The sequence below is a fragment of the Cryptomeria japonica genome, chromosome 5 (assembly GCF_030272615.1).
Source record: "Cryptomeria japonica chromosome 5, Sugi_1.0, whole genome shotgun sequence".
In the NCBI taxonomy this organism is placed as follows: Eukaryota; Viridiplantae; Streptophyta; class Pinopsida; order Cupressales; family Cupressaceae; genus Cryptomeria; species Cryptomeria japonica.
This window is the reverse complement of record NC_081409.1, coordinates 685,944,216-686,088,394: the sequence shown is the minus strand read 5'-3', so window position 1 is coordinate 686,088,394 and position 144,179 is coordinate 685,944,216. Positions and strand designations below refer to the sequence as shown.

At 37.6% G+C, this 144,179-nt stretch overlaps 1 protein-coding gene across 3 annotated transcripts; it reads right to left on the bottom strand.

Moving 5' to 3' along the window:
* Positions 1-37,817: 37,817 nt before the first annotated feature.
* LOC131040731 (protein SRG1) lies at positions 37,818-137,367 on the bottom strand. Of its 3 annotated transcripts, none has more exons than XM_057973684.2 (5): positions 137,319-137,367; positions 136,834-137,031; positions 136,396-136,637; positions 38,897-39,221; positions 37,818-38,296 (listed from the first exon to the last, which is right to left on the bottom strand). In XM_057973684.2, exons 2-5 carry the CDS (start codon positions 136,990-136,992, stop codon positions 38,033-38,035), a joined length of 990 nt encoding a protein of 329 aa, XP_057829667.1. In that variant the 5' UTR covers positions 136,993-137,031; positions 137,319-137,367; the 3' UTR covers positions 37,818-38,032. The 3 variants fall into 3 exon arrangements, with proteins under 3 accessions (XP_057829667.1, XP_057829665.2, XP_057829666.1); XM_057973682.2 differs by lacking the exon at positions 137,319-137,367 and adding an exon at positions 137,193-137,318; XM_057973683.2 differs by lacking the exon at positions 137,319-137,367 and having other exon boundaries at positions 136,834-137,286.
* Positions 137,368-144,179: the final 6,812 nt, after the last annotated feature.

The following is a 144,179-nucleotide window of genomic DNA, read 5'->3' as shown; positions in this document are numbered from 1 at the left end:
TGTGTACCTATGTGATGAGATTTTTCATGATGTATGTTTTATGTGATGCTTATAATATGGATGCAAATATGTATATGAGGCAATGCAATATTTTTTTGTTCTTTTATGTTTTATATGTGTATGCATGATGCAAATGTGAATGTATGTAATGCAGATGAATACGATAATGCAAAGAACTATTTACATGATGAAAATGTAAGATGTGCTAACATGTGCTATGTGCAGGATATGGTGCAATTGTGATATCTATATGTATGTATGAAATGCTTAATATGTGGTAATGCAAGTGCAACTACATGAAATGCAAATGTTTTTGTTGTGTCATTATACTCAGTCATGTGATAGCAGGCTACGTGGACTCGAGAAGGACAATGGAAGTCAATCAAGAAAGGGGGATGAAAGATAGAAGATATGAAAGTGAAAGAGCTTCTTGTGCGTTATCATCATTGAGCTTTATTATGGCAAGTAGGTTATGACAATCGAGGCATATGTTCGACCCAGAAAGTCATTGTACCTATTTGCATGGAGATAAGATAGTCACAAACAAAGAATGCCCCAATTCACACTAGACTCACAGTGTCCTCATATCCTTCGACAAGTCATAGCATTACTAAGAGACAATCCATAGACAGCAAACAAAAATAGGTGACGATACCCCATCCTCGCCTTTCTAGTCAAAGACATCCTGGAGATAGAATCTCTAGTCAGAGACATCCTGGAAAAGCTAAAAGACATGTCACCTAAAGATAAAATCAAAAGAAAACAAAGACTCGACACCAACATCCACTGTAGCCCTCAAGTTTAGTGTCTCTTGTCACTTGTGTAAGTCTTATTTGATTGTGGTCACAATGTTTACTTTCACAAAATGGATAGATAGCACTGAACCATAATGTTGTCTGAGTCTGTTGAAAGATTTGATTTTGTTGAAGCCCATTGTTGCTGTTGTGTCTCATCTAAAACTGACTGAATCCATGAAACTGATACTTTATTGCGGAGAAGATGAAACTTTATTGCGGATTGTGCGCGGATAGACTGAAGGAAGCTGGAAGAAACTATACTCCTTGAAACATGTGATGTTCTTAGTTCCACACCCATCACTAGATGTAGGATTTGCCTTAGCCACAGATAGGATCTGATTTATTATGGATGGAAAGGGAGGTGAAAAGGGAGGTTTATTATGAATGGCTAACCAATCTTGGGTAGATCAATAACAAGCCATGATGGGAATGGGTAAGTTTATTATGAACGAATAGGTTGTGAGTGTGTGCAAAGTGAAAGGATGAAAGTGAATCCTGAAGGAGGGAGGAGCAATGTCTCTACACATGGCGCTGGTGACCCAGTTTTCACCATGGTACTTGCCCAGGGTGCCACCAAAGTGGTTTTCACCATTGGACGAAATTATTTCTCTTTACTTTTTTTGATTTTTCAATGTTTTCTGTGTCACAAGGTGCCTGTTTGCCAGGTTTTCACCAAGTAACGATTTTTTTTTGTTCTATAATTTTTTTGTATTTTTGAATTTTTTTTATTTTTTTGTATTTTTGAAATTAGGATACTCTAAAGAGCTATGTGTAGAACCTGCGAAGGTGCATGCTATTGATAGGATCCTCCAAAGGTTCACCTTCTGTATTTGAGAGCTGATATGCCCCAGATCCATATGCTGCTGTGATGATGTAGGGACCAAGCCAGTTTGGTTTGAACTTGCCTTTCTTCTCTTTGTCTTGCTGATTTTTAGGATTTTCTCTGAGAACTAAGTCACCCACCTCAAATGTGTGAGGCTTGACTTTGTGATTGTAGCTGCATTGTTCCTTGACTGAATGATCTGTAGCTCAAGTGACTATCTTCCTTGATGAAGGAACTGAGATAGAATTACTAGTGTGTGGACTACACAAGCCCATATGCGTGTCACCTAAAGAAGTTTGGGCATCCTTGATAACAAAGTCCCTCGAGGAAGCTCCATTAAAGGTCCATGATGTATCGCCAGAAGGGAAAGGATGTGCGGAACAAGTGGATGAGTGATGAAGACTTATGATTGCGAAAAGAAGTGAAAGTAGGATAGCATGATGGAGACTTAGGATCAACAAGTATGCTTTTTGACTTGAAATTGTAGAACTTTTGCCCCCAGTTATTTTGATATTAGGGGAGATCAACTCTTGCTCTTTTTCTTTCATAGGATTTTTATCTTTGACTTTGATTTTTGCAGAGTCCAATAGCTTTTGGTTTTGATTTGTACTAAAGGACTTATCTTTAGTTTTGACTTTTAGTTTTTTCTTTCCAAAGCTTGATTTTTGATCCCCAATGAGTAAGGGCTTTTGTAATTCTTGTTGATCCAAGTTTGGAAGTGGAGTGGAAATGGAATGATTGGATGATATGGTAAGGCTATGTAAGCTCTCAAGAGGGTTGGCAATACACTCAATAGATTCTTTGTTGGAACCACTCTTAGGATTATTGATATCAAGAGTTGCTTACACCACTAGAGGAGATTTGCAATTAGACTTAGTAGCCACAACACTAGGTGGTTCATACCCAATTCCTTGGCATTGCAAATTCTTTGTAGTTTGTTCTTGTCGACTGAATGTCTTAGCAGATAGTGGGAGTTGATCAACATGAAAGATATACTCACCACATCCCAAATCTTTAATCTTGAATTTTTCTTTGAGCTCTGTTTGCTTTGATGTAGAAGGTTTCAAGGATTCTGGATCCACATATGCTGATGAAGGAATAGCTTCTCGATTGACTGGGATTATTATTTCTAATCGAGGTTGCAGATTGTTGCAATATATGAATGGATTTGGATCTGCTTTGACAGTCACTTCAACTCCATTGTGAGGAAACTTGATACATCGATGATATGTAGATGGGACTGCCCTCATTTCATGAATCCAAGGATGTCCTAGCAATATGTTATAAGTGAGATCGAGATCCAGGACTTGACAAACCACATCCTTTGTAACTGGCCTAACTCTGAGAGGTAAGGTGACTGTGCCCTTGGACGAACGCTCTTCATCATCATATGCCTTGATGGTGATTTGATTTGTAGAATTCACAGCTTTATCAGAATATCCCAATTGTTTAATTGTGCTCAATGTACAAATGTTTAGACCAGCTCCTCCATCTATCAGGACTCGTTTGATTCGATGTTTGTGTATGAAGGCTTTAATGTGTAATGGTGCATTATGTGGCTGACTTACGGAGGCATCATCAGCTTCTGTGAATGTAAGGGAGTGTGGAATGGAAAGGTATCCCACCATGGCTTGAAACTGGTCCACGTTCAGATCAGTAGGAACGACGGTGTCTCTCAAGATTTTGTCAAGAATGGCTTTATGTGCGGGGGATATGCGTAAGAGCTCAAGGATGGAGATGAGCGTGGGTGTCTTCCCTAATTGTTCTACAAGGTCATACTCAGGCTTGGTTGACGAGAAAGCAGTGTTTTTGGTTGAAGCACCTGGCAAAGTAATTTTACCTTGACGAGTTGTAACATGACATTCAGAAGTAAGTTCGGAAGAAGATCCAACACCTTTTAGGACAATCTTGGGTCTCCGATTAGAATTTTCAGGGTTTTTGTCCTTGATGATAATGGTAGAGATGTAATTGTCCATCGAGATGTGATTGATAGTTGAATCATAGTTATAGGATGCTCTGGTATAGTTGGTTTGGTCATCTATGGCTTTAGCTTTTTCTTTGTCATGTTTTGGGAATGGTTCCTTAAACATCTCATGTTCTTGATTGGAGGAGTGTCTCTCAATCTCAATGTCACCTCTATCAATGAGATCTTGTATGATGTTCTTCAGTCGATGACAATTTCCTGTCTTATGACCCTTGCTCTTATGAAATTCACAATACTCATCATCGTTCCACCAATTTGGTTTAACCTTTGGTTCATATGGAGGAAAATCTAGAACTGTGATTACCTTGTTTGCCACTAGCTTCTTGAAGACTGACTCAAGTGGTTCTCCTAATGGGGTGTACTTCCTTCGTGATCTAGAAGTTGTTTGAGTATTCACTTGATTGTTTGTAGAACTTGATCCTGAAAAGATGAATTTGGGTCGCACTGTGTTGGCATCAACAACACCATCATTGACTGTGTTCTTGTGTTTATTCCAAAATCTTGGCTTGTCTTTTCCTTTAAAGTCATCTTTGTTTTCCTTGAATATCTTAATGACTCCTTGTTCAATTAGAACCTTTTTCTATCGCTAAGCCCTTTTCAATGACATCCTTGAAGGTGGACAAACAAGCTTTTCTTAGATCATAACCAATGTCCTTGTTAACATTTTGGGTGAACATTTCTACCATTTGTTTTTGTGGGATTTCACAAGAGCATCTGCTGGCTAGATTCCTCCATCTTTGTAAAAATGATGCAAACGACTCTCCCTCTTTTTGCTTGGTGTTGCACAAAGTAGTGACGGATATGTCTGTCTCTATATTGTAGGAGAAATGTTGAATAAATGCCTCTGCTAAGTCACCCCATGACTTAATACCAGGTGGTAGTTGGGAGAACCATTCCATAGCTTGATCGCCTAAGCTTTGTGGGAATAATCTCATCAAATATGTCTCTTCTGCTACTACTTCAATGCAAGCTGTGAAAAATTGTCTTATGTGTGCCTTAGGATCCCCTTTTCCTCTATACTTATCAAACTTAGGCGTCACAAAGTGTGTAGGAAAAGGAGGCATTGGAATGATCTTGTCAAATGGATAAGGGCATATGTCTCTCATTGTGTATGTTGGCTTTGGTGTATTTATGTCCTCCATTTTCTTTTGTAAGTCCCTGATTTGTTGCTCCAAATTGCTCTTAGGTGGAGATCGACTTCTCGGACCATACCCCATGCTTGAGGCACCAATTGGAGGAGGAGTTTGTTGCATATATGGATGATATTGATCATACACATGTTCATATGGAGGAGGTCTATAGTGCTGCTGTGTATATGGACCACTTGGTATAGATTCATGTTGAGGAACACCATATCTATTTTGTCCATGTATACCATACTGTATAGGCATGTTATGTTCTAATGTGTTGCCCCCAAATTTGACACGGGGTTTCCTTGTGTCCAAATTTTGAGCATGCCTTTGAATATCCAATTGCTTTGGTGGTTGATCCTTAGCATTGTTATGTGATTGAGCATATTTTTCTGCATAAGACTTCCATGATGGTCTGCGAAGGTGAGTATCATATGCTTGACCATGTGTATGTGGGACCTCTGGTTTTTGAAACAAAGATGATGGTGATTCAGGCACCATATGTGGTCCTCTATTGCCTCCACTATTAGGTCTTCTTTGATCCATGTTGGAGTGAGTTTGTTGCAAAGGTCGATTTTCCATTATTTGAGACATGTCGAAATCATGAGGTATCTTGGCTCCACTTTGTGCCATCATTTGTAGGAAGTATTGTCTATCCCTCCTCATTATTTCCTCAACCAATCGATTGAAATGGGGATTCATAATGGATTCTTCCACATCTATTGAATGTACGGAAAAGTTGTCCGTATTTTCATTGTGTGTATCATTGTTGTTTGTAGTGTCCATGTTCTCAACATTTGGAATGTTTCTATAGGCATCCATGTCAGGTAATGTAGTATGATCAGAATTGAAAAAGATATCATTATCATACTCATAAGAACTCATGTTTGCAGACTCTTGAGCCTCTTTAGCTTCTCTCCTAGATTTTTGAAGACGGGTTTCAACCATGAACTAGGTATTAACCGAGATGTGTGAGACTAGATGAAAATGGAAAAAGTATGGAAGACCAAGAGTTGGATGGAATGTAAATGAATCTGAGGTGTACTTGCAATGTCCAAAGTGTAAGACCAAGTATGTATGTAGTAGAGTAGGTGTGACTTCCAAAGAGAGGATAGTTTCTCTTGATGAGGTAAGTTGACCTTGACTCTAAGTAAGACCAAATGAGACCCAAAGGTAAGAGACCTTGATGAGGGACCACTTAGCAAAATGTTGTTGTATGTAGTGTGTTGACAAAGTATGATGAGGACAAGCAAGTGACCTTTTGACTCAAGTTTAGACAAATGTAAATGTAATGTAAGGTGTAAAGCAATGATGGATTTTGTGAGACCCAAAGACAAGTTGAATGCTAAATGAAACTTGGAGAAATGACCTAGGAAGCTCAGGAATTCCGAAACTGATTTCTCTTGTTTGCTGGACTGTAAAATTTTTCCAATTTGTGAAGTTGTTTGTTGTGACCAAATCTGAATGTTTGATTGTTTTTCGTGACAAGAGGACACAATGTTGATGAGGAATCAATGTGTGCAAGTGTGTAGACTCCAAAATGACTCCAATAAAAAGTGTGTTTTGTGATGTAAAAATGTTTTGCATACACTTGAAGACACAAAAGACACAATGTTTTGTTGTTTGGTCTTGAATGTTTGAATGTTTAAAATAAGTCAAGCACAATTCTTATGGATGGCCAAGACAATAGTTGTTGATCCCACATGGGGTTTTACCCTCGAGGCTACGCTATTCAGAGCAGATACTTAGATGCTTGACCTCACTGGCTCCACCCTCGGCACTCACTTCTCGGGTCAGCCAAGCATCAGTCCCCACGAAAACTCCCCATGGTGAACTTTGTATCTCTACTAAGAACCGTATGTGTGTGGGCCGCTACCAGAGGTCCGACCTCCTGCCCCAACAACTAGAAGGATTTGGGCTTCTAAAACAAAAATGTGCTAGTAAGGGCATCCGCTCGTGTGGCCATACATGCAACACTTTCAGCTCTGTAAATACAGAAGGCTCCCAGCCAGTAGGGGTTACGCCCTACAACTGATCAAATAAATTTGATCAAACGGGTTTATGGGGAGACATAGTGTCGGTATGAACTAATCAGCACACGTTATCCATAGTTTTCACCATGAATACATTTGTTTATAGTGGTTCGGAAGAGATGGGTTTTCCTCACTACCACTTGGGTCGTTCTCTTCTCACTAGTAGTCCTAATGACCACATGGGAAGACAAGCCCTCTAAAGATTAAACAAAAAGAGCCTATTGCTCAAGACAAAAAAGACAATGATTCAATTTTAGTGCACCAATTGAAATGTTTGCTAGTCTATGAAAATAAGGCACACAATAAAAATCCAAAAACCCTTGCCAAGGACCTGCAACAAAGATTTATTAGTAGTTTGGATTGTTTCAAATGATCACCCCTTCCTGCAAGCACACAAGTTAGGTAAATTTTAAAAACCCAAAAGACTTTGTGAAAATAGGGGCCTTCAACCAAACGATTTTGGTTTCAAGACAAGCTGCACCAATTTCGTTAGCTAGATCTAAAGATGTTAGCTCAAAATAAATCAGATTTGAAACATTAAATGCAAGACAAAAAGGCGAAAAATGAAAATCTATTTTTTTTTTGATAACACAGATGCGATTTTACCTTACGTAGAAGCGATTCCACCCTACACAGATGCGATTCCACAACACCGACGCGTTTTAACACCTCACAGACGCATTTCTGCAAAAAAATGCAAAACAAAAAATCCTGCAGAGCACAGACATGATTAAAATGATCACAAACGCGACTATATCTCACAGACGCGATTAAATTTCCCACAAACATAATTTCACAACATAGACGTGTTTCTGCAAAAAATGCAAAAACAGAAAATCCTGCAAGACACAGACGCGATTAAAATGATCACAAACGTGATTAGATCTCACAGATGCGATTAAAGTTCCTACAGACGCGCCTATAATGAAAACCTGCAATCTGGAAAATGAAAATACTGCCAGAAACATAGACGCAGTTCAGAGGTTCACAGACGCGACAGAAATCCAAAAACGCGATCCGAAAATGCGCAAACGCGAAAATTTCAAAATGCCGTCGAAAATGTCCGATCTGCAACTTCAAAAGACAAAATCTACAACAAGAATGTTAAATGCAAAAGGGACAAGAGTCTCACCGGGCGTGCCAAAATGTATATGGTGAAAATGGATAACAATAATAACAATATTGAAAGGCTAAATGAATTCAACCACAAAACCCTAGCCTAACAATAACAAAGATCCACCATAACATATGAAGATTACCTAGGACAATGTAAATAAAACAAAATCACCAAGATTATACCATCACATGTCCAATAGGGTTTTGATCTCCATTCTTCCTATCTCCATTGATCTTGCTTGATATAATTGCTCTCAGATTTTATGTGCACAAGAGCTCAACAAAGAATGGAATGTGGTTGCAAGTAGGATCGTAGTGTAGTCAATTGATCAAGTAGTTAGAATGATTGATTAGGGTTTGATAATGAAGGAAACATCTCCTTAAATAGAAGACACTATAAGAAATGGAGGGATAAGATTGAGAGGTGTAAAAAGGAAGTCGGCTATGATTAGAGGGTAGGTAGAGAAAATAATAAAATAATGAAATGGGTAGGTAGTGTATGAATTAAGAGATGAATGACATGTGTCATGGGTGGAAAAGGTTAATGAATTAATTAAATAAATAAAGATTTATCTAATTAATAGAAGAAGTGGGATAATTAAATAAATAAGATATTTATTTAATTTAGGAAAAGGATAATTTAAATAAATAAATGTATTTATTTAAATGAGAAATAAGGCTAGAAGAGGATAAATGAATTAATTAAATAAATAAAGATTTATTTAATTAATAGAAGAATTAGGCTAAAGTAATTAAATAAATAAAATATTTATTTAATTAGATTGGACAATTTTAGGTGTCTACAGAGGGTACTGCAAAAACTTTTACAGATTATTGCAACAGTTATAGAAACTTAACAGAAACAGACATAATAGCATTCATACCACAACACAGTGATTTGCGTGGTGAAAACCCTTTTGGGAGAAAAACCCCAAACTCCAAAAGCCTCTCAATATATTATTCAGCAATCAAAAACATATTACAATATACTTGCAGAGAAATCTCTTCGCAGGAGTACCACTAATCTAATATTCAAAGGTAACTCAATATCCATAAGACTCTCACACACAACCTCTATGTCACGCACCTCATATATAAGAGATTCAATGCAAGAAACCATCAAACGATATTACAAGACCATGGGCTAAAATAACCCAATAAAGTATAACCAACCTTATCTCCAATCTAGATGTCTTATGACGTGTCAAAACACACATCAACGTGTGTCCCTCCCTTTTACAGCTCATTTATATGTCTGATGCATTTTATATTTCCTATTGTAGGAGTCCAAACTTTTGGAGGCCATAACTTGTGAACTGTGTCCGATTGATGAACTGTTTGAAGCTCTAGAAAGCTCGTGAAGTTCTCTATGACCTCGTAAACTGCTACACTATTTATGCCCAATTTTTAGGGCATTTTGGAGTGTCTAAAGTCCTCAAATTTTTGCTTAAACCTTTTATTGCACCCCTCCAAAATGAAAACTTTAATATCTTCAAAACTAGCTGTGATCTTGAGATGAAACTTTACCAGTATGCTTATCTAGCCAACCAAAAGCTTTGGGGAGAATTTTGCACCATTTCGTTCTCAAATGAAAACTTACTGTAAATAGTAACCTCATGTAAATGCAAGGTTGAGACACCATTTTACCAACATTCTCCCACTTGTCAAACACCTTGCAAGAGCAAAGGGAGTATCAACACAATAAATTAATTGCTAGGGGCCATGAGGTCCATAGACTCAGAACAACATCTGAACTTCTTTGTTCTCATAGCCTTGGTTAAAGAATCTGCAACATTCATCAATGTTTCTACCTTAACCAACTTCACCCTGCCATCTTTGACCATATCTCTGACAAAATGATATTGAACATCAATGTGTTTGGTCCGGGCATGAATTGTAGGCTTCTTAGCTAGGCAAATCACAGTCTGACTATCACAATACATTGTCACTTCTCCTTGTTTTATTCCAATATCTGAACACAGTCTCTTAAGACAAATGGCTTTTATACAAGCATGAGTAACTTCCATATATTCTTCTTTAGTAGTGGACAAAGCAATAACAGCCTATCGCTTACTCATCCAACTAATTGCACCACCAAATAAAGTAAACACATAAGAACTGGTGGATCTTCTTCTATCAATATCACCTGCCCAGTCTAAATCCACATAACCATGAATATCAAGAGAAATCATTTCTCCAACCAAATTACCATGGTAACACAAATAATACTCTGAGGTACCGTTCAAATATCTGAAGACTCTTTTGACTGCATCCCAATGAACTCTACCAGGATTAGACATATATTTGGAAAGAACTCCCACTGCTTGGGAAATGGCTGGTCTAGTATAGACCATAGCATACATCAAACTTCCAACTGCACTCTAGTAAGACACTCTTCTCGTGTCTTCCATCTCCGATGGGGATGCAGGACAACCCACAACAAATAATTTTGTTCCAACTATAAAAGAAACACACAATGGTCTACAATCCTGCATGTTGAACCTCTATAACACTGAATTCACATACTTACTCTAGCCTAGCCATAGATTTTTGTTCACTCTATATCTTCTAATTTCCATCCCAAGAATATGCTTTGTTGCACCAAGATCTTTCATTTCAAATTTAGTAGTGAGATGAGACTTTAGTTCTGAAATCATACCTTTCCCTTTACCAATGAATAACATATCATCAACACAAAATGCATTGTTTAAGAAATGATCGCCATCAAATTTATAATAAACATAGTGATATAATTTAGAACGCTCAAATTCCAAACTCAACACATGTATCAAATTTATGGTACCATATCCTAGGACTCTATTTGAGGCCATACAAAGATTTCTTTAATTTACAGACCAAATTACTTTTACCTTTCACCACATAGTGCTCTGGCCATGTCATATAAATATATCCTCCTCCAAATTACCACGAAGGAAAGCAATTTTCACATCCATTTGCTCAACCTCTAAATCATAAGGAGGAGCAATAGAAAGCAAAAATCTAATGGACGCCATTTTTGCAACAAGAGAAAATATCTTACCATAATCAACACCCTCAACCTGAGAGTAGCCTTTTGCAACCAAGCTTGCTTTATACTTCTCAATGCTTCCAGGGGAACCAATATTTTTCTTGAACACCCATTTACAACCAATAGGTTTCCATCCTTCGGGCAATGGTACAAGATCCCATGTATCATTATTTTTCAAAGCTGCCATTTCTTTTTCCACAACAATCTTCCAAGATTCTGTGTCATTCATACCTAATGCCTTTTCTACAGATATAGGTTTATCCACATTAGTACTCAAAGAAAAAATACATCTCTAATCATCAGGTGAATACCTTTGAGGTGGTTGTCTATGTCTTGTAGACCTTCAAACAAGCTGAGTTGGAGGTTCTTCCTCCTCTTCTGAAGATTCAGAGTTGGATGAGCTCTCCTCAACTTCTTGCCTATCTAGGGGTCTTGATTCAACTCTTTCAGGCGTAAAGGGGAATTGAATCACATCTTCTTGTTTATTATGTTCTGGCTGCAATGTAACATAAGGAGATTTAATTTCTCTAAAAATAACACTCCTACTATGTATTACCTTTTGTGTAACAGGGTCCCAAAACTTGTATCCTTTCACACCATAACTGTACCCAATGAAGATACATTTCACATCCTTGTTCTCCAACTTTTTTTTCTTCTCCTTTGGCACATGTGCATATGCCTTGCAACCAAAAACTCTAAGATGTCTCAATGAAGGCTTATGACCTGACCATGCTTCCATAGGCATTTTATCAACAAGAGCTGATGTAGGAGACATGATAATCAAGTAGCAAGCAATGGCAATAAATTCAGCCCAAAACTTTTGTTCTAGACAAGCACCACTTAGCATACTCCTAGCCTTCTCTATCAGTGTCATGTTCATTACTTTTGCAACTCCATTATGTTGTGGAGAATACGGACTTGTCTTCTATCTATTAATGTCATAGTCTTTATAGAATCTATCAAAATCATTAGAGAAAAATTCAACGCCATTATGAGTCCTCAAACATTTAATTTTCTTTCCAGTCTGCAACTTAACCATTACTTTAAATTCTTTAAATTGACTGAAAACTTCAGATTTACTCTTTAAAAAATATACCCATGCCCTTCTACTACAGTCATCAATAAATGAAATATAATATGTAGATTTTTCAATAGAAAGAACATCTACTAGACCAAACACATCATAATGAGGGTTAGTGTAGGATCAAGGGGGGCCAAAAAGTGGTGATGTGAAAAAAAAAGCCTTCCTCACTCGCCTAAAAACGCGAAAATCAGTGTTGACTTTTTGCTAGGCCTAGGTGTCAGTACACCTTGGCCTAGTAATTACCTATGCAAATCGGATATCCGATAGTTATTTGTAATTTTAATTTAAAAAATATATTATATGTTACATATTATATAATATATAATATAATATATAATGTAATAATATATTATATAATATATTATTACATTATATATATTATATAATACGTATTATATAATATATTATTATATTATATTATATAATACAATATTATATTATATATAATATGATATAATACAACATTATATTATATATTATATTATATGATATAATATTATATTATATATTATATTATATAATATAATATAATATAATATAATATAATATTATACTATATTATATATAATATATAACATATAATATAGTATATAATACGTATTATATAATATATTATTATATTATATTATATTATATTATAATAATATATTATATAATACAATATTATATTATATTAAATTATATTATATTATATTATATTATATTATATTATATTATATTATATATTATAATATATATAATATAATACAATACGTATTATATAATATAATAATATATTATATAATATATTATTATATTATATATGTTATTTAAAAATAATTTAATTATAGAAATCGGATATCCGATTTTCTAGACTTTTATATTTCGACAGTGATAGTCCTGTGAGTTATTTTTAACTCACGGGCCGCGCGAATTCATCAAAATCTGATATCCACTCCATCCGATATTTGGTGTTTTGACAAAAAATTGCTAAAAAATAGATTTAGAGGTAAGAATTTTATTGTTTTGAATCATTTTCATTCATTTTTTGTATTTTTTGTTAATGTTTATTTGATTTTTCATTGAAAATATGGTTTTTTTCATGAGAACTAGGTTTTTTTAAATCAAATACCTAATTGTTTAAATTTGTTAACTAAATTTAATTGTTTACATTCAATTAGGTTAAAAAAGGGGGATAACAATGAAAACACTGACCAACCACAACTGCAACAACCAAACCCTCATTTGCCAAACCCCCCCTCAATTCAAGATTTAATTGCAGAAAATTTGAATGAATTGAGGGGGATTGCAAAAGTATATCGTAGGATCCCTCATCTAAACCCATTGTTTGATCCTCACATCGATCATAAAAAGTATGGAAACCATGACTAAGGAGCACGATGCTGCCCTTTTGTGGCGAGATTCTGTGAAAGAAAAATATGTAGATGGCTTGTCGTATAAGGATATCAAGGATCTTGAGATATCCAAAGCCAAAATCGCCTCATTGTTTGTCAATCCCCGTACTGGTCAGCCCGTAGATCCAAAAAAAACAAAACTTTCTATCAAATGGTGCACAAATGATGGGATTGTGAAAAACTTTTGGGATCGTTGGTGGATGGTTTTCGACAAACCACCCAACAACAATCTTGATATCCCCTTCTATTTCATAAAAAAAATGTATGCTGAGTCTGTTTTACACAAACATGTGAACTACTTTGACATCCAACCTTTCCAGGGTGTAGGTTTAGGTATGCCCCAAAATAGACCTCGGGCAGTCAGAGTAGTCCAGGGCCCATATGTCCCCCCTCCTCCTGTTGATCCCCCACCTGCAGTTCAGCATCCTGATATCAATTGTGAGGCAGCTTCACGGACCATATTGGTTATTCACTCTTTGAGTAGCCTTTTGGTTTCTTCGGCTACGTCAGTAGCTCAACCTACTCTTGATGATAGTGGTGCATCCGATGCCAGTGACACATCATCCTCGGCTCCACGCATATGTGTGCCCCATAGTTGTGTCATGTGTGGGCACGTATGCTTGGGTCCACTTAGACAACCCATTGATCCTCATGTGGACAATGCAGATTATGAGGTGAATGAGATGCATGATGCACCAGATGTTATTACACATACTGGAGTATACCCTGGGGAGTCCTCACATGCTAGAGGCGAGGAGGCACCGTCATCATACATTGATGATGTATTGGTAAAATTTGTGTTTTCACAGTTCATGTTATATTTTAATTAAATATTTATAAATTAGATAATATTAAGTACTAATTTTTATTTACATGGTCTATTTAACAATTGATGACCGAGGATGAGTTGAGATAGATTCAGGAGGGCACCTTGTCGGCCATTTCATTTGGCCTTGATAGCTTGACGGTACATATATTATTGCACCTAGTTGTTTGTATTTTATTGTACATACATGCTCATCATTTATATTGGTATTAATTAGATTATGTAGTAACTTGCATGTATATCTTATTTTACTCTTGTAGGGCACAAGCAACACAAGAGCGGGGCAATGTGATTTAGGATCTGGTAGTGCAGTTGGTGACAAGGGAAAGGTAATTGAATGCAAATATGATTGAATGAATAGTTTAAATAACTTATAGTGATTATACATGTCTAGACATAGATTGATAGTTTCATATACTTGTTGTGTATATATACAGAGAATTCTTGGCTTCACATCCTTGATGACTACACCCAATATACCTGAAGAAGAAGAAGAGATGCCTCGAGTAGATGTGTGTTTATTTTATTTTTTGATTAGTAGATATAATTTGTTATTATTAGTGACAATTATATGCTAACTTGTATCAATGTCATGTTTCTGAACATATGTAGGTTGTGTATGAAAATATTCAAAACATACCTCCTCTACCGAAGACATACATCAAGAGTCCTGCAAAGCTGAAGAGAAAACATGGAGATGAGGTAAACATGAATAGTTCAATTATAGTTCATTTTTATGTTAACTTTTCGAATGTGAATTATATAATATAACTAATATTAATCGTGGTTTGTTTTTCTTGTGTAGGATCCTTCAGAGTCGAGTAGTGCGGCGAAGAGGATCGATTTTGATGATCTAGTCAGCAGCTTAGGATGTTATAGATAGTTTTGGGATGCTTACATGTCTAGTTGGCATGTATATTTTGTATATGGACATACATTCACGTATTTAGACATACATTTTGTTTCAGTTGGTGTTTATGCCATATTTGTGTATGGACATACATTTGTAATCATTTGACATTTTTATATATACAGAAGTTGATATTCGATCATATAAATTGTTGCTCATCTGTGCGTGGTGTATCATGGAAATCTTTAATCTTCATTCCAATAATTAACAATGGTTAATAATGGCTATTTAATGAACAAGACAATTCATTTCATTTCATCGTAAGTGTTGTTTTTATAATGAACAATATAATTCATTTAATGAGCAATACAATACAATTCATTTAATGAACAATACAATTCATTTAATCAACAATACAATACAATTCATTTAATCAACAATACAATACAATTCATTCAATGAACAATACCCTATGCATGCTCCTATTTTGCCCCCCCACTCGATCGAATGCTCGGGGTCATACCCTACCGGCGTCATCCCTTGAGCGCCCTAAGTGCTCAAAATTGTCAAACTTTGATGGGCCCTAACTCGGAATCCATGGCACCTGCAAATGATCCGTTTGAACCTACGGGGCCACGAGAGGGATCCCTACAAAATCCTATCTCGGTTTTTCAAGTTGCCCTATGGTTTTATTAGGGCAGCAATTTTTCGGTTGGCAAAAACATCGTCAATCTCACTCAATGGAATCTTGTCGCGTGGCCGATTTCTCGTTCTGCTCGTCGCGATGATGAACTGTCGGCTCTGACATCTCTAGTTAGGCATTATTACCCTACGCATGCTCCTATTTTTCCCCCCCACTTGATCGAACGCTTGGGGTCATACCCTACCGGCGTCGTCCCTTGAGCACCCTAAGTGCTCAAAATTGTCAAACTTTGACGGGCCCTAACTTGGAATTTGTGGCACCTGTGAATGATCCATTTGAACCTACGAGGCCACGAGAGGGGTCCCTACAAAATCCTATCTCGGTTTTTCAAGTTGCCTCACGGTTTTATTATGGTAGCAATTTTTCGGTTGGCAAAAATATCGTCAGTCTCACTCAATGGAATGTTGTCGCGTGGCTGATTTCTCGTTCTGCTCATCACGATGATGAATCGTCAGTTCCGACATGTCCAGTTAGGCATTATTACCCTACGCATGCTCCTATTTTCCCCCCCCACTCGATTGAACGCTCGGGGTCATACCCTACCGACGTCGTCCCTTGAGCGCTAAAATTATATATAAACAAGCATTACACTATAGACACATAATGATCATGAATATTTCCATGTATTGTATACACATAATTACCATTACACTTGCATGTGACATCCATGAAGGGATATGCAAACATGATTTTTTTTTCATGGACATTGTATATCATCAATATTTCCAAGCATTACACTGTAGACACATAATGATCATGAATATTTCCATGTATTGTATACACATAATTTGCTCATGGACATTGTATATCATCATAACAATGTTACATCAATTCACATCCATATACAAATACAACATCCCACTTCATTTGCATCAGACATCATCATGTCCTAAGAGAAAAGCTTGCGTACAACAATGCCTGTATATAAATGAAGACCAATACAAATTAGTTTGGCAAATTATAAATAGATCATTTCAAACATTTTTAAGACGCACAACATTGTATAATTATGAAACTTACCAGTTTCTCTGCAAAGTATACAAGCATAACTTTGAAGAAAGATGCATGTTGATTAAAGCCCTTCTCACTGCATTTCTCTGCATGGTTGAAGATGATGGTAGATATGGTCATTTCTAAATAGCAATACATTCACTTGACTTAATGTTTATGCACAAAATTTTATCTCATTAATGCACAAAAGAATATGTACCATCACCAAGAGAGGGTCTTGTCAACAACGAATGATCTAGCATGAACCTGTATATCATCAAAATTCATAATGTGATGTACTATTGTATATCATCAATAAAGACCTGCATGAGCATAAAGGTTTTGCGATAATTATATCATCAAAAATTGTCAGATAGTGCTCTCTAATAACAAAAATTGTAAAGCTCATCAAATGCATGATAATAAGTCGTGTTGCAAAAATATGTCCCTTCCGATTATATCGTGTACCCGCTATGTGCATGCAAAAACCATGTTGCCAAAAAAAAACGTTCATCAATAGACCTGTATTTTCAACAAATCCTTAATATACACGTAACAAACTTGATCATTATGGTTTAATGATCATTGTTTGAAATGAAATGCATGATAAACAAAATAAGGCACCATTAAAGACCTACTACTCAAGTGTGCTTGAAGGGTCATCTCTTTGTTTAAGAGTATCCAGTATTGCTTCATTATCAGCAGTAGTCACTGTCCATAGCTCTTTGGTCTTCGGTTTTGCTTGATGCTTCAACAACTTGACATTTGTAGCTATAATAAGGTGTGAATACATTATAATGGTTTTGTGTCTCTCATAGTCTTCAAATGCAGGTATGCCATTCTTTCTAATCATGTATGTTCGCAACCAAGTTCCCACAACAACAATTGAACCTATAGGATATGTGAGCCCGTCATCATCTGTCACTCATTGTGTTAGCTTTTGTTTTCCCTATACACATCGTGCCAACCAATATTCTGATCTCTCTTCAGTCCCTTGCAGTGCAACAACTGCAAAAACATGTCCTGGTTGTACAAGATCCGATAGACGATCACACTCAAGTGAACTTTCCATGTCATCGTTTAACAAAGATATTATTTGAGATAAAGGATTTAGATAGTGGGGAACCCACATATCAACCCACTCACTTGACTCGCACTGATCCCAATCACACTGAACACAACTCTGACAAAAACAAGCCAACGCTCATGTCCAAATGGTCCATGTACTTGCATCTGAGCTGAGAAATGAATGCATTTTTGAAGAATCTTTAATTGTTTGACAATCCAATCTATCCCCCACTATTCCCTCCTCAACCAACCAAAAGAATCTGCTCACTGCTGAATCAAGAGTACCTCCATGTGACAATGTTGAACTACACCAATCAACAATAGAACATGCATAAGAGAAATTTGCACCTAAAATCCTCAATTGCTCCTTAACTAGAGCTCTCTTAAAACATGCACCTGCTCCATCATGCTCTCCCTTCCCATGCCCTGCCTCAAAAAAACACCAAATATGAGGTTTACGCCTCTCCACATGCATTCTACTCAACCAAAGTTTTACGGTTTATGTTAAAATCAACACAAGTTTGTCTCATTTGACGAGCCTTCCTTAATTGATGGCTTACTAAGGAGGTTGTAATCACTCTTCGAGCGGCTCTCTTATCTCTTTCTTTGGTATTCTTTCCAATAGAATTGAGAGCGTCAAATAGATTTTTTGCAATAATAGAATTTCTCTCCATCTTCTTGTTCATACGAATCTTCAATTTGTTTAGCAATGGTCTCATCTTTATCATCTTTAGCAATTGAACAAAGAGTTGGCATTGCTCGGTCAATGTCTTATTGCTAAAATTTTGGTTGAAAAGTTGTGTAGCCCACAACCGAACGGTTCTTGTTGACGTCTTGCCTTCAAGATTCGAAATTAATGTTCTCATCGATTTCAAATAACCATTTTGGGGGTCTTGAAGGTCTTGGATTTGGAATTTGTCTTTCATCCATGAGAGGGTCTTCATTTCTAAAGTAATTAGGTGTTACATATGGTTCACTTGGTTGAGAAATTCCACCTTCAACGTTAAATTTTTCCACATTTTCACCTCCTATGTCAAAATTTTCCACATGTTGAGCATTTTCATTATCACTTTCAACATTTTCAAAATTTTCAATATTTTCACTTTCAAAATCTACATTTTCATTTTCAATAACTTGTGGCACATTTTCAAATTCAATTTCCTCTTCAGTTGAGGTAACATTAGCAATATTTAACATACCTTGTCTTCTCCTCCTATGACATTCTCTATCTCTTTCTCTATACACTTCAATTTGGTCATTTGAAAGTTTTCTTTTGTGTTTAGACTTCCAACGACTACTACTCCCCATTTCCCTCCACACATGCTCCTTCGTGATTGACAATGTAAGTATTCACTTTAAGAATCTCCCAAAAGCACAAATTTGTCTCTAGTTGTCTGAAAACTCATGATCCTCGACAGAAAACAGAATATATGCAGACTGTGGGCCGTTGGAATCTACAGAATGGCCCACAAACCCTTTTTTCTCGATTTTTTGTACAAAAATCGGATATCGGATAAAATTGAATATCGGATTTTATCCGATATCCGATTTTAGTACAAAAATTTGTGGTCCCCAAACAAATTCCCCTTGCCGCCATTTATTTAGTAAACTGCCACATTGCAGAAATCCGATATCTGATTAAATCGGATATCGGATTTTATTAGTCATATTTTAGAGAGAGAGAGAGAGAGAGGGAGAGAGAGAGAGAGAGAGGGGGAGAGAGAGAGAGAGAGAAAGAGAGATGACCCTGTAAGACACAATATGACCCCTTAGGACACAATATGGTGTCGTTAGGGGTCACAGGGTGTCCATAGGGGTCATATGGTGTCTTGGGACACCATAGGACCCCTTAGGACACAATATGACCCAAAGCGACCTAATATGGTGTAATTAGGGGTCATATGGTGTCCTAAGAGGTCATAAGGGTTCATGGGACACCATATGACCCCTATGGACACCCTATGACCCCTAACAACACCATAGGACCCCTTAAGACATATGACCCCTAACGACATGATTTGGTGTCTTAAGGGGTCTTCTGGTGTCGTTAGGGGTCATACAGTGTCCATAGGGGTCATATGGTGTCTTGGGACACCATATGACCGCTTAGGACACAATATGACCCCTTAGGACACAATATGACCCAAAGCAACCCAATATGGTGTCATTAGGGGTCATATGGTGTCCTAAGAGGTCGTAAGGGTTCATGGGACACCATATGACACCTATGGACACCATATGACCCCTAACGACACCATAAGACCCCTTAAGACACCGAATCATGTCGTTAGGGATCATATTGTGTCCTACGACCCTGTAAGACACAATATGACCCCTAATGACATGATTTAGTGTCTTAAGGGGTCTTATGGTGTCGTTAGGGGTCATACGGTGTCCATAGGGGTCATACGGTGTCTTGGGACACCATAGGATCCCTTAGGACACAGTATGACCCAAAACGACCCAATATGGTGTCATTAGGGGTCATATGGTGTCCTAAGAGGTCATAAGGGTTCATGGGACACCATATGACCCCTATGGACACCCTATGACCCCTAACGACACCATAGGATCCCTTAAGACACCAAATCATGTCGTTAGGGGTCATATTGTGTCCTACGACCCTGTAAGACACAATATGACCCCTAATGACATGATTTGGTGTCTTAGGGGGTCCTATGGTGTCGTTATGGGTCATACGGTGTCCATAGGGGTCAAATGGTGTCTTGGGACACCATAGGACCCCTTAGGACACAATATGACCCAAAGCGACCCAATATGGTGTCATTAGGGGTCATATGGTGTCCTAAGAGGTCATAAGGGTTCATGGGACACCACATGACCCCTATGGACACCACATGACCCCTATGGACACCATATGACCCCTAACGGCACTGTAGGACCCCTTAAGACACTAAATCATGTCATTAGGGGTCATATTGTGTCCTACAACCCCTGTAGGACACAATATGACCCCTAATGACATGATTTAGTGTCTTAAGGGGTCCTACAGTGTCGTTAGGGGTCATATGGTGTCCATAGGGATCATTTGGTGTCTTGGGACACCACAGGACCCCTCAGGACACAATATGACCCCTTTTCCCTACAATATGACCCAAAGCGACCCAATATGGTGTCATTAGGGGTCATATGGTGTCCTAAGAAGTCATAAGGGTTCATGGGACACCATATACCCCTAACGACACCATAGGACCCCTTAAGACACCAAATCATGTCGTTAGGGGTCATATTGTGTCCTATGTTGTTAGGGATCATACGGTCTCTCTCTCTCTCTCTCTCTCTCTCTCTCTCTCTCTCTCTCTCCCTCTTCCTCCCTCTCTCCCTCTTCTTCTCTCTCTCTCTCTCTAAAATATGACTAATAAAATCCGATATCCGATTTAATCGGATATCGGATTTCTACCATGTGGTAGTTTACCAAATAAATGGCGACAACGGGAAATTTTTTGGGGACCACAAATTTTTGTACTAAAATCGGATATCAGATTTTTGTAGTCAAATTTTCAAATTTCAAATTTCGGCTCGGGAATGCTTTGGTATTTGTCTTGGAAGTGACAAGCTTGGAAAGTCAATTGAAAAAATGTGTTTTTCAGTATTCCTTGATTTTCTAGACTTTACACTGGTGGCTGATGACTTTTTTTGTAACCAAAATTGATAAAACGAAAAGGGTTTTTTAAGGATGTTCCCAGCTTTCCAACAATATAAGGCTTGTCTTATTTCGACTTTAATAAATAATTATTATTTATTTTCTAATTGAATTCTGACAATAGTCCTGATTGATATATTGATTGAAAAACACTCATAACTTTCAAACGGTATAATATTTTTTGAAACCGAAACATGCGTCACATCCTATGCTTCGTCTACTATAGGGAAAAATTAAAAAAAATTAAATTTCATAAGGTTTTGACCAAGTTAAGGTGGTCAGACGTAGGAGTTTTTGAATTTCTGAAAAGTTGTAGTAAAAAATTCATAAATAATTATTTAATTTATAAAAAATTAAAAAAAAATATGTGTCACATCTGGACATGAGTCTAATACTTATATTATAAATATTATAAAAAAATATTAATATTTGATTGTGATTAGGGTGGTCAGACATACGTCTACTTCTTATTTTTTTCCTGAAATTTTAGTACCACTGCATTAAAATTAAAAATTTTCATCAAATAGGATTTTTCTTTTCCAAAAAACAACTAATAGCTTAGAAACTACATTCAATTTTCTATATATTCTCTTCTTACATATTTTAAAAATAATGTTCACAACTTATTCAAATTTTCATGTCAAGTTGCATAACTCTGATTTTCTGAAATTTCATTGCCACTTAAGGGCCTGTTTTGGCACACCATGATCTTGCACATACCCATGAATAAGATCCAAAACACCACAAGATTTATGAGAACTCGAGTAAAACTGAACACAGTTTTATTTTAGATAAATGCAATACTCACAGAAATCAAAGTCAAGATTACAATCATTCAAACTTTCGACAAGGTTATTATTTTTCAAGGTCCTTAGACCCTTTTCTCCAATGTGGCCTAGTCTCTAGTGCCATAACATAGTCTTCTCTACATGTAACTTTTCTTCATAAGAAAGAGCACCCTTAGGTACCCAAAATCCATGTCATCCGCTGAAAGTGAACCCTCAAATCTTCCAATGAAGTATCCACAGATTTACTTTTTATAGAAGTATTATTACACTTAACAGTGTATGCCTCTAACTTATACAAAGTGCAGAACCTAACACCTCTAGCAATCACCATAGAACCCTTAATCATCTTGCATCTTGCATCAGAAAAGACGACCTGCAGACCCGCATCTATCAGTTTTCTCATAGATAATAAATTTCATTTTAATCCAGGGATATGCAACACATTGCCAATGTTTTTTATTCTACCATCAGGAAAACCAATCCTAACTTTACCACGACCAACAATATCTAAATGTGAATCATCACCCAAGTACACCTTACCTCTATTAAATTCTTCATATTCAGAAAACCAATCTCTATTGAAAGTCATATGAAAAGATGCACCCGAGTCAATTAACCATACATTATTACCTGCATGAGTAGCCAAAGTTGCAATGAATGCATCACCATCTTCCTTCTCAGACTCAAAATCAAAATCATACTTTTTCTTTTTCTTCTTCTTTTCTTCTTTGCAGTCCTTACGAATGTGACCTAGTTTACCACAATTCCAACATATGACTTTAGACTTTCAAGGAGATTTCAATCTCCCTCTTGATTTGGACTTATTACACTTATCATTATTCTTGCCTTTTTCCTTAGGTCTTCCATGAATAGTTCAAGTTTCCTTCGAACTAATGGATACCTTCCTCTATATCTCTTCGCCAAGTAAGGCACCCACCACAACTTTAGACTTCAAAACAATAGAAGTACTACTGATAGCCATAACAAGAGAATCCCATGAATCAGACAAAGAACAAAGAAAGATCTGACATTTCTCCTCCTTGCCCATATTAACACCAGCATATACCAATTGAGCCACTAACATATTAAATGCTTCCAGGTGGTCTGCAATTAGTCCACCCTCTTCCATCTTCAAGGAATACAATTTCTTCCTTAAGGAAATCTGATTTAATAAAGATTCCGCTTGACACATTTCACCAAGCTTAGTCCATAGATTCTTTACAGAGTTCTCTTCGTGGACATTTATCAGAATAGAGTCTCCCAAGTACAATCTGATTAGACCCTTGACTTTTCGGTCCATAACATTATACTGAGCCGTCGTAGTAGGATCTGAGGGTCTTAAGACATTCGCATCAACAACATCCCACAGATCTCAATCTATTAGCAAATCTTCCATTTTTAGCTTCCACATCTCAAAATTACCTCCATTAAATTTCTCCACCTCTATTCTCCCTGACGAACTTGCCATCTAAAAATTATTGCAACAAGATCAAAAAGTGTCTTCTACACAAGCTCCCACTCAAATATGGAATAGTTTAAAAAACCCAACAACCCACAACTAAAACCAAAGGTGATCAGGCTCTGATACCACTTGTAAGGAGGTTAAATAGCGAAACAACTTCCTACACTAACCTTGAGAGGAGGGTAATGCAAAAAAAATTATAGATTGTTGCAACATTTACAAAAAATTAACAGAAATAGACATAATAACATTCATACTACAACACAATGATTTATGTGGGGAAAACCCTTTCGGGAGAAAAACCCCACACTCCAAAATCCGTCCAATATATTATTCAGCAATCAAAAACAGATTACAATATACTTAGAGAGAAATCTCTTCGTAGGAGTACCACTAATCAGAGATTCAGAGGTAACTCAATAGCCATAAGACTCTTACACACAACCTCTGTCTCACACACCTCATATAGAGGAGATTCAATATAAGAAACCATCAAACGGTATTACAAAACCATGGGATAAAACCACCCAATAAAGTATAACTGACCTTATCTCCAATCTAGATTCCCTATGATGTGTCAAAAACACATCAACATGTGTCCCTCCCTTTTATAGCTCATTTATGTGTCCAATGCATTTTATATTTCCTATTTCAGGAGTTCAAACTTTCGGAGGCCATAACTTGTGAACCGTGTGTTCGATTGATGAACCCTTTGAAGCGTCGAAAAGGTCGTGAAGTTATCTATCACCTCATAAACTACTATTTTGTTTACATCCAATTTTTAGATAATTTTAGAGGGTCTAAAGTCCTCAAAAATTAAGTTTAAACCTTTCATTGCACCCCTCCAAAATGAAAACTTTAATATCTTCAAAACTAGCTATGATCTTGAGACGAAACTTTACCGGTATGCTTATCTAGCCAACCAGAAGGTTTGGGGAGAATTTTGCCCCATTTCGTGCTCAAATGAAAACTTACTATAAATAGTAACCTCATGTAAATGCAAGTTTGAGACACTATTTTCCCAGCACATCCAAACCGATTTGTGCATGTCAATAACACACATGCACCATAATAGTGATATACTTTGAAAAGTAATACTTTGATTGAATCTCTTTTTGATGTGCAAAAGAGTAATTTTCTGTGAAGTCCGCTATTGATAAAATAGCTCCAGGTGGGAACGTGTCTCTTAATGTTTGAAACTCTTGTCCTTTCTACTTGGCAAAAAAACCATGGTGTATGTATGGTTGTATCAACTTATGGAATTTTTTTATAAATGTTTCAATAGGTATCTCCTCTTCTACATAATCTAACCTCGTGGATTCCTTTCCAAAAAAAAATTCAAACTTTTTGTACTTGTAACTCTTGCAATTTACCATCTTTGCCATGTCAGTATATTCATCTCTCAAAGGCAATTTAGCCAACTCTCCACATGTTCCACAAATTCCTTTTATGCAATGTATTTGACCGGTTGCATTATCATTTGACTATCACATAAGATGGATGCTATGAATTGACTTATTCGCTTAGGAGGAGCATTTTCATAACCATCAATATATTCACTAATATTTCAAAACACCTAATAGTAGAGATCAAATTCAATATGATAACGACAAAAACAAGTTTCAAAGATTTTGTTTACCTTCGCATAGTATGGCCTTAACCTTCAAACATTTTTTGACCAATCTTTATATGAGGGTTTGAATTAGTAAACATCACGTGCAATTCATTTTTTGTCGTTTCTAACCAATGTTTTACGTGGAGTTCATAATGATCGGACCGAATCCTACACTTGATAACATCTCTACTATTTGATGAAGGACAAGTATTATCATTCCAAAAACTTGACACCAAGTTCCTAACAACATCTTCAATCCTATCAGAACAAGGAGCTCTACACATAATTGCCCAATTCCCTTCCAAGGTAGTATCATACAAAGTCTTTCTCCTTTTCACATATTTTGATATTATCCTTCTACTAAAACCAAACTCGGATGACAGTGAAGAGATTTGTCTTTTTTGAGGCATTTTTTCATTTACTATAAATGTCAACATCACTCTTCTTATCATGGTATTATTGTTGATCGATATTTTTTACCAATGTTCACCAAACCTTTCTTAACATTTTCAACAATAGCTTTTTGTACTTGAGAAGTTTTCCTCTTTTTATTTGTTGTACCTATAGACAACAATTTTAATGCATCTACTAACTCATTACAAGTACAATTGATAACAATTGGGCTTTCTCTAGTGTATCAAGACTATCGAAATGAGAAATTATTTCATTTGCACTTTTATTCATTGACCTCCTTTTAGTATGTCTAGGAATTTCACCGAGACGTCTCAATTCATCCATGTCCATTTCAAGTAAATGATCTAAATTTTTATAAGATATATTTCTCTTCACCTTTTTAGCCAGATCCACAATATGCTCGTCCATAAAAGTAGAAGGTATCGATCTTGACCCCTCTCCAACCTCCATTGTTTCAACTTGGGCCTCCTCCCCATGTTCTTAAACTATAATGTGTTCTTCAGCCTCATTTGCCTCAACTCTACCAGAAAACTTTCTTGTTGAGTATGTTCTGCACACAAAAGATGTATATATATTGTAAGAGAAAGATATCTAGAAAGGGAGAATAAATTTATTAAAACAACTTTCAAAGTAACTTAAGGGGAGGGATCTAGCAATGGGGAGAGAGAGAGGGGGGGGGGAACTTAAGGGGAGATCTAGAGGGGTGCTAAAAAGAAATAAGAGAGAGGTTCTAAAAATACTTAAAGAGAGAGAGAGAGAGAGAGAGAGAGAGAGAGAGAGAGAGAGAGAGAGAGAGAAGTAAGTTAAATTATTTAAATTATTTAAAGTATAATTTGCTAATCTAGAGAGAGGTCCTAAATGGACTTAAGGGGAGAGAGAGGGATCCTAAAGATAAGTTAAATTAAAACTAGATTAATTTTAATTCACTAAAATTTCAAATATATAATTTACTAATCTAGAGAGAGGTCCTAATATTAGAGATCTTAAAAAGAGACATCCTAAATAGACTTAGAGAGAGAGAGAGAGAGAGAGAGAGAGAGAGAGAGAGAGAGAGAGAGAGAGAGAGAGTCCTAAAATGAGATCTAGCAAAAATAATTAAGGGGGAGGGGGAAAGATACTAAATTAAAACAAGATTACTTTTAATCCAACCATTTCCAAATTATGTTTGTTATGCTAGATATAAAGGTCCTAATTTAAAGACATCCTAGAAAAAGATAGGTTGTAAGAGAGAGAGAGAGAGAGAGAGAGAGAGAGAGAGAGAGAGAGAGAGAGAGAGAGAGAGAGAGAGAGAGAGAGAGAGAGAGAGAGAGAGGTCCTAGTAAAAGAAAGAAGAGAACTTCATCTACTTCTCCCTTTGTTCCTTCTAGATGTACTTACACTATGAATTTTAAATAAGTTCATTATAATATTCCTTCTTCTCAATTAACACATTCTTATAGGAGTGGCTATAACATAATATGGAAACACGTTTATAGAGGACAAGGAATCAAAGTCCCTATAAACCCTCCTTTTCAAGCTAGTATTGAAGGTCTAAGATATCCTCATCATTCACCTATGGATGATCTCCTTAGGGTTCAAAAGCTTAAGGAGTATTTTGCAAAACATAAACTCTATCGTCCATGTAAAGGTGATTTTTCCTTGAACACTCCTTTTTATTCATATCAACAAACTCATGACCATCATGCCAATGATTGTCCATATTTTCAAAAAAGTATGCATAAACTAGTTAATAATGGAACTATTAAAATCATAGAAGAAAATCCTCCTCCATCTAGTGACCCTTGTCCTACATCTCAAGAGACAAGGCCTACTCCTATTGATAATCAAGAGAAATTAGCTAGTAGAATCTTTTGGAGATTGAAATATGATAAGAATGTTATGTTTTATTTCTTTCTTAAAATTAACTACAATTATAAGCGTAAGGAAGGTGATGAACATTGTCTTTTTCATCGCAGTTATTCCCACTCTCTTGGAAATTGTAAAGCATTTGTTCAAGACCAATATGATAGAGCTCGCATAGCTCTTACAATCAATCTTGCACTTTTTCTTGGTGAAGAGATGGTGCCTTAGAACTCCATTCAACCTCCATGTTGCTCCTCACCCTATGATACTATTAGTTAGCTTCATTGGGGGCTATTTGTCATGAGTGGTGATGTTAATTCAATAACAAACATCTTGGGGCAGCAACACATATTTCTTTCTTCTTTCCTCTCCTGGGGAGAAAGGTTCATATACATATTAAATTCTCTCTTTCTCTTTGAAGATTACCTCTTCTTTAGAGTTGGATTTTGCATATCTTAATGTATTTTCTTGCATTTAATTTTCCTTCATGCGAGTACATGTGTGTTCCTTGTTTAAGACCTTTCTTTGCTTGGAATAATATATTTTTCTTATGTATAATCTCTTCTTAGAGTTTGTGTAATTCTTCTCATTGTCCCTACACTTGGAGAGTGTTGATTTCTTTCTCCATGCTTTCAAAGGATCCACTTTTCCTTTGTTGAGTGGTGTTTGCTTATGATACAATGACATTCCTTGTGTGAAGTTACTCAAGTTTTCTCAAGGACTCTCTCTTATGCAAGAGATGTGTATCCTTGGATATAACCTCATTCACTTGGCAATGTTTATCTATTTTAAACTGTGAGAATTTGCGTATAGAAACCCAAGATCTAGAGTCCAATAGAAAGCACAAGAGAGAAATAATATGTGACAAGAATAAATTGTATTCCTATCAAGATGCAAAATACCCAACTAACTAAGTTGATTGAATTGAATTACATACCATGTAAATGAACTTTCTTATAGAGGCAAGGCATGAGAGAACACAATTATGACATGTGGCCCAATGAGATACAAGGTTAGGTAGGAGAAATAATAAAATATTCCACAAGAGGTGGATCACCCACGAAAGGTGGAATGTAACAACAAAATAAGACCACAAAAGGTGGAATTTTTCCTACAAGCAACTTCCCTATGTGCACACTTCCCTAAGTGTCTCATTTACAAACTACAATAAATGCATTATCCTAAGTCAACTTAAGTAAAGTGTAATTATGAGACATAATTTACACCAACACTCCCCTTTAAGTGCAACTTAGGAGAATGTAGACTTAAGCTAACAATGCAAGACGGGTCTCAGCTACTACGCCATGTTAGGTAAACCTCATGTGAGGAAAAATTCCCCCCCACCATAGGAGAAAAGAAGAGAGACCATGAACCCCCCTTCCCCTCCCCACCTTCAATGTAGAATCTCCTGCAAAGATGGTCCAAAGATGTTGACCAAAATTCCTCCCATTAGGAAGAGATAGAGCCAATGTTGCACCAAGAATGTCAAAGTGTGAAAAAAATCGGGTATCAATGTCGATTAAGAATGACCGATGAATCACTCACTGCAACAAAATGAAGATCAGTCATAGAGACACCTGCTTTGAGCATCAATGGTAGATTGGTACAATCGAAGTCTCACTAGAGCCATGCACAAACTTGTACAATCAAAGTCTCAACTAGAGCCATGCACCAAGTCTCACAAGATATTTCCTAATCTACTGAACACAAGAGGATTACATCAAATATGTCATTAATGACAAAATACAAAGAGATGTGGCACTTTATATTAGTGTGTTACAACATAGCTCGTGTAAGAGAATACAACATGATTATGCAAATATGAAAACATGAAGATGATGCCACCAAAGAATCCCTATAGAATGTTGCAGATGAAGATGCCTCTGATTGGGATAATGCCAAGAGATATGAAGGAGCAAACTTCCCCCCCCTCCCCCCCCATCCCCTACCCTTGGCTGGCGATTGGAGAACGTTGCAAACAGGTATGGTAGACAAGAAAATAAACTTGTTCCAATTTTGTTTTAAAAAAAACTTTAAAAATCTCATTAAAAGCATTTATTAAAAAACCAATGAAACAAACTTTATTAACAAATAAAGAAAAAACCACACTTTTTTTTTTGACATTGTTGAAAAAAAACTTTATTTAGAAATTAAAAAAAAAAAAAAACATTTGTTGTTTATTTTTCAAAAATAAATAAATTTATTTAAATAATAATAAAGAAAAACGTTTTTTTTAAGATTAAAAAAAAATTATTAAAAAACATTTATTAAAATACTAATAAAGAAAAATACAATTATTTATTTATTTTTTAAACATTTAAAAATGTAAAGCTTTTATTAAAACAACTTTAAAAAAACATTTATTTAAGAAAAAAATGTTAATAAAAAAAAAATTAATTAGAAAAACTTAAAAAAAAAAAAAAATGCCACACAAGTGGCAGGATGTACCGTGTCCTATCATGACATGGTCATGGCAAGGTGGTAGTACCACTTGCAAGTTGCAGGGCCTGATAGGCCTTGCGAGCCACATGGCCTTGTCGGGTACCTTGCGGTACCCGCAGGTCCAACCTGCAAAAAAAACATTTATTATTATTATTATTTAAAAAATTTCCCAAATAAAATTAAAAAACCCCAAAATATTTAATGCATTTTAATTTAAAAACGATTCTAATAAAAAAACAAATCTGCGAAAAACAAATACACATTAAAAAATTATGTAAAAAAAAAAAATTTAATTGCACCTACTGCGTTTGTACTTCAACCAAGGAGGGCAAAATTTCCAACTTGGAGTGACGGAGGCCGATTTGGACAAATGAATAGGGGATCTTGGGGTTTTTGGGCATTCTAAAAACAATGGTGACGTCGAATTTGACCCAAAGTGCTCCAAAAATGTACATCGCTCATGGGACAGGTAACCACCCTCCACCTTCAAACGACTCTAGATTTGGCCTCGGGTATCAGATTTGGACAAAACAAAAGGAAAATTCTAACTTTCTCAAACCTCCTCAATACAATGGTGACCTCAAAATTGACCTAACAAGCTTCAATAATGACCTACAATAGAAAGCTTTGAAATGCAAAACCCCAAATTGCATCAAATTTATCTAAATTGATAAACCAATGGCACTCTAATGGCTCTAATAACATGTAAGATTTTCTATAGCTCCGATACCATATGAGATTTTTCCTATAGCAACCCAAGATCTAAAGTCCAATGGAAAGCACAAGAGAGAAATAATGTGACAAGAATAAGTTGTATTCCTATCAAGATGCAAAATACCCAAATAACAGAGTTGATTGAATTGAATTACATACAATGTAAATGAGCTTGCTTATAAAGGCAAGGCATGAGAGCACACAATTATGACATGTGGCCCAATGAGATACAAGGGTAGGTAGGGATAGGTAGGAGAAATAATAAAATATTCCACAAGAGGTGGATGACCCACCTCTCCTACAAGCAACTTCCTTATATGCACACTTCCCTAAGTGTCTCATATGAAAACTACAATGAATGCATTATCCTAAGTCAACTTAAGTAAAGTGTAATTATGAGACATAATTTACACCAACATAAACAAACTCCTCACTTTAGCTCAAAAAAGTGTGTCATCCTTCATCAAAAATCTCTTTCACTCCGTAATAGGAGAAAGATAGGAATTCTTGTTCTCCTTCCTTTCTTTTTGGTACAAGATGTTATGTTTGTTGAAGAACACTTGTTGCAAGATATCTCTTTTTCAACTATCTTGTCCTTGCTTCTAAGAGTATTGCCTCTTTAGCTTGGATTTATGAACATCGTTGCCAAAAAGGATATCTCTTTGGTGTTGAAGGTGCATATCCTTGTTTCTAGATTCCTTAAGACATTAACATAGGGCTATGTTGACATCTTAAGAGGGGGACATAGCATATCGCCCTCTTTGTACTATATTGTATTATATTTTTGCATGTCTTATACGGGGTGTTCATTCTCGAAATCAAATAAAACAAAGTCTAACACGAGATGCTTCATGCCTGAAACCAGATGTAGCATTTTAATGTCTTATACGGGGTTACACATTCTCGAAACTAAAGCAAAAAAAGCCTTACACGAGATGTTCTCGAAACTAGGCATATATTTGTCTTGCACAAGGGGTGTTCAGGCTTGAAACCAGAGAAAACAAACTCTTATACAAGATGCTATACACTCGATACTAGACACATTTGCATTTTCACTTCATGTCTTACACAGGTTGTTGCATTCTCGGAACCAGAGAAAACAAACTCTTATATGCGATGCTTAACACCTGAAACTAGACAATTGCATACCTAGCGGGATGAGTGGAACTAGAAAAACGCATCTAGACTATTCCTACTTTCCTCCCCAACATGTATCACCTAGAAAAACACAACTAACCCATGGTATCCATGTCCTCTCTTGCTCTTCTTCTCATGGATCACCTAGCAAAATACAACTAGCCTATGTTATCCATGTCTCCTCTTTCTTCTCTTCATGAACTCATAGCTTTTCTATTTTTGGTTCATGGTTTAATACATACTCTTGCTCTTTTTATGTGATCGCTATTTTTTTTGTGATGGCATCCAAAGAATGATATTAGTGGTTGAGACATTTTGATTATTGAGGTCTCTTCGACTAGTTGACTTGAGGTCCTGTTTTAGTTTTTAGCTTTTGTGTTGTTGTGCATCTTTTGCCTTTAATCTTTGTTTGCCTTTTTGTCTTTGTCTTGTTTTGTGTGCTCTTGCGTGAGATTGTGTGAGTTAAGATCCTAAGATTGGGGGCTTGGTTCCTCGAAATTAGTGATGTCTTATAATCCTTGTGATCTATATTCTAATTGCTCATCTCTCTCATTTTTCATCTACTTTACTGTGAGTATTTGCGTAGACCCATACTCTCGTTAAAGTGGGGTCTAAATGTAGCATCGCAAATTATCACCGGTCTAATTTACACCTCATGTTTGTGCCCCTATTTTAGAGTGTTCTATTTGCATCCCCTCTCTAGGTCCGGTTTGACCCCATTCTCCAACTTTTAGGCTATAAACACCCATTGGTGGATCCCATGGTAAGGTACCCCTCTCCCTAGCACTTTTATCTTGGTCCTATTTGTAGATGGACCAATGCCCTATTTTGGACCATGGTGCCCCAAATTGCCACGGTTCCTCTCAATTGAGGTAGATGTTGTATCTCCCCGATGAGAATCGATCCGCGTGGCTACACATGATTGTTGGTGGTCAACCTAATCGACAATTTACCTAAGGAACCGTATATAAAGACATTCTATCAACCCATTTTCATCTAAGCAATCCAAGCAATCTAAGTATCCATATCTTATCATTCGGGCATCTATGAAGCATTGATAATCAAGTATTTTCAGAGATCTTTAAGGTTGCATATTCATCATTCAACCATTGTGGAGCAAAATTACATCAATATTGTGCAAGCATGTGTGTGTGATTATTGTTTTTCATGTTCATGTGTTTTTCATGCTATTAAGCACAACATTTGTGATTACATTCAAGGAGCATTGCATCATCATCAAAGAATTGTAGATCTGAGATATATATATTCAACATTTATTTCCATATTTGCATTATTTCATTCAAGGTTAATTCCTAAACTAGGGTCAAACCCCTATCCCCAACATCTTTCTCTTTCTTTTTGCGTGCAAGAAACAAGTGCAGAGTTGTGTTACAGAGGATCGAAAAAGTTCATAGAGATGAACAAATTCAGCTTTCGCCAACGGAAAATTCGAAGGACCATGGCAAATTGAGAGTACCTGGTCCTTAAAAATCAGGTCGAACTTTTGAGAGTACATCCCAAACATCTTATTCTACCCAAATCCATGTTGATTGCTCCATGGAACATCTGTAGCTTACTGTTTCTGTCAGAATACTTCAATTATCACCTATTTTACCCTATTGTCAACATTCAAATCAATTCAATTCTTGGAAGGAGAAAAAACCCTACATAAGGAGGTTGGAATATAATAAAAAACTCAATCTTTTGCGGCTAGATCTATTAGATTCCCTCTCCTTCCTAATGTAAGGGTTAGAAAGGAAATTAAGTGGTTTAATCAACTTAATTTAACCCTAACCCTTATTTCCCACCATTACACTACCTACCTCTCTCTTTCTCTTCCTATCTCTCTTTTTATTTACTTATCTCTCTCTATCAATTTTATATTGCCGTATTCTATTTTACAAGAAGAATTTTTGGGGTAGTACCCTCGAATATAAATGGAAGGAGCAAGTCCCCCACATGCCCTCAAGAACTAATACCCAAACATATATATATATATAGTAATGTTCTTGGAAGAGAGATGGAGAGAGAAAGAAAAGGATTGATAGAAAGAGGGAGACATATATATATATATATATATATATATATATATAGATAGAGAGAGAGAGAGAGAGAGAGAGAGAGAGAGAGTAGCAAGAGGGAGATATAGAGCAAGAGAGATGGAGTGAATAAGATATGTATGTGTTTATGTGTGTGTACACACACACACACACACACATATATATGCATGTGTGTGTTGGGGGGGGGTGCGCGGATATGGTAAGAGATGGCTAAATAGATAGAGGGAGAGATATAGAGATAAAGAGAAAAATATCTAAATATTTATATAACTAGGGAAAGATGGAGTGGGAAGGGAAAGATAGCTAGAGAGAGAGAGAGAGAGAGAGAGGAGTGTGTGTGTATGATTGAGAGATGTGGAGATAAAGATAGAGGGATAGAGATATATAAATAGAGGGAGAGGGAGGGAAAGAAATAGACTCTAGAGAGAGAGAGTGTGTGTGTGTGTGTTTGTGTGTATGTGTATGAGAGAGAGAATGTGTGTGTGTTTGTGTGTATGTGTATGAGAGAGAGAGTGTGTTTGTGTGTATGTGTATGAGAGAGAGATATGGATATATAGATAAAGATGGATATAGAAGAGGGAGAGGAGGGAGAGGGAGAAAGGGTTAGAAAGAGAAATAGAGATTGGAAGTTATATATAGAGAGGTATAGAGAAGGAGAGATATAGGGCTAGAGAGATGGAGAGATAAGGAGATAGAGATAAATAGAGGAAGATTTAGAAGGAGAAATATTAGGGGGGTTGGGGGTGGGGAGGGCGGGGGGGGGGGATGAGAGAGGAGGTAGTGTTGGTGATAGAGCCTAATTATCTTCTTGATTCAAAGGTTTTTGTAGTAGTTGTGTTTGGATATTATTTTTTGATGGGGGGTGTTTGTCCAAGGGGTTGTTATAATTTTTGGATCCCTTTGATGGGGGTTTGGGGCCAAAAGCCCAAAAGAGAAATTTGAAAAATTAGCCTTATAAAATAGAATAATGACAATGTAAAATTTATAGGGAGGAGATAGAGAGGGATGATGGAGACACATAGAGAAGAGGGAGAGCAAGAGATAAAGAGAATGAGATAGACTTGTATTTATGCATGAATCTATTTTTTGATAAGCATAACAAGAGTGCATTATAGCATGCTTGCACTATGGTTTGATGATGAACAAGTCTAGGCTCAATCACAACCAAGTCATAATGCATGCACATGAAAATGTGAGTGCATTATAACATGCCCATGTTATGCCATTAGATAGACCAAAAAGTGGCCATTTTTTTGTCCCCCAACTTTCTGTACATTCTGAATTCCACTATTCTTTGGTGCAATGATCAAAGCACCATTCATAATTGTTGCAACCTAATGGAGCATCAAAGGACTAAGCACATCTATATCCACATGCACTTCATACAACAATTGATTCAAGATTGTTTTCTCACCGTGCAATAGATGTCTACCAAGGAGCAAGTTGCAAACATCATGAAACCTTTAGCATAATCTCATTTCTTACAGTTGTGATCAATGCTTAAGGTGAAGGAATTTGTCCTTGGGGGATCTTTGTGAGGCCTCCTTCACATTTTTACATGAATTCTTTCATGTTTGTTTCTCTTTTTGAGATGATTTTTAACCATGAGGTTTTCTCCTTTTGCCCATTTGTGAGTGGCTTAATATGTCATGAGGCCTTGTTGGCAAGACCCATATTTTCCTTAACATGCATTTTTATGCCACCCTAAATTTCTCTTATGTGGGTATTGATGTAATTATTAATTTAATTACTTTTTATCAAGCAATCTCATGGCTTTTTCACCCTTGGGCGTAAGGCAATATTCTTTTACTTTTTATTCATTATGTAATTATCATTTTCGTAAGGCAATAGCAATGTTTCTTTACAACTCTCATTTGTGCAAGGTTTTCTTTGTCTCGCTAATTAATTTTTGTTCTTGCGTATTTTTCATTTCTTCAACAAATGGGGTGTAGGTGTGTCCTATTGGGGGGACTGGATGTGCATTGTTGGTGTCAATGAGTGGCTAGTGTTCCATTAAAAGCTACTGAAATTTTATAAAAGTCATTGGCTTCAATTTGGAAGATCAATCCAACTTGCAATTATTCTCTGGCCTCTAAAATGTGAAATAGACCACTCATAAGGTATGGATAGGAAGAATGATTACTGTTGCAAAGGAGTTTGTCCCAATCAGTACCCTAGTGGTTATATTCCAATCTTAATCCATAAAATCACACTAGAAAATGACAACAATGTGTATTTAGACCTAGGTGATATTAAAAGTGATGTTTGCAATGGTGTAAACATGTATATTTAGACCTAGGTGATATTGAAAGTGATGTTTGCAATGGTGTAAACAACAAACTCTAGAAGAAATATAACACAATATTGTTATTTGCAAGTGATGAATGGAGAAGGAAGATGATAAGTATGATCACAAAGGGACAACATAAGAGGATGAAAGTATGTAGACTTCACAAGGGTTTCAAAAATAAAGTTTTCCAAATTTAGAAGGGAGTGAACAACTTGGGTTTCTTTGGATAGAGATGATTGGAAATGAGGGAAATGGATGTAGCAATAGATATAGTAGAGGAAAATAACAAGGCATGAGGTCAAAGGGGAGCTTTCCTAGAATATGATATACCCTTAATATTCATAGTGTACGTACAATTCACCAATGGAATGGAGAGAAAACTAAGTATGCACAAAGAAATCTAATGCCTAATAAATGAAAACTAGAATTAGTGGGTGTAAGTCTAGGTCTATAGATACTATATTTTAACAGTTCGTGTATATGAAAGCATAGTTAGAATGGGGGGAGCATGTAAGAAACATTTGGTGTGAAGACTCCATATGATTAGGGGTGCTATGGAGTGACATGGATGTCCCACTAGAGGCACTAAGTCGTGCAAATGATCTTTCAAAATATAAGCCCCTAGTTTTTGGGAGTGGCCTGAGGTGTCAACGTAAGGTATAAGATAAGAATTATACATTGTAGCTCTATGATCATCAAAGAACACTACAATAAATACAATTTAAATCAATTAAAAAATTGTAGTGTATGCAATTTACATTATTGAAGTCACAAAGCTAGAACTTGCAACTTTAACATTGTTGTGTCAACCTATCCCTAATATTTATCTCACAATATATACACTAATAGATACCCAAATCATCTAAAAAGAATTTATCTGGTTCTTGCATTTTTAGGAATATTAGTTGATTTATACATGATGAAGCGAGCCCAAGGAACCTTTGACCAAATATTAAATGGAGTAACAAGAAGGTTGCTACCTTGATAATTGTCATAATGAACATGTTTAATTCCAAATCTCGGGAAAGAGACCCCAAAGATTTTTTGGCAATTGGAAACAAACTAGAAAACTTTTGTTGCTGAGCATTCGGGATTAAAATTATGCAGTTTGTGCAAGTAAGGCGCTCTAATTTGATCACAAAGTTAAAATACCGACTTTGAAAAATAATGCATTCATTTAAAAACATCTTCTTTGTTAAATACATTCATTACAACAAGAACCATAAATTCTGCAAGTGCAGCTTGGCCTTCAAACTAAGATTTATGCCTAAAACTTGCAAGCTTTACAAATTTTGCAGGAATCTCATTGCAGGAAGATAGAAATAGTGAAATTAAGCTGATTTTGGATGGAGATAGAAACCATTCATTCAACATCTAGAAGAAAAAAATACTTGCTAAAATTGAAGAGGAATGTGTACTTGTGTGTGTATGTCTCTTGGGAAAAAGAGGAGAGTCGATATGAAGAAAATTAAATTAATTATTCGAAAGGCACTCAGCATTTTACACCATCAAAACTTGAAATTGATATGGTGGCATGAATGTATCTGTCTTTTATGCTGGAAATTTGAGAAAAAAAATTAGCATCTTTTGTGATCCTCAATTATTTAATGCGATGCAAAAAGTTCCAGTTCAATTGCTGACAATGAAAAGACAGTCCACACCAGAATTCATATATTTTCTAACATTCAGTCCTCGTCACACATATGTAAAATATCCATATACAAGCACATATTAGCAATCACTACTTAGTAAATTTTCCATTTAACGTTGGATCCATATTATTTTCTCCCATTCGCTGTTACACCTGCATATTCATAAAATGATTTTTTTCCTTCAATCTTACGAGACATGTGGTGTCTAATAAAATCTTCATGTATAAATTTCTTGAACAAGCAGGGATGATTTTCGTCAATCAGTTTTGGTGCAGGACAGATCTCCGCATCAAATCCTGGACTGTAAAATGTGGCAATAGATAGTCTGGCATTCTCTTTGCTTGTTACTGCTCTATGCTCAATGCTTCTATATCTTCCATTTGACATTACCTGCATCAATGCTTCGCATACTATTAACATTGCAGGGAGTTACAGGTTAACAAGTTCCAATTATTCTGATGAATTTCATTTCCTTGGCTAAATTTCTGAATTAGCTTTATAATACTTTTTGGTTGAACTAGGTTTGAGTTACCCATACAACTGGTGAACTTTCAATGCAGCATATGATTCATTTTGCACTTAGATAAAGCCTAGTGGGTTATGTCTGCTTATCTAATACAACATAATGGGTTTATTGTAAAGTTTATGTTAAAAAAGGAATGCAGACTTTTAAATCTCATATAGTGTTACATCCATGTAATTTAAATATTTTCAAACCTTTTATTAAAATACGGTTTTTTCTCAACCAACCTAAATTTCTATTATATTGATCAACTGTGTTTATTTTGGATATCAATAGCTAGGTTTGGGATAAATGGAGAGAGGAAAAGAATAACATCACGCAACTCTCATCATAAAAGATTGTTGTGACCTGCATTTCCTCACAAATCAAGCTGATAAATACAAAATATATCTAACACTGGAGCAAAAACCAATAAAGATTAGAACTATATGCATTAATTTGAAATTAAATTTCGAAGAGAGATTTACCTCTAAGAAGAAGCCAATGTTAACTACTAGAGCATAAGGAATTGGTTGAACAACCACCCATTTATCGTCCTTTCGGATGTGCAATCCTTCAACTTCGTCATCCTGCAACAAGAGTGTGATGCCAGATCCATCTGCATGTGGACTGAGGCCCAGAACATGATCTGGTTTTGGACATGGTGGATAGTAATTCATTCGCATTTTTTGATAGGTGTTTCCAAATGAATGCTCAAAGTAATCAGTTTTTAGATGTAAAGTTTCTGCAATCAAACTCAGCAGCTGCGCAGCAAGACTTTTAATCTCTTTGTTGTATTCATCCACAGTGTGCCTACAAATTCCACAAGTGAGAGAACATTTCATAACATAGTATTAGTGTGATTTGTATGAAATACCAGGGTATCTTCTTATATTTGATTTTGATATAAAGCGTTACAAAAGACTATTAGGTGTCAGATTGCTAGGCTTTAATATTTGATTTTGATGCCTGTGAAGAAAAACGGTAATTTTCCCAGGACTTATTTTAATGTATCTGTTTCCAAAGTTCTGGAATACTGTTCAACTCTATGAAGGGTCACCTGTTGTGGTTGTTAATTGTAATTGAGTATAAACAAGAGACAACATTAGGCCTGTTTTAGAAAATTAATTACAACCATATTGTTATGTATCGAAGTATTAGCAATATAACAGTGACAAATAACAAGTATTACTATAAGTGGAGGCAACCACATGAAAGTGCAATGCAATAATGGAAAAACAAAGTGATGAATTCAACATCTTTACTGATAGGGCTAATACTTGGTGGAATGCACATACAAGTATTGCCAATGACATTTCATGAGAACGTAAATTTGGTGTCCTGTTGATTACATTTTAAGAGATTCTTTATTAAGTTTTTGCAGTCTAGGGGATCAGTACCCAAATGACCTCAGAGGATTGTCCCAGAGATATACCGTTGCCTAGTTATCCATCTCTAAATTTGTAGTTGATGCAATTAAATTTTAAAAGATAGCGAGGAATATTTAGGCAAAAAAATTACAAAGAGTTATCTGGATGTTATTCATCAAAGAATATTCAAAAACATTGGATGAAATATTATTGGATGGTTTTGATCCATATAGAATCAGAAAAAAAAAAATCTGCAAACAATCAACAAGACGGTGAATTTCAAAGTTAAAACCTCAAGGAATTATCAGTATAGTAATACGCCCTGCAAATCCATGGTTCGCATGTTACACTGGCAGTCAAGCAATCAAAACCAGCTGTCCTACCTAAAAAATCTTGTCTCGTGTCCAACACATGTCAGTAACAGCTGCAGTCGGATGCCACTTCAGGTCTCTTTATGTTGAGGATCCTTTAGAGCACAACAGGACACTTGAAATTCCAGGTGAAGGAGAGGCATAAAGTATGGAATAACACATGAATGTAACAGTGACAGTACAATGAATTAAGTTGTATTGTAGCAGAGGAAGTGTAAGAGGTAGTAAAGAGTTGAGAGAAGTGTACTTAGCAGTATTTCATTGTTGGCTGCACACTCCACCTGTGCTTTTTGTATTTTGCCCAGCCATTCAAGCGAGGAATGGGGTGATCAGTTGACACTTGACACTACCAAGCGTTTTCCCAGTTGGGCTTTTTTGTTGCATAATGGTGTGTTTGCTTATTTTCCTTTCAGCTGTTCTTGTTTTGTTTTAAAGTGAACAATAGAATCACGTATCTAATTCACATTATAGTTAGGATCCAACTACAATGCAAGTCATACCAGCAGTTAATTTTCATATTTATATCAATTTCACTAAGGAACTTAAAATTTACAAACCATATTTGGTATTAGGGTAGTAAATCTAATGGGAATTGTGTAAGTGGTTAATTTGTTGAATGACAGCGACTAGGTCTGAGGAAGAATTGAATCAACTATTCAGAGATTCCTACAAGGAGCGGAATCAGGAAGTGAAGAAGCTGGCTAGAGAAGGTGAAACCTCACTTAAAGGCCTTGGAAAGAGTGTCACTATCTTAGAAGTTACAGTCAATCTAAAAGTATATACTAGCATCACAAGAAGAAATAATTAAACAACATTAAAAATATGGCTCCTCCCCATGAGTCCGACCAAAACTTAGCCTTAAGCTGTTACCAATTTGCCAGGATAGATGTTCTGTTATTAACCTTCTACTCTCCCATATGAAATTCCACACAGCTGATCCCTTATTAGCATTAGCCACTGTGAATATCCTCTCTGGGTCCCCCGAATCCAAATATTTGCATCTCATAACCTTACACCATACTCTTTCGGGATGCCTATACATCTTCCATGCAAGTTTGGCTCCCAAGGCAAGGTTCTGCAAGTCCATCTTTCTCAGACCTGCTCTTCCTTCCTCCTTGACTAAGCATGCAGTGTCCCAGTTTATTAAAGGGATTCTTCTGGTATCCTTTGCTCCCTCCCAAAGAAATATTTTTAGCAGACCATCTAGCTTGCTACTAGCCTTCTTGGAAATCCTAAAACAAGAAATACTGTAAATAGGCACAGCTGAGAGAACAGATTTTATCATTAAAATCCTGCCTGCTTGTGACAACCATCTGTTTTTCCACATGGTGGATTTTGCCTGGCATTTGTTCAATACCTCTTCCCATACCGCTGCTTGTTTACCTCCTGAACAAAGTGGGACTTCCAAACATTTTAAGGGCCTCGGGAACCAATTTGGAACTCCAATATATTTGCTATCCTGACTTGTGCTTGTTTGCTAGTGTTGAAGAAGTATATTTGGGACTTCTCCTTATTCATTTTCTCCCCTGACAAATCTGCATATTCCTCTAGAGTGGTTTTAATGATTGCAGCCTCTTGAGGAGAAGTTTCCCCGAATAATATTGTGTCATCCGCAAATTGGGAATGCGTGATGGCATCGATGTCCGGATGGATGAATATACCTTTCCATAAACCCAACCTGCACTTTCTCCTCACACTTTTTCCTAACACCTCCGCCATCAGTACAAAAAGTGAAGGGGACAAAGGGTCTCCTTGTCTCAAACCGTTAGTAGCATGAAAAAAGCCACATACTGATCCATTGACCAAAACTGAAAAGCGTACTGTTGAGATGCAAAATTTAATGCATTCTATCCAATGCTCATTGAATCCAAACTTTTTAAGTACTTGCAAAAGAAAAGGCCAAATTACTCTATTGTAGGCTTTACTGACATCAAGTTTGATGGCCATACCTCTTATCTTGTCCTTACACATTGAGTGGATGACTTCTGCAACCAGAATTATACTATCCGTAATCTCTCTGCCTGGAGTGAAAACATGCTGGCTATCAGAAATGAGCTTGTGTAGAATCTTCTTCAGTCTACTAGCCATTGCTTTTGAAATGATTTTATAGAGTGAATTGCACAAGGCTATAGGCTGATAATCCATCATGGATTCGCAACTCTGTTTCTTGGGTATGAGGGCAATCATTGTATGATTTATTTCTTTAACAAATCTTCTTCGCTTCCTAAATTCCTCCACCACCTTCCATTTATCTTCCCCCATGAATTCCCAACAATTTTGGAAAACCTCTGCTGTTAATCCGTCTAGGCCCGACGCTTTATTAGGGTGCAACGAGAAAGTGGCTCCTTTCACTTCCTGGAGGGAGAATGGCTCCATTAGCATGGTGTTATCTTCTTTTGAGATTATTTCTTCAATAACCTCCAAGATCAATGTTCCTCTTGATATATCATTCGCGTAGTTAGTACCCAACACCTTGACAAAATGATCGATAGCAGCCTGTTCAATGTCTGGATCAGTCAAACTCCAATCGCCTTCCTCATTCTTGATGGCCGATATTCTGTTGAGGGATCTCTTCGCTTTGATGGATGAGTGAAAAAATTTAGTGTTAGAATCTCCTTCCGCAATCTAGAGCTCTCTAGACTAATCTCTCCAGTAAAGTTCTTCTCTCCTGAGGATTTCAGAAAGTTGTTCTTTGAGATCCTTTTCCTTTTCGAATTCAATATTTGACATGCCCATAGACATCACTTTCTCATTGAGATCTTCCAATTCGCCTTCAATTCTCAATTTTTCTGAGAAAATGTTTTTAAAAGTTTCCTTATTCCAAATTTTGATTTTCCTTTTTTAAGAATTGTATTCTTTTCACAAAACAATAGCTAGGAGATCCCGAGAAAGTATCACTTTCTTCCCACCATTTTCTGAGCAAATTAATAAAATCTTTGTCTCGCCACCGCATACTGAGAAATTTGAAGTAGTTACTCTGTTTTGATTTCTCACTGTCTATAGTTAATTGAATCGGAAAATGGTCTGAGCCAGATTGTGGGATAATATTTACTACCAGCGAGTTGTGTCCTTCCATCTTGTTGTGACCATTTCACACATCGCCCCATTGCAAATGGGGACCCCTGCTTTTTGCTTTCTAGGGTTTGTTTTTTGGGTCTTTTAGGGTTTTGTCTGTTAGCCTTTAGCTTTCGAGTGTCGCCAAGGGGATCACCTGGATAACAGGTTCTGCTTGAGTGAGGTCAAGTTGATGAGTGATAAAGTTTGGAATGTCTTGATCCTGAAAATTTGGCTAAGTCTGGAATGTCCTGATCCTTAAATTTGGCTAAGTCTGGAATGTCTTGATCCTGAAATTTGACTAAGTCTGGAAAACTGAAAATCCTCCAAAAACTAGATTTTGCAATATAGCTCCTAGAGGTCTGAAACCACTCTCAAACATCCTGAAAGTATATATGGAATATAACTTCTTTCTTATACTTAAATGTTATATTCCATAAAATGATCCTGACAGAGAGTTCAAAAGGTCAAATTTCGCTCCTGACCCTTCCAGAGCGTCCATGGCGAATTTCGCTCCTGACCCTTCCAAAGGGTCCAAAGTGAAAATCTCCATAAGGCATTCTAGTTTGACCCAAACTTAGAACCAACTCGTTCCCAGGCATCTTTGAGGGCAAAACACTTGTTTGGATGGAAAATGTGAAAATGAAGTCGGGATTTTGGCCAAGATTAGGAATTTCGCTCCTGACCCTTCAAGAGGGTCCAGAGCGAAATTCATCATAAACTTCATTTGCCACCTTGTTTGAGCTTGGAACCTTGTTCCTGGCCTTGAAAATGATCTAACCTTGTCTTGTGAAATGATTTCAAACTTGAAAATTGAGCAGTTTAGCCTGGGATGAAGATTTCGCTCCTAACCCTTCCAGAGGGTCCAGAGCGAAAATCTTATTTGAGCTTATTTGTCACTAATTTTGGCTAACTTGTTTTATGCAGGGTCTCCTGGAAGGAAGATTGGATGTCACTTGATGCATTTGGAGGTTTGAAAGCATGAAAAATAGTGAATTTTAGGGCAACAAAGGTAAATTCGCTCCTGACCCTTGCTGAAGGCCTAGGACGAAATTTTGAATTTCCCTTATTTTGTAGTGAAAAAGAACAAGTCTTAAAACATGAGTGAAATAAAGACATCTCCCTTTACCCACCTGAGAAAGTGTCAATTTGAAAAAGTGAAGGATTTTGTTGAAAACTTAAAATTCGCTCCTGACCCTTCCTGAGGGTCCAAGGCGAAAATCTTGTGGGAGATGTTTTTTCCTCAGTTGTGGTTGAATTGAAATGCCAAAGGTATGATGAATAGTGAGATGAACTTAATAGAGCCCCTAATTCGCTTGAAGATGAAGGAATTTTGCCCAGAAGAGGAAATTCGCTCCTGACCCTTACTGAGGGTCCAGGGCGAAATTCTTTATAAACACAGTATTTTACCTCTCTTGGACATGAAATCATATTCATAGCATATCACAGGGTGAGATCTTACTTGACAAAGAGGTTTCAAAGTGAAAAGTGGAACATTTTGGTTAAAATTGCAAAATTCGCTCCTGACCCTCTCAGGAGGCCCAGAGTGAAATTCTCAAAAACACCTCTTTCTTGCAAAGACAAAATGATTTTTATGGTTGGAGTGAAGGTGAAAAGGTATGTTTTATCCTGTGAAGACAATTTGGATGGCCAACAAAGGAGCAATCAAGCTAAATAAGGAAAATCGCCCCTGACCCTTCCAGAGGGTCCAGGGCGAAAAACCTAAAATTGGACTTTTCCTCCAGAATTGAGCGAAGTTAGGCCTAGGGATAAGCTTGAAATGATGTTTGAATTGATTTAAAGTGAAAAGGGATTGTTAAGAATGAAAGTTTTAAGGATAAGAAGGAAAATCGCTCTTGACCCTTCCTGAGGGTCTAGGGCGAAATTTCCAAGTTCTCCCCTTTTTTTGCAAAATTAAGACAAGATCTTGCTATTCATGATTTGGATGGGAGGGAGGCATGATGTTCTTTGCCTTAGAAGTGATTTCAAGTTAAAAGCATGAAGAAATATGCCTAAAACTCAAAATTCGCTCCTGACCCTTCCAGAGGGTCCAGGGCGAAAATCCTAAAATCTCCCATTTTGCCTTGCACAACGAAATCAAACTTGGATTGGGAGAAAGAAGAAAGATATTTCCTAGCATTGAGAGGTGGACTGAAGTTGGAATGATCAAAAATGAGCTACAAAAAGCAAAAATCGCTCCTGACCCTTCCAGAGGGTCCAAGGCGAAAATATCAAAAAATCTATTATTCAACTTTGTTTGATTGAGTCTAAGGCAAATTACAAGATTGAGAATACAAAGGCATGGAAATTTGCAAATATTAGTTGACAAAATTTCAATTTTATCTAGTGAGCAAGTCTAGACAAGGGGTTCAAACCATCACTGTGGATATCTTGATGCTTAAAGAGTCTTGATCAAGCTTTAACATTCCTAAGCTAGCCTATAGCCTTTCATTAAATTTGCCTATTTCAAGGCATTTGGAAAACTAAAGCAAGTTCGCATAAATTAAGGCATTCATAATTTGATTAATTAAATTCTAAGCCTTTAAACAAATGAAAAAACCCACCTTTGAAGCCTTGAAATTAATTTTCAAATTTTAAATGAAGGTAAGCGCTCAAATACATTTATTTGCTTTTACAAGCAAGTCGGCCTCCTTTTAAGTGGGATTTTATCTTATTTTAAAGCTAATTTGCCAAGTCGGCCATCCTTCAAAACGGGGGGTTTTTATTTCATTTTTATTTCCTTTTTGTCAAGTCGGCCTCAACAAGAATCAAGGTGAGCACTCTATATAATGGGAGAGGTTCTTTAGCAAATTCAAATCATTCTTGCATTATCTCTCATGCGAATTTAAAGAGCATATTCGGAGGTGCGAAATTGGGCAAGCTGGAGGATAATTTCCAAATTTTGGAAGGTGTTTGAAGGCGATTTTTTGCTAAGTGTGGAGACTAAAGAAGGTGAAATTTGTTTTGAAGGCTAATGGAGGCGTAATTCATCCAAGGGAGGACTACAATTCAACCCTTGTCCAGCAAAATCCGGTCTTCTTTCATCATTTTCCAAGGTTTTATAGTTGAAGGTATGAAGAATCAAATTGTTTGGAGTTCTTATTCAAGATTTGTTTTGATTTTCATAGGTCTAAGTCTTGAAAATCCAATTTTCATTCATAATTAATTTGGAAATTTAGAATTTCTGGATTTATCATGTCATTTTCAAATTAATGTTTTGAACTATTCCTTTGAAACGTCTGGAATTCTATGCTTTAAGGTTTGATGCTCAAAGACTAACTTTAATCTTTTTGTGTAGGCATCGAATGGCGACCCCGGAGTCGGAAGATCAACTACTTGGCGGACCCTCATCAAAGAAGATCAAGTCAGGACAAGGACGACCTCCTCCCGTCTAGCATCGACAAGGACGACCTTCTTCGGTCAAGCATCATCAGGAATAACCTCTTCCAATCCTGCATTCCAAGGCGAGGTACATCATCATCCTGCACATCAAAGACAAAAGAAGTCAGAGCAAGGGTTCGTTGAAGAAGCAGATAGTTTCAGATGAATTAATTAAAGCTAGCTTCTCAGCATCATCGAATTGGATATCTACCAAGTTGCAAGTATCAGACAAGGTGGCATCCTAGTCATCACTCCTCCAGTCGGGTTGGTCCACCTCAGCATGTCCAGATTCAATGTACCTGACTCATTAAAGGTGGCACAAACTTCGATGTACCTACCTCAGCTATCCATTAGTTGAATATTCCAGAGAAGACATGTGTCCAATTAATACAATTATTTCATTGGTCAAAATTGAGTTTGTTGTAACAAACCCTAATTAGGGTTTTCATTGTAGAATCTTGGCCATTGATCTCAAATTGATCTTAGCCATTGAATTGTATTAAGGGCACTATATAAGCCCCGACTCTTCATTTGTAAAGGCTAATAGAAGGTAGTTAGTCAATAGTTGATAGTAGGTGAGTAGTTAGCTAATAGTGAATAGTCAGTTGATAGAATAGTAATTAGAGTAGAATAGAAAGAGAAGGCAAAGATTGTTGCCAAGATGTTGTAAAAGACTTGTAAAACTTGATTGAAGAAATGGTGAAATCTATGGGTCGATTCAACAATTTGCATGGTCTCTATACTTCTTAGTTTTGATTTCATGTTATTAGATGAGTGGAAGAAATGTGTTTGATTGATGGTGAAATTTGTATATCCATACTAGTAGCAGTTTGTTGATTGCAGACTTGCCTTGTGTAGTCAACTGGAATCATTCAACTTAAGCTTAACTTCAATTGTCGCTTCTTCATTGATATGCATCAGCCTGATGGTGTTTATGCCTGTAGTGATGATCTGAACATCATAAAACTTTCCTTCGAAGATCGCACTAACCTTGTGGAGATGGTCCTGGGATGTCAAAACAAGACTTAGTTAGAATTTCATCAAAAGATCGTTCACTGCTCCTACATTCCTAGTGTCAGAATTAGATGTTTCCCTCACCCTCGTCCTTTTTCCTTTTTTTCAAATCTAAGCCAACAAAATCTTGTGATTCCAGCAAATCAGACGTTTAAGTCGTCAAGTGTAAGTCCCCTTGTGATTCCAGCAAATCACATCATACCACAAAGAGCTTATCCACACGTAGAGATCCTACATACAAAGAACCTTGAAGTCATCCCGATTGATCCTTTTCGCGACATCTTCAACATTCGGAGACTTTATTCAAGAGAGGATAAGGTACCTTTAGGTATTTTATTCTATGTTCGCATGTGCATAAAAAACACATCAACACATCCATGCTTCACCTACAAAGAACCTGTCCAACCTTTCTGAGATCTTGGATAAGTCAAGTCTCCTATTCGTCCATGTATATAGACTGTTATTGGGGATCACATCTATCAGGCTGTTTGAAGTAACAAATTCTCTGAAATCTTCCATGACTTTGTTACTTTTCCTAAGACCACCCGACTTGTCATCTAAGTCTAATAATGCACTGAAGTCACCTATAACTATCACCCTGTTACTATCAAGTTTGCTGATCCGCTCTGAAATTTCCTTCCATACCCTCACCTTCTCTTCTGTTTTGTGGGGCCGTAGACATTGATAATTGGGAATTCGTGTTGACCACCTATTTTCTTAACCAAACAAGCCATCCAATATTCAATCGATCCCATTGGGGTAATTTGCACAACCCCAGGATTCCATTAAACACCTAAACCACCAGTCGTCCCTCTAGCTGCCTGAAAGAAGCCTTCCCATTTGGAGCAAAAATGCAAAAAATTGGACGCCTTTTCACCATTAAGCTTGGTTTCTTGGACTATAATTACATCAGGAGCAGATTTAATCAAAGTGTAATGTCCCCTTCTCGTTGATGTACTTCTAGTGGTCCATTGGCCTATTCCTGAGACCCGTAGGCTGTGGAATGAAGAATTAGGGTCAAACATTGATGAGGCGAGAACTTACTATTTTTAGTAAGTCAGGGGTTGGCTGTTTTGGTGATACTGTGCTATTGAGTTTTCCATGCTCTGTCACTAGGTGCGAAGATCATGCTTTTCGGAGCAGTAGTTCATGACTTACTATTTTTAGTAAGTGGTAGTATGGAGTGTTTCTATTTTTGGCAGTGGACAAGGTCTTGATCCTGCAGCAGTTCAGTGGTCTTCCTTGCTCAATTTCATCCTGGTTTTTGTTCATAATCAGTATTGGAGTCATAAGTGATTTAATTAAATATTATTTCCTTATCCTAAGGTTTAATATTTTATTAATTTTATTATTTTTACTACTGATTAATGACTTTGGAAATTGTGCATAACATGATGTCTCCTAAGTGCTAGGCGAATTGTTTATGTCTGGAAAGGGACGCCAATATTAAAATGGGAGATATTATTTTATTCAACAAAGTTTTTGCTAAGTCATAAAATCGTGCTCCTTGTTGGCTAGGCATGATTTTTGACTTGAAGTATGGCGCCATCTTTGGGTCCACTTGGGTAAATGAAATGCAAATGGGAAAGATGAATTTGTGAGCATTTGCATTTGAATTTGGTGAGTTAGAAGTTATAAATAAGAGCCTTGGGCTCTAATTTTGGTATCTTATGAAAATTGCATCATTATGATGCCGGTTTGGCGACTGAAAATCTAAGCTTCGAAGTGTGGCTTCCTAGCTAAGTCTTAGTTTCGTACTTGGAAGATAGTACCTAGTTGTGTCCTAGCGTTTCCAGTGTTGTTGGTGAGTGAGTTTTGTAGATTGTAGAGTGTTTAGTGTGGGATTGGACTGTTTTCTAGTTGCTGGTCGCGGAGTTGCTGAAACTGTCTTTTGCTCATACCTCTTGGCCTGGCGATTCTATCATTCTGGGTACCGGCTCATTCATCTTTCCTGCTACTGGCAATACATTCTGTAAGTTGTGGCCCGTTTTGTTGAGCATTGAATTTATTAGAATAAATCGAAATTCTCTGGTTAGGCATGGGGTTTAGGATGTGCATTGGGATGTGTGCCAAATAAATGAGGGTGTTTTGATGGCTCGCCTTGGGTTTGTTTTCATCGTTGCTGGTTTAGTGTTGGTTTAGAACTGTTTTAGGGTGAATTGGGTGTGAATTGAGAGAGATATGAGTGTTTTAGTGAGTTCATAGGCTGTTGGTTTTGCATTTCCAGCTTGCAGATTTGATGTTAGTAGAGTTTCATGTTTATTATCTTTGATGTTCAGCATTACTATTCTACTCTCACTCTCTCTATTATTGTAAGGTTAATTAGTAGTACTACTAACCCATTCTGGCTTGTAAACTCTCATCCTGCTAAAAAGTGGAAGAGGTTGGCTTGCTGCCTATATTAGTTATATTGTAATTCAGTCCTCCCGCTGCATAAGTGGTCGAGTGGTGGTTGGTTGTAATGGTCCTCCCACTGCATAAGCGGTCGAGTTGAATTTTCTATAATTCAGTCCTCCTACTGAAATATCGCGGTTGAGTGATTTGTGTTTGCTGTATGTTTCTCTTGGTTGGTTCACCGCCAAGTTTCTTGCTTTCCCGCTGGATAAGCAGAAGGGGCTGGCTTGCCGCACAGTATTGTATTCACTTTATCTTTTCAGCAGATTTGAGATCTAATGATCCCCTATTCACCGTATGCTCTCACCTTCCCACATTGGGCACTTGGTGATCAGAAAGTGGAAGGGTTGCATTTTTCAGCAAGCTTTGAGTTTATGCTTTCTAACCTTAATGGGTTATCTGTCGGTTGATGATTATTATTGGCCTTAAAAACAAAACAAAAAATATCTGGGATATTACACAAAGCCTTCTTAACCAAGCATCTCTTGTCAGGGGCAGCCAGATCCCTGACGTTCCAGGAGATGATCTTCATCTCCCTCCAAGGGAGAGTCTTCCTCCCTTGGATTTTTTCATGAATTCAAGAACGCTTACAATACCTTTTTCATTGGCTCTTTCTTCTCTCACCTGTTTATTGCTTCTTTGTCCCCTGCTACCTTTGGCCCTGCCCAAAAGAACATTGGCCGATTGGCTAACGCTTCTAGGATCTACATTGTCCAATTCATCTCCCCTGTCACAGTCTCCCTCAGATGCCATCTCAAATTCACTATCTGAGTCTGAAAGTTCTTTGCCACTATCCAAATTCTTACTTGGGGAGCCCGACTTCTCATTCAAATTCGGGGGAGAAGCCGTTGCTTGACTGGATGGTCTACCTATTGCATTCGAATTAGGCGTCATGTTAATAGTCTCCTTATCTGTTTCTACGTTGCCTTGAGGAAGACACAAGATATTTTCTTCTGGAGTTTTTGCTTTCTCAACCCAAGTCTTTTTCAATCTGTTAGGGTATATGTGCCTAGCTGATCTCACAAATAGTTTGCACTCTAATATAGAGTGAAATTTACTCCCGCATCTAATACAGGGCTCTATTTTCTTCTCGATTTCAATCTGTTGTAACCATGTGCCCTTTGAAGTTGACAATATGACCTGAGATGGGATCTTTTTGACTGCTGCAATCTTCAATCGCGCATATGTATATAAGTCGTTTTCGATGATGCTTTCATCAATTTCAATCAAAGTGCCCAGAGATCTCCCTATTTTGTCTAAACTGCTATCTCCCCAATATTCTATAGGGAGATTATACAATCTGATCCACAAAGGCCTGTCATACACCACCAATGGAAGAGGATTGAAATTGGGAAACCAGGGTTGAATGTAAATGAGGTGGACATCAACAAACCAATTCTCTTGTTGCATAATTCTATCTTTCTCGGTGTTGTCCTCATTTTTGGATTCTCAAAATGTGACAACCCCTACAAATTTTTGCCTAAAAAGTGTCATTTTTGTCTCCACGACACGTTTTACGAGGTACAAAACTCATGATAGTGTCAAATCATTGGGGGGTGTCTTTGCCATCATTGTCCAAGTTTTGGTGAGTTTTGGTCTTCCTTTTCCTAGCTTTCTGTGCAATTTCGGGTTTCAGAATAGTCACTGCAGGTTGAAGATTTTACTCTATGGCATGCTTCCCGAGGCAGAATTTAGCCTAATCCTTGGACTGGCTTAATCCTCAGTCCATCCTCGAACTACGTTTCGAATTTCGTCGAATTCTGGGTTCGTTTGCTATGTCTTTCCTTCAAAACCAGCTTTTAAAATCCCGACTGCAGGTGGAGAATTTTCTTCAAACTGCAAGTTTTAATGATGTCCATTGTTTTAGTCTTTGTAGGGGGATTTTCAGCTTATTACATGTGCACTTTTATTAAAAGATGAATACTCGTAATTTGTTTTAAATTTCCCCTTTGTTGTTTTTATTATTTTTATTGTTTTTTGGCTTGTTTTAGTTAAAATAGGGATTTTTTGGCTAAATTACAAGTAAACTTGTAGTTCTCTCCAAAAACCCCTACTTTAATGGTTTTTACATGTAAAAGGGATTTTAAACCCTTATTACATGTGTGCAAGTAAATTATAACTTGTTGTAGGGGTTTTATTTCCCCTTTACAAGCGCATAAAACTTGCATCTCTCTCCAAAATCCCGATTTTGCCTTGTAAGTGAAAAAGTGACAATTTAAAACTTGCACTTTGTCTCGAAAAACCCGATTTTGCTCATAAAGTGCATTTTTGACATTTTAAACTTGCTATTTGGCCAAAAATCCCGATTTTGCCCAACATGTTGAAAAAGTGAAATTTTAAACTTGTTATATCTTCTAAAAAACCCGATTTTCATTGTTTCAATGCATTTTGAACTTGTTATTGGTTCCAAAAAACCCGAATTGCAAGGAAAGACGTTTTTTTTTAGGATTTTAGGCAGATTTTTTGGGAGATAGGTGGTGTTTTGGATTCCTCCCCATTTTTATGTATTTTGAAACTCTTCTCATGCCATTTGGTGGATTTGTTTGCTGGTTTGAAGGCATTTTAACAGCAAAAAACGTTTTTGAAAATGCCACGTTTTACTTCTTCAAATGCCATGAATCATACCTCTCCTAAGTCGTTTTGGCTTCTTTCATCTAGGTGTGGAGATTGGAGCTTTGTTTGATTCATTTTTCATGCATTGGCTGCCACGTTTTTCAGTTTTGGGCATTTTTTCAAAAATGTGGCTAGGGTTTTGGAATGCAGTTAATTTCTTTTTAAGAGTTCTCCTTTCCTTCTTTCAAAGATTGGTCATCTTTTTGAAGAAGGCATTTTCAGTTTGAAGCAAGGTTTGATTTCTTTTCTTTCTTTGTTTCATTTTCTTATTTTCTTGTTTTTCCTTTCTAGTTGTAAATGGTTGGTTCTTCCTTGAAAATCGGTTTTGTGTGAGAGATTTTCCCCTTTGAAAAGCAATTTTAGAATTGCATTGTTCTTCCCCATTTTCCCTCTTTGCTTGTATTCAGGATTTTAAATTCCAAGTACAAGTTGGATGAAAATAATTGTTCTTCCCTTACGGATAAAAGATTTAACCATCTTTTGTTTAAATTCCAAGTTTCAAAGATGAAAAATACCCATTCTTTCAATTTCGGGTTTTTAGAACTAGATTACATGTTGAAAGTTCTTCCCATTTTCTTGAAGATGACCTTCCCAAAATCTCTTCATATTCATGTCCATCATCCGTACATACCATTTCATCCACTCATTTCACACCTTCATTCATTTTCCCCATTTAAAGTCTACCTGTGGTCAGCCATCTAGAACCCGAAATTGGTCCAAAATGCACTCAAAAACACTTGAAAATGAGTTTTAAAGGTCCAATTACAAGTGCAAACTTGTAGTTACCCATTACACATATGAAGTTGCATGTTTGTTCCCCGTAATTGCAAGTTAATGCTCTTGTTTCCCCACACATGTAATGCAACTTCCAAAACCCAAAATTCACTACTGAGCCCATTTTTGCATCAATTTATCTCTTCCCTTGTTAGTCCGGTTTGCACACACGATCTACCAAATCAATGGAGCATGGGCCTTATTTTGCAAGCTGATTTCAAGATTGGAGGATGATACAAAAAAGAGATCCAATAATAATTCATGGTTGAGAACATAGAATGCTTTCAAGACAAAGATGGTCATGACATGAAAAGAGGAAGGCTACCCTTTCCCTTTTGAAAAGATAGTATTACCCCAAGCAAAAAGACAAGGATGCAAGTTCCCGTTCCGGTTCAAGATGTCTTTACCAATCCAGAATACTTCAAGTTCTAGCATCCTGAAACGACATGAAGATCATCACAGACAAAGGATGATGCAGTTAGAGTCGTGTCTTTAGACACATGGGATAGTTTTAGTTATGCATTTGTAATTTTGTTTTGACAAGTTACATGTAAAAGTATTTTTTGTAAAATGCAAGTTACACATTACTTGCACTTTTGTAATTACATGTAAGGCAACTACAAGTTGTGTCCAATTAAGACTGTAGTTGGAATAAGTCTTAGTTAGTTATTGAATAAGTCTTGGTGGTTGAGATAATCTCTCAAATTAGTTAGGATCCTCCCACCTTTTTCTCATGACTCCTCTCCTATAAATACTTGAGGGGTCTATTGTAATTTTTATCTTTTGGAAAGCAAGCAAAAACTCTACCAAATTTACAGCAAGAAGTCTTTGAGCTTATGTATGTGAATTGAAAGTTTTGAAGAATAATAAAGAAGGATTACTCAAGTTTTGAGTCTTTGAGCTACATGTTTGAGTTTGAATCTTTTTATTTCTTCCATGCAAAGTTTTTCTAAAGGCGCTTAGTCTAATCTGATTTGAAGTCTTTGAGCTTGCGTCTATTCTTGAGGAAAAATTATTGTTTGATAAGAAATAGCAGCAAGTCTTTGAGCTTGCATTAGTTCTTGTCCTTGTGTTGAAAGAATAGATTATTCTAGTCTTTGAGTTGTTGTCTTTTATTCGTTGTAATTTAGTATAGCAAAGGGTAGATAGGACTTCCAATAGTCAAGTCTTTGAGCTTGATATTGTTGTCCCGTCCCGAAGGAAGTGACGGGAGTCTTTGAGCTTTCAGGAAACTTCATTTCCTTTCTCTCGTTTTCATTTGAAATTGTTACCATTATTATACATTTTCTTGCTATCACTTTTCTAAGGAGAGAAAAGGATATAGGCTTCCTTGAAGAAAGAAGGAAGACTGTTGTCCCATCCTGTTTTTATTTCAGTTTTAGATAGATAGGGGGAGCCTTCCCTTAATTAGGAGAGTTTCATACTCACACACTGTGGTTGAAGCCAAAATTTTGTTTGTTTTCACGAGTGTACAAAATTTTCAACCAACACTCGGCCTCTTCTACAAATACAACAATGAAGAAGCCTCTGGAAATAAATTTAACCACTAGTTTTGAGCCCCATTTATTCTCAATCCATGATTTTAAACTCTTTCTGTCCAATTTCGAACCCACCACTCTGCATATGATTGCAAATCTATCCCATAGCACTTTATCTTCCTTTGTATCACTAATCAAATCAATCTCAATACTGGCTTCACAATCTTGTAATTCGGACCCTTCCTTGCATTTCCCTTCCATTCAACCGACCACCATTGTTATGTAACCGATTTTGCAGAGACTTACTTCCTTCCGCCATCTCCCTACATCATTCAAGATATTAGTTGGGTTTTTCTTTCATTTGTCATATTGTTTTGTTTTGAATTGCATTTTTCAAATATTGCCTTATGTTCTGAATCATGTGCATTCGGAGGATAGAACTTATCTTGATAACTTTCCCTGATTTGCTTTTACTTGAAATATATGTCTTAATGTTATAAATTGTTGTTGCTCAACTAAGCCTACAAATTAGAATAATAGATTCTTGACAACTTATGCTATAGTTCTCCCTTTCAACTTGATCTTCAAATGCTATGAAATGACTATTGGTCTACCACACAATTCTCTTCAAAATGAAGTTCTTTATATCATCTTTGAAACTGCTATAGATCTGGTAACCAATCTGCCACAAGGTGATCACAGACTCTTCACATAAATCTGCTATAATACTTCCTCTCAACTAGATCTTCAAATCTGCTTATGAAATGATCTCTAACTCCTCATATAAATTGTTATAAAACTCTTTTATCCTTCTCATCAAACCTGCAATCTTCTCATATTCTTTTTATCAAATCTGCATTGAGGAACCCCTCTTCATTCATGCAAGTAATTTGACTCTTCCTTATGTACCTTCAAACTATGTCTTTTATCTAAAAGACATGCCTTTTGATAATTTCTATATTTTATTAATAACTTACACATATTTCATTATATTTGCTTCATTTATTCATATTTATTGTCCTTGAATAATCTTTTTATATTTCTCCACCCCCAACACATACTACTCTCCACCATTCCCAATCTCTACATATGTCTTTATATCAAAGGGTCACATCCTCTTGAATAACTTCTTTTTATTTAATGGCATCCCCTCTTTCAATTGCACCTCTTGAAAGCATTATTAATATAGACATACAATTTCCAAAACAAATCATATCCCTTAAGAATATTAATTACTTTTTGCATAATCAGATTGCACCCTTTGTTTTTGCTGTCTATTAATATAATGTCCCCTTTCTAGGCGATAGGAGATAAGCAGAGGATTGGCCTATCACTCGAGTTCCCGTAGGTCAACCAGATGGTTAGGGGACTCATTCTGAGGGGCATAGAGATTTGCAGGGGCTCTGTGAGCTATTTTGAGCGTTTACATGGCAGTTCCTACTTTTTAGGGAAGTCTCCTATTTTTTAGGGAGAACTGGCAGTTGACTGGATGACCACCCGAGGGACCACGAAGTAGAGCATGAGTCTTTTTAGCAGTTTTTGGAGTTTGTAGTGAGGTTCTTATTTTTTAGGTCGAGTTCCTATTTTTTAAGAGGAATTGTCAGTTAGCCTACAAAACTCAGGTAGCATCGGTGACCACAATGTTTTAGACGAAATTCAGATCTAAGTCCCAGATTGCATTTTATGAATAAATAAGGAAATATTTAAATATTTCCTAAGTAATGGATTTAAATAAATTATATTAAAGTGATATTATAATCACTTTATAATAAAATAACTTATAATAAGTTGGCCCTATTTTTCCTAGGCATTTGAGGCATAAAATGTTGTTATAAAAAGGGGAAAACACTATAATAGTAAAATATGATGCCTAAGGGGTCAATTTTTGAAGAAAGGCATAGATTTTATTAAAAATAATAAGTTGAAAATATGGAAACCGTAAAAGTGACGACCTAGAGTTTGGACGCTTTTAAAAAGACATTTGGAGGTCATTTTCATCATTCTTTTGATCATTTTTTATCTCTCATTTGAAGAATAGCAGCTCTATGATCAGATTTGCAGCAAACAAGTGTTGGAGAACGAAAACTCTTCAATTCCAAACAAGCTTGGACAAAACCCTAGGCCATATTTCAGGGAAATTCACTTAGAATTTCCATTTGGGCTTCAAAATTCAATCTTAATCAGCATTCGCAGACCTGCAACAGCAAGGAGATCAGATATTAAAGGCAATTAAGGGCAACAAATAACATTTTTCAGCTCCAGGAGGTCAACCTATGCTGGTCATACCTTCTTGGTGACATAAGCAAGGTTAAAAAAAAAAAAATCAGCAACAATAAGGGTTTGAATATTGTAGGAAATTCATTGTTAGTGGTAGGAATCAGCAAATAAGTGTTTTTACCAGACTTTCTCAAGCAGATTTGAACAGTATGAGCAATTATTTGAGGATTAGAGGGCAAATTTAGTGATTTCTCCTGGGAGCCTATTAGAACTTGTAGCAAATTTAATTACTTCTTCAATAAAATTTTTTAATAATTATAGTGGATGCTAATAGACCTTATTGGAGGAGCTGTTGCAACCTGGATGCCCCTATAATGCCATTTTTGTGAGATCTCTCAATTAAAAAGCACTATCCAGGCTAGGTGATTAGACACCTGGTATGAAAATTGTCTTTTGTGGAGAAATAAGCTCTATAATTGAAATTATAAATTTTTGTTGTAAATTTCAGAATTTTGAAAATTATTTTCAGTCCATTTATTTCCTTGTATCTTGCATTCATTATTCATTCAACTCAAAAAACACAAAAAAATCATAAAACATCAAAACAAAACAAAAATCAGCAAAAACCTCTTCGCTGGTCAAAGACAAATATTGGAAACAAATCAACAGTCTGACTCAAATTCACAATTCGGTATATTACAATTAATGTGCATGACAAATCGCACATTTCCCAATTCATAATGAATCATTACTTTTGACAAATGCTGATCATTGTTTCTTTTATGTTGTGTATACGATAATAATTTGTTTATTATAAGCAACACACTGTTGTATTCTCTTGAGCGCTGACTTCTTAAGAATTGTGATAACAAAGAAGCCCCTTATAATTGCTTTATCAATATTATTACATTGCTACCATAGAAAAGACATCATTGCCTTTAGTTTATTTTTATTTCTTTCATATGGGTTGACATCTCTTTTGTCTCTTTTTGTTTTTTTGTCTTATCTGTTTTCTTGTCTTATTAACATTTGTACTATGTGAAAAAAAATTTATTATTTTTTTTGTTTTGTTCCTCTTTTGTCTTATCAAATCAAACCTGTCACTGTTTGCTTATATTTTTCCAATTCTTTTCTTTTTATTCGTGTTCAAGTTTTCCATACCAAATGCAAGAATAGTGATGCTCCCATACCCATGTATATAAATCATAGTTACAAGACTCGCCGAGGCTGGCCTAGACTCAGCAAGTCTAGAGGTGGGTCACTGTTGACGTGTATTTTATACACAATCATACACAGAATAAAATACCCAAGGGTACCTTATCCTCTCTTAAATAAAGTCTCTGATTGCTGAAGATGTTGCAAAAAAGGATCAATCAGGGTGACTCCAATGTTCTTTTATGTAGGGTCTCTACGTGTGGATAAGCACCAGTGGTCGTTGTGATTGCTGTTTCATCAAGGGGCCTTACGTATCCGAAATAGAATTTCCTAAACTAACAAATTCTCAAAAAGATCAAAAGGGTAGGGCTTGCAAGAGATAAATTCTAATCTAATCCTAAGAATGACTCAATGCGGCAGGATTTGGTAAGATTCTACCAACTTCAATATTGCCATAAAATAACAACTCAACTGAAATTGATGCGATCTTCTAAGGTAACAAATGATCTTTCAATTCATCAAGGATCATAGACACTACCACAAAGGCACATATCCAAAGTTCAATGACGATTGAAGGTTTAGGTGATTCAAGTTTCTCCAGTTGACCACGCAAGGCGTTCCTACAATCAGCAAGAAGCTAGTGGTTTGGAAAGTGAATCTCACCAAAGATCAAGCCCAACACTTAGTCCTTCAAACTTAAATACTACTTTGACTGAGAATGATTCAAGAAAGTAAACAACCATGAAGATAACCACAAGAATTGCAATAAAACACCATAACTTCAATATTTTATTGATCTCAAAGCCATCATAAACAACAATTGTTTGAAATTCCTTCTTCAAAGCTCAATCTTGCTACAAAAATAACTTGCTTCTCCGAAAGCTCTAAACTCTAACTATTTCTTATTGCTCTCTCTTTCTAATTTCTAATATCTAATCAAAATGAAAAGGAGTGAGGGTATATATAACATCCTCAATTACAATGAACAGTCCAGATCAAAAGAAGATCAATGGCCAAGATTATGACACCTAAACCCTAATTAGAGTTTATCACAAATAGCCCCCTTTTTATTGAACAATATTAAATGCATAGCCAAATATTAAATTTAGCACAAAAATCTAGGAGACATAGACCAATGACAATTAAGGTGCCACATCATCTATAACAACCTTTCTTCTAGAACCTTATTCCCTTTCCAATGCTCCTTTTTAGCATATGCAATGAATCTGGACATGATTCCTTCGATCTCAGCAATTGGAATCTTGGGAAGATTCCTCATTCGTTCCTCCAAGTGGATGACCTGATCGAAAGCCTTGAGAAGAGTAGTGTCTCATCCAGGTTCAAGTTCTTTGGTTTTCTCAATCAGGAGCATGGTAGCAAACATTTGATCCCGTTGCTCATCTATAATAACATTCTCATCTTTGCAAAAGATGACCTTGACTCTTTCTTCTAATTCTTGCAAATCCACATCTGTCTCAACTTCGATCCTTCTGCCAAGAATAGTACATAAAACTTCAAACACCTTGTCCTGGATCGGATGGATAATTTCTTCAACTTGGTTGCATTTGTTACTGATGTCTTCAAAAAGAACTTCCTTCATCTGGAGTAAAGTTGACCATTGGAGTAAACTATGAGGTCCTCCATCCATTATCTTTTCTTGTGCTAGGACCTTCCTTGATGTTTGTCGTTCTGTACCATTGATTCCATAGATTCTTCCATTTCAAGTGTCCTCTTCTCTTGTCGAGAAGATGTGCCGGATGAACAATCTTGATTGGCCTCTTGCTTCTTCTTGGAGGATTCTCTTTTCTCAGGTCTCTCTTTTCTTTTTGAGCCTCTAGGATGGGGATTGCCTTCACTTGCGCTTCGAAGATTGCCCTCGCTTGTGCTTCTGGGATTAGGATTACCTTCACTTACACTTGCTCCTCCTCCCGGCCTTTCCTCCAAAGTAAAAGTCATAGATATGCCCTGCTCTCTCAACTTCTGATGTTGCACATCAACCCATCTGCGAGTACAAGACAAAATTGGAGCCATCAAAGCATCTAAATCCAAAATCTCAGGTTCATTCCAATCTATCCTCACTGCTTTGTTTTCTTGGTCATATGATGATTGGAGATGTCTGCCACTGTCCTGAGCTTGGTCGGCCACTTTGTAAATTTTGCATTTTCTGATGAAGTCTAAAGGCAATCTGGAATGCATCTTTCTTTTCACTTCAAAATCATCTGAGAGGTTCATCAAAAAGTCTTCCACCTGAGGTTCATGTTTGTATTTCCTACCGACTGTCTCCTCTATATACCCATAAGGATCAAAACTCTCTCTCAAGGCAAAGAATGAAAATGAATATAAAGCTAACTCCTTCTCTGCATCATCCATGGCTGGAACATTAGGACATACCTCAACTGAATTTCCTAGTATGATAGGCACAAGAACTCCATTTCCATGCCTGTGTCTGAATGCCTTCGCATAAGCTGCCAACTGTCTAGTCACCTCAAGTAACACTATTCTGTCTGTCGGATATCTCGGCAACATGTAGGGAGGTGAAGGACATCCATGAACTCTAATATATGTAAACTTCTGGAATTGGATGAACCAAGCACCATACCTCTTTACAAGCTCTTGTGCATCTTGAGATAGCCGATTGTGAATCCCGCCTTGCAATGTCCTGGTGATATTCATTGTGAAGGTATCATTGACTAACTTGTAGTCACTTCCTGATGGATGATGCAAATGAACATAGGAATCACAAACTCTGACTTCCCCGGGTCCTCTCCCGATCACTCCTCTGTGAGGTAATCCTGCATACTCAAAACTCCTGATCAAGGCATATACGATGTATGAACTCATGTGGAAGGACTTGGTAGCCTTCAGTCTTCTTAACTGCACGTCCAAGCAATGGCTAATCATTCTAGCCCAATGAATTGTTCCTTTTCCTTGAACTATTACTTGGATGAAGTAGAACATCCACTTCTCAAAATAGAAGGCTTGAGGAGCCCCTGTAACTCGGTTGAGTAATGTTATCAAATCTCTGTACTCCTCCTGGAAGTCGATCCTATGTGGTGTGTTTGGAATCTTGCTCAGGCGAGGATGACTCTTGAGTAACCAATTCTTGTTGATGATGCTCAAGCAAGTGTCTGGATCATCTTCGTACATGGACCTGGCTCCTTCTAAGCTTTTATAGATCATATCTCTGTGCTCCGGAAGATGGAAAGCCTCACTTATAGCCTCCTCTGAAAGGTAAGCCAAAGTGTTTCCTTCCTTGGACACGATCGATCTCGATTGTGGATCATAATGGCAAGCACACTCGATCATCAACTCATGGCACTGGATTGCTGGAGGGAAACCGGCCGCCTTGATAATGCCACTTCAATTATTCTCCTTGCGACAGGTGACGGCTTGCCAATGTAAGGGACCTCTCGAAACTTCTTCACACTGAAGTTTCCCAAGTTGGTATCTCCAATGTTGCTCCATTTCGACACGATCTTGGTCTCCAATTCTTCATTCTTTTGATCTTCCTTCATGAGGGCTGGACGACTGGTGGATGCTCCTGCCTTTGGGGTCGCCATCGTGACACCTACACAACATTTCATAATGAGTAATGGATTTGGCAATATAGAAATATAGATTAGATTAAAGATTGAATTTAGGAAACTTCATGATAAGTCTTTGAGTTATCATTTCCTAAATATAACGATGTAATTTGGAATTCAAGATTCTAAATTCAAATTCAAAATTGAGGCTAGGACGATTCAAAATTCAAAATTCAGACAAGGGAGATCTTGCCATACCTCTCTTGAGAACTAACTCTAAAAAAGATGCAAAATTAGGAAATTCGCCTAGGCAAAATGTGGATCGAAGTCCTCAATGTGGGCTTCTTCTAGCAAATGCGCCTCCTTTATCAACTTCACCACCTTTGGGGTCTTCAACGCCTTGAGGGAAAATTCGCTCCACTTCTAACCACAAACAAAGTTCGCACTCTTCCTTGGATGGAAATTTCGCTCCTCTCCTTGGATCAAAATTCGCTCCCTCTATTGTTTCTCCAAAATCGCATGTAACAATGATTGAATGATGGTTTAAAATGCTTCAAAGTACCCCTTCTTATATAAGCACTCACCATTACACTCTCCCATAGGCCGACTTAGAAAATAGGCAAAAATAAACAAAAAATTAAATAAAAAGGAGGCCGACCTTTATAAAAGTATGAAAATAAAACCCCAAGCGCTCTCTTTTTTATTTAATTTAATAATTAATTAATTTAAATGCCTTTGTAATTAATAATTTCGATTTTTTAAAAGGCTAAATTAGTTATTAAATGCCTTATGCGCTATTTTTTTTAAATGCCAATTTAATTAAATATTTCAAAGTTTATCGAAATTAGCACTTAATGTAATTCAAAAAATGTTGGCACTTAAGCATGGGAGGAATTTGGGACATTAACCAATATCGCTCTGGTCCCTGGGAGAGGGACAGGAGCGATTTGTGCTTTTACCCCTTGGTCCTTGTCTTTTAAATCATCAAATCAACTTGCGAGGTAAGGAATGATCATCCTTGTTTGTTCTGCGCATGTTTAACTCGTCCTTTGTAAAGCAAACTTGATATTCTGGAGATTTTCGCCCTGGTCCCTTGGTGAGGGACAGGAGCGAACTTTACTTTTTGCCTTTGGTCTTCACTTTCCAAATTGCCAAATCGAGTTGTGAGGGCAATTGATGACCCTTGTTTGCTCTACGCATGCCAAACTTGTCTCCCCAAGACCAAATGAGCCCTTCTAAGGATATTCGCCCTGGTCCTTGACTGAAGGACAGGAGCGAATTCTGCATTTGAGCTCAAAATTGTTGACTTTTGACGTTAACTCCCTGTTCATCATCTTCCTAAAGACATTTTCAACCTTGTGTAACCTCGCCTTGACGTAACTTTTGAAGGGAATGGTTGACTCTATTGAGATCGCTTTGGTCCTTGACTGAAGGACAGGAGCGCCATTTTGTTCTTGGTGCGAACCCTTGATCATATCAACTTCCAATTGCCTTCAAAGTGAACAACGTCATTGCCAACTCCATCTTGAATGTTTGAAACGCAAGAGGCACCTTAAAATTAGGCATACTTGCATATTTCGCTTTGGTCCCTTGGAGAGGGATAGGAGCGCCTTGGGCAAAATAGGTTTCACTTGTGCTTTGCAATCTTCAAAATTATCTTCAATAGAGTGATTACGCCTTCCTTTATTTGCCTCAAACTTAAAACTTACTTCACCTTCGCCAAAAACTTGTCCTTTGAGAAAATCGCTCTGGTCCCTGGGAGAGGGACAGGAGCTATCTTTGAAATTCGCCTTGGTCCCTGACAGAGGGACAGGAGCGAACTTGACTTCTTGGGTAGATTTTCTCCTTCGTGGTCCATACAAATTATATTCAACGAGTAAAACGTACCTTCCTCAATCTCCTCAAATCGCGAAATCATTTAAAATCTTGCAAGAATAAGGCAAACTTGGAGTTCAAGCTCCGGTCCTTCAGTGAGGGACAGGAGAGATTTTGTCATCTTAGCATATTTCCTTGTTTGCAAATTACTTCAAATTATATTCAATGGACAAAACATGCCCTCCTTGATCTCTTCCAATCCAAAAATTGTCTTGGTCCTGTAAGGACAATGCAACTTTGAGAAACAAGCTCCGGTCCTTCAGTGAGGGACAGGAGCGATTTTTGTCCTTAAGGTCAAAAATTCAATTTTTCATTGCAAACGACTAAGTCTTGGTACTCCATTATGTTGATTTCATCCCTTATTGCGTCCTTGATGCTTTAATTTGATCAACTAAGGCCAAAAATGCCCTAAGTAAGCCATTTCACCCTGGTCCCTGGGTGAGGGACAGGAGCGATTTGACCTTAAACCTTAAAAACTTGCCATTTTTGAGTCTCAAAATCTTCAAAACCTTCAATTCATGTTCAACTGTATCTCCTGGCGACCCTGCACAAGACAAATGAAACAAGTCAATAACCAAGATGTATAACATACCAATTTCGCCCTGGTCCCTGGGTGAGGGACAGGAGCGAACTTACCTCTATAGGCCAAAGTATCCAAAATTTAGGCTTTCAGTCACTTCACAAGGCATAATTAGGCTATCTCCAAGGCCAGGGGTCAATTATCAAAACTTCCAAAATTTGGTCAAAATTCAATCGGACAAAATTACACAATTCCATCATTAGCACTTAGGTAAAATTTGGACTTGCTTTCAAAACTCCGACTGCACCTAGACAAACATACCTGACTTCTTGGCCAACTCAGCCTATTTCAAAATTGCAATCCTCGGGAGGAGGCTAAATAATCATTCAAAATTGGAATGGACTTCGGCTTGAAAACATCAAAAAAGGAAACCCTAAGGCTTAACCCTAGTCCAGACGACTCACTCACTTACTCAAAACCCTAAAAGCAGAGAGAAGAACAGGCAAAACCGAGCAAAAAGAGGGGGTCCCCATTCTAAATGGGGCGATGTGTGAAATGGTCACAACAGTCACCTCTGCCAAGTCTAGAGGACCCTAGACTCAAACTCAGCCAAGTATGGTCGGGTCTACTCAGACTCGCTGAGTCTATCAGACTTGGAAGACTTGTCGAGTCCCGAGCCCAAAACTCTGCCACGCCCAACCACATAAAAAATGCAAAAAGAGTAAAAAAGTCTTTGTTTTAAGTGGAATAAAAGGTGAATATGTTTTCTCTCCTACCCTAAAAAGTCATTTTTCTTGTTTTGCAAACACAAGGAGGAGAGAAAAACAGGCATTTGAGCAAAAAAAAAAGAGGCTCTAAAGAGCAGACCAGTAGATTGATTGAAGAGGAGATTGCAATTGTTGATTGTTTGTGCAAGTTAGTCGCCTCCATCACAGACACGTCTTGAGCACTAACACATCTCCTATCACTTTAGAGGAGGTTGATCCACAGGGAGAGTGGAACATTGAGGTTGATGATCCTGTCTTCAGCGATGAAGACTTGGAATGGGTTGATCCGGTGAATTGAGAGGCAGAGGCAGTAGTGATGGTAGAGGAGGAGGCTAGAGCACGAGGAGACCCATTGGAGGACCCTGAGTCCAAGGATGATGTGGATGTCACTGAGGCTAAGCCTGAGCCTGAAACACAAGCAGATATCATGGCTACAAAACGTTCCAGGACCTATCTTAGGTGCACACATAGCACGGTTGCGAGGTCGAGTGATCACTGATATTGGCTCCTCTAAGCCTTAGACTTCTAGGCTCTAGCTTTTATGTTGATATATGTTTTGAACTTTTGATGCCATGGATTTCATATTCCATGGATTTTGTAGACATTTGACACTTCATATTTCTAATGTGTTATTTAGTTTAGCTTATTTATTTCAACTCAAGCCTAAAATTTGCGTTTTTACTTATGTGATCAACATAAAATTGTGCATGTGTTCAAAGTAGCTTCTATTTGATGAGATTGTTGTGTCTTTAAGGTTCACTTATTAAAGGATGCATGAAACAAGTTTTAAATCCTCAAAAATCTTTGAATTTCTTGGGTTTTTCAATTTGCCAAGTTTTGACCGAGTTTTTGCTGAGTCCGAGTCTTGTAACTATGATACAAAGTATGCATTTTATAATATACTTCAGCTATTTTCTCTGTTGGTAAAATTGTTGTCATAATCATAAAAGCCATAATTTTTCTTTCAATGAAGTCGATAATATAAAGATATTCAAAGTATAATATTTGATCAATGGCCCATGATGAAGTTGGGCATTCTATAAAAGAAACTTGCCCATGATGAAACTCGTCATTGTGATTTATACGTCTTCTTATTTCTTTGCATTCTGGAATACACATCGCTGCATACAAAGTGTAGTAAATGTCTTCCATCTGATTTAATGATCTTATTAAGATCTTCAATGTGCAAATAGTCACAACTGTAGGTAGACTTGAAAGGCTTTCATCACATCAATATACAAGTCCTGAATAATGCTTTCATGTCTTTTTAGCTTTAGTCTTTGTTTCATCATATCTTAAACAGCCATTTGACATCAATGATAAGCCATAATGACAAATAATTCCAACAATCCTTAATACAAGAAGCTTTCTCAATATTAATAATCCTTGACGGAGTCTTGTTTGGGGACATCACACAGAACCTGTTAAGATTGAACAACATATACAAATGAAATATAGACAAAAGAGCAAAAGAAAATACAGAAGTTGCAGATCTGCTATAGAGGGTACCACCATTGCTCTTATAATAATTTTTAACTACTGAATGATGTTTTATAAAACAGTGTTGGGATCAATCTGTTAATTTTGTAATGTTGGTCGTACTATTTCATGCTTCCAATATATATATATATTAATTTGATTACATATACTAATATGTTACCGTTAACTAATGATAAATAAAACCAAAGTTAGCTTATCGCGTTTGACCAATGTTTACACCATTCATGGTATCGGGTGGTAAAGCAATTCTCAAACAAGTCGCACTCCTTCCGATCGGGTAAGTAAACGGTGACTAGTTTATATATTGTGGTGAGAGGTACGTGGAGAAGAGATATGTCTTCCCTCCTTCTGATCGGGTAAGTAAACGGTGACTAGTTTATATACTGTGGTCAGAGGTACGTGGAGAAGAGACGTGTCTTCCCACGTGGGAAGACATATCTCTTCACTACATAACCCCTCATTCACTTATATAGCATGCTTACATTGAGGAGGATGCACACGCCGAAATTGATAAGTGTGGTGCATCTTTAAAACACGCTATAGCAGATAAAATACAACTTTCAGATCATATCTCCATCTCTTCTATTTTGATCACGGGATTTTGAAAGAACTTAACATGGTATCAGAGAAATGTTAAGGAATATCATATTAAAATTTTGTAACGATCTCATAAACTTTCACCAGGCTCTTACTAAGATCACATTCCCATAATCCTAATGGCAACCGGAGTTAGGTTTGAAGATAGATTAGATGGAGCATCAAATTTTGTATCTTGGAAATTCAGGATCATGCTTGTTTTGAAAGAAAATAAAATTGACTCCCATGTCAAAAGTGAAATTCCTGAACCCTCTGATGATACAGAGAAAATTCAGTGGAGCAAGGACAGTGAGAAGGCCCTTAAGATAATTGTGGATTCAGTAAGAGACCACATTGTACCAGTCATTTCTAAATATTAGACGGCCTTTCAGATGTTCAAAGCACTAGCTGACATTTATGAAATCAACAACACTAGTAGGGCTCTCACCCTAAAGAATCAACTACACCATATAAAGATGAATAAAGGAGAAACAGTTACATCCAATTTCTTGAGGATCACTGAGCTTAGGGATCAACTATCCACTATTGGACATCTAGTAGACAACAAAGAACTTGCTATGATGTCCCTAAATGGACTTCCTACCTTATGGGAATCGTTCATTCAAGGAATCAGTGCTCGTTCTAAATTTCCTAAGTTTGATAGATTGAAAACCAATTGCATTCAAGAGGAATCTCGGCTTGTCACAAAAGGAATAAAACAAAACAATGGTAATGAAGACATTCAAGTTCTAAACTCTAATTCCCACAAGAAAGGAAAGAAGAAGAACTTTAAGAGAAAGAGGGACAACAGCTCAAATGGGAAGAGGTCTTCAAAGAAGAAGAGAGACATTTCTAAAGTACAATGTTTCAGATGTGACCAATATGGGCACTATGCAATGAAGTGTCCAGACAGGATCAAACAACAAGCTTCAATGGCAGAAATTAAGAAAGGGAGTAATTCCGAGAAGCTAGTCTTCTACTCAGCCCTCTCTAGTCAAGTCACCTCCAGTTTCAACACATGGGTGATTGACAGCGGAGCATCTCGACACATCACTGGATTTCATGAGCACCTAGATACACTTGTGGAAAGTTCAAATGAAGAAGTGACAATTGGTGATGACTCAAATTATCCAGTTATGGGAATAGGAACCTGCAATATCAACCTAAAGTCAGGCATATCCCTACAGCTGACTGGAGTTCTATTTGTACCCGATATAAAGAGAAACCTTGTCTCAGTTTCTGCACTTGAAGATAAGGGTTACAGATTAACCTTTATGGAAGGAAAGGTACTTGCTTGGCCAAAGAACTCCACCATCAAGAAAGCCCACACCATTGGAGTAAGACAAGGGAGCCTCTACAGACTTTGCACCACTCCACCTCTAGCCTTGATTCATGAGACTCCAGATTCGAATGAACTTTGGCACAGAAGATTAGGGCACCTTCATTTCCATGCCCTACCTAAGATAGAGAAGATGGTGATCGGCTTACCCAAGCTAAGTCAAAAATCTGAAGGAGCCTGCAAAGGTTGTGCCTTGGGAAAGAATAATAAAGGGTCTTTTAATTCTAGCAACAATAAATCCAAAAATGTATTAGAATTAGTTCATTCTGATTTATGTGGACCCATGTCTGTACCCTCATTAGGGGGATTTTTATATTATGTAATATTTGTAGATGATTATTCTAGGAAGACCTGGATATATTTTTTGAGGTACAAAGAGTCTGAAGAAATCCTTTCTAAATTTAAGAAATTCAAAGCTCTTGCAGAAAATATGACAGGTAAGAAAATCATAACCTTAAGAACAGACAATGGGGGGGAATACACTTCTGATATGTTTAAAGATTATTGTATAAATGTTGGGATTAAGAGGGAGTTAATTGTACCTTATAACCCACAACAAAATGGAGTAGCTAAAAGAAAGAATAGGACTATAGTAGAAGCTGCTAGGGCTATGTTGTTTGACCAAAATGTAGAAACCTCATTTTGGGCTGAAGCATCTAGGATAGCTGTGTACATTCAAAATAGATGTCCTCATTCTCTTCTTGACAATAAAACCCCTGAAGAAGCCTTTACTGGCAACAAACCTAACATAAGTCATTTCCGGATCTTTGGGTGTCCAGTCTATATTCATGTCCCCAAAGAAAAGAGGTCAAAGTTAGAACCTTGTGGAAAGAAAGGAGTATTTGTTGGGTACAGTGAAACCTCTAAAGCCTACAAAATATACATACCTGGTCAAAGACAAATTGAACTAAGCAGAGATGTCATCTTTGAGGAAGACATAGCATTCAGGAGGTCCAAAAGCTCTAATGAATTAGAGCACCAACATCCTCCTACAAGCTTGGATGAGGATTCCACCCCTGAGATTCGGAGGGATACCCCTGAAGGTGCTGAGCATGAAGTTCAAGGCTTACTTTTAGAAGAAAATTATCCCGAAACTAGGAAGAGACCACTTTGGGCTAAAAAGATGCTTCAAGAAGCTGAAAATTATGCTGCTCCAAAGGGGACCTTCAGAGAAAGTAAGAGACCTAACCTATTTTCCAGTTATACTGCCTTGATGAGTGAGATCAAGGATGCCGAACCTTCTTGTGTTGGAGATGCACTCAAGCATCAAGTTTGGAAAGATGCTATGTTAGAAGAGTATTAGTCAATTCTAAAAAATGATGTCTAGGATATTGTGCCTAGGCCTAAAGGCAAATCTGTGGTATCTTCTAAATGGCTCTTCAAAATCAAACATGCAACAGATAGCAGCATTGAGAAGCACAAAGCAAGGTTTGTTGCCAGAGGTATTGACTATGAAGAGACATTTGCTCCTGTTGCCAAATACACTTCTGTCTGAGCAGTTTTGGCTATTGCAACATCTAAAGGATGGAAAGTCCATCAAATCGATGTAAAGACTGCTTTTCTAAATGGTAAGATTAAAGAAGAATTTTATTTGGAGCAACCTGAAGGTTTTGTGATTCATAAGGCTGAATCACATGTCTGCAGATTAAAGAAAGCTCTTTATGGACTGAAACAGGCCCCCAGAGCATGGTATGAAAGAATTGATCACTATCTCTTGGAATTAGGGTTTTTCAAGAATGAAGCAGATCCAAATCTCTACTACAAGGTAATCAATGGTGAATTATTAATTCTTATTCTTTATGTTGATGATCTACCAATCACAGGAGAGGATAATTGTATTTCTCGATGTAAGAAAGAATTAGTCTCTGAGTTTGATATGAAAGATTTAGGAATTCTTCACTACTTCCTTGGATTGGAAGTTTGGTAGCAGGCAAATGGTATAATCTGTAATCAAGGAAAATACACCATTGATATACTCAAGAGATTTAGAATGTTGGATTGTAGATCCATGACCACACCTATGGAGACAAATTTGCACAAGCTAAAGGAAACAGCTGCAAAATCAGAGTTTGCAGATCCTACACTCTACAGACAGATTATTGGATCTCTGATGTATTTGGTAAACACAAGACTTGATATATCTTATGTTGTAAATGCACTAAGTCAATTCATGTGTGAACCCAGGGAAATACATCTTGTTGCTGCAAAGCATATTCTGAGATATCTTCGAGGAACTATTGGTTTTGGTTTGAAATATAAACATGTAGAACTTGACCTACTTGGATTCACTGATTCTGATTGGGCTGGAAGCATAGTTGACAGGGAAAGCACATTTGCATCAAGCTTTCAATGAATCCAATATTTCATGACAGGTCTAAACACATTGAGATTCCTTATCACTATGTTCGAGATATGGTGGAAAGGAATGTAATCCGACTGAATTATATTAGTACAGGTGATCATATTGCAGACATTCTTACCAAGCCTCTCTCCAAGATCAAGATTGAACACTTTAGAGATAAACTTGGTATGGTTGAAAATGTTATTTAATTTTGAGATAGTCTCATTTATTCTGATATACTAATATATTTAAAGATGTTTACTGTGTAAACTCTTTTATTTGTCATGTGTGTGACTCCATGACTGCATGGGCCTTTTGTGAACATTATTGCAGGGTGACGACTTTTCAATAATGAACACTTGTTTCAAATTGATATTGTAAGGTGACGATTTTACAATTATCAATTTAACTATCTTGATGGATATCATGCGACTTGATATCTGTGGACATGTTATGACAGTATATATATCTCTAAGACATTGTGGTAGATATCATTAAATAAACCATAATTATGATAGAGATCTTCATGGTGAATATTATGAACATAATATTCGTGGACATGCCATGAAATCATTATCAGTATGGTAGGCATCATGTGACTTGATGCTAGTGCACATACCTTACTTGATAACTATGAATTATGGTGAGTATCATGAGACTTGATATTCATTGTTGAACCATATCTCTGAATATCACTATGGTGTGATATCTCCTCTCTTCACAATCAATGGATGAATTGTGATGTTTCCTCTAACATGAAATGTGTCTTCCCTAGTTAAGAGGGAGTGTTAATTTTGTAATGTCAGTCGTACTATTTCATGCTTCTGATATATATATATATTAATTTAATTACATATACTAATATGTTAACGTTAACTAATGATAAATAAAACCAAAGTTAACTTATCGTGTTTGACCAACGGTTACACCGATCATTGGTATCGGGTGGTAAAGCGATTCTCAAACAGGTCGCACTCCTTCTGATCGGGTAAGTAAACGGTGACTAGTTTATATACTGTGGTGAGAGGTACGTAGGGAAGAGATGTGTCTTCCCATGTGGGAAGACATATCTCTTCACTGCATAACCCCTCATTCACTTATATAGCATACTTACATTGAGGATGCACCCACCGAAATTGATAAGTGTGGTGCATCTTTAAAACACGCTATAGCAGATAAAATACAACCTTCAGATCATATCTCCATCTCTTCTATTTTGATCACAGAATTTTGAAAGAACTTAACACAATCTACTGTGACATTCTAAATGAAGTTTAGCATAAGTTTGACATCATGACCTACAATTTCTATTAGTAAGAAAGGCCCACTTATTGAGTAGGATTGTTGACTATCTCGGCTATTTTATTTTATGTGTTTGTATATTTCATTTCTATAGCATAGATTAATAGTTGATTTCATCTGCAAGTTTGTAATTAAGTTTTGTTATTAAGAACCCAAGGGTAAGCTTGGTTGGTGTGTGTTGTGATGTTTTCACACATTGCCCCAATGCAAATGGGGACCCCCACTTTCTTAGGTTAGTTGTCTTGGTTAGACGTCTGGTAGTGTCTTTAGCTATTAACCTTTTAGTGCCTTAGGTTGTCAGGATGTGATCAGGTCATGTCTCCCTCTTTAAGATGAGATGAGGTAAGCTAGCTTTCAATGCCTTAGAACTGAACGATTTAAAAAGATATTTCTCTTTGATCATCATCATAGGCTTTGAACATCAAAGATGGAATATTGGGTCTAAGTATGGAGAGTTGTCAAACAAAGTGGGATGCTTGAGGAAAGGGTAGTCAGGGCATAAAAAAATGATGAATAAACCTTATTAATGAAAGAACGGTCCTTGAACTAGATGAATCAAGTCAATGAAGCAGCAAAATGAAAGAAGTTAGGTCACTTCTAGTTGACCTTGAAATCCCTGAACAGCTTCATCATCAATTCCAGTGACACCCTAAATCTCCAACCTGCCTCATCAAACACTACCAGTTGATGGTCAAAAGTCCAACCTACTTGGTGTCACTTCCAATTGCTGGTCAAGTCAAAAGTCCACCCATCTAGAGTCACTTCCAATTGCTACCAACATCCATGACCTGCCTGATGGTTACTTCCACCTACACCTAAAAACCACAAAATTTCATGTACTTCCACTTGCCCTTAAATCCACAAACTGTAAGATTCCGGACTAAATCTTTTCCAATCTACCGATTTGTTTTCAAATTTGTCTTTGGCCAGCGAAGAGGTTTTTGTTGATTTTTTTTTTTGTTTTGATATTTTATGATTTTTTTTGTGTTTTTTGGCTTTGAATGAATAATGAATGCGAAATACAACAAAATAAATTGACTGAAAAATAATTCCAGAATTCTGAAATTTACAACAGCAAACCATGATTTCAATAAATGTACTTTTTTCACCACAAAGAGACAAATTTCATACCAGGAGTCCAATCGCCTAGCTTGGAAGTGCACTTTTTATTGATGAGTCTCACCAGAAATGACAATATGAAACTATCAGGCTGTGACAATACCTCCAATGAGGTTTATTTGCATCCACTAGAATTATCAAAAACAATTATTGAAGAATCAAGTATTTCTGCTACCAATTCTACCAAGCTCCCAGGCAAGATCTTTGAATTTGCCCTATAATCCTCAAAGAATTGCTCACCCTGCTCAGATAAGCCTGAGAAAGTCTGATAAAACCATTTATTTGTTGATTGCTAACACTAACAATGAATTTCCAACAATATTCAAACCCTTATTGCTGCTGATTTATTTATTCAACCTTGTTGATGTCACCAAAATGGTACGGCTAGCATAGGATGACCACGTGGCGCTGGAAAATGATATTTGCTGCCCTTAATTGCCTCCAATAACTGATCTCCTTTCTGTTGCAGGTCTGTAAATGCTGATAATGACTGAATTTTGAAGCCCAATCAGGAATTCTGAGTGAATTCCTCTAAAATTTGGCCAGGGGTTTCGTCCAAGCTTGCTTGGAATTGAAGAGTTTTCGTTCTCCAACATCTGTATGCTGCTGATCTGATCTCAAAGCTGCAATTTCCCAAATGAGAGATAAAACAAGAGAATGCCAAAATGGTTGTTGTACACATTCATTTATGCTCTCCAAAACCCAACAGCCAAATTAGGTCTCCAATATGCCATGATTCCCAAGGAATATTCCCTCAACTTGGGTGCCTAGCTTGAGGGTTACATTTCCTCATTGATGGGGCCAATTTTAATTTAAAGTTTAATTGCCTTTTTGCCTAATTAGGCGTGAATAAAGGGTAACTTTTATATTTTATCATTGACAACTTCATTAACCCTTCTTTATAAAGTTACTTTATAGAATATGTCTAATTTTAGAAAAAGTAATTTTAGAATGAAATAAAATAAAGTTTACATAACATAAGCTCACCAAGGCCAAGAAAATGACTAAGTATCAATCCCCTTGGTTAGCCAATCATCTCCTAACCTGTTAATTTGCCTACGGAGATGGCTAACAGGCAAATTCATGCTACTGAGTGGCAACTAGTGAAGAGGGGAGATTACAGTTCTCCCTTCCCGGAATTGCTTGCCCTCAAGCGATTGCAAAGCTGAATGCTGAAGAATCACTTGCCCTTCCCAAGTAGAATCCTCAATAGGCAAGTCCTTCCATCTCACCAAGTACTCTCGAATAACTCTGTTCCTTGATCTCTTCTCACGCACTTCCAAGACCTTTGCTGGTACCAATATCAACTTGCCCTTTTCATCCAAAGGAGGCAATTCTGGTGAAGGCACTACATGTTGTCCAAGGGCCTTTTTCAAACAAGATACATGGAACACATTATGAATCTTGGTCTCTGGAGATAGCTCAAGCTCATATGCAACCTCTCCAATCCGCCTTAGTACTCTATATGGTCCATAAAAGCGAGGTCTAAGCTTTTCTACTCCACTCTTCTTGAGAGTACTATGCATGTGGGGTTGTAGACATAAGAATACCATATCACCAATCTCAAAAGTCCTCTCAACTCGATGACAATCAGTGTATATCTTTTGCTGATTTTGTGCACGCTGTAAACCAATTCCTGGATCCCATATCAATCTGAGAAATGTTGCTTCACCCAACTGCTACGCTACTCTAATACAAACATCTGTATACCCGAAGTGAAGCAACTCATCGCAGATCCACTGAAGGAATGAACCACACATGTCGATACCAAGATCCCAAATCATTGTACTGCCATATCCATCCATCATGTCAATACTCATTATGTTGCTGCTATAATCCTGTATATCATCTAACCAACTGAGAACTTCACTCCAAATGAAGCCACAATTACTACCAACAACCAATGTTGTTAGAAATTCATGAATGAGCGAATCTTCAGCAAGGATAGTGTGTTGAATACTTTTCCAAGACCTCCAAACATCTACTGTAACTTTACCTATATTTCCACAAATTAGTGTGCCTTCATTAACAGTTGCTAAGTAAATGTTTTGTTTAGCCATGCAACCAACAAAGTCCCTTGCATTCGGATCCTCATAGCCCAATGTAATATCTAAGAAGTCTGAATCTCCAATCAATAAGTACATCACTTCCCTATCATATGAAAGAGGTGACAAGTCCACTAATGAATGGGAGATGTTTCTATTTATCAACAAAGACAGGCTTTTTGGGGCTGGTCCACTATGCATGCAACCAAATATCTCATCAACTCTAGTTAGGGAAGGATCAACTTCACACTTGATCATCCCAACTTAAAATTTCTCAACGCAAGGCTCAAAGTTTGACTCAGGAGATGAAAGAGAATTGCTAATCAAGCTCAAAAAATCAGAATTATACTCATACCTCTTCAAGATATCTTTGTTGTCCTCTTCTTCCCTTGGACGAAATGAGGACCTAAGATCTGATTCCCTTTGTTCACTTGTATGATCAATCTGATTGCATCTCTCATCGGCCCTTTGAAGATGTTTTCTTGCTTGAGCAGCAAGCTTCTTTGCTTGGGAAACTCTGAGAAGCACACAAGAAATACTGAGAGGACGGGGGGGGGTGAATTAGTATTTCACGTCTTTTAAAAACAATTTGCAAAACCAAACCAAATCAAATAGAGAACAACCAACAAGACAAAAACACAAAGATTTCACGTGGGAAACCCCTTCGAGTAAAAAACCACGGCATCAAATATCTTTCATTAAAAATAACTTGGCACCAACCAACAAGACACCAACCCTGATTACATAAATGGGCACCAACCCAAATTGCTAAAGCACCAACTCACTGTAGAATGTACCCTGCGAAATGAAGCACCCACTTCACCTGAAAAAGGCAACACCCTCAGTATTTCTAGTCTCAAACATATTTCATAATCACACTTTTAGCACAATCTGTTTCTTAGCTTCAATAATCCGACTCTTCAATCTGCAAATGAAAACTCAACACACGATGTTGGTTGAAAATTTTGTACACCTGGGGGATGTGCAAAATTGTGGTTTCAGCCACACTGTGTGAGTATGATACTCTCCTAATTTAGGGAAAGCTCCCCCTATCTACAAACTAAACTAATCTAATATGGATGGGACAGCAGTCTTTCTTCTTCTTTCAAGAAAAACTATACTCTTTTCTCTTCACAGAAAAGTAATAGCAATTGCAAATAAATAACAGCAAATACAAAAATGAGACATTTTTGTAGGATTTTTGGAACATAAAAGGAAACAAAGTTTCCATGAAGGCACAAAGACTTCTGTCACTTCCTCGGGACGGGAAAACAGAAAGAAAGTTCAAAGTCTTCAACTATCTATTCTCCTATCAACCTTTTTAGATGATTTTCTAGTAACCAAGCAGAGTATGTAGCAGCTTAAAGTCTAACTACATGATGCACTTCACCTTACATGCACAAGTCTTAAAAATAGAAGCAACACAAAGTCTACAAGCTATTTCCCTCTTGAGCTTTCCACACTAGCTTCAAATATAATAAGCAGCTCTACAAGACCAAATCTGAAAACCAAACATATAACTCTAAATACAATTAGTAGCTCCAAGTCTGCAAGATTGAATTTAAATCTCTCTTAAACAATAGAACAAAAATCACAATCAACTCTAGAAAATGTCGACAAATAACAACTTGAATTGGCACAAAGTCTTAACACAACTTGCCTCTTTTATTGAAAGCAATCTGATTTACATCTAAGCTTAAAGTCTTAGAGTGCACATACAAACTGGCAGAATTTTGTTGCATTGCCAAAAGATATATATTACAATAGACCCCTAAGCTCAAATTCTTAGAGTGCACATACAAACGGGCAAAATTTTGTTGCATTGCCAAAAGATATATATTACAATAGACCCCCTCAAGTATTTATAGGAGAGGAGCCTTGAGAAAAAGGTGGGAGGATCCCAACTAACTTGAGAAATTATCTCAACCACCATGACTTATTCCAACTACAGTCCTAATTGAACTCAACTTGTAGTTGTTTTACATGTAATTACCAAAAGTGCAAGTGATGAGTTAACTTGCAATTACAAAGTTATTTTTTACATGTAACTTGTCAAAACAAAATTACAAATGCATAATTAAAACTATTCTATGTGTCCAAAGACACGACTCTAACTGTTTCATCCTTTGTCTGTGATGATCTGCATGTTGCTTCAAGATGCTAGAACTTGAAGTATTTTGGATCAATGAAGACATCTTGAACCGGAATGGGAATTTGCATCCTTAATGATCTTTGTGTCCTTGGCCAACAAACTCCAACCTTATCTTCTTGCTTGGGGTAGTACTGGCTTTTCAGGAGGGAAAGGATTGCCTTCCTCCTTTCATGTCATGACCATCTCTATCTTGAAAGCATTCTATGCTCTCAACCAGGAATTGTTGTTTTATGTCTTCTTTGTATCATCTTCCAATCTAGAAATTTGCTTGCAAAATAAGGCCCATGCCTTAATCCATTGATTTGGTAGATCGTGTGTGCAAACCGAACTGACAAGGGAAGGGATAAACTGATGCAAAAATGGGCTCACAAGTGAATTTCGGGTTCTGGAAGCTGCATTACAAGTGTGGGAAAAACAAGAGCATTAACTTGCAATTGTGGAGAACAAACATGCAACTTCATATGTGTAATGGGTAAACACAAGTTTGCACTTGTAATTGGGCTTTTAAGACTCATTTTCAAGTGTTTTTTGAGTGCATTTTGGATCAATTTCGGATCTTGGGGAACGTTTTACAAGTATACAAGTGGGGAAGAACAAATGTGCAATCGGGCTTTTGAAACCCGAATGCAAGTATACTTGTAAAAAGGAAAATGAAGTAGTGAGTGAAAAAAGAGATTTTGACATGTAGGAAATGGTGGGAAAGGTATGTACGGATGATGGCAATGAATATGAGTGAATATGAAAAGATTTTGGGAAGATCATCTTTATGAAAATGGGAAGAACTTTCAACTTGTAATCAAGTTTTAAAAACCCGATTTTGAAAGGATGAGCATTTTTCCATCTTTGAAACTTGGAATTTCAACAAAAGATGGTTAAGATTTTTCTACCAAAGGGGTAGATCAACTATTTTCATCTCACTTGCAATCGGATTTTTAAATCTCAAATGCAAGCAAAGAGGGAAAATGGGGAAAGACAATGCAATTTGCAAATTGCTTGGCAAACTTGGAACAAAGGGGAAAATCTCTCACAAAACCGATTTTAGGCAAGAGCAAAACAAAACTAACATATATACAACTTGATCAAGGAAACTAAAACAAACTAAAACAAGAAATGAAAGCAAGAACAAGAGAAGAAAACATACCTTGATCAACAAAAACGACCTCCCAAGAACAAGAAGTAATCCTTGAAAGAAGAGAATGAATCTCTTAAATAGAAAAAAGAAGATGATTCAAAACCCTAGTCACGTTTTTCAAAAAGGCCTTATGCAGCAAAAACGCCAAACAAATGCATGAAGAATTGGTCGAATGAAGCTTCCAATCCCCATGCCTAGGTAAGAGAAGCCAAAACGACTTAGGAGAAGGAGGATTCGTGGCACTTCCAAGAGGTAAATCGTGGCATTTGAAGAACACGTGTTTGCTATTTTAACACCTCTGAACCAACCAAAACGACTACCATATGGCACAAAAAGAGTTTCAAAATACATGAAAATAGCTTAGGATTCAAAACGCCTTCCTCCTAAAATCTCTCCACAAAAATCGATTAAATCCTTCAACAAATTCGACTTCAATAGCTGGTCGGGTTCTTGGAGAAGGGCAACAAGTTTTAAAATTTGCAAAGAACATATGAAATCGGGTTTCTAAAACCCATTTACAAGTTTTAATATGTTCATTTTTCATGCATTAAGGCAAAATCGGGTTTGTGAGAGAAAACTACAAGTTTAAAATACATGTAAACGGGAAATAAAAATCCCTTTACAAGTTTTAAACAACTCAACAAAAGACTAGGTAAAGGGAAAATAAAATTCCTTTAACAAATCACAAAAATAACTTAACTTAAAAATAAAACTTGTAATCAAAGGAAAATTTCCCACCTGCAATCAGGAAGAAAAAACCCGAAATTGAAGAAAAAACATAGCAAACAAACTCGAAACGCAATGAAATTCGAAGCATGGTTTTGAGGATGGACTGAGGATTAGTCCAGTCCAGGGGTAGGGAAAAATTCTACCTCGAGAAGCATGCCATAGAGTAAAATTTTCATTTTTTGACAAAAATTTGTAGGGGTTGTCACATTTTTTGAAAATCCAAAAATGAGGACAACACACGACATTATATTCTCTGAATTTTTAAACCATACTTATCACATACCCTAGTTCCAGGACTTTTCACACTAGCAAATAAATCGAACACGCATTTTTTAATTGTGGATAACATCTCTAAACTCAAATAATATGTACACTTAAAACAATATAATCCTTCACACCAAACTACAAACCTGACATAAGTCAAATCAACACCACATCAAATATTGGCAGCAACCAAATATATCAGTAATATTAACTCCTTAAGTCTATGCAAAAATAAACTCCACCACAATCCTAGTTCAGTAATATTAGCAGCAGCTAGCTATATCAGATCTCCTTCCTTTTACTCGCCTCTACACAATAGAATTCAAAGAAAAACTTCTCCCAAAAGAATGAAAACCCCGTGTGATCCAATATCCTCGTATCAACATACTTCACTAAATACACTCCATCGTATGATAGTCCATATCAAACTTTAAAAAAAAACTCAACACTTGAAAAATGACATCCATAATTTATATCCTATACCACTGTCTTTTAGGAGCAACACAATATACCTCAACTTGGAACGTTGTCAGCGCTTTAGACAATTATCGATGGCTTATAATTAAAAACCCATATTATGGTCTTCTACCAACTCGCAACACCCAACACTTTTTTAGCGATATACATCAAGCGCTATATCAAAAAGTGGAACTGTCCCATTCATACAAGTCGTTACACCCGCTGGGGCCATAATAAAATAGTTATAAATACAAGATGTTAAAATCTGAACTGCAGAGAATATTTCACGAAAAGGTGGAAGGCATTTAATGAGTGATGTGCATCCACTTAGAAAAACGTAGCAAAATAATGAAGCCAACGCACCAAAAGGAATTATTGAATGAATTAATTTCATTCAAACAAACCGCCCAAAAGTGGAGTATATGCGTTGAAAAGGAAGTAACTGCCATTTGTCAATATTCTGAACCGCTTACCAAAAGATTAATAAAAGGTGACTTTAATCCAAGGAAACATCAAGTATGAATACGTTTTTTTAATGAGCCGCATACTCCATATTATAATTCTTTCGGTTCCAATAATATCGCCAAACTTCCACTTAACTTAGAATATGTGTTACATAGAAACTTCAATCGATTCTTTGAAAAAGTCAAGCTGATGATGTGTCATATTGAACTAGCTTGGCAACCAAGTAAGCAACTTACAAACAGCTGAAGTAAGCAACTTACAAATAGCTGAAGTAAGCACACAGCCAGCTGAAGCATACACCTAGGCAGCTCAAGCACCTCAAGCGAAATTGAGAAAATCTAGTGAATAAACAATAGCTCGAAAAGCACCTCAAACTCATCCCAATAAAACTCTGAGCATAGGCTTGACAAAAACCACTCGACATCAATGCCAAAATGTCTAACAAGCTCTATGTAACCAATCTTCATTCAACCTTTGGCAATGTTTAATATCAGCTACCCCAAAGTACACAAAATCAGACTTATGATGGGATGTATCATCCACATCATCATGTCCCATGCTTGTACATCATGTACCATCAATGGTAGGTTGCATATCATTGATTTATTCTTGGCCAAAGGCAGCAATATCTTGAGAAAGATAGACTGCATCACTATTGTTATCAAATTCAGAATCACTATCATACTTTTGTGTCAAATGTGCAACAAGCTCTAATCTCTCATGCTGAAAGTCATATGTTGCATTACCATTCCAAACCTGCATTTGCAATGTGCTCTTTGCCTCCAACCACAACCATGGTGAAATCATCGTGACTAACAAAACATTATCATGTTGTAAAACCCTATGGTTAGGCAATCTTCTAGTCCCTACAATCAGCTCTCTAAAGCAAAATGCTTCATGTGACTTCAACAAGCAATCCTCTATTGCAAGCACATGAATGAGGCAAGTGAAATCTACCTCCCTACATGACCATACATTATCACAAGGTGAGTTCTTACCAATGAATTGTAGAGCTGTCTCATGCGAGGGAATCTAGGTAGAATCCACATCCCCATGTAGCTGATCAATCAGAGTAGATTTCACAAATTCCATGGAAGCATCTTCCTCCAACTTGTGGCTGCCATGAAGACCCATGCGTTCCTCACTTGAGGCTGTAATTGTTACTTCTTGCTTGTTCATATCCTCTTGAACTTGCCCTTCTTTTGACTCTAATTGAGATTCTAATTCAAAATTCATTTATTCTTTTATTTTTCTTATGTAATATCTGTCAAAAGATTCGGTAGCCTTGATCTCCTCAAGTTCACTTAAATATTTATCAAAAATTATGATAACCTCCTCATTCAGAGGAATAGTCAACCTTGACGAATTTTGATATTCCTGAAATGTTAGAAGATTCTTCCACTTTTGATATCTGTTATACCACTTAGCAATTTTCGTGGCAGCAATTTCACTTTCCCGTTCTTCCATTTCTGTAATCATCTCTGATATCTCCCTTTTCTCCATTTTGTTAACAACCTCAACATTCCATAGGCTGGCAAGATTTTGGCTCTGATACTACTGTAATATTCCGGACTGAAATATTTTCCAATCTGCTGATTTGTTTTCAATTTTGTCTTTGGCTAGTGAAGAGGTTTTTGTTGATTTTTGTTTTGTTTTGATATTTTATGATTCTTTTTTGTGTTTATTGGCTTTGAATGAATAATGAATGCAAAATACAACGAAATAAATTGACTGAAAAAATAATTCCAGAATTCTGAAATTTACAACAGCAAACTATGATTTCAATAAAAAACCTTATTTAACCACAAAGAGACAAATTTCATACCAGAAGTCCAATCGCCTAGCCTGGAAGTGCACTTTTTATTGATGAGTCTCACCAGAAATGACAATATGAAGCTATCAGACTATGACAATACCTCCAATGAGGTTTATTTGCATCCACTAGAATTATCAAAAACAATTATTGAAGAATCAAGTAAATCTGCTACCAATTCTACCAGGTTCCCTAGCAAGAAATCTGAATTTGCCCTGTAATCCTCGAAGAATTGCTTACCCTGCTCAAATAAGCCTGAGAAAGTCTGATAAAACCATTTATTTGTTGATTGCTAACACTAACAATGAATTTCCTACAATATTCAAACCCTTATTGCTGCTGATTTATTTATTCAGCCCTGTTGATGTCACCAAAATGGTACGGCTAGCATAGGATGACCACATGGAGCTGGAAAATGATATTTGCTGCCCTTAATTGCCTCCAATAACTAATCTCCTTGCTGTTGCAGGTTTGCAAATGCTGATAATGACTGAATTTTGAAGCCCAATCAAGAATTATGAGTGAATTCCTCTGAAATATGGCCTAGGGTTTCGTCCAAGCTTGCCTGGAATTGAAGAGTTTTCGTTCTCCAACACCTATATGTTAATGATCTGATCTCAGAGCTGCAATTTCCCAAATGAGAGATAAAACAAGAGAATGCCAAAATGGTTGCCGTACACATTCATTTATGCTCTCCAAAACCCAACGCCCAAATTAGGGCTCCAATATGCCACAATTCCCAAGGAATATTCCCTCAACTTGGGCACCTAGCTAGAGGGTTACATTTCATCATTGATGGGATCAATTTTAATTAAAAGTTTAATTGCCTTTTTCCCTAGTTAGGCGTGCATAAAGGGTAACTTCTATATTTTATCATTGGCAACTTAATTAACCCCTCTTTATAAAGTTACTTTATAAAATATGTCTAATTTTAGAGAAAGTAACTTTAAAATGAAATATTATAAAATTTACATAATATAAGATCACCAAGGCCAAGAAAATGACTAAGTATCATCCCCCTTGGTTAGCCAATCATCTCCTAACCTGTTAAAACTTAATTTGCTTGCGGAGAAGGCTAACAAACAAATCCATGCTCCTAAGTGGCAACTAGCCAAGAGGGGACATTACACAATCTTCTTGCTGTGACTTCCAGCACGAGGTCAAATCCACGACAAGCTTTTTAGATGGTTTCTGCTTACCCTTGAAAGGTCCGACTTGTTGGTTGTCACTTCCACTTGGAGGTGAAATCCCCAACCTACTCCATGACATTGCTAGTAGTGCCCCAAAACCACGATCACCTTGGATGACTTCCAGTTGGGGGTCAAATCCACGACCCTCTTGGAGGACTTACAGTTAAGGGTCAAATCCACAACAAGCTTATAGTGATTTCCAGTTGACATTCAAAATCTCACCCAAGCACATGGAGATTTTGTTTATGCTCTTGAAGGATGAATGATTTCAAGGATTAGGCAAGTATATGATCAGATTAGTGAAGAGATGAGAGAGTACAGAAGAAGATGTCACTTCCACTTAAGGGTAAAAAACCTGACCACTTCCACTTGGGGGTGAAAAGTCCGATCTGCTACATGCATTGTCAGTGGCACCCTAAAACCCCGACCACTTTGTGGTCACTCTCAGTGCATGGTCAAAACTCCGACCTGCTCTAAGTTACTTCCACTTGGCCGTGAAAAGCCCGGCCTAAGAAAGCAATAAGGATTATGCTGCTCTGTCAATGCCTGAACAATAAAGATGAGTTGCTTTCTTTAAGATATGTAAGGTGATTTAAATGTCTGATCAAACAAAGGAATTAAGACCAATGAACAAATGAGGATGAAGATGAATAAGAAGAGAAGTCCACAAAGCCCTTGCTGACTTCCAGTTGAACCTAAAATCCACAAAGTCCTTGCTGACTTCCAGTTGAACCTGAAATCCACTAAGTCCTTACTGATTTCCAGTATGCCTTCAAAAGCACGACCATGCATGTATGATTTCCAATTGGGGGGGGAGGGGGTTAGAGTCACTTCCAATTCATGGCTTAGACAGTTAATGAGCAGAAAGCAAGTCTCAGACCTGAAATCAAAGAAAAACAGACAGATTTCACACCTAAAATCAGAGATCAAATATAGGGAATTCACTACCAGATTTAAAGAATCACATTGTTATCTTCTATATCTTGATCAAGGTCTATTTGCTTTTCAGATTTTGGAAGCAACGGAGAAACTTCATCACTTGAGGGAGATTAAGGCATACAAGAGATCAGCTCATGGTGCTCAAATTCAAGGAAGTGGATCCAAAAGGACAACAATACTTCAGGGTACTTAAGGACGAGAGAAGGCTAAGAGAACTTTGCAAAATTAAGAGGATTAAGTATCCTGGACAGGCTGCTTCACAACATCAAATCTGCCAGGGTGTGGAGGACTAATACATCAACATCAGCATGCATAAAAAAAAGACAAGGAACAGTTCAACCTTGCGAGAGAGAGGCATCATGACCTCAAGCAATGCGAAGGGATAAGATCAATACATTCAAGGCAAGAAATAAGGATCAAGAATAAACATCACAAGGTCCACAGCAAATGCAGCACTAAGGTGGAATTCCCAAACAAGAAGATGAAAAGTGAGATGATCAAGAAGAATTACAATCATACAACTGTGATGAGTTACAACGTGTGCAGTTAGCTGAAGTGGCACCCAGTCATCACCAACTCACCTTCCCACATCATCCCAAGTCAAGGCGTCCAAGTTCAATGCACCTGACTCATTCAACGAGACAGATAACTACCACATGTGGGCACAAAGTCCGATGTACCTACCCTCGTCATTTATTGGTTAATTATTCAAGGAAGAACATGTGTCCTATAAAATGTAGATTTATCATTGGTCAAGCATTAAATGCTATGTAATGGGTGTAACAAACCCTTATTAGAGTTTCTATCTTTAGATCTTGGCCATTGATTTGAGAATCAATCTAAGCCACTCATTGTAAAGAGCTATCTATATAAGGCTCAATTTTCTCATTTGTAAAGGTTAATAGTTCAGAGATAGTAAATAGTTCAGCAATACTTTAGAAATAGTCAATAGTTAGATAGCAGCTAGACCAGAGTAGGAGAAAAGGGAGATTGTTGCCAAGAGTTTGTTGCAAGAAGCATGTTAATTTCATTGAAGATATGGTGAACTTTATGTGTTGATTCAAAATTTGCATGGTCTCTACTTGTCATTTATTTTCATGTTGTTTAGATAAATGCAAGAACTTTGTTCATGAATAAATGGTGAAATTCATACATCCATGCTACTAGCATTTTGTTGATCGTAAAGTGCCTTGCATAGTCAACTAGACCTCTCTTATTCGAGCTTAACTTCAATTGCTACTTGCCTAGGGATATGCATCATCATGATGGTGTTTATGTTGGTGATAGTCATTTGAACATCATAAAATACCTTAGAAGACCACACTAGCTTTGTGGAGATGTTCCTTGCATGTCAAAGCCAAGCCTAGTTGAATTTCACCTAGATTGTCAATAGTCTCTCACATTCTTAGGACTAAATTAGCTTTCGAAACCCCTTATCCCTTTTGCTCTTTTATTAAATCAAGTAACTTCCATTTTCGAGCAGCATTCCAAGCATTCAAGGTTCAATGTAAGTCCCCCTTGTGATTCCAACAAATCACATCAAACACACTGAGTCTATCCAAGAAAATGTCAAGACCTGACATTCGGAATCTTGAAGTCATCCCATTTGGTCACACAATTTAGCACTTGAGAGATTTTGTTCAAGAGAGGATAGAATACAGTATTATTTTGTGTTGCATAGTGCATAAGAAACACATCAACAGAATTGGCACTAGAAAGAGGGCATGATAGTGAATACATGAATTCAATCAAAGATCAAGGGGAAGTCATCCTTGACATTCAACAGAGTTATCATAGTAGGAAGGAAAGAACGTTGGGTCGTTAGTTAGACTTGCAAAAGAAAGGAAGCAGTTTATGCAATAGGAACCAGTTGAACCTTCAAGCTAAATTTGAGATTTGGTAGATCTCTCTTATTCAAAAATCCAAAAAAGTGAAAATTTTCAAAAACAAAAAAAAAAACCTGAAAATTCAAAAAAGAAAGGATTTCTCACTAGAAGGGCAGAAGCATCGCCGAGATGAGCAACAAGTTAATATTTCTCAACTTTGGTGGAGACTAAATGTGCAGCTTCATCCACACAGTTTGTCCAAGTTTGCATTGTCTAGGTAGTGTAGAATCCATGAGACAAATGAACATGATGAAGTGCACTGCTTAACATTCTTGTCAAGGATGGAATCGGCAATACAAGGAAAGATCTTCTTTTGGGATGTCCCCAAGCCAAAGGTGGAATCAAGCAATTTCAGTGTCCCAGGGAGCAATGATCCTCTTTCAAGATTCTTAGGGATGATCGAAAGTTAGCTTGTTCTGAAAGGTAAACTGCACTTCGAAACTATATTGCTACCATTGTGGTGTAGGACTCATAATGCACCCCACTCTGAGTTTACCTGCTCATTGTGCAAAATGGCTATCACCCAGGTGGTGCAGAGCACCTAGCTCAAAGTTGTATTTTCTTGCATTTTAGAGTTTTTGTGCGATTTCAAGTTATTTTATGTTGTAATAAGGTGGAATAAATACTATGATTCTTTTTGAAGCCATAGTTTGGTTGTCCACACTTTTGTTGTGCTCAGGATCCAAAATTGTCATTATCCCGAAATGTTGTCAAAATGTCAATTTTTGGTCTGTACCAGGTGGATGCCTGGAAACTTGCTAGAATGTTTGGAAATGGTTTAAATCCATTTTGGGATGCCATTTGAGTGATGTTTCAGGCCTTGAGAGCCTTGGAGTGTGTTTTTGCACCAATAGGTAAAAGTTGTCAAAATTGGTCATGACAACTTTTGCATTTTTGCACTCATAGGTAAAAGTTGTCCATGAAGGAAATGGCGTTGGAAGTTGGTTGGAACCAACTTAAAATGGTGTATAAAACCTTCTAAGCATCTCCAATAACAGGTTAAACAACTTTTGGTTTGCATTCAATTCATTTGCCAAGGGTTTCCTATGCTTTTCCTCATGTTTGGACTGTTTTTGCTTTGATTTTCTGTTTTTGTACGACCTGTACGGTCTGGTACAGTGCTCATAATAGCAGAGGAAGTTAGGAATTTGTTTTATCTTTCCAACAAGTATAATATGAAGGTCTGAAGTGCCTTGGATCAAAAGTTATCACTGTTTTTGTAAAAGTTGATCACAAACCCTTGAAACTTGAGGTTTTGATTGTAAAAATGCATTTTACCTGAGCATCCACGAATGGCACAAGTTGCAATCCAGTGGATGGCTTGGGTAGGCTCTGTAAACAGTTTTAGAGTAGGTGTTTTGTGTTTTTGCAGGCCACAAGGAGGAGAATGGGTGAGATGAATAACACACAAGCTTGTAGCTAGTGTGTGGGAGCAGCAGAGTTTGCTCATTTTCAATGCCATGGAGAAGTGACAACCCAGCAACCCATAGTGTTTTGGAAAGGTCTATGAGTGTACTAAAAGAATCCAAGTTCGTTTGGGTTGGTGATTGTGACTGGTGAAGAGTTTGAAGCACATCTTCCAAAACTGCCTGGAAGCCCTAAACCCCTTAAAAATAGCTCTTTTTCAGTAACCCTAGTTGTACGACAAACCCAGATGGGAAACTGAGTGATCATATTTAACTTCCAAATGGGTATCTGAATATGTAAAAATATCTGGGGGTTGTTAGGAAAGTTTGGGGAAAAGACCAAAAAAACAATCAAAGAAGAGCTAGTCAATTAGGCCTAATAGCAGCCAGTAGAAGCAAGTTGAAAGCCTAGGGCTTGGGAGGAAGGTGCAGAACTTGTCAATGCATAAAATGACCTTGAACATACCTGCACAACATAACCACAACCTTTAAACATGTTGTTAGAGTGAAGATCCTTGGTCGAGGTCTTTGGAGCCTAGTTGGAGCTTTGGGGAACCTAGTAGGAGACCATCTCAAAATCAGAGATTTGGGTCAGAACCAACAAGAAACCTCAAGAGGCTATACCTAGGAGGCAAGCCAATAGAATTTAGGCCTGGAGGTCTATGGAGTGTACCCTAACAAGTTACCTTGGAGGAGCTTGAGTAGAAGGGTGAGTTGAGGAGTTGGAGAGAGTAAGGGTGAATTGGAGAGCTAGGCACAAGATCTCTGCATCACCAGGTCAGATATCAGTTTGGATTGCCAATCCTATCCAAGGAAGAGTGCATTGTGAATAGATCTTGGAGTGCATACCTCGCAGCTAATGAGTATAGAAGATCACAAGAACAAGGCATGGCTACATCATCCGACAGTGAAGGAAGCTAGTTGCAAGTTGATGACACAAGTCCACCTAATGATCAATATATTGCAGTGAATAGCTTTCCATACCTTGCACCTAAAGAAGAGTACGTTGGAGTGCAAGTTAAAGAAACAACTGAGAATGTTCAAGTTGGTGGGATAGTGGTAAATGATGATCAATGTGTTAGCGCAGCAGTCAAGGAAGAAAGTGATTCAACAATCAAGCAAGAAGAAGAGGCCCTTGAGGAATCCTCATTCATGATACAAAAGGAGATCCTTGAGAATGAATTGCAAGAGATTTTAAGGGCCATCCGAGTGGAAGATAATCATATAGACATGTTAAATGAAGAATTACATGTTATCACAAGTGAGCCCAAGTACGAAGAACAATTTGCGGGGGTGCTCAAAGACATCATCATCATCATGCTATTCAAGGAGGCACTGAAAATTTCATGAAGGAAGTACAAGACGAGTCACAACCAACATTGTTCCAGGACGAGTGAGTTGTTGCGAGTGGCATGATTCATCATCAACTCCAACCTCCTGAAGCATTATTGGAAGAGTGGCCAGCTGATAGCATGATTCAACTCGATGGTCAATGTGTTATAGTGAGTGATAGCTTTGCATACCTTGTGTCCAAGCAAGTTAAGGAAACGGTGGAAGACATTCAAGCCAGCAAGATGATGGTAAGTGAAGATCAATATGTTGAGACACCAAGGCATGAAGTTCTACAAAACATGGATACTTGTGAAGATCACCAAGAGATTGAGACAGAAGACACAACAGAGAGCAGGATTGACTTGAAGGATCATCATGATTCACTTGATGCTTCACCATTCTAAGATAAAGGAATTGAGTTTTATACTATTCAAGAGTACGACATCCTTGGTGAACAATCATCCTTGTTACAAGAGGAGTCAAATGAAGAATTTCAAGCCATCCTAAAGAAGGAATTTTCGAAATTTCTTGAAGATGAACAAATAGAGCTAGGGAGCAAAAGACACTTTGAGGTGGTGTTACCATCAATGTCAACATTTGAGCAACCACTAGAAGACATTTTTGAAGATCAACTTATCAAGGGGACTCTCATTTTCGAAGATATGCTTATGGAGTTTCATAAGGATGACTGGTTTATGCAAGATATTGAACCTGTTATCACCACACAAGCAAAGAATGTTGAGCTATTCGAAAGGGTGCTGAGTTTATTTCAAGAAGAACTTGCAAGTGAGAATTAACATGTCATGGATGCGAGTGGAATGATCCATCACCAATGGCAACCTCCTAAAGTAGCTGATGATCCATCTCCTTATGATGCACTAGTAGAGGGCAAACAAGAATTTCTATTTGAGAATGAACAACATCGAGTTCTCTTTCCTTAATCCAAATTGTGAAAGTTATTATGATTTTGACTATGGGGGTTTTGGGAAAACAACTTGCATTTGGATAGATCACAGTCCCGATGAATTGCCCCAATTAATTATCTTGTAGAGGTGTTGATTGAATATGAGATTTGCATAGTAAGACCCTGCTTCTCCATGTTTAAAGATAAGTTTTCCCAACTCCGAACTATCACTGTTGCCATGCTCTGTTACACATTTTGAGAAATCATGCAAAGTCATGTACATATATTGTTTCTTTGAGTCGTGTCTGCTCTAGGAGTCTTGTATATAGCTTATGGTAGGTTTTCTTTTTGCATGTTTTAGCTTAGAAGTTTTGTTAAGCCAGGTAGTTAGTTTGCCTTGAATCATATGACTCATGATCCTTAGGTGGCTCAAGTAGTTTAGTTTTTGGCTTTCTTTAGCTTAGTTTTCTTTAGTTTAGTTTGCTTCGGTTGGTCGTTTTGCTTAGTTTAGGTGTCCTCAGTGGGAGCTTTCAATTGTGAGATAGGCATTTGTGTTGTTCTCTTACATGTCAACCCGATTTGAATCTTATGTTCGGTCCATTTACTAGATATCTATCTTATGAAGTGCTTTTGAATCCGAGGTTGTTCCTCTCTAGCTTTATCATTTGGTTAGGACTCGTATTTGACTCGGAAGGAAATCACTTATTGTGTCTTGATACCGACATCTTTTCATTACTATATTCTACACGCTTAATCTACTACTCTAAGTCATTCTGGTTTCTTAGGTGAAGTTGTGGCTAGTGAAAAATCTAAAATCCTTCTTCAGCGCCACTATAATTCTCAAACCCAAGTTCATTGCTTAGAGCCAAAGTGTGGAAAATATGCGAAAAGAAAGATAGTTTCAAAAGAAAGAAAAGATGAGAAAAGAGAAAAATCAAGAAGAAAAGAAAATTAAAGTGAAAATGAAATATCATAATGTTTGGCTTTGGGAACATGCGAGTAACTCCATTGGGGCTATGGAACGCTCGACTGGCAATGGAGCAATATTCGTGAGATTATAGCGATAACCTCGTTAGGGCTATACACGCTTGCTAGCAACGAGGCTCCAAGATGCCTTTGAAGTTCGGACAAACCACGTAGCTATTCACGGCGGATGCTAAGGGTCACAATGGTCTTATGAGTCAGAATGCATGCATTCGCACACACATGGGTAATCAAAGGCAAAGTGATTTGATCTGGTTCAGGATTCTTCTTCTACCTTGAGCATGTTTATTAATCTCTTGATAGGTTGGGTTGAATTTTTTTGAGGTTCTAAGTGTGGAGTAAGTCTTTATCTTTGAAATGTTCAGGAACATTTATTTGAGGTGCCGCTAGATGTTGTGACATTTTCACACATCGCCCCATTGCAAATGGGGACCCCCACTTTCTTAGCTTAGTTGCTTGGTAGTGTCTTTAGCTATTAACCTTTTCCTTTAGGAGGTGTAGTGACTTAGGTTGTCAGGAAGTGACTAGGTCATGTCTCCCTCTTTCAGATGAGATGAGTTCAGCTATCTTTCAATGCCTTAGAAGTGAACGATTTAGGATAATCATTCCATTTGATCATCATATGATTTCAACATCAGAGATGGAATATTTGGTCTAAGTATGGAGAGTTGTCAAACAAAGTGGGATGCTTAAGGAAAGGGTAGTCATGGCATACAAAAAATGATGAAAAAACCTTATTAATGCCAGAAAAGCCCTTCAACTAGATGAAGCAAGTCAATGAAGCAGAAAAATGAAAGAAATCAGGTCACTTCCAGTTGACCTTCAAATCCCCGACAAGCTTCATTGCCACTTCCAGCAACAACTTAAATCTCTGACCTGCCTCCTCAAACACTGCCAGTTGATGGTCAAAAGTCCGACCTACTTGGTGTCGCTTCCAGTTGTTGGTCAAAAGTCCGCCCATCTAGAGTCACTTCCACTTGCTACCAATATCCACAACCTGCCTAATGGTTACTTCCACTTGCACCTAAAAAACCACATCATTTCATGCTTAATTCCACTTGCACCTTAAATCCATGAAATTCTTGCTGTGACTTCCAATTGGAGGTCAAATCGATAGAAAGCTTTTGAGATGATTTCCACTGAACCTTGAAAGGTCCAACCTGCTGGTTCTCATTTCCACTTGGGGGTGATATCCCTGACCTACTCCATGACACTGCCAGTAGTGCCCCAAAACCACGACCATCTCGAGTAACTTCCAGTTCGGGGTCAAATCCACGATCCTCTTGGAGGACTTCCAGTTAAGGGTCAAATCCACGACAAGATGATAGGGACTTCCAATTGACATTCAAAATCCCACCCAAGCACATTGAGATGGTGTCTATGCTGTTGAACAATGAATGATTTCAAGGATCAGGCAAGTATATGATCAGATTAGTGAAGAGATGAAAGAGTAAGGAAGAAGATGCCACTTCCACTTGGGGGTAGAAAACCTGACCATTTACACTTGGGGTGAAAAGTTCGATCTACTACATGCACTGTCAATGGCACCCCAACCACTTTGTGGTCACTGTCAGTGCATGGTCAAAACTCCGACCTGCTCTAAGTTACTTCCACTTGGCCATGAAAAGCTCGGCCTAAGAAAGCAATAAGGATTATCTTGTTGTGTCAACACCTAAACAATAAAGATGGGTTGCTTTCTTGAAGATAGCTAAGGTGATTTAAATGTCTAATCAGACAAAGGAACTAAGACCAATGAACAAATGAGGACAAAGGTGAATAAGAAGAAAAGTCCTTGCTGAGTTTCAGTTGAACCTAAAATCCACGAACTCCTTGCTGACTTACAGGTGAACCTAAAATCCACAAAGTCCTTGCAGATTTCCAGTATGCCTTCAAAAGCATGACCATGCATGTATGGTTTCCAGTTGGGGGTCAAAAGTCCACCCATCTAGAGTCACTTCCAATCCATGGCTTAGACAATTAATGAGCCGAAAGCAAGTCTCAGATCTGAAATCAATGAAACTCGGGCAGGTTTCAGACCTAAAATCAGAGATCAAACAAAGGGAATTCATTTCCAGATTTAAAGAATGGCATTATTCACTTCTATATCTTGATCAAGGTGTGTTTTCTTTTCAGGTTATGGAAGCAACAAAGAGGAACTTCATCATTTGAGGGAGATTAAGGCGTACAAGAGATCAGCTCATGGTGCTCAAATTCAAGTGGATACATAAAGACAACAATACTTCAGGGTACTTAATGACAAGAGAAGGCTAAGAGAACTTTGCAACATTAAGAGGATTAAGTATCCAGAACAGGCTGCTTCACAACATCAAATCTGCCAGGGTGTGGAGGACTCATACATCCACATCAGCATGCTTAAAGCAAAGACACGGAACGTTGCAACTTTGTGAAAGAGGCACATCATGACCTCAAGTAATGCGAAGGGGTATGATCAATGCATTCAAGGCAAGAAAGAAGGATCAAGCATAAACATCACAAGGTCCATATCAAATGCAGCACTAAGGCAGAATTCCCAAACAAGAAGATGAAAAGTGAGATGATCAAGAAGAATTACAATCATATAATTGTGATGAGTTACAGGTGTGCATCTAGCTGAGGTGGCACCCAGTCATCACCAACTCACCTTCCACATCATCCCAAGTCAAGGCATCCAAGTTCAATGCACTTGACTCATTCAACAAGACAAATAACTACCACATGTGGGGACAAAGTCCAATGTACCTACCCTTGTCATTCATTGGTTAATTATTCAAGTAAGGATACGTGTCCTATAAAATGTAAATTTATCATTGGTCAAGCAGTAAATACTATGTAATCGGTGTAACAAACACTAATTAGGGTTTCTCTCTTTCGATCTTGGCCATTGATTTTGATAATCAATTTGAGCTACTCATTGTAAAGAGCTATCTATATAAGGCTCAATTTTCTCATTTGTAAAGGTTAATAGTTCAAAGATAGTAAATAGTTTAGAAATAGTCAATAGTTAGATAGCAGCTAGAGTAGAGTAGGAGAAAAGGGAGATTGTTGCAAGGAGCATGTTAATTTCGATCTTGACAATTGATTTTGAGAATCAATCTGAGCCACTCATTGTAAAGAGCTATCTATATAAGGCTCAGTTTTCTCATTTGTAAAGGTTAATAGTTCAGAGATAGTAAATCATAGATCGGAAAATCGCCCAGGACTTGCCAAACTCGGCGAGTCCGAGTACAATTTATGCCCCCTCTGTCTAGCGAGCTTGGACTCGGACTCGTCCGAGTCCAGGGGGCGAACTCGCCAGACTTGCCGAGTTGGCGAGTTTGGCCTAAAATCGCCAAACTCGGTCGTCGGCTGGGTTAAATAAAATGACAAAAAAAAACACTTTAAAAAGTTTTTTTTAAATGAATGATCTCATCTTTGTTCACTACAACCTCCACCCGAGAATGAGAAAAATTAGGGTTACAACATGTCAGCCAATAGAAAAATAACACCCGACACCTTTATTAAATAATAAAAGTCTTTTTGGCCTCGCGAGGCGCTGCCCCTTGACCCCACATTGGGGGCGTTGCCTCCAAATCCCCGTCAAAAAATATGGGGGGAAACTGCGTCGATAGAAGTAGGGAAAATTTAACCTCCGAGTTTGACACTGATTGGATCGACCAGGTAGATATAGAGGCTGAGACTGTAGCCATGGCAAAGGAGGAGCGGAGAGCACGACCAGAGATAGGAGATTCAGAGGCAAATAGTGACATAGATGTTCCTGATGTTGGTGAGCATGGCATGGTGTCACGAGGAGCAGCTATGGTTGTCGAATCATCCAGGACCTACCTTAGACGCCTTCGCAAGAGGCCGGGGCCGAGGCCAGAGGGTGCAGGCTCCTCTGAGCCATAGGCTTGTAGTTGTATTTACCTTTGGTATTTGTATGGAACATTTGATGATGATCATATGATGACATGGATTTCTTATTCCATGAGTTTTGTAATATCGTATACATTTGACAATATTTATATATCTATGTTTGTTATTTCCTTTAGCTATAATTTGCGTTTATGCTTATGTGATTGATGTATACTTGTGTATGTTATCAAATGAGCCGAGTTTGATGATGTTATTGTGTCTTTAAGGTGTATTCAATAAAGGGTGCATGAAACAAGTTTTAAATCTTTAAAAATCTCTAAATTTCTTGAGTTTTTCACTTTCCCGAGTCAAGCCGAGTCTGACTCCGAGTCCGGAGTCCGAGTCCGGGTCGGCCTTTCCGAGTCCGAGCCGAGTCCGAGTCTCGTTTCTATGTAGTAAATAGTTCAGCAATAGTTTAGAAATAGTCAATAGTTAGATAGCAACTAGAGTAGAGTAGTAGAAAAGGGAGATTGTTGCCAAGACTTTGTTGCAAGAAGCAAGTTAATTTCATTGAAAATATGGTGAACTTTATGTGTTGATTCAACATTTGCATGGTCTCTACTTCTCATTTATTTTCATGTTGTTTAAATGAATGAAAGAACTTTGTGCATGATAAATGAGGAAATTCATACATCCATACTACTAGCTTTTTGCTGATTGTAAAGTGTCTTGCGTTGTCAACTAAACCTCTCTTATTCGAGCTTAACTTCAATTGCTACTAGCCATGGATATGCATCGTAATTTGAACATCATAAAATACCTTAGAAGATCGCACTAGCTTTGTGTTGATGTTCCTTGCATGTCAAAGCCAAGCCTAATTGAATTTCACCTAGATTGTCCATAGTCGCTTACATTCTTAGGATAAATTAGCTTTCTAAACCCTTTATCCCTTTTGCTCTTTTTTCAAATCAAGTAACTTTCATGTTCCAACAGCATTCCACGCATTCAAGGTTCAACGTAAGTCCCCCTTGTGATTCCAACGAATCACATCAAACACACTGATTCTATAATATCATCAGACTGTAGACTGTCCATCACCATCCTCCAATACAAAAAGTCTCCTCTCTGCCACGGTCTAGTGCATGGGTATGCATGTGGTTGGGGCTCCTCAAAGGTAATAGGAAACCCCATGGGCCTTATACATATGATGTGCTCTAACATCCAAACCTGAAGCAGAGTGCATGTCATCAAGCTCTCACCCTCGTAATAAACAGTCTCCTAAATCATCGTAGAGATGTGCTAACATGCTATGTCCCCATGCAAGCACAGTGCGGTGCTCCTCCATCTCATGTATGGTGTAGGTCAGTCCCCCATGCATGTGACTACCTCGACCATATGGACATACAGCTAGTGCCACTGTGGCGATCATGAGTCTCCTAACCAATGGAATATCACCTGTTTGATGTAGTAACCATCGGATGAATATCCGACCTCTTGACACTTAAGGAATAACTATACCAATGCAATATACCTAATCTCTCCCTATCTCCGCTCGTGAGTTATGCGACTGATATCTCAGAGTCTTCTCTCGCACTGGTAGCCGTCGGATGCGATATGCATCCCTCTAGTGTGACTGCCATCTCTCCGACAAGAAGGTGGAAGGTAGATGTATCTGGATCCCATCTCTCCATCAAAGCCATCAGCATCAGCTCATGAAACTTAATCGCTGGCATGCAGCATATCCAATATAGACCAACTACCCAGAGAAGCCTTTGCTCATCCTAAGAAAGGTGAGGAATCTGACTCCGAAGATGGCTATATATGTGGCCCGAGGTATGCTACCGCATGTAGGGTAACTCCTGCATGATATCAAACTCATACATCAACATCATCATCTAAACTTTGTCCTAGCCCCATGTGTGCCACTTGGTGCCAATTCTAGGACCATGGCACCCCTATGGGACCATGGTGCCCAGAGGGGACCATGACACCCATTCTAGGTGGCCCATGTCAAACCTTAGGCTACAGACAGCTCATCAATCAATCAAACAAAACCAAATCAACAGAGTACAGTTGGGAAGCCAACCTTGTCCAGCAAGAGGTCCTCAAAGACTGATTGCCTTAGGTTCATCATCATGGGCATGTCTGGTTGTCAGTGCAACATTATTTACTTTGTGGGTTCTCCTTCTGCACTTCAAGACAAAAAGTGAATAAGACAAATGAATGGTGTCCTCATCACTATTTAAAAGGTAATTCTTTTTCTAAGTGCTAATGTTGCATTTTGCACTTAATCTTTCACATCTCGCATTAAAGAGCTCCAATTCCCGAACCATTGGTTGCGTTGGAATCATGATTTAAATCTCTATCTTACCAAATGATCCTCAATTAGTTTTGATCTTGTATTGAACTTCGTTGTGAGCATTTGTCATCAATTGTCTTTCACAATTCAAAGTGCTAGACATGATACCCTATTCCAACCTCCTAATTAGCAAGCCAAAACAGGGGGGAGGCATATAGCTACCCTCGAATTTCATCACGCTTAGTAAGCATTTTAGGAGATTTGCAATTTCAACTAGCAATGTAGTTTTTAAGAATGTTGTTCCTAACAATGTATTGTAGATACTACTGGGCGCTTCGTTTGGCATTTATGGACATATCTGTTTTCTCATGAATGTTTACTTTTCTGTACTTTAGCTTCCATATGCATGTAGTGTCGTAGGACCGCTAAAGTAGGGGCTAAATGTAACATCATAAATTGTGCACCCTTAACTAGGTTGCCCAATTCCACGTTTAGTTAGCACTCACCTTAGTGTGTCCCATTGCATTTTGCATTATAGGACTTCTTTAGCCATTTAATTAATAATTTAATTAAACCTAAGTCGTCTCTCATCAATCCACATATCATAAAATTGGTCCCTTGATCCTAGGTGTGCCACTATCTATTTAATCCTAATCACACCCTAATTTCAATCTTCAAAATATATCCTGCATATCTACACATTATGGTTTGAGCCACCAAGCTGGATGCGGCATTAGAATCCCGTTATCTCACATCCCTAGAAATTCAAAAAAAACTTGATAGGACCAAGGCAAATCTATACCACCCGATTCCGAAATTTTTTCCTCGAATGTAGAGAGCATAATTTGGCAGTCCTTCCTAATTCAAATCTCGCTTTGTGTCAAATTATATCAAGTCTACATCGGCTTTTCATAAAATTCAAAACTAGGGTTTCATATTTAAGGCAAAACCTTTCCTCATATGGGGATCCTATCTAGCAATTCAAAAGGAGATCCTTGTGAAGTGAAAGTTCTTCTTTAGGTTAAGTATCAGATCAGCAAATTCATTCATCATCAAGTCTTCATCAACCATGGAAGCTTCAAGAGAAATTGGAGGATAATAAGGGAATCATTGACTGTTGATTGGCTTGTACCTCTTCCTAACGATTTGGTATGATTTCATGTTGTTCTTGTGCCTCTACATTGAACTTTAGATCTACATCACATTAGTTTTCAGAATTAAATTATTGCTTTAGATTTGCATCCTAATTGTGGTTTAAAGCATTTTCATTACAATCATTTAGGGTTTACTCTAACACATTTGGGTAGAACTCTAGTTTGCATTTAGCTCATAGCAATCTTACATACACATAAGATTCAAGAGCACAAACACTATTTCAGCTATAATACCAACTATTTTTGGAGGTGGAAATCACCAAAACAAGGAGGTTGACTAAGACAAGCCCCTATATAGCCATAACCCTACCATTTTCTATTTGCAGGTGCAATTACAGGTATCCGGCAAAGCAGGATGATTCTAAGAGATCTCAGGAAGCAAGTACGGGTTCTCTACCAACATTCCAGCCTAGTTCTCATGGACCAGAGCATCCAATGCCCCTGTCCTAGGACCAAGGAGCCCAACGCCCTGGTCCTCCCAGTTTAACTCTAGATTTTATATTTGCTGCTCAGACTGCATCAGGATTCAGGGCCCTAGTTCACAACTTAGCGAACCAGGGCGTGTAGCACTCTGGTCCTATCAATTTTGCTCCAAATTTTACCTACAAGTGCACAGTCATACCCCTCTTTCATTTATGTACTTACTATCTCAGTTTTGTTACTAGCTACTGTGTTGTAGTCCCTTTATATTCGCTTTGCTTTGTACTTTCATCATAGTCTTGCATCCTCCTATACTTTTGCATATCCATTTCCATAGAAGCGAAGGAGTAGAAACCCTAGAAGTATCCCTTGACTCTCTTTCACAAGAGTTAGTCAAGGACGATCACTCCTCTAGGTGCTTTCGTATTCCTATGTTTGTGTGAAAGTTGTTTTAGGTCCTAATTCTACCTGATTCCATTTTCATCCAAAACAGCAATATAAATCCAAACCTTTAAAAATTTGTCTTTGAAAGAGACTTCACCAATATGCAAACCTTAATCTTTGAATCCATGGTGAAATCTAAGAAACTCTGCCAAACATTAGCCAAGGAAGATCTTTCACCACCAAAGCCAATCTTCTATGAGAGGGCTTTCATCCTTAGGCTCTAGAACCACAAGGGTTTTCAGACAAAGACATAATAATCTTCAACATACCAAATGAGCTCTCAAACCTCTTATTTATAAGCTTTTTTAGGGAACTTGCCAAAAACTCCATTACAAAATCACTTTATTAATTTAATAAACCTTGTAACTCAAAAAAAGGATTTATTTTACTTTTTAAAACATTTCCGACACAGTCACTTTTGAAACGCTTCAATGAAATTATGGAAATAATTTCTATCACCTTACGAAACTCGCCAAGGTATCAAAAAGGAAGAATCGAACATGTTGAAACCAACTAAAGATAACATATGATAGCTGATGTCAACACAAGCTCATACTATAAATAGCAGTGTTCTCCAAGGACCAAAGAGAACAAACCCAAGAAAACCCAAAAAGGTTGGTACCATGCAAGCACTTACTATAAATTGCAATATTCTTCGAGGACCAAGGAGAACAAACCCAAAAAACCCCAAAAAGATTGGTGTCATGCAAGCACTTACTATAAATAGCAATGTTCTCTGAGGACAAATGAATACAAACCTAGAAAAAAACGAAATATTAGTGCCATGCAAGCACTTTCTATAAAAAACAATGTTCTCCAAGGACCAAAGAGAATAAACCCAAAAAAAACTCGGAAAGATTGGTGCCATGCAAGCACTTACTATAAATAGCAATTGTTGTCAAAACCCACTAAAATTAAGAAATGAGTTCACCAAAAACATTGGAACACTCTCAACAAAATTGGAAACCTATTGAAAACCTTGAAAGCCAACCAACACTTGCAAAACAGAATGGCATAAAAATGGGAACATTAAAGTCCCTTCCCAGAGATTGCTTGTCCTCAAGCAATGCCATCACAACTCCCAAATCATCACACTGATCGAAACTAAAGCCAAGCATAATCCTAAGGTCCCAAGTCAACCTAGGAGGTTTGTAGCACTATCTTGCAAGGTAGCAACACAAAAGACCTCCTGATAACCACCTGTAAGAAGGGAAATCAAATACTGCATAAACTCAGTGAACTTCTTAAAGATTTGCTCTTTGAAAGAAACAAACCAATGCACCATAAGAGTAAACTACAAAAGATCAAGATTGGTTCTCTCATTCCCAACAGTTGTTGGATTGCAAGCCAATGTGATCCCAAGGTTCCAAATCAATCTCAAAGAAGAACCACCATGCTAACGTTGTGCCACTTTGATTATTATTGTAAATCCATCATGCCCAAATTGCACTTTCCTATCCTAGAACCCCAAAAAGTAATCATCATCAAATCCCAAGTTGAAATGCTTGAAAGGACCAAAATCATACCATGAAACATATCTTGCCAAGGCATCTCTGTGAAGTGCCATAAAATATAAATCTCATCGGCTCCCGTCATGAAGTCCCCAAAAAAATTTGATCTATCACCATCAGGTGACTGGTATAGAAGATGTCACCATAAACAATTCTGAAATGAGCCAACTGTTGTGACCTAATCACACATAACCCCATCCCAGATAGGGACCCCCTAACTTTTAGGCCCTTTTGGTCGTTTGGTCTTGGTTTTTTGTGGGTTTTGGTGGCAGTCTCATCAGTCTCTCTGCTTTGTCGGTGTTCGAGGGTCATTTGGAGTTAATCTGCTTTTTGTTTGAGCGAGTTTGGTGAAGTCTAGGGCCTATTTTGTCCTTTTTAGAGTTTCTACCTTTTGTCCTAGATTTTAGGGGTTTCTGTTAGGGTTTTGGAAAAACTAAACATACGACTGGAGTCAGGGCCTTCAAGGAACCTCCCAGTAAAATTTGAGCCAAAACGGAGCAACTTTCTATTTTTAGAAAGTTCCTATTTTTTAGGGATTTTACTGAGTCCCGAAATGTCGTCATTTTGCCAAAAATCAAACTTACTATTTTTAGTAATTTCTATTTTTAATAAGTTTCTATTTATAGTAAGTCATTCATGTATCCTATCTAGGGGTCTAATGCTGACACTTTGAAGGTTTCTATTTTTGGAAAGTTTGTTCTGACAAGACCATTCGGGCAAGGTGACAAAGATCAGGCATTGGTGAATATTTCTAATTCCGGAAAGTCAGAAAGTAGACAGAGAAAGCCAGAAGATGGTTGAATGCTAGAAGCCCACTCCTGAAATGGAAAGCTCGGGAAAATTCTCTCTATCTAGAAAAATGAAGAAGGCATGGAGGATTCACAAAATTCACTAAATCCTCCACCAAGTCAAAATTCCGCCCTTGGCCAGAGATAGGCACCAAAATGGAGGTCCCGTGGAGGATTCACAAATTCATTGAATCCTCCACTAGTGAAGAATGCCGCCCTGGTACCCATGAAGTCGCCAAAGTTGATGCATCATGGTATTCACTCTATAGTCTGTGAATCCTTAGCCAAGGCAAAAATCCGCCCAAGGAGTTGAAAGGGCGCCCAAGGAGAAGTGTCATGGAAAAATACAAAACAAAGAAATTCCACGCCCTAGTCTAGATAGCGCCCAAAGGGAGTAGGGGGCGCCAAATCCACTAAGGCATGGAAGGAGGTAAAAGACATAAAATCCCTCTCCATGGCATTTTAGTGCCCAAGAGAGGAAATAAGCGCCAAATTGAAGGATACAAGGAATCCATTGAAGTGAGGGAATTCCTTCCTCAAGTCAAAAACCCACCCTTGGAAGATGGAGGGCACTAAACTAAGCATTCCATGGAGAGCAATGAATAATGATGAAGTCCTTCACCTATGCAAAATTCTGCCCCAGCCTTACATAGGACGCTCAAAGAGGGTATGAATGGAAAGGTTGAAAAAGTATGAATTCCATGACCAGGACCAAAATGCGCCCTAGCACAGTGGAAGGTGCCAAAATGAAGTATGCAAGGAGAATTGAAGAAGTTGAGAATTCCTTCCCATAGGCAAATTTGCGCCCGAACAAGGAGGAAGGCGCCAAAATGGTATGTTCATGGATAATGGACAAAATGATGAATTCCTCTTTCAAGAAGGAATAGCACCCAAGTGTTAGGTGAAGGCGCCAGGCCAAGGTAATCATGGAAAATGTGAAAAGCATGAATTCTCCTTTCCAAGTGGAATCCACGCCCATCCACAGAGATAGACTCTTGAATGATTAAGGCATGAAGAAGGATCAAATTCCGAGACATGGTGAATTCCATGCTTAAGATTGAAAATTGAAAATTTATCTAAGGCATGGAAAGTCAAAGGTCAAGGAGGAATTGAAAGTAAAAATCCCCTCGAGCAAATTTTTGAAATTTCTATTTTTAGACACCGAATCTTGTCAGAATGTGGAAAATTTTATAGATTCGGAATCGTGGTGAAATTCTCTATCCAATGAACCTGGCTCATAAATTTTAGGGGGATCCCTAGAAAATAGGGAATGTGGAAAAGGGCGTAAAAATTCTTCAAAAGCAGAAGACAACAAGTTAGAATGAAACCAAGCAAATCTTGAAAAAATCCTTCAATTTCCCTCCAAAGTTGGAAAGAATGGAAATTAATGAGGTGGCGAGGAGAATCTTCCAAGTATGACGCACGACTTAGTGCATTTAATGAAACTTCTAAATTCAAACTCACTCGCATGGGAAGTTTCTTTTGCATGGCGCAGTGATTGGGAAAGTATGACGCATCATGAATGGAATTGCTAATTTAATACCTCCTAACTTAGCAAGACGTTTTGAAGAATTCTATATAAGCATGGAGAGGCATTTCATTTCTCACGTGCAGGATTCAAGACAGAAGAATTGGAGAAGTGAAGGGTGGTCATACTTAGTCTCTGTTTTCATCATTTCCAAGGTGCTTCCCGGATGGCGGAATCAAGCAAGGCAACTACCCTCTCCAGGCAGGCATTGATCAAGGTAGAAATGAAAGGTTTCCTTCCTCCTTCCTGGCTAAATTCAAGGTGGGAAGAAATCAGCGATACTAATTTAGGCACATTCAATTTGGCTGCATTCAAGATTAGAATGTTCAGGACGGCAGGGCACAGTCCATCACCAACAGCGCTCAAAATTGTCAAAAGCGGAATTGTTGCGGCAACTGGTTTTCCTCCCGCTATTTAGTGCCCAGACTTGGTCCTAGAATGTGCAGCACATTATAATTTGGAGCGGAAGACAATCTCAATGCCAGATGGCAAGCTGCTGGCAACATTGACTCTGGAGTCAATTTGTGAGACTTTCAGAATTCCTTCACACTATTCCATGACATACAGGACCAGCAACAGAGCTCAGGCAATATATGAAGCAGGTCCTGCCAGGTGTCCTGATTTGATTAATAAGCAGTGGTTGTTGAAGCCTAGGGTGCATGCTTCCAAGATGTCAAAGACTCTCACTATCTTCGAGTTCAAGCAGGACTATGTGGACCTATTAAAGATGTTGAGCAGAGTAATGGGGTGTTCACATTCTGTGAACTTTGAGGCCTGGATGTTCTTCTACATAGGCGAGATCATGAATTCAAATGGGCTAATCGACTGGGCCAAATTGATCAAACACTACTTGCATGAGCAGTTGAAAAACTTAAAATAAAAAAGGTCCCAGTCCTTTTTCATGAGCTCCTACCTGTTCTATATGCTTGCGCGAAGGGGAGCATTTGATGGTCTGCCAGCAAGAGGAATTATGGGTTGCGAACCAGCTCAGCTGAAAGTACATGAGTGTTATCCCCAGCTGCATCTTCACAATGTTAATTCTTACAGGTTGGTGAATGACACCTTCACTATGTACTTGACACGGCTTATGTAGAAGAAGTTGCACGTAAGGGTGTCGCCACAAGCAAGTGCCTTGGTCCAGAAGTATGGAGTTGCGTTCTTGCAATTTCCTAAATTCACCTACATCAAGAGCGCGAGGATTCTCAGTCCAGTCATACAAATTGCCAAGATATCCATCAGACAATCTCGTATTGTTGGAGCTCATGAGACAGTTAACTGCCTATGATCAATTGCAAAAGAACAAAAAGCAATCAATTGAATTCCCAATTGTCTTGGGTAACTTCATGGAAATATGCCCAGGCTTGGAAGCCGCTGAAAGTGCAGCAGGGGAATTGGCATTCTATCCCTTGTCGTTTTATACATCCAGGGTCCAGTATGATCCTTACTGCCAAATCAAAAAGGTTGTTGGCGTCAAATTCATACACAAGTTTCACTTAGAAGATTATTGGGCAGGTGTCGAGGATGACCTTGAGGTCCGGAAGAGAATGCATTTCAGATTGCCCCTTGACACCATCAGGTTAAGTGAAATTTATCAGGTGCCAGATCAGGTGAAGGAGGATTCGGATTTGGTGCAACCTGAATTTGAGAAAGTGAAAGATCAGCCCATTCAGTTGCCAGATTGGTCAGAGCTCAAAATGGATGATTTGGGTGTCTTAGCTAGACCAGTGCTGAAATTCACTAAGCATTGGATTGACAGACAGATAAGGAAGTTGGCGGAAGGGAATGTTCATCTGACATATCAGCTAATGGGAAGTCTAGATTCCCACAGTGCGGCAACCGAGGGCTCTTCATGGGTTCAAGCAGGAGGGGAAGTTCAGATGGATAAAGGAAAAAATGCCCCAAAGAGACCAAGGACAACAAAGAAGAAGGATATCCAGCAGGAAATCCCACGGAAGGTTCAACAAGAAGTCCAACAGGAAGAACCTCCACAAAAGAAAGCAAGGACGGAGAGGGAGCATTCACCAGCAAGCTCCTCGAGTGTGCAGGAGGTAGAGATGTTTCCACATCCAGCAGGTCCACTTCCAGACAGCATTCTGGTACCAGATATACTCAGCATTAACGCTTCACAGGGACACCATCAGCCAAGAAGTCAAAGACAAGAAAGTCCCCCACATTAGGAAGAGGCTCGCCAGGATAGCTTCGTGGAAGCTATTCTTGGTGAAATGGAGGAAGAGTCACAAGAGCAGGAGCACGTAGAAGATCATAGTCACTCCATCCCCACTCCAGATTGGTTGGTGGGAAGCCTGAGAAAGGAATCAGAAAGGGAAACTGATCCAACTAGGGAGTTGGAAGAATTGTTGAAAAGGATGGATCAGCCAGCAGAAAGGAAGGCTCCTCGGAAATTTTCCAAGGTTGTCAGGGAAGAATCTGGATCCCGGACCTTGCACATTGCTGAGCCTGCAGTAGATAAAGATAGAAACAAAATCAAGCACAAGGATTATGTTATCAGACAGATTGATCTTGGCCATGCTTCCACAGGTCAAGTAATGGGAGACTTTGAAGAATCTTCCTTAGCCATGAGGGAAAAGATACTGAAATCAAAGGTGAAATGTAAGCAGCTGAGGGAAGAAAATAGAGGCCCTATGCGAGTACATCAGGAGTTTCAAAAGACCCCTCAAGGAAGCAGGTCCTTCATTCACTCCTCCTTCCTCCCTTCCTAAGGAAGTTGTTGATGATCCGGAAGTTATTAGAGTGATGGCGCAAAATTCCAAGGAATGGATAGAAGATGTTTATACTGAAGTGGGAAAATTCGTGGAGGACCTGGCTCAACTTCATTCAAAGTCCATGACCCTCCTAAGCAGACTAGAGACAGCAGAAGGATTGTGGGAGGATGTGCATGTTTATCGGGACTTAACCATTCCGCAACTCAGGGCTCTGACGAAGGTTCTGTTGATGTGTTTTTATGCACATGCGAACACAGAATAAAATACCAATGTATCTTATCCTCTCTTGAACAAAGTTCTCGACTGTTGAAGATCTCGCTGAAGGATCAGTCGGAGTAACTCCAAGGTTCTGTTATGTAGGATCTCTACATGTGGATAAGCTCTCAGTGGTATGATGTGATTTTGCTAGAATCACAAGGGGACTTACACTTGACGACCTAAACGTCTGATTTGCTTTGAATATTGTTGGAACACAGGATTTCACTAGCCTAGACTTTTTGAAAAAAAAGGAAAAGGATGAGGGCGAGGAAAGGATCTAATTCTGACACTAAGAATGTAGGAGCAATGAATAACCTTTGGTGAAATTCTAACTAAGTCTTGTTTTGACATCCCAGGACCATCTCCACAAGGTTAGTGCGATCTTCGGAGGAAAGCTTTATGATGTTCAGATCATCGCTACAGGCATAAACACCATCAGGCTGATGCATATCAATGAAGATGCGACAATTGAAGTTAAGCTTAAGCTGAATGATTCTAGTTGACTACACAAGGCAAGTCTGCAATCAACAAACTGCTAGTAGTATGGAAATACAAATTTCACCATCAATCAAACACATTTCTTCCACTCATCTAATAACATGAAATCAAATTTGAGAAGTATAAAGACCATGCAAATTGTTGAATCGACGCATAGATTTCACCATTTCTTCAATTAAGTTTTACAAATCTTTTACAACATCTTGGCAACAATCTTTGCCTTCTCTTTCTATTCTACTCTAAATGCTATTCTATCAACTGACTATCCACTATTAGCTAGCTATTCACCTTATAACTTACTGACTAACTATTATTGACTAACTATTGACTCCCTATTCACTACCTATTAGCTTTCTATTATCCTTTACAAATGAAGAGCCGGGGCTTATATAGTGCCCTCAATACCACTCAATGGCTTGGATCAATTTGAGATCAATAACCAAGATTTTACAATGAAACCCTAATTAGGGTTTGTTACAACAAACTTAATTCTGACCAATGAAATAATTGCATTATTTGAACACATGTCTTCTCTGGAATATTCGACCAATGGATAGTCGGGGTAGGTACATCGAAGTTTGTGCCATCTCCCATGAGTCAGGTACATTGAATCTGGACATGCTGAGGTGGACCAACCCGATTGGAGGAGTGATGACTAGGATGCCACCTTGTCTAACACTTGGTTGATGCTCAATTTGGTGATGCTTTCCTTCAAATGCTGGACTGGAAGATAGATGGAGAAGGTCATCCTTGTTGATGCTGGATTGGAGGAGGTCATCCTTGTTGATGCTGGACTGGAGGAGGTCGTCCTTGTCCTGGCTTGATCTTCTTTGATGAGGGTCCACCAAGTAATTGATCCTCCGACTCCGGGGCCGCCATTTGATGCCTACACAAAAGATTAAAGTTAGTCTTTGAGCATCAAACCTTAAAGCATAGAATTTAGGACCTTTCAAGAGAATGATTTAAGATATTAATTTGGAAATGACATGATAAATCCAGAATTCTAATTTTTAAAATTAATGGCAATGAAATCAAAATAAATCTTGAATAAGAACTTCAAAAAGGATTCTTCATACCTTCTCCTTTGAAAGCCTAACTATAAAACCTTGGAAAATGAAGAAAGAAGACCGGATTTTGCTGGACAAGGGTTGAATTGTGGTCTTCCTTTGGATGAATTACGCCTCAATTAGCCTTTAAAAGCTTCACCTTCTTTAGCCTCCAACATTTAGCACATTCTGGAATTTAGCCTCCAACTTAGTAAGAAATTCGCCTCCAATCTGCTAGATTTCGCTCCTCTAATGTGCTCCTCAAATTCGCATAAGAAGGAATGAATGAATGATTTGAATTTTGAAACAATACTCCTTACTTATATAGGGCGCTCACCCTAATTCTTGTTGAGGCCGACTTGACAAAAAGGAAATAAAATGAAATAAAACCCCCTTTTTGAAGGATGGCCGACTTGGCAAATAAAGGCAAATAACAAATATTGAGCGCTCAACTTAATTTTTTCATTTTTTTGAATTAATTTCAAAGCTTTAAGGGTGGATTTTTACATTTATTTTAAGGCTTGAAAATTAATCAATTCAATTACAAAGGCCTCAAATTATGCGAACTTAATTTAACCTCCCCAAATGTCTTAATTTTAGCAAGTCTGGTGCAAGTTTGGGAATATGGAGGTTTGATTGAGGCTTAATGGAGCTTCCTTTCTCCTTAGGCTTTGAAATATTCAATAGTGATGAAGGTCTAGGTTCACTTCAAGACTTGTTTGAACCCATCCAGGCTTGTTCACTTGATCAAATTGAAATTTTCTCAACCTACATTTTTGCAAATTTCCACGACTTTGTCTTCACAATTTTGCAATTTGTCTTGGACTTAATCAATCAAGGTTGAATGATAGATTTTTTGATGATTTCGCCCTGGACCCTCTGGAAGCGTCAGGAGCGATTTTTTCATTTTAAGCTTACTCCTTCATCATTTTGTCTTGAATCCCTCACTCAAAGTTAGGCAATGGTTTTCCTCATTTACTCCATCCAAACTTGGTCTGTTTTTGCAAGGCAAAATAGGGGATTTGGAAATTTCACCCTGGACCCTCTGGAAGGGTCAGGAGTGAATTTCACCATTTGGCTCAATTCCTTCACTTTTCAATGATTTCTAAACATGCATAAGGGTTTGAATATGCTCATTCTTCCTTTCATGATGCCTTAGACTTCTCAATTTGACCAAACAAGGCAAGAAATACCCCTCATAGAGATTTTCGCTCTGGACCCTCTGGAAGGGTCAAGAGCGAAAATTAGGTTTTAAACAAAATCCTTCATTCTTCAAAGTTGAAACTTCTTCAAGAGGCAAAAACAAGCTATTCTTCTTCCATTCATGCCTATGCTTTGACCTTTTTCATTGCAGCATGAGAGCTATTGGGAATTTCGCTTTGGACCCCTTGGAAGGGTCAGGAGCGAAATTCACCATTTTGTCCAAAAATCTTCATTTCGCATGCTTCCAAATCTTTAAATGATGTCCAATCTTCACTCCAAGAGACCCTGCACATCACAATTTAGCCAAAATTAGTGAAAAATAAGCTCAAATAAGATTTTCGCTCTAGACCCTTTGGAAGGGTCAGGAGCGAAATCTTCATTCTAGGCCAAATTGCTCAGTGTTCAAGTTTCAAACCACTTCACAAGGCAAAATTAGATCATTTTCCAAGTTAGGAACAAGGTTTCAAGCTCAAACAAGGTGGCAAATGAAGTTTATGATGAATTTTGCTCTGGACCCTTTGGAAGGGTCAGGAGCGAAATTCCTTTTCCAGGCTAGAATCCATCATTTTTCAAGGTTTTCAAACATTTCCAAAGTCCAAACATGTCCACTTTTCCCTTCAAAATGCCTTGCAAATCAAAATTTGGTCAAATAAGGCAAGAAATGAATCCTAGGTTGATTTTCGCTCTGGACCCTCTGGAAGGGTCAGGAGCGAAAATCACTTTTTAAGCAAAATCTTGATCTTTGAAATCATCCAACTCCCTCTCAAGGCAAGAACATTCAAAAACACCTCCACACGTGCCTTACTAGGAACTTGGTCTTGATAAGTGATAAATTGAGGTGTATAAGGATTTTCGCTCTGGACCCTTTGGAAAGGTCAGGAGCGAAATTCCTAATCTTGGCCAAAATCCTGACTTCATTTTCACATTTTTCCATCCAAACAAGTGTTTTGCCCTCAAAGATGCCTGGGAACGAGTTGGTTCTAAGTTTGGGTCAAACTAGAATATCTTATGGAGATTTTCGCTCTGGACCCTTTGGAAGGGTCAGGAGCGAAATTCGCTTTGGACCCTCTGGAAGGGTCAGGAGCGAAATTTGACATTTTTAGACTCTCCGTCAGGATAATTTTATGGAATATAACATTTAAGTATAAGTGTAGTTATATTCCATATATACTTTCAAGATGTTTGAGAGTGGTTTCAAACCTCCAGGAGTTATATTGCAAAATCTAGTTTTTGGAGGATTCTTCAGTTTTCCAAACTTAGTCAAATTTCAGGATCAGGACATTCCAGTTAGCCAAATTTCAGGATCAGGACATTCCAGACTTCATCACTCACCAACTTGACCTAACTCAAGCAGAACCTGCTATCCAGGTGATCCCCCTGGCGACACTCGAAAGCTAAAGGCTAACAGACAAAACCCTAAAAGACCTAGAAAACAAACCCTAGAAAGCAAAAAGCAGGGGTCCCCATTTGCAATGGGGCGATGTGTGAATACGTCACAACAGGTTCCAAGGCAAATTCTGATTGATGGGAAAGTAATTCAAGAGAATGAAGCTTATGACTTTCCACGATGATTCTATGTCGTTTTCTCAGGAAAGAACACCTTCGATAAATTCAGCGTAGACTCCTTTACTTTGAAAGATTCCATCAGAGGGGTGCAAGAGGAAATCATCAGTGCAATTGAGGCATTGTTCGTAAGGAAACTCAATGACGGTGGAATAACAGTGAACTCCCTGAAATCTCAGTTGCACGATTTCTTCTTCGTAGGTTCATTCCCTAAGGAGCATTTTGCAAATGTTTCTTCGTTCTCCAGTATAATGAAGAAGACACAAGAAATCATGATGGAGTCGGAGAGCTTCTTTTCCAAGAGCGAGGAAGAAATTGCCTTGATGGAATTCGACATTGAAAATGTGCCAAGTGTGTCCATTGGAAAGCTGGAGGCCGTCGTCAACAAATTCATTGCATACACCATAAATGAGCGGGATAATGGTCGTCCATTCTTGGACGAGAATCTTTTAGTTGAATAGTGGTGGCGTATTTACTGTTGGGGGTATTTTGACTAAGTGTGGGTCTGGTCAATGCATGTCGCCGTCAGATGAGGATTCTTCTTGCATGCAGCCTCCTCATTTATGGTTTTATGACAGATTCTTCGTGCATGTCGCTGTCACATGAAGAATGATGGACATTTATTCCTTGCATGGAGGTGTTTATTATATTTTGGGCATAATCAGCATCATGGGGCGCATTTGATGCACTAGTGGGCGTTATTTTAGGCTTTTGAATTAATTGTATATGGGCATGATGGGTATAAATTGCCGATTCCCACCTTGTTGCATCTTGAGTGGGGAATCTTCTGGGTGAAACCCTAATTAGGGTTTGCATGGCCTGAGGCCTATATAAAGGGGTGACCCCCCTCGTTTGTAAAGGGAGGAGAGATTATTATCTGAGATTGTTGCATCAGGATTGTGAAGTAGCCAACTTAATACATTGTTCGATTTTGATGGCGTATTCTTGTTCTATTTTGGCAATCTGCATGGTATTGCTCTCTTCAATTAGATTAGATTTGTTTATATGTTGTTAGGAGAACTGGATTTGATAGGATTACTTGTTGCAGAATCCGAGCTCATACTTTTGGTGTGCAGCTGATTGTTGTATACCGTGCAAAGTTAGCCTGAGCCTTTTGATGTGTATACGCTTAACTTCAATCATCAATAAAGATTGTTCAATCCAATGGTCTATATTGATGATCTGAAAAACCTCCACGGACCCTTTGAAGATTGCACCGCCTTCGTGCAGTTGTGCTCTGCTGGCGAAATGAAGTGTGGTTTGATTTTGCATGAGTTATCCCGTCTCCTATTCTTAGGATTAGATTAGCTTTAGCATAGTTCTCTCTACCCCATTCTCATTTACTTTCTGCATAATTCGAAAAAACCCAAAAGATCTAAACTAGAGCTTTCATTGCAAATCATCCATGCAGAAATCCTTGAGCTTGCATGACTTTTCTTCAATTGAACACACGTAAGGCCCCTTGGGTTATCAACAAACCCATCAAACCTCTGAGTCACGTCCACGCACTGAAAGAACCTTGGAATTAGCCATTTGAACTTTAAGCAATCCAAGCATACGAACTGATCTTGATCAAGAGAGGATAAGGTGACCGTTGGTGACTTTATTATGTGTTAGACGCTGTCATAAAAAACACATCAACACCAACCAAGGAATGCCTCTTTGGTCACCAATTGAAAACATATCAACACTTAATCTCCAAGTGTCAAGAGGGAACCTCAAGTACTCCACACCCAACACACTACCATCGTCATAGTATCATCTGGAGTCATGCATACTAACACCATGAAACAACTGCAATGACCAATACTCCCCCAGTAGAAGTGGAAAATAACTAAACTATGCCCAAGACATCTCCCACAACAAGCAGCACTAAAGCTTGTAAGAGCTCAAAATCAATCTACCCATTGATTGAAGTCACCATTAACAATGTGGAAAAGCAAGGACAGTGGTAAACAATCTGAAATATCACTGAAAACATAGGAGACATGAGTATGGAAATAGCTTAAGAGACATCTCCTAGAATCAGATCATCTCTACCAATCATCCTCAACCATAGAGTACTCAACTACTCGTCTAAAATGACAAACCAACTCAACTACGGGCCAAGAACTGAAGTTATTGTTGGTGTTGGAAATAAGCCACACCCGGACCAACGATGGACTGGTCCAAGAGGGGCCAGTAGCTCAGTGGTAGAGCACTCCAACAGTGTATGGAAGGTCCTAGGTTCGAGTCCTAGCTGGTCCATGTCTCAACATGGTATCAGAGCTATAGTTAAATCAAACCTGAGGCTGTTCAATTTTGCGGAAAATTCAAATCAAGCATATATTCAACATCACAATTCTTTCAATGGCTAGCGCTATCAGAAGACAAACTCAGAGGAGGTGATGACTTCTTAGCATGGAAGTTCACAATTCAAATGATTCTAAAAGAAAATAAAGTCGAATCATTTGTAAAAACTGAAACTGCAGAACCTGAGACTGAACCTGAAAAAACAACTTGGAGAGAGGGAAATGAAAAGGCAATCGAAATCATAGTTAATGGGGTAAGAAATAATATTATGCCCATCATAGGGAAACATGAAACAGCCTTCAACATGTTCAAAGCACTTGAAGATGCATTTGAGATATCTAATGCCAGTAGAACCTTGGCTTTAAAAAGAGAAATAAATCACATAGCCATGATCAAAGGAGAATCAATCAATACCTACTTCATGCGAATATCTGCCCTAAGGGATGAACTGGGAACCCTTGGATATGAGATCCAAAGCAAAGAATTAACACTCATTGCTCTAGATGGGTTGCCTAGCATATGGGAAACATTCGTCCAAGGCATCAATGCAAGGGATGAATTTCCAAAATTCAATAGGCTAAAGGCTGACTGTCTCCAAGAGGAATCAAGGCAAAATAAGAAAGGGATCAAGCAAAAGAATATAGATGAAGATCTCCAAGTTCTAAATACGAACACAAACAAGAAAAGCAAGCAGAAACAATTCAGAAAGAGAAAAAGTCGTAACGGCAAGAACACCTTCAAGAAGGACCTTTCTCAAATTCAATGTTACAGATGTGATAAATTTGGGCACTATGTTGCCAAATGTCCAGAAAGAGCTAAGCAAGCCACATTTGCCAAAACAAGAAAATCTAAATGGGAAGAGGACCCCGAGAAGTATGTACTCTTTTTAGCACTCACAAACCAAGCATCAAACAAAGTTAACTCCTGGGTGATCGACAGTGGCTCATCCAGACACATTACAGGATTCAGAGAAGTGCTAGACTTCATGAAAGAGGAGAATGATGAGGAAGTAACTATCGGAGATGACTCTACACATCCAGTCAAAGGAGTTGGAACCTGCACCATCAAACTAAAGTCAGGTGTATCATTACAACTTAAAGGAGTACTATATGTTCCAGGCATCAAGAGAAATCTAGTCTCAATATCAACACTGGAGGACAATGGATACAGAGTGACCTTCATGGACAACAGAGTATTGGCTTGGCCAAAGAATTCATCCATCAAGAAAGCTAAAACGATTGGTCAAAGACAAGGCTACTTGTATGAGCTATGCACAGAGCCCAACTTAGTCCTAATCCATGAAACTAGAGATGCTAATGAAGTCTGGCATAGAAGACTAGGCCACCTAAATTTTAGAGCTTTATCATCAATGGGAGACCTTGTCGCAGGTCTACCTAAGTTAAAACAATATCATTCAAGGGCATGCAAAGGATGTGCCCTAGGTAAAAATACTAAGGGTGCTTTTCAGAATAGCACTAGGAAAACAAGTAAAATTTTAGAGTTAGTTCATTCTGATGTATGTGGACCCATGTTCGTACCTTCATTGGGGGGATTTTTGTATTATGTAATATTTGTTGATGACTAGTCTAGGAAAACTTGGATCTACTTTCTGAAATGTAAAGAATTGGAAGAGATTCTTAATAGGTTTAAAGAATTCAAATCACTAACAAAGAACTACTCAGGAAATAAAATTAAAACCCTAACAACTGATAATGGGGGGGAATACACATCAAAATTATTTAAAGAGTTTTGTAAAAATTCAAGGATTAAGAGGGAGTTAACAATACCTTATAACCCTCAACAAAATGGGATAGCTGAGAGGAAAAATAGGACAATCGTTGAAGCTGCCAAAGCTATGATTCTTGATCAGAATCTAAATGTCAATCTTTGGGCAGAAGCAACTAGCACTGTTGTATATATCCAGAACAGATGTCCTCGCTTCCATCTTGAAGATAAGACCCCTGAGGAAGTCTTTAATAAATCAAAACCTGATATTAGCCACCTTAGGATATTTGGATGCCCTATCTATATTCATGTACCTAAGGAGAAAAGATTAAAATTAGAGCCTTCTGGAAAAAGGGGAATCCTTGTAGCATATAGTGAAACCTCCAAAGCCTACAGGATCTATATATCTGGTCAAAAGAATATTGAACTAAGTAGGGACGTGATCTTTGAAGAAGACTTAGCTTTCAAAAGAGCCCAAAGCTCTCTAGACCTTGAAGTCTATATCCCTACCCCTAGCATAGATAAAGATCCTACTCTCGAGCTTTAGAGGGAGAATCCTAAGGAAACTATAAGTGAAACTCAAAGTCCACCTAGAGAAAACCTCAAGAAAAGACCACTATGGGCCACCAAGACTGTAGCAGAAGCTCAGAAGTTTGTTGCTCCTTTAGGGACCTTCAGGGAAAGCAAAAGGCCTAATAAATTCACTAGCTATGTTGCCCTTATGAATGATCTCTCTAAAGCTGAACCAAACATGGTATCAGAGTCAGGTCCAGGCTAGGAGCCCCAAGCACACGAGAGGTGTGGCTTAAGGGGGGGTGTTGGTGTTGGAAATAAGCCACCCGGACCGATGATGGACTGGTCCAAGAGGGGCCAGTAGCTCAGTGGTAGAGCACTCCAGCAGCGTATGGAAGGTCCTAGGTTCAAGTCCTAGCTGGTCCATGTCTCAACAGTTATGAGTAGGCTGATTGGAAAGTGAACAGCAATACTAACTCTGAAATTTGGCCCACTACTCCAATCCTGAAACAACACCTCAGTGTTGGCAACTGTAACTGGATCCCAAATCCTGTGATCAACTCCAATCACATCACTCAAATCCGAAAGAGCTCCATCATCCAACTCGAAGGGTGGATTATCAAATGTCCAGTCAGTACTCATCTCAAAAAAAGTGAGTTATCAATCAACTAAAGATCATCATAATGCTTATGCTCCACCCGAACATCCTACTATTCCAAATTTATGTTTTCTGGTTTCTTGGGACAATGAGAAAGTTCAAACTCCTTAATGCAATCAAGATCTTCAATCACCTGCTTGAGTTGTATTGCTCTTTGTCTATTTTCCCATTCCCTATTTTGTTCAGCAACCAAATTTGTTTTTTTTCTTATAGAATTGACATTTGAGTGTTCTTCAAAGATTCCTTAGCTATTCTAAGCTCATCCACCTTAGCCTTAGTTTCCTTGTACAAATTTAAGACCTTGTCTGCAATCTTTGTAGCCATATCTCTGTCACAAATCATGCGCAAGTAGGCTGTTTTAATTTCTTCTATAGTGCTCTTCATTGTTTACGAATCAACAAGGGAAATATTAAGCTCATTTCGACCACTTGGCGCATTTTGATTGTGTTTTCCACATGCCTATGTGTGCTATACAGACTAGATAAAATTTGCACTTCATTTTCAATGGATACCAAAAATCAATTTTTCCAATCTTGAGCATGCCAGGATGGTGAACTGCTATTAGGTTGCATCCAAAATTCAGAACTTTCAGACATGTTCAATGTCTCCATGGCTGTCCCATAACTCTCATGCCTCTCCTTTACCAACTTGATAAATATGCTCAACATTGTGATGAGGATCTAACTCAACAAGTTCACTAAGCCCATGCTCATAATCAGCTTCATACAATAATAAATCAGATTTTTTCAAGATCATCATCAAACCTTTCAAAATCAGCTTCTTCCATAGCATCCTCATGACATACATTGTGCTCTAAGATTACAACATCATCATGACCAAAAGTAAATTCATCCCATATGGGATCATTATCATACTCTGTAATATCCCCAACAATTAATCTTACATCAATTTTAAAGTCTCATCGATAGCGGCAGAATAAAGGCTTCGGAAGGGGCCAGAAATTTATCAACCAACGATGGAGGAAGATCGATCAACCGTATTAATACCATCAAGGCAACAAATAGAATGAATCAATGTCAAGGCAGCGATAATGATAATCGTTATCATTGATATGCACAATCGATGTTTGCCACATACGAGTAAACGATTAAATGCAGAAAGTAAATGCACAGAACATAATTGAAATATATTAAAGAACCAGTTTCTGTATTAATTCAACAATCCATGTACATCAAGTGCTTATAACATTACACCCAGATACAACTATGATGATGCTACTTCGAAGGTATGCAATATATAATACCCGAAGGGGTGTGACCAACTGTCGCGTCCAACTGCCCTTCGGGACAACTGACTGACTGCCGAAACTCATAATTACCGACGACAACATAACATAATACGACAACATGACATAATGATTATTCCCGGCAACATCATCCCCCCCAAGAAAAGAAGTCATCTCCGGACGACTTTATACAAAATAGAGATGACATTAAACAGAACCAAGGTAGAGAATTGCAGGAACTGCTAACGCCAGTCGAGCCCGGAACTTATACACTTGTTGCATCCTCGCCTAAAAACCCTTTTCTGCTACCATCCGATGCTCAAGTGCGGATGTCACCATTATTGCTTCCGCAAGGAGTTCTTTTTTTTCCTTGACATCACAGTCCTCCTGTGCCTAAACCAAACTTGTCTACAAGACACGCTTTTTAGTCTCAGCCTCCACCAACTGCTACTCAAATGATACTGTCTCCCTAGCATGGGGCCTCACCGCACGGTGGTGCACCGTACGGTGTCCCACCACACGGTGGTCTCCCCTGGTGGTTCCACCATACGGTGGCCCTCGATGGTGGTTCCACCGTGGCCACTGATTTTTTTCTTTTTTCTTTATTTTTTTCCTTTTTTGTACTTTACAAAAAAAAAAAAAAAAAATTCAATTTCCTAATCTAATTGTCCAGAGTCTTCGGCTTGGGTCCCATATCTCTAGGATGGCCCTTCATCCTTCTTGGTTTTCCTCGCCCGAGAGTCTCCCGCTTTGGTCCCGTGCCTCTCGAGTCGCCTACCCGGCCTCTCGAGTCCCCTTCCATCCTCTCGGGTCCCCCTCCGGACTCTCGGGTGTCCTTCCGGCCTCTCGGATCCCCTGCACGCTTCTCGTGGTAGGGTTTCAATTTGGACCCGTTGATGGCAAGTCTATTTTCAATGGCCATCCGAAGACCTGGAACCATAAATTCTACAGGAACCACGGTCTCCTTCCCGTACATAAGAAGAAGAAGAAGAAGAATAAAGATTTTGAAGGCTGCGGCCTTCCACACAAGGTTCCAATCGTTGCCGACACGAATGATCTTGGGATTATCTACGTCATCGAGGTTTGGGGCATCTCCCTTCCAATATTCTCTGTATTCCGACAGGTACACCTCCTCTGTTACTTGCTCTGGTTCCTCTACTTCGAGCCTATAGCTCTAGAACATTTCGTAATCCTCCATCTGCCAGTGGAAGAGCCCATTAAATGACCCCGTCTCATCCTCGAAGCACTCTCCTAGTTTGAGAGTCCCTTCGTCGTTGGGCTCCCTGCACCCTCGTCCTTCGTCCCTCAGGTCGCCTTCTCCTTCACCCTTTGATTCCGAAAATGATGCCAGTTCCTCACTAACCAACTGCGTCCCAAGGTCTATGATAAACTTCCTTCCTCCATTCTCCATAGACAGAGTGTTCTTCCAGTTGTGGGTGGCCTTGGCTACCACTAGCCACCCTCTCCCTAAGATCGCATCATACCCTTTTTTCTTTAGTGGGATTACCGCGAAGTCCAGTATGAAGGGTTGCGTCCCGATGGTAACTTGTTGGCCCATCAGTGTCTCGATGGGTTTGATTCCATGCCAATCTGCTCCCAGCAGATTGAATGTAGATGGCCATAGCGTTGGCTTCCCCAGTTTCCGCCAGGTTTCTTCTAGAAGAACATTCACTCCTGATCCACCATCGACAATGGTATCGGTTAGAATGGTGCCAAGGATACCCATCTCCACAATGGTCGGGTTCCTTCCAGTGTTAACTGCCAACAGCCTGGGGTCTATTGTAGACCCCCCAAGAACATCTATGCGGTGGTTGGTATTGGTGCGTGGTTGGGAGAGATTATTCAACAACTCCGTTCGTAATTGAGGCATCGTTTGGAGGAGGTCATGTACCTTCACACGCACCTCCAGTTTTAAAATTTGATTTAGTATAGCCTCCTTCGCCTCCGGTCGACTGGAAGTACCCGTCGTACCCTTCGCCTTCGCCCCCTCTCGTATCTCTTTCTCGATTTCTTCCCGTGCTTCCCGTACCCTTCGCTTCTCCGTCTCCGGGTCTGGGCACATTGCTTGTCTGGCTTGGGCGCGGGTTACGGCCAGCACTTCCTCTTCTTTGGTTTCCTCGATATTGAGAAAGTTGATGCCGAACTTCGGGCAGGTGGCATCTTCGTGGTCTCCCGGTCCGCACCATTCGCACAAATATTGTGTGGCCTCTCCCTTCGGACAGTCTCGGGCGAAGTGCCCCCACTGGCTACACACTCTGCATTGTATCATCGGTCGGCCTTTGGAGTCGTATTGGGTCTGGCTCCTTGTATTGTTATTGTTGTTTCGTCCTCCCCACTGGTTATCTCGGTAGCCTCCCGATGTTGCATTGTCGTTCGCCTGGGAGATGTCGGTACCGCCCGATGTAGTTGGTTGTTCCTGCATAAGCAATACTTGTTGGTTTCGTGTTTTCATGTTGTAGGGGCATTCCCTGGTGGGATGTCCCATCAACTGGCATATATCACAATAGGCCTTCTTTGGGCAGGAGCCTTTCGTGTGGCCAGTCGTCTTACATTCCGTGCACCAAAGCTCCCCTTCGTCGGTCTTGCTCGGACCTCCATAACCTTCAGCTCTTTCGTCATCCTCAGCATGTCCTTCTGCAGGGCTTGCACCTTTTTGCCGGACTCGCCATCGTTGTTGCTTCCCTCGGAAGAGTCATCATCCTCAGACGAGCTATCCTTCTTCTTTTTCTTCTTGGATGTCTTGGTCTCGCTCTCGAGATCCATCGCTCTATTATATGCATCGTTGTACAAGGTTGGTGGAATAATTTTCATCTTCTTCCGAAGGGAGTGTTTCAATCGCTCCACGAACCATCTCTTTTTCAACCCATCTGCTGGTTGACTCTCCATTTTCCCCAACAGTTCCTTGAGCCGCCGACTATAGGCTCGGACCGTCTCATTCTTGTTCTTCTTTGTGCCATAGATTTCGGCTACTATTTCATTTTCGTCTCGAAGTAGGCGGAACTCCTACTCGAAGGCTTTCCGCAGCATGTCCCATGTGCCCACTGCAGTTTTATCAATATCCAAGTACCAATCGATGGCAACTCCTCGTAATGTCGTTGGGAATTGCGTCATCCATTCGTCCTGGTTCGTGACACCATTGGCCGCCCATATGGTTTCGCAAGTTCTGCAGTGCCTGACGGGATCCTCCTTCCCGTCGCCGGTGAATTTCGGCAGCTTCTGCCTATTGGCCATTGATGGGGGTTGTGTCCCTAGAGGTGGCTATGTCTGTGGGGGTTGTGTCCCCGGAGGTGGCTGTGTCCGTCGTGCACCTGCGCCACTCCCTCCGACGCCGGTGGTGTTTCCTGCTTGAGTGACTAGGGGTACGGTGTTTTGTACCCGCGTGCTTGGTGTGACGAGTCCCAAGAGGGGGTCCTATCTGTCGTGTGTCTGTGCCTCCTCCACACCTACAGTCGTAAGGTTGCCCTCCCCTCCATTCTCACCCTCATCCTCTGCTCGCTCCCTTCGGTGGTCCTCCGTGCACGGCGTAAGGGATAAGTTCTTGAACTGATCCCAAGTCTCTTCGACCAGATTCCTTCGTAGCCTTGTTTCCTCCAAAAACTCTTCGTGGCTTCTCACCCTACGGTGTGCTGGCGACGCGTAGAAATTTTCTTCGGCTTCTGCACCCTCCATGACACCTCCTTGGTTCCCTTCGGGCAACCCTTCGACAGGCCGTCCTTCGGGCAAGTTGCCTTAGCCTCCATCTACGTTCTACTTGTTCCAGAATCAAGGCCCTCTATGCGGCCTCCCACTACTCACTTTTTGCCTTCTTATTTCTATCTTTGTTTAATAGGTTGGGCATTAATTCCCGTACATCTCCATAAATAGAAACAACACATAAAAATAGAACACTTCTTTATTAATTCATCCCGTCGGATACAATTTGTGTCAATAGTAAGACACCATTATTATAGAATGTTCTTTATTCCTCTTGGAGGTTCAGGGTTCAATTTCCCCTTGGCCTCGTGCCATCACGCTCCGCTTCCCAGCGACGATTGTTTTCTTCGTACTGTTGAAGGACTTGTTGCCGTCGCTCCTCACGGACAATCTCCTCTAGGTGAGTTCGTTGTGCCAGTGATGCCTGTGCAAGCAACGAGGGGAGGTGGTTCATCAACCGATTCGCTGTGGGGCTAACTTCCAATGCGGTCCACACTGCACTTGTTGGGACGTCAACCTTCGTGGCTTCCCTTCGGACGTAGGTCTCGATGGCCACCTAAAGCAGGATTGAGAATTCCCTCGTTGAAGTGTCTTCTCCGTCGTAGATCTCTATTTGCGCGTCATCGGCCTCTGGGTTAATCTCACCAACAGGTAGGCCCATCGTGTCCGTGCGCCATCCGCTCCTTCCTTTCCCGAGTATGTCTAGGCAACGGCGCCAAATGTTTGCCACATACGGGTAAACGATTAAATACAGAAAGTAAATGCACAAAACATAATTGAAATATATTAAAGAACCAGTTTCTGTATTAATTCAACAGTCCATGTACATCAAGTGCTTATAACATTACACCCAGATACGACTATGATGATGCTACTTCGAAGGAAAGGTATGCAATATATAATACCCGAAGGGGTGCGACCAACCGTCGCGTCCAACTGTCCTTCGGGACAACTGACTGACTGCCGAAACTCATAATTACCGACGACAACATAACATAATACGACAACATGACAAAGATTATTCCCGGCAACAATCGACAGAGTATGGAAGGCACGAGTTGAGTGAATAATAACAGCGGTTACAATATCAAGTGATGTGATTCATACTACTGAGTCACCATACAGTGATGGGCATAAGGGAACAATAACACTAAAGGAGGAAGAGACTCAGACCAAGGAAGATAACAAGATTGGAATAATGATTAACAATGATTGGTATATGTCATTGACCGTAATAAGAATTAGCAAATAACAAGTCGAAACAGTTATTAAGACAACTAGCTGACAATGTCAGTTAAGACAAGGATACCAAGCTACCAATTATACATTAATTAATATCAGTCTAGCAGTAGGTAAGACTAAACATTACGGTGTGATTAGCATAAAAGAGAATCGAATTACCTCAAGTACAGATAATCATAAGAAGATGCAATTAAGGAAGGACACGTCCTTTTAGAGGCAACCATTCCCACATGCAAGGTATAAGAAGTTCAACTTCAAATACATTCCATCAGGGGGAAGGAGTTTATCACTTAATTCCTATCTAGTTTAGGATCACTCAGATTGAGCATTGCTCAGCACACAAAATGGTTATGAAGATTTTATTTTGATATTCAGACCAAACTTGGCACAAACAGCATCATGAGGATATCATATAAACAAGAGGAATACGGATCAGAAACAGCGATATTCATATTACAGATTGCAATAATAATTGAAATTATCTGGATTTATATAAGACCACAAATATATCAGATTAGATTGAATACTTCTTATTAATCAAGACAATAAGTGTTCAATAGTTGGAAAGATTCATATATTAAAGATCAACATACATTCTCATATTCAGATTGCCATAATATTAACAATCCCTCTATAATTATAGACCTATATCTATATGTAATTATCTTGCACATATTGTCTCAAGCTTTGTGGATATAAGATTTATAGAGCCAATATTCTTTTGATCAAAAATAATCCCCATCATATAGAAAGTATACCATCATCAATTTGAGAATCATATCAGAATATAACCCTTACAGATTAGCCTTCGTCATTATCAAGGTCGCAGATCTCTCCATTATATAAGTCATTAAACTAAGAATATTGATACTATACACAATCGCAAATCATATTCCATGCATACATTCGTGAACTGTGAACATGTTATAGATAGAAAGAAGCCTCTTGCAACTTGGATCATAAGAAATTAGACAAGACCCTAAGAAATTTTGTAAGAGGACGTTACATACTTAGGTGCCAACACACCCGGATCCCAAGTGCCTAAGGTCCGATTGCTTGTTTCAGAAAAAAAGTTTTCACTGTGCTCCTCAAGAATGATGTCTCTCTGAATAAGTCACTCTCCAACTCATTAGTACTGAAATCATCATAAGCATCCCTTTCCATAGGCTTGGTTTGGAAGTAAAACCAAAAGCCACCCAAGTTATCATCAATAGAATGAGATAAGGGATCATCAAAAGCTGATTTGTAGACATCATCACTTTTACTTCACCAAGCCCTTCATCTGAAAAAAAAAATAGTGAACTCAATATAATCATTTGCTCCACTAGAATCAACAGGGAAGGCATTGGATTTGAAGTCATCACCAGATGAATCCAAACTAAGATCCAATGCTTTTGTTTTGTCCTTTCCTTCATGTACAGTTGAATTACCTCTTTCATTGTATTATCATCATAAGGTTCTCAAGGTGCTAAAATTCTCATGATCTCACTCAAGCATGAAGTAACCATTAGCCTTATCTCATGATCTGTATGTCTCAACCACCTGTGTTGATCTAAGTCACTTAGAAACTAGAGATAATTGCAACAACTATGAGGGTAACTGCTCCACAATGATCAAACATCCTTCTAATTTGTTGCATGTTTAAAACAACATCCTTTGGTTGAGATTGAATACTGAGCTTAATACCTATTTCATAGAGTAACTTGGCCAACCAATTTCTATCTTTTGATGCTGACCTAGACAAATGAAAATCAAATTTTATGAACTACCAAACAGGCTAGCAGGAAAAACTGTGCTTTAATACCACTGTAAGATGCTACCCTATTTGCTTCCCAAAATTTTTGCACCTTTTTTTCTCCACTATCAAATGGTTTAGTATTCAAGCATAATGTAAAACAGTTTGCTTGATAATGAATGTATTGTTTCAAATTGATAAGTTCTCAATTTAGATAGTTTTCAGATCTCATGGAACATGGCAATTGCATTGGAAATAAATCCAGAACACTAATAATGAAATGATATAGCTGCTGCTGTAAATAGCATAAAAAATACAGTACAAACAGTTGTTGGAAATTAAAGAATAATAGTACTGACCTTTAATTTGACAGAGGTAACCTTGCACAGGTCCGCAATTTAATTGGAAACACTCACCCTTGCATGCTGAAGTTTATTTAGCTTTTAAGAACAACAACAATACCACGAAAGATATGCTCAGCTTATAACAAGACCCAGTAATGAACAACAGCATCAGAACATCAACATTCATTTGTCTAATGACTCAGGAAGAACTCCCACAAACAGCAACAGTTCACAAGCCAAGGATGGAAGACCACACCATGAAGAGGAAACTCATGCCATGGAAAGAGAACTTGTGCCAAGGGTAAAAGCACCATCAAAGACAAAGGAATCTCACACCTAAGGTGAGGAGTCTCACATCCAAGCAACTCACCTGCACAACTAACAAAGAGTCACGCCTTCCTCAAAGCTCCATGCTACAATTACAACTGGAAATCACCCTCTACTTATCATCAAATAAGCCCCTGGGTAGATATTCAAAACCTCCACTATCTCATGCCAAGAACGGGGGCAATGCCTCTATCACCAGTTATATCAACTTCCAATAAAACCCTAGCAGATAATGGCCTTCACCATTAGTACATAACCCTGAATCTCCAAAGATGGCATCCAATGCAAAATAACACTACAAGGAACCCAACGCACCAATTACAAGAAGACAACTCCTCAGACGCCTAGCATATGCTTCAAGTGACCTTACGCCAAGAAAGGAGGATCAAAAACCAACAAATCTTCAATATTTAACACACAAGAAAATCAAAATTGACCTTATAGGAAAACTTTGTTAGAAATATATGTCTTGGTTGTCATTGATGTCAAACCCAGTGATCCAAATTGGTCCAGATATGATGCAGAATAGTGGAAGATAGGTATGTATGATGCAGAACAGTGGAAGATAGGTATGTATGTATAATGATGGAGATCCCAATTGCTGCAGATGTATTGTGGATATGTTTTTCCGGTAGGGTTGTTAGCCTTGAAATTTTGAAGTTGTACCCGTGAACCATCCTTGTTACACTGTTCAGACGGTAATTTTACAAAGGGAAAATAAATCCTTATTGGCCCATGCCAATTTTATTAAGGATTTAGTAAAATGTGGGTCTCGGACCCAGTGGGACCACTCAGCTTACTAGGCCATTCGAAGGTGTCCCTCGGGAGGGAACTCGGCACTCGGCGGGATGTTTCTTTTGGTTTGGCCGAGTCTCGAGTTTTGCCACAAAGAGTTGAATACTCGGTCCTTGGTGAGCCTGAATTTTCCAGTTGGGCGGGCTCCGAGTCTTGAGGTTGCGAAATGCATAGGACCACTCGGGACTCGATGGGAATTTCTTTTCCACTCTAGCGAGTCCCAAGCAGATGAAAGACGTGCGTTGTGTGTTGAGCAGATATCGAGTTGGCAACTCGACACTCGGTGAGATGCCCAAGCTAACTTCAACGAGCCCCGAGTTTTGTTTAGCGTTAAGAATGTGGAATCTTTTCAAACTCGGAACCCGTGGAAGAGGGGAAGTGATACTCGATCAATAAACATGCAAAAAGTGTCGGCATTTGAAGTTAGCATTTGAGCAGGTGTCAGAAAAGCAGGGATTTGGAGGATATTTCACACACGTTTGAGGGAATAAAACTAAAGAAAGTTGATTTTTCATAATCATGCCATATGTGTGAAGCCAGAGCTGCGATGAGTGGTATACAGCGGGGCTTCAAAGGATGGTAGGGATGTTCTTAAATATAGATCAGTGTAAGGATAAATAAGTCATTAATTCATATGACTAAATTGGTTGAAGATTAAACTTCAAAAATGTTTACGGCTATGTTGAAGTCTTTGAGAAATGCATCGCATCGCAAAACAGGTGCCGAAGTCCTAAAAGAAAACCTGTGAGAAATCCATCATATAACCAAAGGGTTATTGAAAATGCACTAGACCGCCAGAGAGGAACAAGATAATCAATGTGCACATGCAACACTATTTTACAGTTTGCATTTGACTAGATTTCCTCTAGCGGCAAAATTTTCCCTTTGGATGCAGAAGTATAGGGAGACAGTGAGGGATGCGGACATTGAGGAATTGGGTTGGTAGCACCGCTAACCCAAACTCTCAAAGTTCTCCCCTGCCAAGACGAGTAACGAGAGTCGCTCGAGCTGCTATCTTCTGCATCAATAACCACCCATGGTTGGTGGTGACGTGGTTGGTGTGGTGGTTAGTTCCCATTGATGCTCTCTGATCTGGGCATGATGGCTACCATGCATGACCATCCAGACGGTTACACCTCAAGACAAAACAGAGACAACCGGATCCATTTGGTTACTTTTAAAAATAAAAGGCTAATTAGAAAAGCAAGCTGGACACATGTGAACAACCCGAGGCTTGTCGCATTCCTTACCATTATAAAAGGAATACTAGGGCTGTTATAGAGGGCTTGAATTTTCTCATTTTCAGGGCAGGTAGAATACGGCTATGTATAGTCTAATGCTTGAATAAATTCCTTAGGGAATAAAAGTATAAATTTCTTAGTAATTTCAGTTAGTTCATGAGCAAACTGTTAAATTGTTGCAAAGATTGTCTCCATTTGTATTTTCAGATTTCATATGAATCAAAATGTTAAGGATGTTTTGATTTGTCTTGATATTTTCCTATCAATGTGTAATCATATGCATGGGTTTCCTTCAAGGAAGGAATCAAAGTCTATGTGCAAATTACAATGAATTTGGGAAATATGTTATGGATTAACAAGAATGGTTTATGTAACAGCAAAAGGAGCTGCATTAATGTAAGGCATTAATGTTTGAAAGGCTTACTAATCTGAAGTAATATGCTGTTTGGGTTTGCATTTGTAATCTAGGAATTGACTCAATGCCTTTGGATAGACACTGGCCTATTGTTGTTCAGAATTTGTTTCAGAAACATTTCCAATCAATTTAATCTTTCTTCTAACCCTTTCCTCTTTATAAGTTATTTTAAATTATTTGTTCTCAGATTTTCTCAAAGACAAAGTGAGTGGGATTAAGTTTAGATCTGAGGTGATGCATAAAGTGTCTTATGAATCTGAGAATAGTCCATCTTTCATAAGCATGTAGGTTTTGATGTTGTAAAGTTATTATCAATGCAGGCTCAAAATAGGAATACCCTCCTGAGAATGATGGAGCTCGAAGTGAAGAAGGCTGTGAGAGCCTTGTTACTGTTGGGTTTTCTTGTCCTTAGTTTGTTGATAGTATAAATCTGTGTAACCTAGGAATTCAATCCCATAGCCTAGGGTTTCATAATTTCTCTTAGGATTAAGGATAACAGGAAAAAACACCAACAAGGGTGTTGCTCTGGAAATGTAGCATGTGGATATGTGTTCCATGGTGTCTGAGTTTTGGTGTTGGTTGTGGCAATTAATTTTGTGCTCCGGATGTATATGTAGTGATAGTAATGTAGTTTGTCAATGTTCAGTTGGCAAGTTTCATGACTGCAGTGCTCCGCATTCTTGTCTCATTGCACATATGATAGCACATTTTTGGTATGTTAGTTGTCATTGCTTAAGATTGTTGTATTCAAGTTTTGGTGCTCCAGAAGTTGTGCTCTAGAAATATATTCGGTTATGCGATATTTGACAGTTCTATGGGCTCTGCATTCCTCCGATCTTTTGGTTTCTAATGATGATCTTTCGATGATCGATTGTTTATGTCTTTAACTTGTTTATGTTAAGTTGGATCATGTTCTTTGTGCTTTGAAAGCGTGTTCTTGTGGAAGTTCAAGGATATGTTCATTTCAGGTCAAGCCGACCTTGAATGTCTCTATTATTGTTTTGCTTCGGTGCTTGTAGCATGTGATCTGATTATTGGAGTATCCTTGGGGAAAGTGTCTTTGAGGCCGACTTGGTGCTTATACATATGATGTATATATATGTGTGTGTTATGGTTGTAGAGAATATCTAATATGAGAGAGGCAAATATGATTGTGTGAGTGAGAGACAAAAAAAGATTAAATTGTGAAGGCAAAATTGGTGCGACAACGAATTGGTGCAAATGAATTGAGAAAGAGTTGCATAGATTCCTAGCTGGATCTATTGCAGATTGTTATGGTGATGTTTGAGCTTAACAGGAACTGATCCTATGCATATGTAGATGCAATATTCTTAGTTCATTCTTATTTTTATTTTTCTTGGCAATGAGCCCTCCAACAGTAAGTTGTTGTCATTTGAGCAGTGAGCCTTTGTAATCCCATATAACTAGTTATATTATCTTGAGAGTTAACCCTCTCTGTGGTTTTTCCCATTTGGGTTTTCCACATGTAAAAATATGGGGTCTCTCATATGGTTGTGCTTGTCTTGCATTTCATTTCTATTATATATATCATTTTATGCTAAGGCTTATTAAGATCGAATTAAGTTTCAGAATTTCAGATTATATTGTTTAAAGAATATTGATTCACCCCCCCTCTCAGTATTCCGATTTGTTCAACAAACTCCACGAATGGCATCCAAGAAACCTGTAATATAAATCCAAACCTTTAGATTTTTGCAAACCTCAATCTCTGAATCCACTGTGAAATCTAAGTGACCCGCCAAACATTAGCCAAGGCAGATCTTTCACCAATAAAGTCAATCTTCTCCCAAAGGATTTTCGTCCTCAAGAAGGCTGAGGTGAACCAAGTCCAATCTTCAACACCATAAAGTTTTTCAAACAAAAAAATAATAATCTTCAACATACCAAATGAGCTCTCAAACCTCTTATTTATAAGCTTTTTTAAGAAACTTGCCAGAAACTCTATTATAAAATCACTTTATTAATCTAATAAACCTTATAACTCTAAAAAGTGATTTATCTTACTTTTTAAAGCATTTCTAACTCTTAAAGTCACTTCTGTATCACTTAGTGAAAATAATTTCTCTCACTTACGAAAACTCGCGAAAGGTATTGGAAACAGAGAACTGAACATGCCAGAACCAATTGAAGCTAACAGATGATAAATGATGCCGACACAAGCTCATACTATAAATAGTAGTGTTCTATGAGGACCTGTAAAGTCCCCTTTGAGATTTCTTCAAATTATTATACTTATGACTTGATTGAAACACTTTGTAGATTTACTGTTATGGAATATTAAGATTAAGAGGGCTAATTCTATATATATATATAGAATTAGCATATATATATATATGCGTGTGTGAAACTGGAATGTAATAATGAAACCTTCTTGTCTGATATAGTGTTCAGTATGCAAAGGAATCTAAATTCATGGGAAATTCTGATTGTATTGATGTTAGAAAGTTATAATTTCAGATCTAGAGCTCGCTATCTCTGTTATGTCTTTATGACCATGCGATAGCTTGGCTCATAAACCTGATCTGAATAGTATTCTTCAGTTGCTTTTCCTAATATAGATTTATGTTTGTGCAACTATGATGCTGTCCCTGATATAGTCTCTTTCAATCATGCACCCTTTAACCTTGCAATAGGATGGGTAATCCCCTCCTCTTACTCGGCTGTCTCTTGACTGATGGGAGCACTATAGAAATACAGAAATAACTAAGCAAAATCCGATGATGTATTGGCAATGAGTATCGATCCATATTAAATAGCATGGGCATTGAATAGTTACATCCCTTTGCTTGGGAATGGGCACATCTTTATCCTTTCTTAATTGCACCTTTCCATTATTCAAGGACATTGGTTACTGATACAAATCATGCCTTTGTTCTTAATCGCAGCCCTTGTGAACCACTTCATGATTATCGCTGTTTGCATACATTGATTCTTTTAATCACTTTTGTTCCTTTTATATTACATTGTCCTTCCTTAATAAAGTTGCTGACCTGTCTTATTCTATTATATTTTCTGTTGTCCATTCATAGTTTCAAACATAATCATGCTCCCCAAATACACCTGGGATTGCGGCCTTTTAGCTGATGTATTACCTTCTATTATTCAATCGCTGCACATTAGTAACAGCCATCCTTCCATAAGGTGTAATCACTGACTATTAATGCATAATAACTTGGTCGATGCTCTTCTTTATCTTTGCGGGCTTATTCTACTACTGATTGCAGTCAAGTATAGTCAAAACACGAATGATGTTCTGTCATTTGTATTAACCACAGACCAATACATTTAGCCACACCTCATTTCTTTTCAAAGTCGTTCCTTCATCATACTGATTAGTACATTGTTTTCATATTTGACCAGCAGGGTGAGTTGATTGCATGGGCAATGAATTCAAGTATCATTAGTAACGACTTGCCTAGTATCAATGGCTCTCATCTTTCCTCTATCGGCTGTCTCCTTAATGATAGCTATTTCATTATTTATGAATTGGTCTTGCTTCTTTATTAATTCCAGTCATATATAAGGTATTTGAATTATAATCAACAATGACATTCTTCCTTACATGAATTGAATGAATTGGCTTTGAATATCATCATCTATAAAGATAATACAAGAAGCTTTTTCGGAACATAATTGTTTGTTTGGTTTTCTTACGGATTGGATGGGAACATCACAGGACCAAGGAGAAGAAACCAAAAAAACCTAGAAAGGTCGGAGCCATGCATGTACTTACTATAAATAGCAATGTCCTTCGAGGACCAAAGAGAACAAACCTTAAAAAAACTTCAAAAGATTGGTGCCATGCAAACACTTCTATAAATAGCAGTGTTCTCTAAGGACCAAAGTGAACAAACCCAGAAATACCTAAAAAGATTGGTGCCATGCAAGCACTTACTCTAAATAGCAATGTTCTCTAAGGACCAAAGAGAACAAACCAAGAAAAAGCCAAAAAGATCGGTGCCATGCAAGCACTTACTATAAACAGCAATTGCTGTCGAAACCCACTAAAACTAAAACTAAGCTCACCAAGAACATTAGAACACTCCTAGCAGAACTGGAAACCTACGAAAAACCCTGAAAATTAGCCAACACTTGCAAAATAAGATGGGGTAAAAGTGGGAACATTACACTTGGTTTGTTTGATACTTTTATAATTAATTGTTTGTGGTAGGCGTGCAAGCCACCCACTGGTGAAGAAAACCGACTTTGAGATTAGACAAAATCACATAAAAAAGTTTAACATGTAAAATATAAGAAAGAATAGGTTTTATTATTGAATAAATGAAAGTATAGGTACTAATCAACCAAGACTACGAAAAAAATATGCATGCAAAATATGGAAGCATACACAAGACATGTGAAATATTCAAAAAACACCTCATAAGAACATGGTTTCATGGATTGCAATGATTGTAGAATATTCAAAAAATGGTCTTATAAAAAATGCCTAGAACACTCTAAAGCATATGCAATTGGAAAGTGTAAAATGAAATTCCACAACCTTTGTTAGCATCCTCTTCGCATGTGCCAAAACACATAATCAAAAACAAAATTTTGTTAAATGTGTTGTTGCAAGTGCCTTCATAGACATATGCACAAATGTGAAAAGCATCCACAAGGCATGTGAAGTGTTTGACAAAATCTCTTAAAGAAATATGGTCTCATGGACTACACTAATTGATGGATATGCACAAAATAGGTTTAACAAAAAAGGCCTTGGAAACTTTTAAGAAAACACAATTAGTAGGTGTGAGGTGTAACTCCACAATCTATGATAGAATCCTTTTAGCTTGTGGCAAAAAGGGAGCTTTGGAATGTGGTATCAACATCTATCAAATACTTGAAAAAAGTGTACTAATTGTGCCTATTAAGCATTTGGTTCATAACAATAAGTATGTAGCACTGCATTATATGATTTTAACTTTCTTTATTTATAACATGCTTTCTTTTCAATTTTATAGTGGTCTTCTTGTTATTGTTTAATTAGAATTTGATACCTTAAATTTCTCTATTGCATTTGTTTTGTTCATTCCCTTAACAATGTAGTGGACATGAGAAGAACATTCAACGTATAAATGTTGAAGAATATATAAGGCAATGTAGCACTGCATTATATGATTTTAACTTTCTTTATTTATAACATGCTTTCTTTTCAATTTTATAGTGGTTTTCTTGTTATTGTTTAATTAGAATTTGATACCTTAAATTTCTCTATTGCATTTGTTTTGTTCATTCCCTTAACAATGTAGTGGACATGAGAAGAATATTCAACATATAAATGTTGAAGAATATATAAGGCAGTTTTGAACAATTTGACAATATGCCTCAAAGAGACATGGTCTTCTCAATACAATGATTGTAAGGTATGCAAAAATTGGATTTATTGAAAAGAAATTGGAAGCTTTTGAGAAAATACAAGGAATAGGTTCAAAGCCTAATTTCACCACATTTATCTAAAATGTGATCTTTGGAATAGAGTATTAACATCCATGAAAGAATAAGGGAAAGCACATATTTTTCAAATGTTGTAGTTGCAAATGACCTCATAGATATGTAATTAAAGTGTGGGAGAGTACAAAAGGCACATGAACTATCTGGGCAAAGAATTATACTCTCATGGAATGTCACAATCATAGGATATGCACAAAATAGTGTTCTTGATGAGACTTTCATATGAATTTTCAATTGAATGCCCCAAAGAAATGTGGTCTCATGGATTGTGATGATTATCGTGTGTGAACAAATTAATTTAGTTGAAACCATCTTGAAAACTTTTTAAGTGAATGAAATTAGGAGGTATAAAGCTAGTCTCCATAACATTTGCTAGCATCCTCCAAGCATATGCAAAAATGATCATTTAGAACCAAGTAAGGAAATCCATCAAATCATAATGAAAGGGGGATTATTTCTGATATAGTACTTGCAAATATCCTCATATATATGTACGCAAAATGTGGAAGTCTACAAAAGGCATTAGAGCTATTTGACAAAATACGAATACCTCAAAAGAACATGGTTTCATGAGTTGCAATGATTGAAGGATATAAAAAAATGGGTCTATTGAAGATTCCTAGAAAACTTCTAAGCAAATTCAATTGGAAGTCATAAAGACATATTCTGCAAGCTTTAACAACATCCTCCATGCCAATGTTAAAATGTGAAATTTGGAACAAGGGATGGGCTTCAATAAAAGCATAATAAACCAGTTTTTTCTTCCATGTTATTGGAAGTGCCTTGGTAGACATATATGCAAAATGTGGAAGCATATATATGGCATGCGAATTGTTTGACCAAATATCTTAGAGAGATATGGTCTCATGTTTATGAATAAAATTGTTTGCCAAATGTCTCAAAGAGATGTGATCTCATGGATTGGAACAATTAATGAAAAGGGCTTGGAAATTTTTAATAAACTTCAACTGGAAAGTGTAAAGCCTAACTCCACAACCTTTGCCAACTTTTTCCTAGCCTATGCCAATATCCATCAAAACATGCTTGAAAGTGATTTTTTTTATTATTGTAGTTGCATATGCCCTAAAAGATATTGTATGCAAAACGTAGAAGTATACATAAAGAATGTGAAATATTTAACAAGTTGTCTCATTGAAATGTGACTTCATAAAACGCTATGATTGTAGGATATGCCCAAAATAGATTTTGAGAGGATGCTTTAAAGCTATTTGAACTAATGTTTTATGGGTTATCTCTTTATATTTTCCTCCCATTACAAAACTCTTAATAGAGATTTATAGTGACATAAATATTTATATTCTTTATAGTATTGTTCACCAACTACTACATGTAATGGCTTGGCTATAAAAATATGAATGTATTCTATTTTATCAATAGAACTATAAATATCTATCAGCCATTTGATAGCACTTTTCAATACTTTTACTAGTATAAGGTTCATTAAATTAGTGTAATGGTTAACTAGAAGTGATTTCTAGTGCTAAGAGAACTTAATATAACATCGTTAACTCATGAGGATCCTTACGAACAAATAAACAGAGGGATAAACTCTAAAAAAAGGTGTTACCAAGGTGTTACCCATTGACAAAAGGAATCCCACAAACAACTGAGATTAGGGATCTAATGGACTAGATGACTGAAGTTTATGTCCATGTGTAGAGAAAGGGGATCACCATCCCAATATAGAGGCTAATAATCTATTTCCATCACCTAATAATGACCTAGACTTAACAATGAGCAAATTGAATAAACTTGTAAGGAAGCATGAAACTTAGCAAGTTGAGAGGTGTGACCCATAATGGTAGCAAGAGGAAAGCATGTAATATTAAAACAAGTCGCCAAAAAATAAAGAAAATCTTAAATTAAAAGTAAACTCTCTCTCTCTCTCTCTCTCTCTCTCTCTCTCTCTCTCTCTCTCTCTCTCTCTCTCTCTCTCTCTCTCTCTCTCTCTCTCTCTCTCTCTATATATATATATATAGATAGATAGATAGATAGATAGATAGAGTAAATAAAATAAATCTTACATAAATTTGTGTGCTTTTTCATCAATAATGATCATTACTTTTTATATATTAAAAAGAAAATAATATACAATCCACATTGTCTTTTTTCATTTATTTGATTATGTAGCTGTGTGTTTGTAGTAGCTTAAATAAATATTAACATTTAACATTTAATATTCATATAAAAATTGTTATATATATATATATATATGAAATAGCTTCAGGCCTCTCTTGTGTCAAATTCTATTGTTGTGGCTTCGAACTATGCAAGGATTCATGCCTTGCTTAATTTGATGATTCAATTTAAAATACAATATCTTTGATTATACATTCCTCGTCTTTGTGAGAGGAGGCTTTGGTTGAGGTGACGAATAAGGAATCTCTCTCTCTCTCTCTCTCTCTCTCTCTCCTCTCTCTCTCTCTCTCTCTCTCTCTCTCTCTCTCTCTCTCTCTCTCTCTCTCTCTCTCTCTCTCTCCTCTCTCTCTCTCTCTCTCTCTCTCTTAATTAGAGGAACTTGAAAAAGGTGTGTCTTGGATGGTTCTTCGAAGAAGAGAGGTCTTCGTAAATTTGTTTCAAATTCTCAACCCCAAGTTAAAGGTGTGAGGATTGCAAGAAAAGGAAATGAAATTGTGTAGGATGGATGATTTGTATGCAGTTCCAAGCTCTTCATACCTAACCTTTCAAAAAACCAACCTTTTTACTCTAATAAAAAACCTATGAAGCAAATAATTTAGTTTGTTTTTCATTTCTTTTTGAAAACTATGGAAAAAAATAGTTCTATAAACTAATGCAAAGTCGTGTTTTAAAAAATAAAATAATATATAAAATTATTGAAATAATTTACTTTCATAAAACTTTGGCACTATAACATAGTTATCCACTTATGATATTTGAATTATGCTAAGAGATGTTCTATAGTGGTAGCAAGGTACATAGTGTCATGTCATATCATGACCATGACCATGTACAAAAAAACTAAACCCACTCGACACATAAAAAAAAAATACTTGATATAACTTAATATAAAAAACAATATTATATTATGTAAATATTAGAGTTATGTATTATATGAACATTATTAAATATCAAAAGAATTAATTTTCATAAAAATTTGGCACTATTGATATAGTTACGTACTTAATATTTGGAGTGAATAATTATGTCGAGAGGCATTCTACAATGGCAACAAGACACACGTTGTGTTGTGATAGTGCACATGAAAACTAAAATACAACTAATACACACATATATTACTGATATTATGAGTATTATATGAATATTAATATGTCTAGAGGTGTTCCATAGTGGAAACAAGGATGACTGAATTCATAAAAACCAAAACCTAGTAAACACATATTTGAAAAAAAATCATAACCATGAAAAAATTGTTGAATACATAAAATAAGTCTTTAAATAAACAAAAATAACATAGAAAATGTAAATAAGATACTCCTCTTAGGATAGATGACAAGTCATTTGCTTCTAGCATGGACCTAACGTGTTCTTTGGACCCTATTGGAGAACCTCCTAACCCAATCTTACAACTCAATCTACCCTTGGCTTAAAATCATCTCCAAATTACTCATTAGGTGGATGGTCACCTTTCACCTCATTGTTCTATGCCTCTCTCCTTCCGTGCTAACAAGCTCTCCATGGGGGAATTCCCATTTCTTCCCCTTGTTTGGAGAATTTGAATGCTAATGTCTCCTAGATTGTTGTAAGGAGGAAGAAAGGTCTTCCTATATCACTTCCACAAACTCATGTTTGAATGTTGGGTGAGAGGCCAACTTATTCTAGGCCTGGTATTGTCTAAGTGGGACCCTAGGGATCCCAACTCTTTCATTAGTTTGTTGTTGTTTACAGCAGCTGCGCTGCAATTGATCCTATTTTGGTTCTGTTGTTTCTTGCTGTTTATGTCCAGCTTGGACCTATTTTTCCTTGTCCTGTGATATCTCTGTAAAGGATCGAGACCCTAGTTTCCTGCTTTCATAATGTAAATAAAATAAAATTGCTTTTAAATATATATAACTTGTGTTTAAGTTTTTATTACATGGTCATGAGAGAGATACCACCAAATACCCCTCTAAATTATATTATACCGTATATAATGAGAAGGAAGATATGACAAAAAAAACCTCTCTAACTTATGTGATAGATTTAATATAAACATTCAAAAAATAATATGAAATCTCTAGATAGATGTATTTATAAAATATCTATACCAGTTAAGTACTATTTTTAATTTCCTAAGTAACTCGTCTATCTAGAGAGGAATTTGCCAATGCACATAGGCTCCGGTACCCTGTACTGTGAATATAGGGGAGTACTGGATCGTCTAAGAGAGAGAGCAGCTGGCCCTTTACACTGGGTGCAACCGTGCAAAAACAAGATGTCTGAGCTCCCAGGTTGTCAAAGTTTGTATAAGTAGTTTTCAGCAAGATCTAGCCTATCTAGATATTATTTTAGAAATTTAAATAAACTAGGTAATCTACCTAACTTTGCTAGGTTAACTTAATACTAGTGTATCATGCACTCTGTTAATCTTCATATGCCATAAACTATAATGTGGTTCGCATTGTGAATGCATTTTGAAGCAAGACAGGGCATGACATACCTGAAATCAGCTGGCACAGCTGGCCACAAACTCAAATTCCTGTTCTGTGGAGGACTTATTATTAAACCCAACAAATCGCCCCAATCCAGCTTTTGATCCTCGGACACAACAAAAATCTGCCCATACCCTTGAAAATCTCTAAGTGCACATTTTTGTTTCTCCTCTAATGGAAGATGGAAAAACTCCTTCTCAACTCTCTTTATATCATCTAGCAGAGAGTGAGGGATGTTATGATTTACAACCTGTAAAATATAAACAAGGTACCCATTAGTAGTAGCATGACATAGAAGCCTACTGGATTCATGGGCATTGAGGAAATTGTATTAAAAGAAATACCCATTAATAGTATAAAGCCCACTTGATTAGTATACATTAAGAAAAATGAATCTAACGGACACCATTAGTGCTAATATGGGATTAAGTAAATTATCCTCGTACCTGAAAAAAACCCCATTCTTCACATGCCTTGGCAATTTTATATAACTCTTCTTTCCTGTGCAATCCTCCTTGGGAGAGATTGGCCATGTCAATAATTGGGATGCTCAACTGACCAGGAAGTGTTGTTAGTGTTCCGGGTCTCTCTTCGTCGGATCTCATGTACCTTTCTGGTACAGTTTGGGGTTGTTCTCTTGCAATCTCTTGCACATTAACAGTTTTAAGAGGAGGATTACCCCAGTTAGACATTTTTGAAGAAGTGTGAGCTAAATCCATTTCTTATGCTTTCGCCGAACAGTAGATCAAATTTAAACGAAATAAAAGTAATTTGCTCAAAAAGAACTAAAAATACGAATGGATACATGTTGCTTTTTTCCTCCATTCCAGTTGGGAGCCGAGACAAGTGGATAAAAAATACACATGTTCAAGGGAAGTGGTAAACCCATCCTCACTCTTGTCAAACTATTTATATATTCAAAAAATGGTACCTGAAAATAGACCGGCAGAGTTTTGATTGGAACGGACTCAATAATTGAGCCTTGGAGTCGTTGTGAAGCTACTTTTCTATTATGATTTATTAATAAATAAAAAACAATAAAAGTATAAATAAACATAAGTAAAGTATTATTATTATTTAATCGAGTGTTATAGATTTGACATATTTCTTTTTAGACAAATATTTATAAATAAGAAACGGTTGTAATTTAATTAGTTGAGTATAACTAGTAGGAAAGATGGTATATTTCTTAAGTATATCATCTATCAAGATTTTTTGAAGGAGCACTTAAGTTAAGTTTGACTCTTAGATGATTTTGACAGATGAGATCCTCTTTCTTATGGAAGCTTAGCTTAAGGACAACTTTTGATTTAGATGTATGCTTACTCACCATGTTTTGATTCACTTGTTCATAAACATACAGAGATGTTGATATCTATGTAGTCTAATTGCTTCTACACACATACACACAATTACTCATCATTTCAAAATAAAAATACAAGTAATATAGGTCCAAATGTAGGTCTATATAAGACATAAATCAATCTAATTTATCATACATAAAGATTACATATTAAAATATTATACATGTATATGTATATGTGTGTGTGTATTTATGTATTTATGTATTTATGTGTGAGTGTATATATGTATGTATATGTGTGTGTGTATACATATATACATATTGTATGTGTGTTATATGTGTGTATACATATATACATATTATATGTGTGTGTGGACACACACACACATGTGTACACATATTTGCATATATGTACATACATGTACATATGTATACATGCACATGTATATACATATATGTACACATATGTACATACATATATATATACACACTTATGTGTGTCACAACCAACTATCTATCCTTTATCGGGATGACAACACTGTGTCCAGATCAAATGTTAACATATGTGGCAAGATACACTTATAACTTGAGGATTTCAATTTTTTTGTTGGTGTCAAGTCTTTGATTTTCTTTGGATTTGATCTTTTGTGGTGTCATGTTTCCTATGTTTCTCAAGGCTTTCTATGGACTAGAGTGGTTGGGATGGAGCATGATTACCCATTTTTGTTGATTCTGGATTATCTCTTAGTAATGTTATGACTCATACAAGGATATGAGGACACTATGGGTCTAGTGTGAGTAGGGGCATTCCTTGTTTATGGCTATTTGATCTCCATGCAAATAATACAATGACTATCTTGGTCGAACCTATATTTGGATGTTCACAACACATTTGCCATAAATAGGCTCAATGATGATTAATGCACAAGAAGCTCCTTTCACCTCCATATCTTCTACCTTTCATTGTCTGATTCCTTTCATCTCCCTTCGTCCCATTTATCCACATATCCTATGGTTGAGTATAATGACACAACAAAAATAAGTCATCCATACATCCTACATCACCACATAGTTAGTCTTGCATATCATTATAATATCATTATCACGTAAACATCCTACATTCATTGCATTAGTACATAAGCATTAGAAAAAACATGCACCCATTGTATAACATCATAGCATCATAATAATTTAGGACATACATCATAATCATGCTAGGGGCATATAAATCATCATGTCATAAGTAAATGCATCACAAAAACATCATCATGCAGGTCATAATTGCATCATGCATGTCTATAAGCATACATCATGGCTACATTATAGAAATCATCACAAGTGCATTCAACATGAACATCATAAGCAGCGTATAAACATCATATAGAATCATAACATACATGACATAAACATGTGCATATGTGTGTATAGATATGTGTACCCATGTACATACATATGTATTATACACATATGTACATATGTACATATGTACACACACACACACAGATATATATATATATGTGTGTGTGTGTGTGTGTGTGTGTGTGTGTGTGTGTGTGTGTGTGTGTGTGTGTGTGTGTGTGTGTATGTTGCAACCACACAAAAAGGCTTGATGAATAAAAAAAGGGACCCAATATCATACACCCCCCAAGCTACCTTACAAACACCTTGTCCAAACACAAATGAAACACATTATTGTTGACTATGTCTACTTCAACGCTTCTTCTCCGACCCACCATTCTCTCGATCTTTATGATCTTTCTCCTCAACCCAATCCACAATCTATTCTTTTAAATAATTATTGTATTTGTCATCACATGGGATACTTTGAAAATTTGTAATTTTTTTACAACATTAGTGTACAAGTTCTTATCCTTAACCAAATAGAGTTTTGTTACTTAATGGTAATATATTCTCTATGTGTCATAATTATAAATCTTGAATTTTAGCAAGTAACTTATCCTCTTCCAAATTATGTACAATTAATGTCATTTTAAAAAACTCCAACAGTGAGATATTAAATCTTAAAGTACATGCTTATATAAGATCCACCATTTGGTGCATGAATAATTTTTTTTTTTTATCAGTATGAGTAAAATATTATGCATGTTTCAAAATTGGAATATAATAATTAAAATTAAAATTTCAAAATGGACTCTCTTACAATCCACACCATCCCCTCTCAACCAATGGAATTCAAGTCTATGGATCAAAGAAACAAAGATTTAGGAGGCAAAAAGTTCTCTTATTTTATTCAAACTAAATATTTTTTAATATCTCCATTATATCCCATAAGTTAAAGGTTTCCATAATTCATTATATGCAAAAGTTTTTTGTCTTATGGGTATGTGCACAAAGATGGGGGACTAAAAAGGGATCTTAAGATGCCACTTTTTTTTTGAAATTAGCAAACTCTAAACTTTGATGAGGAAATGAAGATAGTTACACTCAAAATGTGAAGATGCAACGACAACAAGAGTTGTAGTGCTCCAAGTCTACTTTCTAAACTACTAATTTGTTTTGAAAATGATAGAGATTAATGGTTTCAAAAATGGGGAGCACTCAAAATGTTCCCATTTTTTCAGAAAAGCATAACCTAGCACCTGGTGTGCTCCCCTTAAAATATCAACTTTTTTTTTTAATTTTTAAAATCGCTTCGGTGATAAATTATCTAACACCATTTAGTTAATGTCATGTTTTTTTTACTAATTTTTTAATGAATATATTATCTTTTACTAATTTTTGAAGTGGACACATCCTAAAAAACATAAATTTGACTGATCTCCAACTAAAATTTGTGAAAACTACTCAAAAATTAATGTTTATCATTTTTTAAATTGTGTAGAATGGAGTCTAGTTTCTAAAAATGCAATTTGTTTCAAAATTCAATGAATGAGTAAAAAACTATGCCCAAAATATGACATGTTGGTTTTTGACAAAAAATGGACATTATAACAAAAGAAATTAGAGATAAAGATCTTAACATAATCAAAATGTGAAAATAATTATATAGTTGGATAGCTAAGAGAGAGCTTAACGTTGTCATGGTGAATATTTTTGTTTGCATTGAAACATGTGCAAACCTAATGAAGAGCACAAACAAAAATGTGAGAAAATTTTGCATGTTCGTAGAAAAACACATCTTAGGCCTAAAAAGGATGTTCAATCCTTTGGGTTGGATGCCCAAGGCAAATACAAGCCTAAGGTTTTGTATTTCCCAAGGTAGTTACTTTGGCACACAATGCCGAATTTAAAAAATGTACTTTTTAAGTTTGGCACACACCAAATTTGGTATTCACCATATTTGGTGAGCGCCAAAGCACCCCAAATGTATTGCATTAACAATCTCTCTCTCTCTCTCTACTCATCAATGTAATATATACATAAAATATAACATTTAACATTATATATATATATATATATATATATATATATATATAGGCAAGATGTTTGAGAGTGGTTTTAGATCTCTTTGAGTTATAATGTAGATTCTAGTTTTTAGATATCATATAAATTTTAGACAGTCAAATTTTAGTAATCGACATGCTCGTATCAACATTCTCTCTCTCTCTCTCTCTCTCTCTCTCTCTCTCTCTCTCTCTATATATATATATATATATATATATATATATATATCTGTCTCTCACTCTCTCTTTCTCTCTCTCTTAAGTCTCTCTCTTTCCATCCCTCCCTCTCTGTATCTTGAGCTCTCTTTGGTCTCTCCCTCTCTTTTCCTACCTCTCTCTTATGTGGGCTCTCTTTGTCTAGAGGTGAGAGACGTGGAGCCTAGAAGAGAGTGGTGAGAGAGAGAGAGGGTGAGAGAGGTGGGTAATTAGATAGGGAGGGAGAGGTAAAGAGAGGTATAAATGAAGGGAGGGAGATATATAGGGATGGGGAGAGAGAGGGGGATGGGGAGAGAGAGGGAGAGGAAGAAAGCGTAAAGAAGGCGAGAATATAGATTGGGTGTTGGAAATACTTACATTGATATCAAGGCATTTAGTTATGCTTGTTAGATTTCATAATTAATGTCAAAGGTAAAATGTAAGTGTTAATTACATGTCCTAACATACTCGAGTTGAAGCTCATGCAACTGGTTAATACAGTGATCACATATAAGAAAACTTCATCGTAATTACTTATGCGATGGCTGATCAAGAAAATAATATATAATAAGCCACAAATGTGTTTTGACAAGTCAGCGAGTATATGGGTGATCATAGGTATGATCTAAAAGTAAGTAATCAATAATGAAAAGCATTATAAAACCAACTTCCCAATAAGACGAACATAACAATATGAAGTTTATGATAATAACCAAGATGTTGATCTGGTCCTCAAATCTGAAGTCGACTGTGTTAACAACAATCCATGTTGAGGAAGATTGGAAGTTGAAGGGTGAAGTTTTTTGAAGGAAGATAGCGGTTGTATTAAAATGCTTATATTAATAAAATTAACAACGATCACAAGGGAGCTCTTTGTTTATTAGGACAAACAGTAATTACAAATTCTTAGACAACGATTCACATAAGGAGAAAATAACAAGACATAAAGAGGCAACGATTGAAGTGATTGCTATTAAATAAGGATGCAATTTTATCGCTATGTATTAACAAGCAATTATTATTATTATGGGTCAATCCTGTATGTCGATTGAAGACAGTGGATGAGCTTAAGAAGGCGGTGATCAGATATTTACTTAACATTAGTGATCAATAAGATGACAATGGTGACCGCTTGATAAAGGAGAACATCGACTGTGGTTAGAAACAGCTATGGAAAGTGTGGTCGTGAGCCTTTCCATATACACAGGTTCCGATCTGAGTGAAGAGTTTCTATGATTATAATATGTAGCAGTTTGACATTTAGGTAACAACATTGATCAAGTTTGATATCATGTTATCATTGTCAGATAAGATAGTCGATTTTCATCTTATGATAGAGTGAAATGATACGGTTTGATCAAGATTAAGTAATATGTTTAGATGCAAAAAGATTGATCAACTTAATTAATTAAAGATGCAAGTTAATAAATAACGAAGAAGTTTCATGATTGTTATTAAGTAAAATCATATTAATTTCAAAGGGTGTGATCTGGCGTGATTAGTCTATACTAACCCAAAGAAAACTTATAATAAAAGGGTGTGATTCTAGCGAAAGAAAAGTTGACAATTAGCAAGGATGCATTCATGTGTTGTGTGAAAGGGCATGGCTTTTGGAAAGACATATTTTGGTTTATATAAATAGAGTTTGAAGATAGATGTGTAGATATTGCATGGGGGCTTCACTTAGTGAACCTGGGTCATATCATGTCCATTCATGGCATACTAAAGAATCCTCCTATTTTCAAAAAATATTGTCCTAGAATTTTTGTTTCCCACCCCCTCCCAATACACAGCTTGAATTAAAATTCTCCCTATTTTCGCCAAATATTGTATCTTTCATAGCCTGAATTAAAACCCCCCCTATTTTCACCGATAGGCAATATATTGTACCCTCATTTTTGGGATATTAAACCCCCCAATATGAACGCACATGATATGATATTGCCTAGCCAGTGACACCTCTGTGAGATATTGTTGTGATACCAATTATGGATAAAAGAAAATAGTGGTGTATGTGTTGAACAAAGAAGATTAAGTGCATACACCTAAAGAGAATGGGATAGAGCAGCCTATCAAGAAGAGAGTAAGATCTCTTTAAGGAGGCTATAGATAAAGGATAGATTGAGATCCAGCAGATTTATGACCAAAATTGTATTAGATTATAGAAGGAATTCATGTGCAGATTTTAAAGAGAAAGATTGTGATCTCATTGAGATGAAATTGTGATCAACATTATAGAAGGTATGGTTGTAGATTTATAACAGATTTGTAGAATTATGAGGAGATTATCTACAGACTTTTGAGCAGGTTTATATGTGGAATTCAAAGTTATATTCATGATAGATTTATGATCATCTTATAGAGGATTTGAGAGGAAGATTATAACAGTTTGAAGAAGAAATTTTGTGGAAGAAAAAGTTGTTTATCATCAGTTGTAGTAGCAACATTCAAAAGGTGGTAACAAAATTCTAAAGTACGAGAGTTGGTGCTCACGAATCAAGTTAGTGGTTGGTGCCTACAAATATTGTAAAAGAACAATTATATAAAAAAACATTTATTGTTGCACGGTTTTCTCCCATTTGGGTTTCCACATAAAATATTGTATTATTGTGTTCTTACTATGTCCATGATTGTTGAAGGATAATGGATAGTGTTAATATGATTAATAAAGTTTAAATTGGTAAAATTTATTGTTATTCAGATTCACCCCCACCCCTCTCAGTATAACTATGTTCTCTTCGTGGGGGTTAGGAGGGAACACAAGGTAGAGAAGGAGAGAGGGTGGGAGAAACCTAGAGAGGGGAGATGCAGAGAGGTGAGAGAGAGAGAGAGAGAGAGAGAGAAGTTCACAAATAGAGAAAGATGGGTAAGGAGATGGGGAGAGAGATGG

Excerpts from the sequence above, each read along its gene's own strand:
- LOC131040731 (XM_057973682.2), bottom strand. The coding sequence starts at position 137,276 with ATGGGTTTACCACTTCCCTTGAACATGTGTATTTTTTATCCACTTGTC. Across the intron at positions 136,638-136,833 it reads AAGAATGGGGTTTTTTTCAG|GTTGTAAATCATAACATCCC; the intron begins GTACGAGGATAA and ends TATATTTTACAG. Across the intron at positions 38,297-38,896 it reads ACATTGGCTTCTTCTTAGAG|GTAATGTCAAATGGAAGATA; the intron begins GTAAATCTCTCT and ends GCATTGATGCAG.